The 144,179-nt window shown below is 41.6% G+C and overlaps 2 protein-coding genes across 9 annotated transcripts; both read right to left on the bottom strand.

Annotated features, from left to right (window-relative positions):
- Positions 1 to 1,338: 1,338 nt before the first annotated feature.
- phaf1 (phagosome assembly factor 1) lies at positions 1,339 to 67,926 on the bottom strand. Of its 5 annotated transcripts, none has more exons than XM_078400505.1 (17): positions 67,287 to 67,922; positions 61,513 to 61,595; positions 60,584 to 60,649; positions 53,980 to 54,063; positions 39,663 to 39,706; positions 31,536 to 31,615; positions 27,500 to 27,594; positions 26,268 to 26,365; positions 24,968 to 25,080; positions 19,504 to 19,637; positions 17,211 to 17,294; positions 17,043 to 17,125; positions 13,548 to 13,591; positions 9,818 to 9,870; positions 6,857 to 6,920; positions 5,396 to 5,468; positions 1,339 to 5,264 (listed from the first exon to the last, which is right to left on the bottom strand). In XM_078400505.1, the coding sequence occupies exons 1-16, from the start codon at positions 67,348 to 67,350 to the stop codon at positions 5,404 to 5,406; spliced, it is 1,254 nt and encodes a 417-aa protein (XP_078256631.1). In that variant the 5' UTR covers positions 67,351 to 67,922; the 3' UTR covers positions 1,339 to 5,264; positions 5,396 to 5,403. The 5 variants fall into 5 exon arrangements, with proteins under 5 accessions (XP_078256631.1, XP_078256629.1, XP_078256630.1 ...); XM_078400503.1 differs by having other exon boundaries at positions 6,862 to 6,920; positions 67,287 to 67,916; XM_078400504.1 differs by lacking the exon at positions 60,584 to 60,649 and having other exon boundaries at positions 6,862 to 6,920; positions 67,287 to 67,912.
- Positions 67,927 to 82,714: 14,788 nt separating this feature from the next.
- cbfb (core-binding factor subunit beta) lies at positions 82,715 to 142,625 on the bottom strand. 4 transcript variants are annotated; one of them, XM_078400511.1, is made up of 6 exons: positions 142,326 to 142,625; positions 141,885 to 141,971; positions 138,992 to 139,072; positions 101,993 to 102,109; positions 94,090 to 94,185; positions 82,715 to 84,047 (listed from the first exon to the last, which is right to left on the bottom strand). In XM_078400511.1, the coding sequence occupies exons 1-6, from the start codon at positions 142,401 to 142,403 to the stop codon at positions 83,982 to 83,984; spliced, it is 525 nt and encodes a 174-aa protein (XP_078256637.1). In that variant the 5' UTR covers positions 142,404 to 142,625; the 3' UTR covers positions 82,715 to 83,981. The 4 variants fall into 4 exon arrangements, with proteins under 4 accessions (XP_078256637.1, XP_078256636.1, XP_078256635.1 ...); XM_078400510.1 differs by having other exon boundaries at positions 94,083 to 94,185; positions 138,992 to 139,108; positions 142,326 to 142,624; XM_078400509.1 differs by having other exon boundaries at positions 138,992 to 139,108; positions 142,326 to 142,622.
- Positions 142,626 to 144,179: the final 1,554 nt, after the last annotated feature.

Genomic DNA, 144,179 nt, shown 5'->3' with positions numbered 1-144,179 from the left:
AGCACATCAAAGCCAGCCTCCCACCCACCTTCGACCCACACCAGTTTGCCTACAGAGCAAATAGGTCTACAGGGGATGCCATCGACACTGCTCTTCACACTGCACTGACCCACCTTGAACACCAGGGGAGCTATGTGAGGATGCTCTTCCTCGACTTCAGCTCTGCCTTTAACACGGTCATCCCGAGCAGACTGGTCACCAAACTTTCTGACCTTGGATTTTCCCAAACCATCTGCCAATGGATCAAGGACTTCCTGACCAACCGCCCCCAGACCGTCAAAATAGGCCCTCACCTCTCCTCCACCATTACACTGAGCACCGGCTCACCACAGGGCTGTGTGTTGAGCCCCATCCTTTACTCCCTCTACACTCACGACTGCGCCACCACCCATCCCACCAACACCATCATCAAGTTCGCGGATGACACGACTGTGGTTGGACTCATCTCAGGAGATGAGACAGCCTATAGCGATGAAATCCAAAGGCTGGCAGCATGGTGTTCAGTGAACAATCTTGTCCTGAACTCCTCCAAAACAAAGGAACTTATAATTGACTTCAGAAAAACCAGTGTAGAATACGACCCACTCTACATCAATGGGGTCTGTGTGGAAAGGGTACCCGCTTTCAGGTTCCTGGGTACGCACATCGCAGAGGATCTTACCTGGTCTACCAACACCATCACCACAGTAAAGAAGGCACAGCAGAGACTCCACTTCCTGAGGATCCTCAGGAAAACCAACCTGCAGGAGAAGCTCATGTTGTCCTTCTATCGCTGCTCCATCGAGTGTGCTGGCATACTGTATAACCACATGGTATGCCAGCTGCTCAGAAAAGGACAGGAAGGCCCTTCAGAGGGTCATCACGACGGCCCAGAAGATCATCGGCTGCTCACTGCACTCCCTGGAGCACCTGTTCAGCCTACGCTGCCTCAGTAGAGCAGGCAAAATAATAAAAGATCCATCCCACCCCGGCCACCGTCTGTTTGTTCATCTGCCCTCTGGTCGACGTTTCAGGTCGATCAAATCCAGAACAAACAGACTTAAGAACAGTTTTTACCCCAGGGCCATACGAGAACTGAACACTACCTTTGCACTAGGCAACACCGTTAAAAAATCTTGTACTTAATATAATTGTATTTATTTGTTTTTGCATTTATTGCATATATGTTTGTACGCACCGTCAGGATTGGCTATTTTTTAATTTCGTTGTACTCGTTACAATGACAATAAATGAATATTATTATATTATTATTATTATTATTATTAGTTACAGATCCAACACCATTTCAAGGTCACAGTGTCTTATTTTATGTAAACTTCAGAACCTTCTTCACGACCACCCTGGTTCCACGCGCTACCCCATGAAACCTTCTTGTGTATTTGAGCTCTGATTATAAATATGCATTATGTAAGAAGGAACTGCAGATGCTAGTTTAATCCGAAGATAGACACAAAATGCTGGAGTAACTCAGCGGGACAGGCAATATCTCTGGAGAGAAGGAATGGGTGGCGTTTCGGGTCAAGACCCTTCTTCAGACTGGTTCGGGATAAGGGAAACAAGAGATATAGACAGTGATGTGGAGAGATAAAGAACAACGAATGAAAGATATACAAAAAAAGTAACGATGATAAAGGAAACAAGCCATTGTAAGCTGTTTGAAGGGTGAAAATGAGAAGCTAGTGTGACTTAGGTGGGGGTGGGATAGAGAGAGAGGGAAATGCCAGGGCTACCTGAAGTGAGAGAAATCAATTTCCGTACCACTGGGCTGTAAGCTGCCCAAGCGAAGTATGAGATGCTGTTCCTCCAATTTGTGTTTAGCCTCACTCTGACAACGGAGGAGACCGAGGACAGAAAGGTCTGTGTATGAATGGGAAGGAGAATTAAAGTGTTCAGCAACCGGGAGATCAGGTTGGTTCACGCAGGCTGAGCAAAGGTGTTCCGCGAAACGATCGCCCCACTGCGTTTGGTCTCGCCGATGTATAAGAGTCCACATCTTGAACAACAGTAGATGAGGTTGGAGGAGGTGCAAGTGAACCTCTGCCTCACCTGAAAGGACTGTTGGGGTCCCTGGACAGAGTCGAGGGAGGAGGTATAGCGACAGGTGTGCATCTTCTGCATTGCATGGCTAAGCATATTGACAGCCATTCCAGAACCAACCTGCTCTGCTCTGTATTTAATACATTTCTCAGCCAAGCTTCCTAGCTGATCACAAAGTCAAACATGGGCAAGAAAACCATATGGCATGAGATACATTGGATGTGGAGTTGATGTTGACACTGGCAGGATGGCTCTCTCCTACCTGTACATTAAAATGCTACCAACTCTGCAAGGTGTGCCTGCTGGTGGGGTGGGGTGAGCTCAAGGATAATGCTGGAATAACCTGATTCATTAGCTATAAGGGAGTAGGTCCAATCATTGGTCAGAATCCAATTTATGGTTGTAAGATGCTTGACAAATTACACAATGCACATTTATGATGTTATCTACATGCTGACTGCATCATTGTGGAATCAAAAGAATATCCAGAATTTCATAGAATAATACTAAGAAAAATGATAGAAAAGGATATATATGCTATATATGATTTTGGGAGTATACATTTGACAAGCTACTGTTTGACTTATCTGAGGTACACTTCTAATTTAGACATTAGTCTTCAGAAGCTCGTAAGGAGCACATTGCAAAATTAATTAGCCTTTTCTGTGTTCGGATCTGGTGACGAGGTCATTTCTCAATCCTTTATTTGGTTTTATTCTTACTCTCATTCAAAAAACTAAAGGTTATCAACAACATTGATAGGGCAGTTAAGACTCAACCACAAAATTCAGATGTCTGATTTTAAAATTCTTTTTGTATACCCAGTTTTAATGCATTTGTTGTTAACAACTCTTTTAATACGTTTGTCGACTGGTTGTTATGAAAAGGCCGCAATAGACTCCAACTGGCCCACATTTTCAGCCCTTGGCAAACACCAGTTGTAGATTGGAATCGAGTTATACAGAATCTTCTGTTTAAAGCAGAACCAAGGATCAAGCTCCAGATTCCACCCATCAAGAACTGCTCTTCTCCAACTTTATTTTGCTCCATTGCTGCCAAAATTCAACTTTGCTTTGCTCACCTATGTATTTTATTTTCCCCAGTTACCACTATGCTGGCTTCCCATCTTCTTCTCTTCAAGAACTCCACATCTCAGCCACCCATACCTTCTACCTCATTCCCTGAGCAACACACTGAACATTCAAAGGTCAAATACTCTGAAGTACAAGCAAATGGACAGTTTATCCATGTTTGATGGCTAATGTTTTTTTCAAATGCATTGCAAACTATCGTTTGCTGAGCAAAAATGCTCGTGGATGTTGTCATGATGTGTAATTGGCCCACTGAGAGTAGCGCTACAGGTGATGGGATGGTTCTGGGAAGTATTTTCACTACACAAGAATGATGGGTCGGAATAAATCACACACAAATTAGTCTCTGTACAGAAAGCCACCACTTTAAGTAAGAGCATCCAAGAGCGTGAGGTTCACTATATGGGTGTGACCATTATCCATTGACGGGCTGTTCTCCACTCTCTCAAGAAAGAACCAGCCAACTCAAATAGTCACTACTAGGGAAATGGAGTCTGTTTTATTTGTGTTGCAGAATACATGCTCTTAATGTGTATCTTTCCCCCTCCCACCAAAACATTTGTAATCCTTTTAAAAAATAAGTCAGGCCGGTGCAGAAAAAGCAAATGAAGAGGCACATATAGTTCCCATGGTAAGCAAAGAGCACAGGAAACAGCACTAAACTCAGCAGTTTAGTTAATAATCAACAGTTACAAGAGAACGGCAATAGCTTCGAAAGTAAACTGTAACATAGTCTTTGAACAACATCCATGTGTATTAGGTATAACCGTCTGGAATCTCAGTTCACACAGGAAGACAGAATGTGAAGTATTACCAAAACACACATCACACATCCCTGCTACCGGTCCAGAGTCAAAACATTGATTACAATTCAAAATACATCCTCCTCATTGTTCCGCATTAGACTATGCAGGCACTCCCTGTACATTTTGTTAAAGTTACAAAATGTATTATTTACAGATTTGTACACACAGTGTAAACACACAAATTTTGTCTATTTATTACAAGTCGCTACAACATGTGATGTAAAAATGTGTCATGGCTAAGAGATTTAGTTAATAAAAAAAAGAAATCACTCACTATTTTTACCAGGGAAATCCCCGAGTACCATCACATCTTCCTATGAATGAACAGACCTCTTGCGAATACTGCGAACAGCGGAAGGAATCTCCTCACTGAGCATGTGTAGCATGCAAACTCTCACGTGGGCCGACAAATTCAGCCAATGGCCAGCGTTGTGGCTGGGGTGTGCAGTTCCATCAGTGAAATAGCGCTGAGAGATGATGCAACCAAATCCGTTGAAGATATGTCTTTGGCATCAAATTAATAACATGCAATTCAAGAAATGGCAGAGAGGATTGCATTTCAATTCGATTGAGTGGTGAAGTGAATAAATCACCACTTCTCCACCGAGCAGCGTGACCGGCTGCTTTGCATGGACTGGACACCTCTCCACATCCCAGTCTCACTCAATTAGCTGGCACTATACCCTGACACTCCTCAGTGAAAAAAAACACATTAATCAAGTAATTAAAGTGTATGTAGTGCAATGATATAACAATTTCTATAAAACATGCTACTGTCTAAGCTACAGAGATAGGCTGTGGCTGAACTCACAAACAAACTTCTGTCTGCATACTGTGCTGGGACACAGAAATACGAGTGTATGGAGTATCACACCAAACAGTAACAGCTATTAACAGAAACCTGAAACACTGCCCTTGAGGCTCAACAACTTGTGCTTCTTGTGTCTGCAGCTCCATTGCCCGTTCCATCCTCGACAGATGCAGGACAGGGCAGGGCCCTGCTGGTCTGTTGTGTACGACTGAAGAGAGAAATTGGCATGATGCAAGCATGGAGCTACATACCCCATCGCCAGGGGCCTTTGCCGGCGACGAGCCAGTGACAAACCGATACCCTCCCCCATCCATATGTGGCCAGGGCCGTCGTGGATCAGATCATGCTGTTCTGTACAATGGTGACAGCAAATCTAGGCACACTGTACTGAACCGGTGGCGTCCTGGTTGGGTCAAACGAGGCAGAGGCTCACTGGATCCGCTCTGTGTTTCGAGATTGGCTGTTGGGCCTGGGAGGGCCATAAAGCGTTACTGACGCTATGTGATTGTTCTGCATGACCTGTAAAGGAGGTGTGGGATTATCATTAAGTGTGATCTGAAGTTAATGATCTGATTTAAAATATACACCAATTTAAAATAGACCAATTTTCCTTTCTCCATCTTGCAAGTGCCAGGACTAGAGTACCTCACCTCAAATATCATGCGCTGCAGTCCAAAACAGAAAGTTGATCCAAAAGGGTTTGTGTTGTTTGCTGAAGAGGATCTGTACCAGGAGAGAAGTAAATGCAACTCAGTTAATGCTACACAATGATGGAAACCTACACCATGCTAACCAGCAATGGAATCCCCACCACCGTTCCAGAGGCTTGATACCAACTTCTTCTTACTGTTAAAAGATTCATACATCTTTGCTCAATAAAAGCAAATTTACAAATATTTGCAGTTTGTACCTTTGCAACTCAGAAGTACTGCCAGAGAAGCAAAGTTCCACAGGATGCTTCTGATTATAGTATCCATGTGAAACAACTGGCCATAAAATATGCTTGCACAACTCGAAAATAAAAGTGCCGTGCAGTTGAATATTGTCTTAACCAAGGGCAAAGCAATTTGAGCACAGATAAGAACATTTGACGGTCGACTTTATGGCAGGATTTTCCTTTGTCTTAGTACTGAAGTTTAAAATACAAGAATTCAACTGTGGTAAGACTTTCAGCCACTATTCTGAAAAACTGCACCTCTGATTTATTTGCAGGAGAACTAGATTTTACTAAAACTGCTTCCTCTGAAACAGTGCTATGCAAAAAGCCAACATGCAAACAGCATACTCTGCCTTCATTGTGACCTCTTGTAACCTCAAATACAGTCTCACAAGTGTGCCCGGCTGCTTTGTCCATGGAAGTCAAAATTATAGTCACTCTCAACCACATGGTTTTGTGAATATTCCAGATTGCAGCTGCCAATCTCTGACAAATCTCAGTTTGCTGCTCATTTCTGCATTAGGGAGATCGATCAAACACCACACTTACTCAAAGAGAGACTTTCCCCTATGCAGAGGCATTTGTCTGTCTGACAGAAGTGAAGATATTCATACAGTGCACTTGTGTCCTTGCAGAGATTTCATTGGCTTCATCCTACCAGGGGCACTTGGCCATAGCCCTGGAGGACCTCCACGTTTCTCATGAATAAAGAGAGAACATCTCTCCTGCAAGCACTTATCTTCACCATCTTTAAGAGCCAACTACCGAGATGGAACCTGCTAAACTCAATTCTAAAAGCTGTGAGATCTTGCAGAGGTCTACAGAGAATGCCAGGCTTAACCTGACAATGCCCCCTTTATCATGGAGTCACCCATATTCCGGATTGTAAACCATACATTTAAAGATCTTTTTTTAAAATACTTTCACAAATCTCATTAATGGGGCTCATAACTGTTCTACCATTATTACAATGTAGTAAATCAATTCATAGTCCCTGCTTTTAAGCCAGCCTTGTGTGTCTTGGCATTTTTAAGGTAAAGTATGCAGTCTGACTCAGTTAGAAAGTCCAATACATTTCAATCTTGTTCCTCAGTTCTTGTATTGCATTCTGCTCGGTCTCATTAACCCCACCCCTATCATCTTACTAATACATTTCATGCTCAAATACACATACCATACCTATGAAGGACCACAGGCTTCTCCATGGGGTGTCCCAGCAGCTCCTGAATGGCATCCCACTGAAAACATGTGAACTAAGTATTAGTGCTGATTAATAGCTCATCAATTAGTTGCTCATCAGAGGGTTTATAAATAATCAGCAAATCTGGTTACTAAAACAGCTTCAATGATCTTGCTTAGCTTGGGCAAGGTACAAGGTGGATTAAGCTTGCACGTTAGACACAACTTGACTTTAGGTGTTTAACAGGCACCCGAGGGGCAGCTTTTTCCAAACAGAGGGTGGTGAATACATGGAATGAGCTGCCTGGGGAATTAGTAGAGACAGGCAAAATTATGACATTTAAAAGACACTTGGACAGGTACATGGATAGGAAAGGTTTGGAGAGAATATGGACCAGGCTCAGCCAAGTGAAACTAGCACGGTCAGGCAACATGGACAGCATGGACGGGTTGTGTCAAAGAGCCCGTTTCTATGCGGTATACCTCTTTGACTCTATGTCTCTTTTATATCAGTTTTCAGGTAGCATCGAGGCCAATGTTCAGAGGGCGATCTAGGCTAGTTCAAGCATCCTCATTTAAAACATTTATGTCATCACACAACTGTTTGCCAATAGCGAGCAAATTTTAGTGCCACGTCATTGGCCTCTGCAAGATCCTTTACAGTGCATGTGTCATGCAGCATGTCACAGCTCAGGAGATGTTCCATAGTCCGGAGGCCCCGTCCGCACTCGCAGTCTGCCGCATCTTCAGTATATCCCCACTTCAGCATGTTTGATTTGCTCCTCCCCATGCCTGTCCGCAGTCTGTCGAGACTGCGCCAGGTTATCCACGGTTGGTCGGAACCTGGTGGGAGTTTCTCAGAGGGATCGATTGCCATGTGAATGGCAATCGATCCCTGAGCGATCCTCATGATAAACTAGTACTTTGTTCAGATTTGTAAGTTGGAGTTGATATGTGGGGTGGAAACAGGAGCATGGAACCTCCACCCAAAGTAAAATTAGGAGAGCTGAATCCGAATTGGTGAGAACCTATGTGTCTAAGAAGCTTCAAACCTGTGAAAAATCATTGCTATTGCTAACTGCTTCCGGAAACAGATAGAAGTGAACTGCTGCATTCTTTCATTCTCTGCGTCAATGATTTAAAGGCACCCTTACATAGTGTAGGGTGGTGTACTACGATGCAGAAGACAACAGGAACTTTTTAATAGGTTAGAATAGTGATATAATACATTTTACTGTATTAGATTATTAATACTTTGTGATACCTGTAATTAATATTGTTAAAAGCCATTGGTGTGGATAATGTGTTAACAAGCTTAAAGATCGAGGGATATTGTGTCATGTGATTGGAGGTTTTTGACATGTGACAGAAAGTTGTTTGATTTTTTTTTTTAAATCAGGAGGTTTTCCAGTGTTGGAGAGAACTTCTTTGGACTGGAGTTGCAAGCGGTGCCAATAATCAAAACTGAGAAGATATGCCTACATTTACAGTGCCAATGTTGTGGAACTGCAGAAGAGATGAGAGTTCTGCTTTCTCTTAAGCAGTTCCTTTCCTGGATTGATTTGTCTCAAACTATTAGCTTGACTGAGAGGTGTCCAGAAAGAATTAATACTCGTACACGTGATGTTGCCAGGAGCAGAAAAAAATGCAATGGGTCTGTGTTTACTTAAATAGTATAAATTGTTTGTTCCTGTTACTAATTGTATAAAGAAACAATTTTCTTGAAGATATTGATTGGATTGAAACCACATTGTAATTAACTGCAATGGATGGAAAATGTGACGGTATTTTATTTGAATGATAGTTGACATTGTGCAGTTGGAATGCAATGGGTCTTGGAGAACTTGATAGCAAATGTGCTCTTGCTCTGCTAGGTATTCAAAGTTGGTTGATGGTGAAGAAACCTTGTCGAGTTGCTGCAGTACATCTTGTAGATAACATACATACTCCCAGCACAGTATGTCAGTGGTGGAGAGAATGAATGACTGAGATGGTGGTTGATATGCAAATAAACTATTTTGCACTGGATATTAAATAGGATAAAATGGACTGTAATAGGTGGAATTTGTAAGGGACAGGGAATAACTGAAAAAAGAGCAACATTTGTGCTTTGGAAACTTGCACAAAATTAAGGCCCTTTTTTGTGGTCAGTATTTCTCCTAAACCAATGCAATTCAGTTAAAACAGTTGTGGCAAAGTAGCTAGTATCTGTTCTGCCCCGGCAGCTTTATGCTGATGCAGCAATTGAGACATGGTATAAATGACTTTATGTTGTCACAATGATGTGCCTCAATAAAACATTTTAACTGCATTAGTCTGGCCTTTTAATTGAACTGTTCATAATGTAATGTAGTGCATTTACACATTACTAGGTATAAACTTGAAGCAGCTTTCATAAAGGGAACCAGAAAACTGGAGACTATAATCTCATTAATCTTCTATAAATTTGTAACAACATTCTGAAGTTGTAAATCCATAGATGTGGGATCTGATGTGGGAAAAGGAGTTCTGATTATCAGGTGTCTGCCATATTTCTCCATCTCTTCTATATCTGCTAGTTTACCAGTACATGATTCCTGTTGTACACAATGGGAGTAGTTTGTTGTGTAGTTGAAATGGTCTTTTAAAAGTTGGTACAGTGTGTCATATACTTGAAGGGAAGTTTCTCAAACAAACTTAAAGCATTCACAGGCTTCTCTCCTGTCGGATCTACTCTGAAACTGCCTTGAAGCTTGGTGCCAATTTTTAAGTTAGAGCAAACATGCTTTCCATTCATTCAGCCATCAAAGTGCAATTGTGGAGGTTATGAAGATTCTAAAATCAATTATTAAACATCAAATGTAAAAAGAATGGAATTTACATGAAACAGATTGTTACCCAAATACTGGTGGAATGCAAGAGACTGCATCTGAAAGGAGTGGGACACAGTGAATTCATTATAATTTTAAAGGCTCACCTTGCTGTGCGTGGTAACAATACATGGCTGCGTGTGTGCATCAGTGCTTTCACCTGTTAATAAAATCCAAATAGTCAGTAAGTGGAAGAACTGACATGAGAATATTTCAACTTCTACTCCGTTCAGTGCTGTTATTGAAGTCTGTAGGAAGGAACTGCAGATGCTGGTTAGGGATAAGGGAAACGAGAGATAAGTCTAGTTCCTGCAAACATTGACTCTTTTCTTCCCTATTCCATCCCAAAATGTCCATTTCCTCCCACACCTGTAACTAGTTAAATATGAATCTTAAAATGCCCTAAGTGTGTAGCTGATTGGTAGACTCTGGTGGGACAAGCAAATGGGAATGTAGAAAAATGTAATGGAATTAGTGTAAATGAGAGCTTGATGGTTGACATGGGCAATGGACAAATTGGGCCAAAGAGCCTGTTTCTTGTCCACATAACTAACTCCAGCAAAAACATTTCTACTGCAGTAAAGTGACAGATTATTTTTGACACCCAGAAACTCAGCTGTAAAAGATAAATCTACAGAGGACCAAAAAATTCTAAATAGATGAATCATCCTCTCCCTGGCAATGAGGTTCTAATTACATCCCGTGCTTTCCGTTTGGCAGGCCATGGCATTTGCTGCCAACAAGACTCCTGAAACAGACACCATACACAGACCTGTCATGGAAAGTGATTACAAGATGAAGAGGACTAGATTCAAGGATGTTCTCAAAGCTTTAAAATTGCAACCATTTCTGGCTCCTGGAAATCCCCAGCCCATGAATACTCAAACTGCAAGAAGTATTTGGGACATACATAGAACCACAAGGCTATGAATTGGAAACATACAAAAGCACTGCATAAGCAGTGGGAAAGATTCCTGGTACCACCTGTTGCCCATCCATTACACACCATATGCCCCACTATGTGCTTCCTACGTTGACCTCGTTGGTCACCTCAGAACCCACAAAACTGAAATATAAACAAGTCATTCTTGTTTCTAAAACTACCAATAATATCAATGCAATTTAATGTTTATCAGGATCCTTTTTAATTTTGATGGTACAAAGGAGTTCAATACGAACATTTAAGCAACTGAATAACAAGAGGAGTTGAGTATAGGAGCAAAGAGGTCCTTCTGCAGTTGTACAGGGCCCCAGTGAGACCACACCTGGAGTATTGTGTGCAGTTATGGTCTCCAAACTTGAGGAAGGACATTCTTGCTATTGAGGGAGTGCAGCGTAGGTTCACGAGGTTAATTCCCGGAATGGTGGGACTGTCGTATGTTGAAAGACTGGAGCGACTGGGCTTGTATACTCTGGAATTTAAAAGGATGAGAGGGGATCTTATTGAAACATATAAGATTATTAAGGGATTGGACACATTAGAGGCAAGAAACATGTTCCCGATTGTTGGGGGAGTCCCGAACCAGGGGCCGCAGTTTAAGAATAAGGGGTAGGCCATTTAGAACGGAGATGAAGAAAAGCTTTTTCACTCAGAGTTGTGAAGCTGTGGAATTCTATGCCTCAGAAGGCAGTGGAGGCCAATTCTCTGGACGCTTTCCAAGAGAGAGTTAGATAGAGTTAATGATAACGGTGTCAAGGGATATGGGGAGAAGGCAGGAACGGGGTACTGATTGTGCATGATCAGCCATGATCATGGTAAATGGCGGTGCTGGCTCGAAGGGCCGAATGGCCTACTCCTGCACCTATTGTCTATTGAATCCTTCTAATCTAACATGGACAAAATGGATCATGAATATTTGACTAGTATAAGAAAACTTGAACAGTTTGTTCAGAATGACACCAAAGGTTTTTGATTTCCTGAGTAAACGTGGAGGACAGACAACTTGTTTAAATTTACCATCTTTGACCCCAGGTCACATCACTGAGGATGCGTCCCAGCGCATCCAGAAGATGTATCTTTCACATAGAAGTCTGGCTCCGCCAGTAGCACCTAGTAATAGACTGGGTGACAACCAAGAATAGTTTGGTGACTACTGGAGAGACAGTTGACGGCATGGAAAGATGGCACCCGGGACAGGATGGGTTAGCACCCCAGTCTGTGACTTTCGTGAGAAAGAAACCCAATAAGCTACGGAAAGGCCTTATGCTATCAGGCAAGAATGAAATGCTCGGAGAAGGAGAAAGAGGTGCAGCGTACAGACCTTGAATCTGGTGAGACGCAGGAGGAGCCCGGCCAGGACTCACCCCCCAGTCCCTCCACGCACCAGAGTCTCCCAACCCCTGCAGAGTAGGTATTAAGAGGGCTGATCCGTGACTTGCTGCTGGGATGCAAGTCGGGGCCTGATCAACCCCGGCTGCGACGTCTGGGCGAGGGTGTCTGATGTTGTGAGACCTGAAACACCCCATGCCCCATCACTGAGGATGCGTCCCAGCGCATCCAGAAGATGTATCTTTCACATCACATTGGTCATGAACAGGCTCCAGAATGTTAATTTACTAACTTTCTGTTGCATTCAAGACATAATGTCATGAAACCATGATATGTGCAGACACTTTAACCAAACTGTTCTAAAATGAACATTTTAATTGGGCACATTGCTCCAATATGCTTTAGTTAATTACTTTCCTGCAATCTGGTCTGTAACCAATATCTTTAAGTACCAATACATAACAGCAATAGGATATTACTAAACCCAAAAACTTGAGGCTAATAAATGGGTGCCTATTAAATTGTCCACTGTTGGCAATTCCAATTGGACTGTATTGTAATTGGGTAACTTTATCAGAATGCTTAGCATCTGATCTTGTCTATTGTCTATTGTCTATTGTCTGGGGTTTAATAAAAACTGAGAGGACTTCCTATTAGATAGATTGGATCATCAATAGATAGGTTCCTCTCCTGCCAATTCCCAATAAAGCCGTTCTCAGTAGGATCTTAAAACCATGAGGATGGGCAAACAGCAAATGGTTGTTTTAATCAAAAAAGTTGCATATGTTGCAAGAGATCCTGTGGACCAACCTCATCTTCGCTTGAGATTGGGAGAAATATGATGTATTATTATTTAATGACATCAGGTTTAGCCTCAGATTCTAGCATCTGTAGTCTTGTGCTTCCTGAAATGTGACATACCCATTTCTTAAGTTAAAAAAACTACTTCAGCACATTGATCTAATGTAAATAAATTCCAAGGGAAATAACTAGTTTGTGAAATGCACTTCTCAGTGCAATCTGACTCCTGGAAAATCAGGACCCCTGTAGACAAACTGACGATGAAACTTGATATCATTCCACTATCATGGCTCAGGAACTGAACACTTATAACTTAATATTCTGACATTGCGTCTCACTCAGGACAATAAAGTTAATGGGAAAGTGACACCACTTCATCTCTTCACTCCTCCTCCACCTTCTTCCCCACCCCAATTAGGACAAATTCAAAACCAACATGCAATGGTCATCAACCCATTCTGCTTGATCCTGGAAGCTATGGATGTTGCCAGGAGGATTTCTATTGATTGCCAAATAAATGTAAAAATGTACCACTGTGCACTATAATTAGATTAGAAAACAAATAATCTTGTATGTACTTTAAAAAGTGGAATATGAAGTGCTCAATTGTTTTATTGATCTTTTATCTCTAAACAACTGCTTTCTTCATCACATCAACTATGAACAATGCCTCCCCAGACTGTTCATTTAATCATACAGCTACAATAATCTTTCCAAGGCAAGAAGAAATCTACCACCTCCAGTTATCCCATAGAAAGGGATCTCACCTCGTTTAACTGCCAAAGGGATCTTGAAATCGCAGCGATGGTATCTGGCAAAAAAGAAATAAATTTCAAACAGTTGGTTATATAGTCGTGAGTTATCCACTGAGCTGCCGAGTTCCCACCTTGCCAATCCAATATTGTAAGAGTAAGATGCTAAAACAGAATTCAATGGATCAAGTTGATAACAATATCTCCTCACTCACCATCAACACAGGTGCACCTCAAGGGTACATGCTTAGCCTCCTGCTCTACTCTCCACACCAAAGACTATGTGGCTCAGCACAGGTTCAATGCCATCTATAAATTCACAGATGAATCTACTGTGGTTGGCGGAATCATCTGTGATGAGTCAGCGAACAGGAGAGTGATGAAACACACGGCTGAGTGGTGCCACAACAACAACCTTTCACTCAACGTCAACAAGACCAAAGAACTGATCGTCAACTTCAAAACGGGGAAGTCGTTAGACCACGTGATAGCTTTTTATTGGTGGGACAGTGGTGGAGACAGTTAGCAGCTTCAAATTTTTGGGCGTTAGTATATTGGATGACCTGTCCTGGGCCTGGCACATAAATGCAATCACAAAGAAGGCCAGTACCACTGCTTTCTTAGAGGTTTAAAGAGATTTGGTACTCTAACAAATTATTACAAATGTCCTGTTAAACGTAACCCATCTGGTTGCATCATGGCCTGGTATGGCAATTCCAACGCACAGGAACGGAAGAGGCTGCAGATGAGCATAGCCCTCCCCTCCATTGGAAGCAAGAGGTGCTGCCTCAAGAAGGTAGCATCTATTTTGAGGGATCCCCACTGGGTCATGCCCTCTTCTCACTGCTACCTTCCTACAACTATCAGTTCATGAATCAACCTACACAACCCTAATGCTACCCTGACAACAGAACACTGCAACCCACCTCCTGCACTACTTCTCTATGTTTTTGCACTAATATCTTGTTTGTTTTTTGCAGTCTTCTTTCCGTTAGAATTTTGAGTGTAATTATGTATAACGTGTTTTGTGTGTTTGTTTCATTTCATGTGCCTGATTCTGCTGCGAGCAAAATTTTGCACTCTACAGTACCTCACTACATACGACCAGAATTCAAGTACATGACAAATTTGAACTTAAGATGAAAAGGAGTGCAGAATGGTGCACCTGGTAGAGCCGCTACCTCAAAGAAGCAGAGATTCATGTTAAATCTTGACATTGGGTGCTATCTATGTGGCCACGTGGGTTTCCTTTGGATGCCTCAGTATTCCCTCATATGCCAAAGTTGTGCTGCTTGGTAGGTTAATTGGCCACTGTAAATTCCCCCTAGTATCTCAGTGAGCAGCAGAATGCGGGGAATTGATGAGAAGGTAAGGAAAATAAAAAGTTGTGTCAATACCACATGGGCAGACAGGCCCTGTTTTCGTGCTCTCTCTCTCTCTCTAACTGATTCTTGGATGAAATACCAATAGAACAGTACAACGAGAGATCCCACTGAAACACATTATATGCAAAGAGTCAAAGTTGTTATTCCGTATGGCACGTCAGAAACAAGTTTTGAAAGAAAGTAACTCCCCAATCAATTAAAATCCACAAGCTATTTTCCCACCAGAACCTCGCACCTTTTCCTGTCACTCGTGGGAATTTCTTTGCAGATCCATTTTGAACTTTTAGAAGTGCAAGGCCCAAGTTGTCTTTTACTAATTAGTCAATGTTCACTCATCCACATCAATGTCAATATCTGGGACTGGGAAGGTGTGCCAAAGGCCATTAGTTTGCTGAAATTGACCTTCTTCAGAAAAGACAAATCTGACTGCATTACCTACGGAAGGATCACTCTGCTATCTGTCACAGGGAAATGTTCTCCAAGGACCCCCTAAACTACCTCCTCCCAGTGGCTGAAGAGATGCTTTTTGAATTGCAGTGTGGATTCTGTCCACTCGGGGGCAGCATGTGCAACAACTTCAACAACTCAGTGAGCAGCACTGACCACAATAAGCTATAAGCTGAAAAGTCCTTTCAATTTGGAGTTGTGCTTCTCTAATTTATCTTCCCTCAAAATTTGTTCCCATCCTACACCTACTCACACTAGTTATGGCAAACAAGAGGATGCAATATTACTCCCGCCCAGTTTGCCATTGTCATTGCAGCCATCTACCGATGCACTGTAAAAAGCATCCTATTGAGATGTATCAATGCTTGAATTGGCAACAGCTCTGCTCAAGAATGCAAGGAATGGCTGAAAATTGTGGGCGTATCCTCGTCCATCACACAATCTAGCACCCCACCCCCCCTCCCCACCACCAACTCCTTCTGCTTTTAATGTTGCCATGGGAAAGAAACCAAGATAATCATTTATTTCCTGCTCATTCCCTCCTCCTCTCTCCCAGTGGGCATTAGATATAGAAGCTTGTATTACCAGATTCAGGAACAGCAACTTCCACGCTATAATCAGTTATTGAACGGTCCTGTCAGAAACTTAGGGTGTAAGCTACCTCATTATGGCTCTTGTACTTTTTAAAGTCTGCACTTTGTAACTATAAAGCTCTAACATTATATTCTGTGCTCGGGTATTTTTCTCTTGCACTACCTGGTGTATTCTTGTATGGCTTGACTGTTGTCATGTACAGTATGATTGACTGGATAGCACACGAAGAATATTTTTTACTGTATCCCTGTACAGGTGACAGCAATGAACCAATACTTATACCATTACCATTGCTGGCCTACTTAACGTGTATTCTTATCTGCTGGGTCTGTATGGCGCAGGAACACCAGTAACTCATAGTATGCTCCCTACTTTTCCCCCACCTTTTCATCTACTTTATGTGCCAGAGGCTGACCCGTGATCTTTCTAATGTGCATGGTGCCTGTTCACAGAATGTATTTATCCACTAGGCTACTGGCAGCAAGTTCTGCTGAATGTTATGTGTCGAGGCTTTCAGATAGTAGGGAGGTGATGGAAGACCACATAGGAAATTACACAGAAGTGCATGAACTGAAAAGAGATGATAATGAACTGCAAGAACTGAAAAGAGAGGAATTTCCTGAGTGTATTGAGAAACATTTAATTGAGCTGTTTCTGCTTTGCTATGACATGTTTTGGGGAATGAGATGAACAAAATATCAATGGGGTAATTGTTAGGAAAGAGATCAGAATATCGCATTTAGGTTAGAAATGAAAAACGGCAAGGAGTGATCAGCAGAGCAGAAATTAATTGGCAAACAGTAAACTTCACTGTGATGAGAGGGGACGAGGCCACGATAAATTGAGATTAAGGATTTGATTGCAAAACCAACATAATCAGAGCACCTTAAGAGATGTTTAAAGTACACTCGGACCATTTTCCAACATACTTGAAATTTCACGTTACAATAGAGCATACCGAAACATCAATTCAGTAACATTACAACCACCAGTAACAGGGAACAAGAGACATGATCTGTGCTGCACGAGTCATTGATTCTAACTCTCACTGAGCGTAGCATTTACTGCTGTGGTTACCACTCACATGTTGAAGTTGTAATGACCGGGGTAGTTGGTATGAAGCACAAATTTCTTCACCTGATGTGTTATGGCATCAAACAGGACATCCTGTCAAAGATAGAGAGAGAAATAAATCTGTGTCGAATAGTGTAACATTAACCTATCAGCAATAAGTGAAATTGCAGGTACGCACCACTCCCAGAGTGAAGTAGTTGAAAAAGTAGTCATTGCACTTGGAGGGAACCTGCTTGTGAGGTGAGGGAGAGTGAATCTTCATCTGTAGAAAGAAGCAAATGGATAATCAATAGCACAAAATGAATATATAGTGGCTAGAAAATCAAACTTAATAATACAAGACATCCAGCAGTTTGGCCAAATGGTCACATGCAGAAATTTCAGTCAATAAAGACATGCATCACTGTTGCTATCAGGGTTCACAGTAGGATCTTCATAGCGTGAATTAAACCTATACAAAATGGAGAGGTGCAATCATGACCGGAGAGTCATTGTTATTACGCGGGAGATGGGAATTAGACAACATGAACCACCCATAAACTGTTTAAACAGAAGTTGTGCTGGAATTAATAATCAGAGATTAGCAATGTATGTTTGTTTCCTCGCAAATACACTGCAGTCAGGTTACAATTCATTCTGTGACAAACTGAAGCTTAGGAGGGTGGTAGACCGGGATGACCTTATTGAAGTATGCACAATCATACCATATAACCATATAACAATTACAGCACGGAAACAGGCCAGTTTGGCCCTTCTAGTCCACGCCGAACACTTTCTCCGACCTAGTCCCATCTACCTGCTCTCAGACCATAACCCTCCAATCCCTTCCCATCCATATACCTATCTAATTTACTCTTAAATAATAAAATCGAGCCTGCCTCCACCACTTCCACTGGAAGCTCATTCCATACAGCCACCACCCTCTGAGTAAAAAAGTTACCCCTCATGTTACCCCTAAACTTTTGTCCCTTAATTCTGAAGTTATGTCCCCTTGTTTGAATCTTCCCCACTCTCAAAGGGAAAAGCTTACCCACGTCAACTCTGTCTGTCCCTCTTAAAATTTAAAAAACCTCTATCAAGTCCCCCCTTAACCTTCTGCGCTCCAAAGAATAAAGACCCAACCTGTTCAATCTCTCTCTGTAGCTTAAGTGCTGAAACCCAGGCAACATTCTAGTCAAGTCAAGTCAAGTCAATTTATTTGTATAGCACATTTAAAAACAACCCACGTTGACCAAAGTGCTGCACATCTGACTAGGAAAAAAAAAGAAACATACAGTGGCAGGCAGCCAAACACAACGGCGCGGCCATCTTGAACAAAATGTTAATTCAATCACCCACAGTCCAACAACAAAAGCATTAAATAAGCATCAAAATTACACCCCCAAAAGTAAATCTAGTAAATCTCCTCTGTACTCTCTCTATTTTGTTGACATCCTTCCTATAATTTGGCGACCAGAACTGCACACCATATTCCAGATTCGGCCTCACCAATGCCTTGTACAATTTTAACATTACGTCCCAACTTCTATATTCGATGCTCTGATTTATAAAGGCAAGCATACCAAACGCCTTCTTCACCACCCTATCCACATGAGATTCCACCTTCAGGGAACAATGCACAGTTATTCCCAGATCCCTCTGTTCCACTGCATTCCTCAATTCCCTACCATTTACCCTGTACGTCCTATTTTGATTTGTCCTACCAAAATGCAGCACCTCACACTTATCAGCATTAAACTCCATCTGCCATCTTTCAGCCCACCCTTCCAAAAGGCCCAAGTCTCTCTGTAGACTTTGAAAATCTACTTCATTATTAACTATCCATACGGGGCATGGATAAAGTGAACGCTAACAGTCTTTTTCCCAGGATAGATGCTAAAACTAGAGTGTAGGCTTAGTAAGGGGAGAGATTTAAGAGGGGCCTCAGGGATTATTTTTCACTCGGAAGTTAGTCCACATCTGGAACAAACTACCAGAGGAAGTTAGAGAAGCAGATACAATTACAACTTTCAAAAAGACATTTGGACATATATATATAGAGATAGGAAAGTTTAGAGGGATATGGGCCAAAGGAAGGCAGATGGGTCTAGTCCAGAATACCAACTAAGATGTCATAGACAGGTTGGACTGAAGGGCCTGCTTCCATGCTGTATGGAAATGACGTTACACTAGTGAGGCCCGCCGGAAGTTGGAGGAGCAGCACCTCATATTTCGCCTGGGCAGTTTGCAGCCCGGTGGTATGAACGTCGACTTCTCCAACTTTAGATAGCTCCTCTGTCCCTCCCTTCCCCTCCTCCTTCCCAGATCTCCCTCTATCTTCCTGTCTCCACCTATATCCTTCCTTTGTCCCAACCCCCTGACATCAGTCTGAAGAAGTGTCTCGACCCGAAACGTCACCCATTCCTTCTCTCCCGAGATGCTGCCTGACCTGCTGAGTTACTCCAGCATTTTGTGAATAAATCGACACTTACCTTGTCCTCTGACTTGTAGAAGACTTTGTGTGGCGATCCTAAAGCACTCAGCACATCCTGGCAGGAATCCCCAAAATAGACACAGCATTCAAATGTGTGCATTTTTGTGTCAACCAATACTCCAGGGCCACAACCTGCAATCAGGAGAGAGGCTCCTTAGCATCAGTTCAAAGTCAGCATGTTAGAGAAAAGGAGCACATCACACTTTATTCAAGCAATAAACAAATTACTGGAGGAACTTCGCAAGTTGAGCAGCATGTGTGGCCCACAATTTCTTCCCCATTTGCGGGGGACCAATTGCCAACATTTCGGGTCAAGACCTAGCATCAGGACTGAGAGTGGAGAAAGAAGTTAGCTAGCGTAAAGAGGAGAGGGGAAGGGGTGAGACTGGGGCCATTGGTGGGCAGAGCAAGGAGGGGAGAAGAATGGTGTGCAGATGGAACTAGGTGGTGGAGGAGTGGATGTAATAGGTGGAAGCAGACAAAGAGATGAAAAAGGAGCAGAAGGTGCCAGGGGAGCGTGAACGTGAAGACAGGAGGAATGGTTATCAGAAGGTAGTCTTTATGTTCCTGATTATCACCCTCCATGGCTGGTAAGTGGAGTTTACCCAAGCTCAATTTGGTAAGTAAGGAATGTGACAATGGGAATCATTAGTTGGGAGAGGAGATCCAGGAGGTGAAATTTGTGAGTGGTAGATGGATGAAAACAGGAAGGGCAGGATGAAGAGGAACTGGAGGACGTACCAGTGCATGGTTCGAAGTAAATTCTACTTTTCTTTTCACATATAATTCCTGCATTCTTTACCAATAGCTTGGAGACCAGATTCTGCAACCACCGTTTTAACATCAGGCTAACATGTGCATTTGAGTAAATCAGATACTACTTTCAATAGGTACCTGGCATAATTAATTCTTTGGAAACTGTAGTCTACAATTAATTTCATCTTTTCAATGCAAACCACCGATCAATGGTCTTAACCATAGAAGTAGTCAGGCGTGGAAACGGGATATATCGCAGCCTCTATATGGGTGTGCTCTTGGTTGAAATTAAAATGCGCTGTGGAGATCCCCAATAACTTTGTTGCCAGAGTCAGAAAGGACCAGACGGTCAAAGGTCATCACAAAATTACTGGATCACATCCAAATTCATTGCAGAGCAAGTGCAATCTGTATCAGTGCCCCGAATAACAAATATAACATTTTCACATCAGAATGACTACTTTGATCCACTCTTGACTGGCTTCACATCCTCTACCCTCACAAACTAGTTCATCTAAAACTCTGATGCCAATAGTATAACCAATGTCAAGTCCAACTCAACAAAAGCCCTGTGCTCGCTAATCTACATTAATCTGCTTCTCCAATATGCCAATATAATTCCTTCCTTCTTCCAACGTTGCACTTTGTGGTTCCTCGCTCAGTAACCATGCCAACATTGTCATGAAAATGACGTGACATGGGACTCCAGGGACCCTCTGCAAGGAGATATGTCCTCCTTTCAAAACAGGTCATAGTGGTCTAACTCAGAAACATAGTGTAAAGCTGAAAATGCATATAGGTATACCAAAACAGGCATGGTACAAGTTCACAGGAGACAGGAGAAGCTTTTGAGGAATAGTTAGCATGAACTATCAATCAAGTTGTTTCCCATTTTACAGAAAATGAAAATCTTTTTTCTGTTGGGATAATCTTTCAACGATAATTTGGGTTTATCTGCACTCGATATTTACTGTACACTTATTAATTTATTTCCCTCAAGAGCAAAACTAGTTCTCCAACCTTAGAATAGCTAGTTAAAAGGTTTCAACGAAGCACACAAAATTTGATGGAAGTATATAAATAGATAAACTCAAGCCAACTCTGCAAAGCAACTACTGAAAAGTGCACAAAGCTATTAAGTATATCGATAGATCTGGAAGAATGCATCAAAAATAATAAATATTTTTGGGGGAGTCCAGAACAAGGGGCCACAGTTTAAGAATAAGGGGTAGGCCATTTAGAACGGAGATGAGGAAGAACTTTTTCAGTCAGAGAGTGGTGAAGGTGTGGAATTCTCTGCCTCAGAAGGCAGTGGAGGCCAGTTCGTTGGATGCTTTCAAGAGAGAGCTGGATAGAGCTCTTAAGGATAGCGGAGTGAGGGGGTATGGGGAGAAGGCAGGAACGGGGTACTGATTGAGAGTGATCAGCCATGATCGCATTGAATGGCGGTGCTGGCTCGAAGGGCTGAATGGCCTACTCCTGCACCTATTGTCTATTGTCTATTGTCTAATAATCTGCTGGGCATTAAAGAGAGAAAACATTACAGCCGAAACAGTGGGAAATGAAGACATGTGGAAAGGTGCATTAATTTGGCATTTTCTATGGCCTTAGGACATTCTAAATCCCTTTACGGTCTATGAATTACATTAACAGTTAGCACACAAAACAATTTCTAGCCTTAACTTTTCTTATGCCTTTCCAGAGCATTCATGGATATTAGACACTAATTGTTCAGAACTCAGTCATTTAAGGACAAAGGAACTAACTACAAAGTGCTTCACTGTCATCCCAACCGAGGAAAGCCGATTCAGCATTTGAAACAAGAATGTCATAGTTCAGGGAGTTCAGTTATTATAACCATTATCAATAAACATTCTTCATAAGGGTACAATAAATATATTACCATTGCTTTATAACTTAACTTGGTATTTCCACCTGTATAAATACTTTGTGTTTTTTTTTTCTCTTAGATTTCTCTACTTATTTTTTCTGAATGCAGTTATTCATGCTTGGGTACAGCTCCAACCATGAGAAAGGGTTCCATCACTTCATTTTTCTAAAGCACCTGCACTTTCTTCCCAAAAAAAACACAGGAGCTGTCACAGCCTTGCCAAAGCCCGCCAATATCATGCATTTGGATTCACATCTGGACCTGCCAGATTACTAAAGACTGCAAGAGAGAAATGCTTTTATATTTCCTAAGGCAGGGGTGCATATCAATTATTGCATATGCACTGCCAACCATTACAAATGATAGCAAACTCAGCACAGACTGGACAATAAGCATTATTGGTTTATATGATGATGTGACGTAGATATCCTCACGTGATACAGTTACTCACCCCAACCAGCAGGGGGACTCGAGACTTCATTTCAAAAGAAATTCAAAATCACAACTTCAATTCAAACTCCATATGGGTTTGTGAGTTATTACAAAAATTATAGAAACTTGTCTTCCCGCTATAGGTTGACTGTAACTAATCACATGTACATAGGCAATGTATCTAGATGGAAACACAAGGAAATGCAGATGCTGGTTTACAAACAAAAAGTACTCAGCGAGTCAGGCAGCATCTTTGGAAGACATGGACAGGCAATGTTTTGGGTCAAGAACCTTCTTCAGGATAATTGTAGTGGGGGAAAGAAAGTTGAGAAATGAGGTAGAGGCAGGATAAGCCTGGCAAGTGATAGATGCATACAGGCCAAGGGGGGGTTTCATGGGCAGATCAGAGGACAAAGGCCAGAGCTTAAAAGACAAAAGCCTGATGCGAAGAGGAGTAAATTGTGATGCCAGAGGAAAGGAGATAGGTAGGAAGGGAAAGGGAGATGGGATGGAGGGATAAATGGGTGCACGCCTGGGTGGAACACAGGGCAGCGAGGGGAAAAAGGGGGGAAGGGGAGTATAGGCGAGTTGCTATGTAAAATTGGAGAATTCAATATTAATACCGTTGGGTTGCAAGTTACTCAAGCAGAGGATGCGGTGCAGTACCTCCAGCTTGCATGTGGCCTCACACTGGCAATGGAGAATGCCCAGAACAGATGGTGGATATAGGAATGGAAAAGGAAGTTAAAATGGGTGGCAGTTGGGAGATCTACCAGGCCAAGGTGGACTGAGCATACATGCTCGTCAAAATGGTCGCCTAGGTCTACGCTTTGTCTCACCGATGTAAAAGAGGCCACATCAAGACCACCAAATACAGTAGGTAAGGTTAAAGGAGGTAGACACAAAATGCTGGAGTAACTCAGCGGGTCAGGCAGCAAATCGGGAGAGATGCAATGGGTGATGTTTCAGGTCGAGACCCTTCTTCAGACTGATGTCAGGGGAGGGGGGCGAGACAAAGATAGGATGGAGTCGGAGACAGGAAGACTAGTGGGAGAACTGGGAAAGAGGAGGTGCAGGTGAACCTCTACCTCACATGGAAGGGCTGCCAGGGTCCCAGGATGGATGTGAGGAAGGTGATAAAGGGACAGGTGTCACACCTGTAGTTGCAGGGGCTAGCACCAGGGGAGGGGGTGGTTTGGGCGGGAGGAGATGAATGAACCAAGGAGTTGCGGAGGGAATGGTCTCTACAGAAAGTGGAAAGGGATGGGAAGATGTGATTGTATAATCAGTAGAACATCGAACAAGAGTAGAAGGAACTTATAACATATCTTAAATATATAAAAATTCAGGAACTGAATGATGCACTGTAATGCATTTGCAAGTATAATGTCCCAAACAGCGCCTATGATCCTCTCATCTTTTTTACTTTTAAAATCACATCAGTTGTCTTTAAGGTGATAAAGCTGGCACGGTAGAATTTCCTGCTCTTGGAATAGCACTACTGGACCTTGAAAATCAATCACCAGAGCAGGTGGATGGAAATCTTCAAAGGATGGCAGCTCTGATAATATAACATATCTTTAGCACTTCACTGAAACTAATCAATATTAATCCCTCATGTTTGACACCGGGGCTCAAATCAGAAACTTTTGATTGAAAGGTAGCAACTGAACCAAGCTGATTCCAAAGTTATGTGAGACCCATCCCTAACACTGAAAATAAAAAAGACAAGAGCCGCAATTATCCTGCAGCCTACAAACTTACAACTTAACCCTAATGCAGCCTGCAGTATGAAAATAATTCTCTATATACATTTACCAGGTAGATTATATCCATATAAGATAATATGGAGCGGCGCAGTGGCGCAGCAGTAGAGTTCCTGCCTTTCAGCGCCAGTGACCCAGGTTCGATCCCGACTAAGGGCGTTGTCTGTCGTGGGTTTTCTCCAAGTGCTCTGATTTCTTCCCACACTCCAAAGACAAACAGGTTTTGTAGGTTAATTGGTTTCTGTTCATTGTAAATTGTCCCTAGTGTGTAGGATAGTGCAAGTGTTTGGGGTTATCGCTGGTCGGTGCGGGCTGGGTGGGCCGAAGGGCCTGTTTCCATGCTGTGTCTCTAAAGTCTAATATCATGATTTGTTTCAAGCAATACAGATAACCTCAGTAACCGCCACAACTGCATCCACTCCAGCATCCTGTGTTATTCTATTCTGTATTGCAATGATACAGATTTTCATTCCCCAATTTTTTTAACTTACATCTATACATTGGGAGTTAATACTAATTATTCGAAACAGAACATATATGGTATTATTTGCAGGCTTCACGCAAATTATTTCTTCCTCCTTCATCTACTCCCAAAGAGAGCAAAGGTTTTGTTTTACCTGCTGTTAGAAGTCGCAGCTGAAGGCCAAGGGATCCCACTGGATCTCTCAATACTTCGACAGTCTCTGCATACACGTTACCATAGAAACAACTCAGTGGCATCATGGGAGCTCTATAATAGCCAGATTGATATGCTTACGATACAGGCATTTCAATAAATCACATATATAAATAAATAAATAAATCTTTTCAGATGGTCATTGACTCTGCATAGTTCCGGTATTTTGCTTTTTGAAGACTGCTATTGTCTGGGGAACAGGTTTCAACAAATACTACTGTCTATAGTGAACATTCTGCATTGTGCAACATGTCCTTAATTAGCAAGTAATATTATACAAGAGAAGACTCATTAGTGTACAATCCAAGCAAGTAGAATCTACTAACACTTGCCTTTAATTGCTATCTTGCAGCTGTGGGCCTGTCATAAAACACACTGCAAAGACTGCCTATTAAAGGAGCACCCAGCCAGCAAATGCAAACTAGGTTTCAAAAGCAACGTGGATTGTGTAATTATCTATATAGTTTCAGGTATTTATCTTAAAGATGCAAATTGCTCTTTGCTGACAGTCAGCTGCTTTCAGTTCACTTGCAAATGGTGCAGCAAACACTTTGGTCCAGCACAGCAACTCATAGAGGTGCCTAAGGCGCTGAAAGGCTTCCACACATTTGCCCTACTGTGATTGCCTCAAGTAGATACGAGTGTGGGCATGAATCCAGGAATTCCTGGTGTTTGGGGTAAGATGCATGATCAGGGTTTGGGGAATACGAGGAATACGAGGAGTTGTGAATTAGCATCCCGATTTGGGAGGGGTGGTGTTGAGTTGACCTTAATTGGACAATCTCTGTGGGTCAGGTAGGGGCCAATCAGTAAATGACATTACAGGTAACCATTCTGGTTCTTAGGGAGTGGTTAGGACCTACATATGGATCTCCCGATAAAATGTCCCACTGCGACTGCACATCCAAGGCAGTAAATTATTTTATTGGCATAACTGATCCACAACCATGCTGGTCAGTTGGATTTCTGCAGAAACAATTTAATCTCAAAGTGGTCATAGTTGTGGTCCACTCTAGAAATAACCTAATATTACATATAATGCTGAATAATAACAGGGCTATGTGACTAAATTATTAGGCTAAAGACATTTGACAATTTCTAAATTAATCTCGAACATACCTCTTCCTAAACGGCATTTGATGGATAAGAGAATCAGGAATAAAAGAACCATTTTGATGGATAAGGGAACCAATTGGGGGAAAAAATCACATGTACATTTTTATCTTTGGCAGTTTGCTTACTTTGTGTCCTGTAGACTGTTTGCAGTGTAAATGTACATGCGTTTCACAGTCGCCCCATGAGGAATCTGCAAGGAGGCCAGGCCATGAGCAAATTTCGGCTGTGGAAACACAATTTGTTCAAACTGTCTATAGTCATAAGCAAGCTCAAATAATGTAGAGAGAAAGAAAACCATCAGCAAATATTCACACCTCCTCATTACACACTACCCTTTCTCGCACTTTACTTCCAATCCACACTTTTGCACATCCAAACTGCCGGGGCCTCCATTTTACTGCTGCTCTCTAAACTCTACCCACACCTATACTCACTGCTCCCTCGACACACCTCTACCTGCGCTCACTGCTCCCTCATCCGATGTAGGGTATATATTAGCTTTTAAGTTCTATTCACTTCCCCAATACGATATTTCTATTCAATATTTCTTTCAGTTCCTCAATTCACTCTCAACCATTATTCTCCATTATTTGTGGGTTCCCATGTCTAATCCGGTTAAGACAGACAACATATATTTTTATTTTCCCTGCAATTTCTTCCTCCCCCCCATATAACTTTTCTCGCTCTCAGTCTTTCTGTGACCCACATTAACTTTTGCTAAGTTTCCTTTTTCCACAGGAGCTTTTTCAGTCTATTTTTATTTTTCTCATTCAATTACCCTTACATTCTACCTATCCTTTCCTTTAATTTCCCGATCGATCTTTGCTGAACATTGAAATGCTTTCAATTTCAGAACTACTTAGACATGATTATATGCTCCTTTTGATATAATACTATCTTTAATTTCTCATTCGTTGCAGCTGAATCAGTTTTCCTGCAGGGTTTAGGACCTTAAAGGGACATTTATTTGCTGTGAACACTTAGTGCTTTAAATGTTAAGCATTGCTTCTTCATTATTATATATTTTTAAACTTGGTTTCCAATCTACCAGAACTAACTCACATCTAATGCCTTTGCAATTTACTTTCAGCTTTAAAACCTTGGTTTCAGGTCAAACTAAATTACCTCCAATCTGAGCACTCTTCCCAAAATCCCAAACTACTCTCAACTCTTTGTCTCGAGGAAACAGCCTCAGTGTTTATCCAGCACATCCCTCTCAGAAACCTGCATGTCTCAAAAGAGATCACCTCATAATTCTACCCTCCAATGAGCAGATTACATGAGTTCAAAGTTGTCCATTGCAGTCCAAGCAAATGCAGGGTTAGTATTCTCCAAGTCCAAGCACCCATCTCCTTACCTCAAATTTAGGAGCTTCTTTCCAAGAGTCCAATTGAAAGGAGAAGGAAAGCCCTCGGAAGTTGAGATGAAAAAGTTGTTCAGCTGCATTGTACACTACAACATGAGGAAAATGGGGAAGAGGAAATAAAATTAAAATTATAACTATCATACTTTTATGTACTTTAGAATAATCTAGCAAATTATAGGACAGTAAACGAGAAACGTAGAAAAATAGGTGGAGGCCATTCGGCCCTTCGAGCAAACACTGCCATTCAATATGATCATGGCTGATCATCTAAAATCAGTACCCTGTTCCAGCTTTTACCCCATATCCCTTGATTCATTCAGCCCCAAGAGCTAAATCTAACTGTCTCTTGAAAACATCCAGTGAATTGGCCTCCACTGTCTTCTGCGGCAGAGAATTCCACAGATTCACAACTCTCTGGGTGAAATTATTTTTTTCCTCATCTCAGTCCTAAATGACCGACCCCTTATTGCCAGGGATCGATCTTGGAGCTCCAATCGCGGGTGCTTGCGGACTTAACTTCACAAAGCTCGCGGTTTCTGGTCAGAGACTGACTTTGGGAACTCCAACCGCAGGAGCTTCGACCGTCCCGACGCGGGAGCTTCGATCACCCCGACGTGGGAGCTTCGACCACCCTGACGTGGGAGCTTCGATCGCCAGCTGTGGGAGGTTCGATCGCCAGCTGTGGGAGGTTCGATCGCCAGCTGTGGGAGGTTCAATTGCCCCGACAGATGGTTCGACTGCCCCGACTGCAGGAGACTAAAAAGGAAGATTGGATTTTTTTGCCTTCCATCATGGTGAGGAATGTGGGGAATCCGCTGTGGTGGATGTTTATGTAAAATTGTATGTAGTTGTGTGTCTTGTTGCTTTTTTTTTGTATGGTTGTATGGTAATTCGCATATCACTGTAACTTAATTGGAAAAGGTGATAATAAAAGACCTTTGAAACCTTTGTGGCAGAGAATTCCAGATTCACAACTCTCTGGGTGAAAAGGTTTTTCCTTGTCTCAGTTCTAAATGACCTACCCCTTATTCTTAAACGCTTGCCCCTGATTCTGGACTACACCAACATCGGGAACATTTTTCCTGCATCTAGCCTGTCCAATCCTTTAAGAATTTTATATGTTTCTATAAGATCCCCTATCATCCTTCTAAATTCCAGTGAATACAAGCCCAATCGACCCATTCTTTCATCATATGTCAGTACCGCCATCCCGGGAATTTACCTGGTGAACCTACACTGCACTCCCTCAATAGCAATAATGTCCTTCCTCAAATTAGGAGACCAAAATTGCACACAATACTCCAGAGGTGGGCTCACCAGGGCCCTGTACAACTGCAGTAGGACCTCCTTGCTCCTAAACTTAAATCCTCTCGCAATGAAGGCCAACATGCCATTAGCTTCCTTCACTGCCTGCTGTACTTGCATGCTTACTTTCAATGACTGCTGCACAAGCACACCCAGGTCTCATTGCACCTCCCCTTTTTCTAATCTGATACCATTCAAATAATAATCTGCCTTCCTGTTCTTGCCACCAAAGTGGATAACCTCACATTTATCCACATTATACTGCATCTGCCAAGCATCTGCCCACTCACCCAACCTATCCAAGTCACCCTGCAGCCTCATAGCATCCTCCTCGCAGCTCACACTGCAACCCAGCTTTGTGTCATCCGCAAACCTGGAGATGTTATATTTAATTCCCTCATCTAAATCATTAATATATATTGTAAATAACTGGGGGTCCCAGCACTGAGCCTTGCAGTACCTCACTAGTTACTGCCTGCCATTCTGAAAAGGACCCATTAATTCCTATTCTTTGCTTTCTGTCTGCCAATCATTTCTCTATCCTTGTCAATACCCTACCCCCAATACCATGTGCTCGAATTTTGGAAACACTAATCTCGTGTGGGACCTTGTCAAAGGCTTTTTGAAAGTCCAGATACACCACATCCACTGCCTCTCCCTTATCCATTCTACTTGTTACATCCTCAAAAAAGTCCAGATTAGTCAAGCATGATTTCCACTTCATAAATCCATGCAGACTTTGACCGATCCTGACTGCTTTCCAAATGCACTGCCATTACATCTTTAAAATCGACTCAAGCATCTTCCCCACTACCTAAATGGTTAACTTTTCTACAATTCCCCATTTTCTCTCTCCCTCCTTTCTTAAAAAGTGGAGTTACATCAGCTACCCTCCAGTCCACAGGAACTGATCCAGAGTCTATAGAACATTGGAAAATGATCACCAATGCATCCACGATTTCTAGGGACACCTCCTTGAGTAGTCTGGGATGCAGACCATCAGGCCCTGGGGATTTATTTCCCTTCAGTCCCAACAGTTTACCTAACATTATTTCCTAACTAATGTGGATTCCCTTCAGTTCCTCCCTTCCACTACATCATCGGTCACCTAGTATTTGTGGGAGATTCAATGTTTCTTCCTTAGTGAAGACAGAACCAAAGTCCTCATTTAAATGTTCTGCCATTTCCTTTTTTTCTCCATTACAAAATTCACCTGTCTCTGATTGTAAGGGATATTGTAAATATGAACTTAAGTAAAGCATTCAAGTAAAGTCAAGATCCAGTCTTATCATCTATAATCATCTGAAATCTCTCAGTAAAGCATTCAACTATGTCTCTCCTTGTAGGCTGGTCCAAAGACACATGACGACTTGGATTCAAAGATTGCTTGGCCATACAATACAGAGATTAGAAGTGGAGGTCTGTCATGTTCCATAGGGATCAATATTGAAACTTCTGTCATTTGTGATGTAGATAAATGAACTGGAAATGCAGATGCGCTAATTAGTAAGTTAACAAACAACTCAAAATTTGGCAGAATTGTGGTGGAAGATTGTCAAGAGATATAGCAGGATTTAGATCAGTTCAAAATTTGGGCAGAGAAATGGCAGATGGAGTTTAGTCCGGACTGGTGTGAGGTAATCCACTTTGGAAGATCAAAGGTAAGAGGAAAGTAAACAGTAAATGTCAGGGGCCTTAATAGCACTGATGTACAAAGGGAACTTGGGGTAGAGGTCCATAGTTCCTTAACAGTGGCGCAATACAGGTCAGTTTTGGATACACGAGTAGATAGGGTGGTAAAGCTAGATTATATGCGGGTCTTAATCATCATTCAGGTAAGAGTATAAAATTCAGGAAGTCATGTGACATCTGTCAAAAACTTTGGTTAGGCCACATTTAGAATATTGCGTGCATTTCTGGTCACCGCATTACAGGCTGAAGACTTGAGATGGTGCAAAAGTGGTTCATTAGTATAAATGCCTGTGTTAGAAAGTATTAGCTAGGACAAATTTTGATTGATTTCTCTGGAGCGTCAGAGGCTGAGAGGCGATCTGATTGAAATATATATATACGCAGGAGGCACAAACTGGGTAGATATTTGGTATTTTTCTAGCATGGAAATATTAAATAAAAGAGGGCACAGCTTTAAGTTGAGAGGGGGAAATTTTTAAGGAGATTTACGAAGGATTTTGTTTAAAACACTGAGTGGTAGGCGCATAGAATGTTTTTTTTAAACAGTGAGCTGTAGATGTCTGGAATGTTTGCTGGGGAGGTACTGGAAGCCGATACTATAGCAAAGTTTAAGAGGCATTTGCACAGGCATTCAGACAAGCTGGAAATGCAAGGGGATGTAGATCCATGTCCAAGCAGATGGGAATCATTTAAATTAGTTTCATGGTTTGCACAGTCCAGTCAGAAGACCTGTTCCTGTGCTGTACTGTGTTGTGTTCCATGTAAATACCTACCCTGTGAACTTTTAGCAAGCACACATGAAGCATTGGCTACCGCTTTGTCCAATTTCCCAAGAATCACAAGTTGCAGGAATAATGTGCAGTCATATTAAAATCAGAAACAATGGCCAGCTATAAACTTGGTACAATGCAGGTCAGTTTTGAGAGCTCTCCTTTCATTCTAAAGTAATCAATTGTTAAATTATCAGCTCAACGACCATGGAAGCAGCCTTACTGTTTATTTGATCAGACATTTTATGCTGATCCCTTACCTCCAGGATGAGTTGCTCCAAATGACTGGTCAATCTGCTCTATGGTTGGAGCTATAGCCTGAGAATTGAAGTGCACACCACTGCAAAATAACCAGATTAGAAGTGTCAATTAGAAATGTTCGGTACAGAATATAGAGACTTAATCAATAAGGTATAACGGGTTATATTCCACTGATTTTCACTCACCCACTTTCCACCCTTTGATCACCAACCATCAAAGATGACGCTGGCCTTAAACTAATGAATTACAGCTTGTAGAGTGATTTGATTTATTTTCCTAACTCACTGTCAAAAAGCCAAGATTGAAGAGATTTCGTTCTGCTGCACTCCTTTCCACACGTCTTTCTACATGCTCCCCAGCTGAACACAATTACCATTATTCACAACTATTCTTCATTTTGTAGGAAGAACCCAATGGTGAACAGGCTAAACTTAGTAGTCAGAGTACACTCACAGTTTCAGCTAATGGTGTACAAAATACAACCTGCAGGCCCCACTTTGGGAAAATAAGCACCGTCACTGGAGTAATGAAATGAGCTTCAATGAAAATAAACGGGCAGGTTTGTGAAGGAGGAAGATTAGTTCGCACTTGTGACTTTTTCTTTAAAGTTTTCATTGTTGAGCCGCCACTGGTGAAATATCTTGCACTAAACTTTGATGCTTTTTTGCTCCCCACATGGCCTACTGCAAAAAGCAAAATAATTGGCTATAGAATTCCTATTTTTGTTTAAACCAATAATAAACCCATTCATTTTCAACCTAATGAAATATGCTGTTGTTCCATTACAAACAGATCTGCCAGTTAAGAACAATTTATTGGCATCATGTTAAAGAAGAAATATTAACAAGGCATCAGACACATGCAAGGATCCTGGAGCACAAATTGCTGCTTTAATTAGGATGAAAATTTATTTGAAAAGAGCAATCCGGTTAAGATAATGGTAGAAGGTAGCCTGTGACTCTGAGAATCCAACTTTAATTGGAATTTGAACATTTATGAGAAAACAGAAACATGGGGTCACAGGAGGCCAAAGCAAAAGAATAACAGGTTACAAAACTTTACAGGTTACAAAATTCGCAATCTTTAAAATCACCTAAAGAATCTCTCACTAAACAATTTTCTTTGTGCCGAATTTGAGAACTGTCATTTTATTTTGAAGTGTAATACTAATGTCTGCTATGTATGTGTAAAATGGGTATGGGTAAAATAAAATATCCTAATAGCCCTCAGAAGGAATGTGGACTATTGGACCGCATCACTTCTTTCTCTATCACCCCCAGTGGTTTGAACACTCAAAATCTTGTGTTATCCGTGAAGGTGGGCAGCAACCCAGAGGAGCTTAACCATTCGGTTACTCATCCTTCAATAGGTCCTTCAATAAAACACCTGCACTTTTGGGACTTTGGTGGTGCTGGGCAAACAAATGTTATGGACTATAGAGCTCCAGGGGCTAGTGGAATCAAGGGATATGGGGAGAAGGCAGGCACAGGTTACTGATTGTGGATGATCAGCCATGATCACAATGAATGGTGGTGCTGGCTCTAAGGGCCTCCTCCTGCACCTGTTGTCCATGTTTCTATGTTTTTATGTTTCTATTGCATGTTACTCCTATTAATACCCCCAAACCTCTATTTCGCCTTTCATTGCATGTTACACAGTGGTATATTGGATTCTTCAGTGAATCCAGCGAGTTTAAAGAGAGCAGGAGATTTATAAGCACACTGCACTGTGGATCTGACTGCACGTTCCTTTGTTCCCGGTGCACACCTAAAACACTGTTCAGACTCTGGATTTACGGCTCTTGCTGCACAACCCACAATCCTGGACCCTTGGCTCACATTCCTAACTCATCAGTGTGCCAGATGCCAGACTATAAGGATATCCAAATAATTGGATGTTAGATTATCAGAATTTTACTGTATTTGTTGTTATATGCCATTTTTGTTTGGGGCATTACACTGGTTTATTATTATTATTAAATTTTATTAAGCAGACTCATGGTCCATTAGAATACACATACAGTACACAGTATATACATATAAAATTAAATTAGAAAAGGCAACAATACCAATGTTTCCACATAGGTGACAGGTATCTCACGGCACTGAAACCAGGATTTACCAGCAGCACAATGATGGAATTCTGAGAACCATTCAATCGGCATATAAATTTAAACATGAGATTCCTCAACAGGGCATGAAACGTATTGACTCCTGCACTACAAAACAGTTCACTTGCACTGCACCACCTTGGCTTTCTAAGCAATATGCGCATGCAGTCATTATAGGCAACCTTAAGTTAATGGATGCTTGACTTATTAAACTTTATCCACAAAGGAGCAGTGTAAAGAGGAGTACAGTATGCTCTAAACAGGTTTATCTTGACATTTCCTGAGCACCAGTGGAATTTCCTAACCAACATGTTAGCTTGTGCATACAACATGTGGCGCTGTCTATACATGTCCTCATCATCAGACATTTGATCTGTGATGACATGTCCCAGATACTTAGCTTTACAGCAGACAGATAGAACCTGCCCTGACAGGTAAAATAATGGGAAGACTAGATCTTTGTCCCCTTTTACTTTACAAATCATGACAACGCTCTTTTTAGCATTGTATTTCACGTCAAATTGGACACCATACTCAGAGCATATATTCAACATCTGCTGAAACCCAGCACTGCTAGGAGAAAAAACCGCCAGATCATCGGCATACATAAGATGGTTTACCAGGGTGTTACCAATCATACATCCTGTTTTACAGCCTCTAAGCTGTTCAGATAAATCATTCATGTCCGCATTAAAGAGGGCTGGTGAGAGTAGCCCCCCCTGGCGAACCCCATTACCAACACCAAATGTTACAGAGACTGCATTACCCCATTTGACCTGCATGCTCTGGTTGGCGTACCAATATGCCAGGATCCTAATTATACTGTTAGGCACTCCTCTCATGTTAATTACAGCAATTTCAACAACCTGCCCTTCCCTGACCAGGAAGACATAGATCAATTACACCAAGTTAGGCAGAAAGTTTTGATAGAGGTTAGATAATAAACATTCAAGGTTCTTTATGGCTTATGAACTTAATGGTTGAAAACAGATGAGAAGAACTACGAAGTTTGAATCAGTGCTAGCTAGGTGATGTTGTTATAGTGAATCTCCTAAGATGTAAAGCTGTTCAGTTAGTGCTGAAAGTTAGTTCAAAAGTTTTCTCCTCCATGTTCATAGCATAATGAGTGATCATGTGCATTTCAGACCAAGTGGCAATTATTTGCATCTGTAGGTTTACTAGCTTGTTTATTAATAGTTTGAAAATGAGAGACTTGGTTTTTCAGTTAAGTTCATTGGGTTACTTGTTTTTTCTATTAAACTACGAGTGATGTCTTATTCTTTTCTATGTTTTATATTGGAAACCGTTTCCCCTCCCAATCTTTTCGTTGAGTACACTATGAGCGATTCATTCCATTCAAATATTTGAAATGGCAGAGCACAGTCCTCCTAACCGTGAGCCTGCAAATTAATTGATAATCCACAGATTATTAAATGTTTTGTTTCCATTTTACAAGCCTTTTCCTCAATCTTCATTGGCCCTGTATTGAAATACTTGGTCTGTTGCAGCATTATGTAAATACTGTATAAAGATCTAGGTAGAAATTGGGATTTATTTGGATTGTTCTTTTGAGAATCTTTAACAATTGCTGTTAAAATTGTCAAGAAAATGTATTGCTTATGGTGATGACTATCTTAAGTCAGGTCAGTATTAAAGAAGGCCGATAAAATTGCTATTGCAATGTTGTGACATTTCAGGAATGCAAACCATTCAATCACACAATGCATAGAGTTCTGTTCAGCCGCATTGATATGTGTGATAAGAGAGATTGGAGTCAAAATATTTCTGGATTTGCTTAACTCTGTGGCCACTTCAGGGCACCATTTAGTAAGGTTCACAAGAAAATCAACTGCCTATCCACCTTGTCTCAGCTCAGACATGGCAAACCTAGTTTATAGAATAAATGGGAAGGAAAGTTCTAGATGGGATAAGACAGTAAGGTCAGGGGGGTGAATACCGAAGTTAAAGTGTTGTATTTAAATGCGTGAAGTATAAAAAATAAAGTGGATGAGCTTGAGGCTCAGTTAGACATTGGCAAGTATGACGTTGTGGGAATTACAGAAACATGGCTACAAGAGGACCAGGGCTGGGAACTGAATATTCAGGGCTTTACGACCTATCGAAAAGACAGACAGGTGGGCAGAGGGGGTGGGGTTGCTCTGTTGGTAAGGAATGATATTCATTCCCTTGCAAGGGGTGTCATAGAATCAGGAGATGTAGAATCAGTATGGATAGAAATGAGAAATTGTAAGGGTAAAAAGACCCTAATGGGAGTTATACAGGCCCCCAAACAGTAGCCTCGACATAGGGTGCAAGCACTCCAAAGACGTACAGGTATGTAGGTTAATTGGCTGGGCAAATGTAAAAATTATCCCTAGTGGGTGTAGGATAGTGTAGTGTGCGGGGATCGTTGGGCGGCGCGGACCCGGTGGGCCGAAGGGCCTGTTTCTGCACTGTATCTCTAAAAATCTAAGTTGAATCAAGAGGTAAAATTGGCATGTCGAAAATGTAATGCTACGGTGGTTATGGGAGATTTCAACATGCAGGTAGACTGGGAAAATCAGGTTGATACTGGACCCCAGGAAAGGGAGTTTGTGGAGTGCCTCCGAGATGGATGTTTAGAACAGCTTGTACTGGAGCCTACCAGGGAGAAGGCAATTCTGGATTTAGTGTTGAGTAATGAAACTGATTTGATAAGGGAACTCAAGGTAAAAGAGCCATTAGGAGGAAGTGATCATAATATGATAAGTTTTAATCTAAAAATTGAGAGGGAGAAGGGAAAATCAGAAGTGTCAGTATTATAGTATAGCAAAGGGGATTACAGAGGCATGAGCTGGCCAGATTTGACTGGAAGGAGACCCTAGCAGGGAAAACGGTGGAACAGCAATGGCAGGTATTCCTGGGAATAATGCAGAAGTTGCAGGATCAATTCATCCCAAAGAGGAGGAAAGATTCTAAGGGGAGTAAGAGGCACCCATGGCTGACAAGGGAAGTCAAGGACAGCATAAAGATAAAAGAGAATAAGTATAACATAGCAAAGAGCGGGAAGCCAGAGCATTGGGATTATTTTAAAGAGCAACAGAAGATAACTAAAAAGGCAATACGGGGAGAAAAGATGAGGTACGAAGGTAAGCTGGCCAATAATATAAAGGAGGATAGTAAAAGCTTCTTTAGGTATGTGAAGAGTACCCAGGGTACTTAAGAAGGTGGCTCTAGAAATCATGGACGCATTGGTGATCATTTTCCAATGTTCTATAGATTCCGAATCAGTTCCTGTGGATTGGAGGGTAGCTAATGTTATCCCACTTTTTAAGAAAGGAGGGAGAGAGAAAACGGGAAATTATAGACCAGTTAGTCTGACATCAGTAGTGGGGAAGATGCTGGAGTCAATTATAAAAGACGGAATTGCGAAGCATTTGGATAGCAGTAACAGGATCGTTCTGAGTCAGCATGGATTTACGAAGGGGAAATCATGCTTGACTAATCTTCTGGAATTTTTTGAGGATGTAAATAGGAAAATGGACAGGGAAGAGCCGGTGGATGTTGTGTATCTTGACTATCAGAAAGCCTTCGACAAGGTCCCACATAGGAGATTAGTGGGCATATTTAGAGCACATGGTATTGGGGGTAGGGTACTGACATGGATAGAAAATTCGTTGGCAGACAGAAAGCAAAGAGTGGGGATAAATGGGTCCCTTTCAGAATGGCAGGCAGTGACTAGTGGGGTACCGCAAGGCTCGGTGCTGGGACCGCAGCTATTTACAATATACATTAATGACTTGGATGAAGGGATTAAAAGTAACATTGGCAAATTTGCAGATGACACAAAGCTGGGTGGCAGTGTGAACTGTGAGGAAGATGCTATGAGGTTGCAGGGTGACTTGGACAGGCTGTGTGAGTGGGCGGATGCATGGCAGATGCAGTTTAATGTGGATAAGTGTGAGGTTATCCACTTTGGTGGTAAGAATAGCAAGGTAGATTATTATCTGAATGGTGTCAAGTTAGGAAAAGGGGACGTACAATGAGATCTGGGTGTCCTAGTGCATCAGTCACTGAAAGGAAGCATGCAGGTACAGCAGGCAGTGAAGAAAGCCAATGGAATGTTGGCCTTCATAACAAGAGGAGTTGAGTATAGGAGCAAAGAGGTCCTTCTACAGTTGTACAGGGCCCTAGTGAGACCGCATCTGGAGTACTGTGTGCAGTTTTGGTCTCCAAATTTGAGGAAGGATATTCTTGCCATTGAGGGCATGCAGCGTAGGTTTACTAGATTAATTCCCGGAATGGCAGGACTGTCGTATGTTGAAAGACTGGAGCGACTAGGTTTGTATACACTGGAATTTAGAAGGATGAGAGGGGATCTTATTGAAACATATAAGATTATTAAGGAGTTGGACACGTTAGAGGCCGGAAACATGTTCCCAATGTTGGGGTAGCCCTGAACCAGGGGCCACAGTTTAAGAATAAGGGGTAGGCCATTTAGAACAGAGATGAGGAAAAACTTTTTCAGTCAGAGAGTTGTAAATCTGTGGAATTCTCTGCCTCAGAAGGCAGTGGAGGCCAGTTCTCTGAATGCTTTCAAGAGAGAGCTAGATAGAGCTCTTAAGGATAGCAGAGTCAGGGGGTATGGGGAGAAGGCAGGAACGGGGTACTGATTGAGAATGATCAGCCATGATCACATTGAATGGTGGTGCTGGCTCGAAGGGCCGAATGGCCTACTCCTGCACCTATTGTCTATAGAAGTGCAAAACGCTTGAAAAATATTCACACTAATGAATACAAGCATTACAATATCCCAATATTCACTTATTGAACCTTGTATCAAGGACAATAAATTATCTCTCAGATTAATTTTCAAGTTGGGTTGTTCTGCACCTTTGAGACAATTCTGTAGTGCATTTTCTTTTAATAGTAAAATCCCTCTATCTTGTCACATGCCCATCATATATTTTTTTGATCAAAAATCTATTCCTCTAGTTTAGAAAGCTAAAGGGCATGGGTCAAATCAGTTCCACAGACCAGAAAGCACAGGTTCAATTCCTATTTCTGCTAAATTCAGATGTAAATCTAATTTAATTCTGAAGACTACCAAAGGGTATTGCCTTCCAAAGGGTATAGAAACAGGAAAAAAAAACAACAAGAACTGTACAAGGACCACAGTATAGGAATGGAAAGTAGAATTTTATTTTTGGTTAAAATTTCTGAATTGTAAAATGTGATCATGAAATACAGGTAATGATTCCGAATTCTGGAAAAGCACTCCAACACATGGCTAGTTAATATAAGAAAATAACTGCAGATGCTGGTACAAATCGATTTATTCACAAAATGCTGGAGTAACTCAGCAGGTCGGGCAGCATCTCGGGAGAGCTTAACATGGCTAGTTAAGATTGCCAACTAAGCTGCGAATCTCTGTCTTCATCAATCAGGTTTCATTTTAAAACTTAGATCCCCATTTCCTGCCATACATCTGCCTCCCAATAAAGATTAAAGAGAGTAAAACATGATTGTATTATTTTCTTGCATTTCATCTGTGAACTAAAAAAATCAGTGGAAATAAGGTGCTCAGAAGCTTCATTCACTACAATAGTCGAGTAAACTAATTACACTTTTTCAAAGCCCTGGGAATTTCACATCAATCAGACCTACAGGAGGTAATGAAAGAAATTGAATTCACGATCAGACTCCCCTTAGCAAAAAACAAACTGTTGGAAGAATTCAGCGGATCAATGAGGGATGGTTTGTATTTCAGGACGTGACTCTGCATCAGGTTCAGGACCTGACTCTGCATCAGGTTGACCAACTGAGTTCTTTTAGTAGTTTGTATTTTGTTCAAGATTTTAGCATCTGCTGTGTGTCATTCTCCAGACAAAATTCGAAATTCTCAATTGTTTTGCCAGTAGAAGAAAATCAAAATGTTAGACTATCCTGCACACACAGCATCCCCCGTACAAGCTACTGACTCCAACATGACTGTTTGTCTTGACACATACTAATGCAATATAGTAAAGCCACTCACCAGTATTTCAATTTAACTTTACTCAAGTCATAAACTTCAATCACCTATGGAGAAAAGCAGATTGTAAGATCAGTTCGAGTTGCTGAATTAATGGAAAAATATTCTTAAATACTGTATATATTCCCTTCTTAAAAAATACAGGAAATGCAAGAGGCTGGTGAACGATTAACCTATCAATTAAGCAATACAGAAATCAATACACCTCATCAAGTGTAAGGCCTAGCAATGCATCCAAAGTTATGGCATAACTGTCAGTCAAAGGATAGGAAACAAACCAGATCATTTTACTGAAGAGAATTATAATCCACATTACAAATTTCAATCTTGGTCATTCAAGCTACAAGCCAAAGCAGGCAAAATTTAGCACCATAGAGTGAGGGAAAAAACAAAGTTTCAGGTAAGAGTTTGCTATTTGGATCAATAAATTAAAAATATGGTTAGGGTAAATGGCTTGAGATGACTTTGAACCCCCACTACAGAGTGGAAGTAACCCAATAACCTGCATTGCACACTTTAGACTCTTTTGTAACAAAGACATTATCAAACATGGAATTTGTTTCAGATAACCAAAAAGAGGCCAGGATTCATTTACGGTCTGGCCAATGGGGCAAAGCTCGTAGATTATACAGTGCCCTCCATAATGTTTGGGACAAAGACCCATCATTTATTTATTTGCCTCTGTACTCCACAGTTTGAGATTTGTAATAGAAAAAAAATCACATGTGGTTAAAGTGCACATTGTCAGATTTTATTAAAGGGTATTTTTATACATTTTGGTTTCACTATGTAGAAATTATAGCTGTGTTTATACATAGTCTCCCCATTTCAGGGCACCATAATGTTCGGGACACATGGCTTTACAGATGTTTGTAGTTGCTCAGGTGTGTTTAAATGTCTCCTTAATGCAGGTATAAGAGTTCTCTGCATCTATTCTTTCCTCCAGTCTTTCCATCACCTTTGGAAACTTTTATTGATGTTTATCAACATGAGGACCAAAGTTGTGCCAATGAAAGTCAAAGAAGCCATTATGAGACTAAGAAACAAGAATAAAACTGTTAGAAACATCAGCAAACCTTAGGCTTACCAAAATCAACTGTTTGGACCCTCATTAAGAAGAAAGAGAGAACTGGTGAGCCTACTAATCGCAAAGGGACTGGCAGGCCAAGACCTCCACAGCTGATGACAGAATAATTCTCACTATAATAAAGAAAAATCCCCAAACACCTGTCCGACAGATCAGAAACACTCTTCAGGAGTCAGGTGCGGATTTGTCAATGACCACTGTCCGCAGAAGACTTCATGAACAGAAATACAAAGGCTACACTGCAAGATGCAAACCACTGGTTAGCCGCAAAAATAGGATGGCCAGGTTACAGTTTGCCAAGTATTTAAAAGAGCAACCACAGTTCTGGAAAAAGGTCTTGTGGACAGATAAGACGAAGATTAACATATCAGAGTGATGGCAAAAGCAAAGTATGGAGGAGAGAAGGAACTGCCCAAGATCCAAAGCATACCACCTCATCTGTGAAACACGGTGGTGGGGGTGTTATGGCCTGGGCATATATAACTGCTGAAGGTACTGGCTCACATCTTCATTGATGATACAACTGCTGATGATAGTAGCATAATGAATTCTGAAGTGTTTAGACACATCCTATCTGCTCACATTCAAACAAATGCCTCAAAACTCATTGGCCGGCAGTTCATTCTAAAGCAAGACAATGATCACAAACATACTGCTAAAGCAACAAAGGAGTTTTTCAAAGCTAAAAAATGGTCAATTCTTGAGTGGCCAAGTGAATTGCCGGATCTGAACCCAATTGAGCATGCCTTTCATATGCTGAAGAGAAAACTGAAGGGGACTAGCCCCCAAAACAAGCATAAGCTAAAGATGACTGCAATACAGGCCTGGCAGAGCATCACCAGAGAAGACACCCAGCAACTGGTGATGTCCATGAATCGCAGACTTCAAGCAGTCTTTGCATGCAAAGGATATGCAACAAAATACTAAACAGGACTACTTTCATTTACATGACATTGCTGTGTCCCAAACATTGTGGTGCCCTGAAATGGGGGGACTATGTATAAACACTGCTGTAATTTCTTAATGGTGAAACCAAAATGTATTAAAATGGCCTTTATTAAAATCTGATAATGTGCACTTTAACCTCATGTGATTTTTTTTTCTATTACAAATCTCAAATTGTGGAGTACAGAGGCAAATAAATAAATGATGAGTCTTTGTCCCAAACATTATGGAGGGCACTATAAAATAGACTAGAGAGTTATACATCTAGATGATTAAGTAACCAACACTTCAGTGCAGTATAGAGGATATCCCATACTATTAGAGGTGCAGTATTGGGAATTACACTTTATAATCTACCTAAGATACGATGGGATCATTTTTTGAAGAACTTAGTGCCAAGCCTAAAAATTATCATTCAATCAATATCTGCAGCAAAAAGAAAATGCAGTTATTATCACATTTCAGCCTCCAGATCCAGGTCAATATTTAGTGTTGGCTTGTGTATTCTGCTGCTTAGCAGAGGACTGTCTTAAACAAAATGTATATACTACCGATGGAAACAGTTGCCTTGTTAAATGGCTTTATTTTATGTGCAAGCTTTGACACATTGGCCAGGGCATGATGTTGGTGAGCAAAGGCCTGCTAGTGCAGAATACATAGGTAGAGTACTAGTGGGCATAGATCCGGCAAGATGATGAGCAACAGACGACATGTGATGGGTGGATCAGCACAGGAGTAGCTACTGGAGCCATGAAGTGCACAGACACATCAAGGTGATGGGAGAGTAGCAGCAAGGGGACCTTGAATGAAGAATTGAGAGGGTAGTGAGTGCAGCAGCACGGCATGTGCAGATTGCACTCATGGTAATTACTATTTAATGAGACCTGACTGGCAACATCCTGCCGGAACTGTAGACTGAAGGATTTCTTGCAGATATTGTTCCCCGCTAGCCTCTCCAAGTCCCCCAAGAGCTTGGGCATCCCTCTTTCATCACTGCAGCAACCATTCGTGGAACAGCAGCATTCTCCTGTCATTCAATCAGGAGGGGGAGGGGTGTGTGTGTGTGTGTGTGTGTGTGTGTGTGTGTGTGTGTGTGTGTGCGCGTGCGCGCGCTTTAACCACTGGCCCAGAGACGACTGATGTGAGGCCAAGTTTGGACAGCTGAGAGACCTTGCAATGGATCTATAGAATAGCAAGTACAGAGGCTGACATAGTGCTTCTTCCCAAAGGGAAACCCAACTGTTCTGCAAATCTTCCAATAGAAAGGTTGCTACTATGGAATGCTGCTTTAGTCCTGGCTAATTGGAGGATATAAATCTCTTGGCTAGGATTTTTTGTTGTTGTTTGTTTTGTTCCACCGCTTTGTCCATTTTTTTGTTATTTATCACTTCTGCCTTCACTCCATTCTGCTCTTTTCTCCCTTTTTTTCTCACCCTTTGTACTTAAAATTGTTAACAGAAGGAAATTTGAACGGCTTTTCTTTTTTTGGAGATGCTGCTTGATCTGCTCAATATTTTCAGCACATTTTCTATTCCCCTTTTAGGGTTCAAGCATCTGCTTGCAGTATGCGGTTTGCTTTTTTAAGTGCTTAGTTCTCTGGCACTTCTCTTCCACCAATGGCTGCCTGGAAAAAATTCCACTCTGACTTGCTCTTGAATGGAATTTTCAATTTTTTGTTTCCTCATTTGAATAACTGTCTGTTACAAATCCTATTCAGTCACATCTCTTGCTATTTGAAACTGTCTCCAGCTTGGGTTAATTGAATTTGGATTCCTCTTAAATCCTACCGAGTGCTGAATAAAAAGTCTTAAATTTAAACATAGCTAACTTCTTAAATATGAAAAGCATTTGGCCAAAATAAATTAGGAAATAAGAATCAACGGTTCTTATTTGAAGAATAATAAAAACATATTTATAAATATGTTTATGAAAACATAATGAATAATAAAAACATATTTCATAATTGTTAAGAAATATATATTCCACCAAGAAATATAATTTCATGGTAAAAGTGATCTATCTATGGGGAATGAAAGGAGGAGAATAGAATAATATGCAACTGAAAACGATACAGAGGATTGAGAGACACTTAGAAACCTGCAAAGGGTTCTGGTAAAATCTAATCAAGTTGCCAATGTAAAACTAAGTTGTAAAGTAGGCCATGACAAAGTCAATAAATGGAGAGACAGATTAAATGAACACGCAAAATGGTAATGTACAAAATCCAAGAGTACTTTGGTTGAAAGAATGGAAAGCAAAGTATTTGAGAAATTGCTATCCAGAGAATGAAGCTGGAAGAAGGGTCCTTCCCCAAATTGTCACCTATCCATGTTCTCCACAGGTGCTGCCTGACCCAGAGTTACTCCAACATATTGTGTCTTTTTTTTTGCTAACCAGAGAGATGTGCATCTGCTTTCATATGAAGTACAGAGAGCTAAGGTGAAGGTACATTAAGCAATTACAAAGACAAAATGGTTAATTAGTCCAAATTGCCAGGAGGCTAGAGTGATGAGAACTAAATGCCACCCAGTTCCCAGTGAAGCTATGGATTAAATGATTCTTCTTCAAATAATTCCATAGAATCCCCTGCATCTATCTAAGAGGGCACGCTTGGACTTGGTTTAAAATCAGAAATGCACCATATTGAACAGTGCAGCCCACCTTCATCAAAGCCTAGAGCTTGAACACATGTGACTTTGACCCAAGGGCCCGAAGCGAAACATTGATCCAAACTGGCAATCATTTTTCAATGCACTTGCAATTAAAACCAGAAGTGTTAGTTCTCAAAAGTGTTTATTCACAAGCATATCAGGAAACAAAGGACAAATTCATAACTTAGGAACAAAAGGAACGCTGTGAGCATTCTCTGGAAACTAAGAGCACAAGAACATCGTACTATTCTATGAAAACATGGATTGCAAGCTAATGTTTCAAATGTCTTTTGGGATGTACTTTGGCCCCAAGTGACACTTGACACCACCTCAGAATTATTAGAGTCTATTCACTGTCAAGTTAGAAAGCCAAAGACTAACACTTCTAGACCCACCTACTCTTCAAGTTGAGAACCACTGCCGAATAATGAGACGACTGACTGATCTTTTAAAAAAAATTCTGCAGAGCCTAGCAAAAGTAAATTTGAAATATTAATCCTGTAGGATCCCTAAAATGTACATTTAACAATGTCAATCAATCCAGCCTACACCAAGCAACTTTAATGAAAAGGAATAAAATTCCACTCACACCGAGAAATTCATCAACTAATCAAATAACCAATTCCATATCTTTGCCGTTTTAAAAATTACATTAGTGTACATCTCCTTTGTGACATAAGTCAACCGGTATTGAATCTGGATGGCATCTTTGTTAAATACACCAGTCACTGCCTGGTACCGTGATACATGACTAAACCTTGGAAATCTATGAGCAATATAAATACTTCAATATCTTTAGGAAAAATAACTGTAGATGCTGGTTTAAATTGAAGGTTGACACAAAATGCTGGAGTAACTCAGCGGGTCAGGCAGCATCTCTGGAGAGAAGGAATGGGTGACGTTTCCGGTCGAGACCCTTCTTCAGACTGATGTTAGGGGAGGGGGCGGAACAAAGATAGGATGTAGTCGGAGACAGGAAGACTAGTGGGAGAACTGGGAAGGGGCTAGAGAGGGAAGCAGGGACTACCTGAAGTTAGAGAAGTCAATGTTCATACCGCTGGGGTGTAAACTACCCAAGCGAAATGTGAGGTGCTGTTCCTCCAATTTGTGCTGGATCTCACTCTGACAAGGGAGGAGGCCCAGGACAGAAAGGTCAGATTGGGAATGGGAGGGGTAGTTGAAGTGCTGAACCACTGGAAAATCAGGTTGGTTGAGACGGACTGAGCGGAGGTGTACAGCGAAACGATCGTCGAGCCTGCACTAGGTCTCGCCGATGTAGAGAAGTTGACATCTAGAACAGCGGATAATTTATTTGCTCATGTTTGAGTTGATATTATGAGATTGCATTGGACTGGAACCAATACTGAAGTTTCGAGGACCACTCTCAGCCTAATTACAGCAACATCGCCGGTTGTTGAAGAGTCTTCTCTGCAACATAACAGATGAGGGATTATTTTGGTGATGATATCAGAAAAGTATGATGACTAGATAGTATTCAACTAATACGTAAGACAGCACTACCAATTTAGACGCCACTCCCCAGATGTTCACAAGAATTTTGCAAGGTCAGTAGAAGCAGGAGTGGCAGCTAAATTCAATGCATTAATTAATGATGGGTGGATTTACAGATTTATTTATTTTTTGACATGGTAGATTTTGATACAACTTCACGGTTTGCCATTGCACTTCGGATACAGCCATTGTGGGCCTATATGCACATGGACAGGGCTGTGTACTTCTTGCCTGAAGGACAACAGGGAATCACTTTGTTAATTTATACAAGTCAGTCGTTTTATGATCACAATGACAAAGACAAGAATTGCTTTAAACAGAATTTTCAGAGTTTAAATTCCACACCTAGCAGGTGGATCTTGAACTTCAATCTCCAATTGGTAGCCCACTGACCTAACCTAATGCACTGAGACCCACAATGGTAGTGTTACAAAAGTGACACAGGAGCACAAATGATTCCTAAATGGTTAATGTTCACCATTAAAATGGACACAGAATTCCAAGAATTGTTTCCAACTCAGCATCTTCTGTTCTGCCTGCCTGCCCACACTCCTTTATTGGCTGCACAACAGTATAGTTTCTGTGTTAGCCAGAACCCCCCCCCCCCCCACCTCATTATGATAAGCTCCTTCCTGATTCAGCATTGTTGAAGTTACTCAATGAGGAATGAGAGTATAAATATTTGTAAGTGGGTAGATCTCGAGCTAAAATCTGGTTCAGCATTTACAATTCTTGTCATATCCTTAAATCTCTTTAAGCACCATCACTTTTCCCCAGAACTAATTTACTGACAAGCTTCCAATTGACATTTCAATCTAGTAAAACTGAATAAAGTATATTTGGATAGTAAATATAATAGTTCATCAATGTGCAAAGTTAATGTGCCATTATGTCAGTTAGAGTGAATAGCTTTGATGTAATAGCTATTAAAGAAAAGTGGTTGCAAAGTGACCAAAGCCAAGAATTAAAGATGTCTGGGTCTTTAAGTGTATTAAGGACAAACAACATGGATATTAACTAAGGGCATTAGTGAGAAACCATTGAAATTCAGAAGAACCCGAAGTAGAATTGGTATGGATGGACACGAGATAAACAAAACATTGGTTATAAACATTGGTTTATCGACCCCTTCACATGAGGAATTTATTTGGAAATAACTAAAGAAATATGAAAAGCCTTTTGCAGATGGAATACAATAATCAAAGCATTCTAACCCACACACTGACTAACAAAACAAAATCTCCAAGCGTAGTTTGTAGGATGAATTCACATAACACATTTAGGACACATTCTGGAACAATGCATTGGAATAAACTAGAAAATGGGCTCCTAGATCTCATCTTCTGTAAAAAGATGAATTAAGTCGTAATCGCATGGAATGGGACCTTTTTAGAAATGTGTGCAGTTTGAAGGAAACACATCTCAGTCAGAAATTAAGACTTTCAATCTTGTTCACAATATATTTAAGAATAAGGGGTTGGCCATTTAGGACTGAGATGAAGAAAAACCTTTTCACCCAGAGTTGTGAATCTGTGGAATTCTCTGCCTCAGAAGTCAGTGGAGGCCAATTCACTGGATTTTTTCAAGAGGGAGTTAGATTTAGCTCTTGGGGCTAAAGGAATCAAGGGATAAGGGGAAAAAGCAGGAACAGGGTACTGATTTTAGATGATCAGCCATGATCATATTCAATGGTGGTGCTGGCACGAAGGGCCGAATGACCTACTCCGTCACCTATTTTTCTGTTTCTATATATTAATGAGTTTCTTGCTAATAGTTTCTGTAAAATAAATTCAATGCAGCATTGTGATTGAGATGATCACCTTTGGTGCTGAAGCTATTTCCTGGCATAGCACTAAGTGTTTCTATTATCAATTATCACAAAAGTTTGAATAATGCACCAGTATAAAGAAAGAAATTCACCATCTCCATACACGCAAAGTTCAGGGATGTCAGTTATCATACTGCTCAATAGTGGCAGGGGTCCTTGGTCTGCATTATTCCAAAATCAGAGCAAGTAAATTGTTAACAAAGAACAACTTCAGAGAATCAGAACAGATATTTCACAGCAATCCAGGGATTGCAGTAAAAACTTTTCTGAACAGTGTTGCTACCGAGGAGTAATAACATCTATCGTTGGAGTATTCCTTGGTTTTTAATTCTTGCTTGTGAAACAGATCAGAACAACTACAACTGGGCAGCTGTGTACAAAGCTGGTGTGAATGTGCTAGAATTCTTGCTGCTGCAGCTCTTTAGGCAAAACAGCTTAAAGGGGTTTTTGGTTTGATTCACAGTCCCTAATTGCATCGTTTCAAACCCCACAAGTGACATTGTCCTCCTCCTCACAATTTATTTTTATGTTAGTTATAATTGCTTAGTGAACTCTGCAGAAAGCAGGACTTTAAATGTCACACAAATCACTATGTAGGTTTTCCAAAATCCTACAAGTGGTCGTGTCAACAATTGGAGAAATTATAATCCTACTCCACCAATTAATAAAATAAATTAAGAATTCACATTGTGTGTTGAAAGGAACAGCAGATGCTGGTTTATACCAAAGATAGACACATTCTTAATGAGTCAGGCAGCATCTCTAGAGAAAAAGGAGTTTAAAGAAGGGTCCTGACCTGAACATCACCCATCCTTTTTCTCCAGAGATGCTGCCTGACCCGCTGACTTACTTCAGTACTTTGCATCTACCACAAGAACTTAAATGCACATATTTTGTTTTTGTTGTGCATATTTTCACATATTTTATAACCAACATTACAAGATTTCCAATCACGAATGAAAATAGCAAAAAAAAATCACCTCACTGAGCCAAAAGAAAATTCAAGTTTGAGCACAAGCAGGAAAATTAGATACTATTCAGCATGGTAAGAATATAATGGAATACTTTAAAACATTAAGGAACCAATGCTGATGTTCTGAGGGAAGTTGATAAAGATGTAAAGAGTAAACAAGAAATACAGCTACCAACTAGGACAGGAAATAATATATAGTGGCATTTAATGCAATTAGAATGGAGTATGAAAGAAGCCTTGTTGAGACATCATTTGAAGAATTGTGTGCAGTCTTGGTTTGCACCTGCAGAAGTATATTATCCTTAACATCAGCACAATTTAGCATATCACTACATTGATTCCCAAAACGAGAGTTGTCAGAGTCATAGAGCATGGATGTCATGTTACAGCTGAACAAGACATTGGTATAGATCGCATAGACAGTCAGAAATGTTTTCCTTGATAGAGCCTCTCTCTCTATCTCTCCCCCACCCAAGTCGCACTAGCTTCTAATTTTCACTCTACAAACAGCTTACAATGGCCTGTTTCCTTTATCATCGTTACTTTTTTGCATATCTTTCATTAATTAATTAATCTTTAATTAATCTTTATCTCTCCACATCACCGTCTATATCTCTCGTTTCCCTTATCACTAACCAGTCTGAAGAAGGCTCTTGCCCCGAAAAGGCACCCATTCCTTCTCTCCAGAGATGTTGCCTATCCCGCTGAATTACTCCAGCGTTTTGTGTCTATCTTCGATTTAAACCAGCATCTGCAGTCCCTTCATACACATATGAAATAAAAGGTGACTTTCAGCTCACACCATGAGTCAATCCCAATGAAGGCATTACAGTAAGCCTTGGCTTCCTTGTAAAAGAAAAAAGGGAGGTGGTCTTGTTTTCAAATGATCTTATGTAATTTCTGCTGGACATGGAATAGGATTGGAATTGGTCATAATGCCCTCCACAGTCAGATAGCTTGTCAAATCCAACATCAAGCCTACTTTCAAAGGAGAAGGTGAAGAGATAAGGTTCGGGAAGAATCATTTTCTACAATTAAGAATCAGCCATTTACTTGCATAACAGAAGGGATTGGGAAATAAACTGAATAATTTGGATTTTCTGGAGATATTGTCCAAGAATTCCATACCAGCAAAAAGGAAGTTCTGATTAGTCAAGGATCTACATGAGGAGAGCGATGGATGGTGGGTAGAAAGCATTATATTGAAAACTAAATACAATGTCATTCATCGCACAAATTTAGTGTAACATTTAACTCAAACTTTTATGGCTTTAAATTTGGTTTGTACAAGCTACAGAATTGAGAGTTTAGCTAAATTAAGTTATTCTGATGATTCTTGCCAGTGACTAATCTCAGGATAAACACAGAAGTTTTCATTCTGACTCGTGTTTCATGATTAGCTAAGGAACAAACAAAAAAAGTAGCCAAAGGGCAGATTGTGCATGCTTTAACTAGTGCACTGTTACAAAACAAACAGCTGTACAGACTGAAAAATAATATTAGCGTGTCAAAAGCAAACAGGAACCATGGTATCATAGTTAAATTAATAGATTAGAGATCTGGACGATGTAGCTAATCAGATTGAGAATCAAATAAAATTAGTAAGCATGTTAAAATTCAGTTATTTAACTGCAATACAATATTGGTGCACATTTTTCACCTGGGACATGAATATCTTTAATCATAATCATATTTTATTAGCCAAGTATGTTTTGCAACATACGAGAAATTTGATTTGCCATAGTCATACCAAAAAAAGTAACAAAACACACAAAATACATTTTAACACCACAGTGACTCCTCCACATTCCTTACTGTGATGGAAAGCGAAAAAAAGTTCAATATCTTCCCTTCTTTGTTCTCCCGTGGTCGGGGGCCTCGAGCGTTCTGTTGACGGGATGATCTTGGCTCCCGCAGCCGGTAGTCAGGCCCTCCACTTCAGGGTGATCAAACTCCCGCATCAGGGGGATCGCAGCTCCCCCCGCCATGCGATCAGACCCTGGGTCGAGGCTGGTCGAACCTCTTGCGACTTTGGAGCTTTCCGGCATCAGTCTCTACCCGAGACTGCGAGCTCCACGATGTTGAAATCCGTGGACCGGGGTTTTAGCGAATTAAGTCAGTGATCTTACATGGTCAGTTCTCTTATAAGACTTTATATTCACAGAATGTGGATGACTCAACTGGTTCACTAAATCTTGTGGTTATATTAAATTGGCTTATCAAAATACAGCAAGACTAAAAGTTGAAGACCAACTGACCGACCTAGGTTCTCGATTCAAGGATTCTGTCAACGTTCAACTTGGACTAGACACAATGCTTTGAGTAGAAGGGCAAAGGATGGGTTTTCTGTAGTGAATGACTGTGCTCCACAACATAATGCTTTCCATTATCAACAAAATCCAAGTCAGGAATAAAAGGGAAGGCTCTCCATTTGTTTAGATCAGCTCCAATTGTACTCATGAAGCTTAATACTACCAGGACAAAGTAGTCCCAGAGGCTGGATCTACTACTCCTTCCTCAACCACCTGCAGTCTGCAGCTGCAGTGTGTACTATCAACACAATGGAATGCAGAAAATTGCCAAATCTTCAACAGTCCCTCTCAAGCTTCTTTACAATCAATCAATTAATCAAGCTTCGCCCCAAAGAGTGAGGCATTAGGCATAAAGTAACACCAGTACATAAAAATCAGTCCGAAGAAGGGTTTCGACCCAAAACATCACCATTCCTTCTCTCCAGAGATGCTGCCTGACTCGCTGAGTTGCTCCAGCATTTTGTGTCTACCAGTACATAAAAGCTTCCTTCAACTAACAGCTTAATTTGAAACCCTAATCTTCCTGCTTTATTGCTGGGCCATGTACAGAGATTCTCTACTGTGCACGCACCTACACTACATCGATTGTAATCATTCAAGGCAGCAACTCATTACCACTTTAAGTAATAAATGCTGGTTTTGCCAGTGACACTGGCCATTTTTAACTATCAAAATGTGCATCAGGATTTAAGAAAATTGCCATTTTCTCTTTAAAGAAAACAAGGCCACTAATGGGAAAGTCAATACCTTTGCAAGAAAAATTAAAACATTACTAATGGGAGAAATTAACAATGTAGTTAAAACATCCACAGCAAGGCAGAGAGTGCACTGTTGTGCAATTGTTTATGTGAATGGAGGATAGAATGATACCATCGAGTGGCACCAGCAATGGCTGCCTCGCCAAGTCAGTCTGTCCCTTCGTTATCTGTTATTTTAGAGTATGTGTTAAATGTACGTTTTAGTGTTCTTTAGCTTGTTTTATGTGAGGGGTGGGAGGTTGGGGGAATTTTCTTTTAGATCTCTTACCTCGATGGAGATGCGATTTTTTTCCGTATCATATCTCCGTCCGCACTGTGGCCTAACATCGAGGAGCTGGCGGCCTCTGCTGGAGACCAACTCCGGGAGCTCCAACCCTGTGGGACTTTAACATCGTGGAGCTCGCGGTCCTTGGTTAGACCAAAGTCAGGAGCTCCAAAGTCAGGAGGAGCTTCGACCGTCCCGATGCGGGGGCATTGATCGCCGGCTGCGGGAGCTTCGATCGCCTCGACTGCGGATGGATCGACTGTCCCGACCGCGGGAGAATAAAGAGGGAAGAAGATTAGACTTTATTGCCTTCAAATCACATTGAGGAATGTGGGGAATCCGCTGTGGTGGATGTTTATGTTAACTTTTATGTAGTTGTGTGTCTTGTTGCTGCTTTTTTTTTTAGTATGTCTGTATGGTAATACGACTATCACTGTACCTTAATTGGTACAGGTGGCAATAAAAGACCTTTGAAACCTTTGAATACAGTGGTGTTCCACAGAGGTCAGTTATTAGCGACCCAGACATGGATATGGATATGCTGGGCGTAATTAAAGTTTGCAGGTGATACAAAAACTCCAATGTAGTAAAATAATGAGGATAGCAGAAGTCCTGAGAAAGACCATCCTATTTCTGTATGTTTAATAAAGGAACATCAAGTTATTTTATGTATTGTACTAATCTGTAGTCGTGCATTCTTTCTTTTCATTCTCAATTGTAGGTCTCACACGTAATCAAGACCACTGGTTCATTTATGTCCCTCAGGCAAGAAAACCTTCCATCCTGATCTGGTGAGATTTGCATACAATTCTCCAACTGTCCTCGATTCTGGGGCAATGAATGACAGCAATCCAGATAATATCATCACTGAGCTCTTATTTTTTTAAACAAACCCTTGAAACTCCGACTACAGGACTACAACCATTTTCATTCCTATTTAATAGATAAACGTTTAAAGTAAACTTAATAGAGCCATGAGAATGGACCAGCAATCTATGATTTTTTACAAATGGCTGGCATAGACAAAATGAGCCATATGTCTCCTCCTGTATTATTCTATTTGGATCATTCCATGATTACACAGCATTCATTTCTCAAATTAAAAGATATCTTGCAAGAGATTTAGTGGGATATTTGGCTTCTGACAAAGCTTAAAAGCTTCAGTTCAACTGGTTAACAGAATTTATTCCAAAAATTAACTGCTGGTCCAGGACAAATTGAAACTCAGTTTATCCAAATTTCCTTTTGAACATTATTCCTTTGGGAAGAGGAACATTTCTGAGCTAACAACATCTACAAGAGGGAAAAATTAATGCTGTTACAAGCACTCAAAATCACCATAAAAACTTAGTTTTCAGTTTCAGTTATACAACATATTAACAATGAGTAAGTAATAAGTACATAACAAACATATGATGCAACTTAAGTGTAGCATGTATTGGCACTATTAGGGATAAATCACTTACAAAATGGAGCTGGATGTACGCTGCTCAGCAATGCAGCAATTATTTTTCATTTGTATTACTGCATTACTTCTATGAAACTACATTAGTATTACTGTTGGGTGTCATTTTTGACATTAAAAATGCCAATGTGCATAGTTATAATGGAAATTGCTTCTTTAAATGCCAAATTGTAATTACAGCCTCCCTTTAGTGGTCCTGTAACAGCAACAAATTTCACCTCATTCCAGACTCGCTCTGATGCTTCAATCGACTCTTCTCTGCTTTCCAAATTGCCAGACATTTTACTATTTAATTATTTTCAATATAATGATTGACATTTATAAAGATAGGCTTTAAAATAATATAGTGCATCCATGCATTTGGATCCTATTATTTACTAAATCCTAAACTTTACTTCTTAAATGCTGTGCTATGGGAGATTGATTTGCAAAGTAAATATAAGGATCACATCAAAACATTCTAATGCTTAATTACAGATTTTTTAAAAAGTGTAATGGGGAAACAAGATTGAAGCCGAGCTGACCTTTAGTCTCTGATTATAAGCATCGAAAAGTAGTTTGATTCCGTCCTGAGTCAGATTGAGAATGAGGTCATGGCTGAGTGGGGACTGGAAAGAAAGAAGAGATACCCTGTTAAGGGACAGCAAAACATTCTGCACATCATTCACAGTACAAAATACAAAGAACTGCTAAAACCAATGTTATACAAACAACCATGTGGAATGCTAAAGAATAATTCTCATAAAAGCGTTAAACACAAAGCAACTGTTCCAGAGCACAAATCTACTGAACTACTCACTTTACTGTAAATATTCAACAATTACTGCTATGGCTATAATGGAATTACTGTTATATTTAGTCTTGGGATATGTAAACTGCAAGATTCCATTTACTTCCCATACCTGGATGTCAACAAAGGAATGGTGGGCCTTTTCCTTGAATGGAATAATCCTTGCTGCTCCCTCCGTACATTAGGGAAGGATTTCCAGGACAATAATCCAATGGTTGGAGGTGACAGCGCTTTGGGAGTGTGATTTAGAAATCACAGCTCCAATATTCCCTCCGTGACACACTGCTATTGTCTTTTGTGGTGATTGAGGTCACAGGGAAGAGAGTTAAAGCAAAAGCCAGGAATGTAAAGGTAACGTTCAGCACTGAGTCGAGCTACTGCTGCACTCTTCCAGGCAAATGAAAAGTATTCCATGACAGTCCTCACTTGAGTTTTGTAGAAGTGGAGAGGCTCATGGTTGTTTGGAAGAGATGCTCATTAAAAACAAACAGCTTCTACCCTGTTCTTATCAATGTTAATGTGGCTAATTCAGTTAACTTTATAGAAAGATATCACAAGATGATCACAGTGGACTTCACAATGGAAGTGCTTCTGAATGTATTAATACTAATGGGGAAGACGGAGGGCACAAATTGGAATCAATGTAATTTTTTAGGAGCCAGGCCAATAGTTTCACAAAAGATTTACTGATTGGACTACCCTATCTACTTGTGTTGCCACCTGTAGAGAACTATGAACTTGGATTCTGGGATCTCTCTGCAAATCAATGGTGTTAAGGGTCTTGCTATTAACTGTATACTCTCTCCTTACATTCAACCCCCCAAAGTACAACACCTTACACTTGCTCGGGTTCAACTCAATCTGTAATTTTTCTGCCCATTTCTGCAGCTGATCTATATCCCGCTATGTCTTCTGACAGCTTCCCTCACTTCCCAAAGGGCCGAGCAACAGAAGCCTTCCCAACCCCCCCCTCCCCCTCTTCAGGGCACGAAGGGTGAAGGACTGAAGAGGAGAGGGACTCCTCGTTGGCAAACCAATGAGGGGGGAGTCGAGCCACGGAGAGACGGCCAGAGCGCTGAGAACAAAGGGGGACCATCGGGATTCTAATGTGTATTTTGTAACTTTGTTGGCGCCAGATATGTGACGATTCTCTGCGTACTCTGTGTATTGTATGCAAAAACAGAATTTCACTGTACATAGGTACACGAGACAATAACGCATCAATGAATGCTGTATGCTTTGCAACTCCTCCAATTTTTGTGTCATCAGCAAACTTATTCACCAACCCATCTCGTCTATGTCAATTATATACATCACAAACAGCAGAGGTCTCGGCACTGAACCCTGCAGGACTCCACTGGTCACATACCTCCAGCCAGAATATCTTCCTTCCACCACAACTCTGTCTTCTACAATAAAGCCAGTCCAGAATACAAGTCATTGTACATCTCGTACATCTTAATCTTCTGGATCAGTCTACCATGAGGAACTTTATCAAAAGCCTTACTAAAATCCACATACACAACATACACAACATACACCACCCTTCATCAATCTCCATTGTCACCTCCACAAAAAAACAATCAAGGTAGTGAGACACGTGGGATTGCCATGTCGGCAATCCCTAACACTGGCATACTAGTCTTTGACATGGCTATCAATAAGTTATCGGGGCTTAAAGCCCGAGCAGAGAATGCGATATCTTTAAGTTGAATTAGATGTGCACTTAACATTAATAACAGACATTCCAGTGTCACGGAATTCACTGGGTTCACAAACAGATTCTTAAAATACTATTTTTCCATATTTTACTAGTCTTCGATTCCAGCAAACATTCATTCAGCAACTTTTGAGTTCTTACAATTTTCATTGACTCTTGCCAAGATTCTTTCCTTCATTTGAGAGTCCACATAGATGATTCATTGCACTTCAAGTTCCTGGGCCTGCATATCTCTGAAGATTTGTCATGGACCCAGCACATTGATGCAATCATAAATACCCATCAACATTTCTACTTCCTTAGAAGATTGAGATTCAGTATGTTGACAAATACTCTCTTGAACTTGTACAAGTGCACAGCAGAGAGCATATTGATTGGTTGTTTCGTGACCTGGTCCTTTACGGATACTGACCTCCCCACCATAGAAAACACTGACTCAAAAATACAGCCAGCATCAAAGACCCACACAACCCTGGCCATGCCTTTGTTTCAGTCCTGCCATCTGGAAAGTGGTATAGGAATAAGAAAACAATGACCTCCAGGTTCAGGAACAGCCTCTTCCCAACAACCATCAGGCTACTGAACACTACAAATACCAGCTAAACCTCGAACTACAAACTGTCTTGGTTAGGGACTTTGGGCTTTGGTTTCATTTTTCATTATTTTTTTAATTAAGTTATCTATTGAGTACTGTATTTACAAGCCTGTTATGCTGCTGGAGGAAAGATTTTCATTGTTATGTTTTCGGTACAAAACACAATTAAACACTCTTGACTGGATTAAAATAAGATTTTCTCTACCAACACAAAAGTGAGGGAGGGGTGGAGTTCATTGCCAGTAATAGTTGCAGAGCTGTTTAGTGACTGGTATTTGCACAATTGGCCAAATGGTGCATGAGCTATAAATCTGAGATTATCGGACTGAAAACTGCTATCAATGCTGCAACATGCACCAAATTTGAAACATAACGTAAACCATAAGTCTCCTAGCCCAAAAGCCAAGCTCAACTTTAGCACCATTAAATCCAGGAGCCAGATGTACAACATGCTCACTGATCCAGTAAGAAATCCAGGAGAAACTTTGTTAACAGAAATATGGAACTGGCTAGCACAAGTGTAATTGATGCAAGGCATAAATGCATTTAGATGGAAATCAAGCAAGGAAAAGGAGAAATGTATGGAGGGTTAGATAACAGAGTTAGATAAAGAGATACGAAAGGAGAAGTACAGTGCAAGATACAATTTGTACTGACTTGTATAATCAACCTACAATGGGAAAGGCATCATCTATTACCAAAACAACAATTTATATAAAGCAACTAAGAATGTTAAAAAGTTCCAAAGAGCTTCACAAGATAATCAAAGAAAATGTATCAGTTAGTCAACTGGTATAAGAAACATTAGCTTTAAGGAACATCACATAAAAAGCAGTAGCTGGCTTGTTTGGGAGGTTCAGGGACATACTTCCAGAGACAAGGGCCTAAGCAATTGAAGACAGTTGCCAATCGTGGGGCAATTAAAAAGATGGATTCTTTCGGAGTGTACTCAACCATATTCAAAATGAGGTCTGCCCAAGGTTGTACAACATTTGGAATCAAAACAAAAAAACATGTCAGGTTAGGCAGCATCTGGGAGAAGATAAACTGGATGAACGTTTCAGATGGAAACACAGTTATGTGAAAGGGTGGATATCTTGGCTGGTGAAGGGGGGGGGGGGGTCTTCAAACTGAAACATTAACACCAACTCTTTCCATAGATTGTGTCCAACATGTTGGGCGTTCCCAACGTTTGCCATTTTATTTCAAGTCTCCAGCATCTGCAGGTTTCTTTGAATGTCTATCACTGCATAACATATGGTTTGTATTCAGTGGTCATTAGCAAGATATCCTTGTAATCCATTTCCTTTAACAAGACCTTGTAGATCACTTATGAACATGCAGAAGCTCATTCATCAGCATTTCTCTTGCCAAGTCTCTGTAATTTTCTTTTCAATTATTTATTTTGAAGTTGTACAAAGTAAATTACTTTTTTCATTTTAAGGTCACTGTGAAACTATACAACGATGATAAAAAAATTACAAAATGCTGTTTATAACAGAAAAGGAGTTGTCCAGGGATGATTATGGCTCAGCCATCACATCCCCAGCCATTGTCTCCACTAGGTATTGCAAAGAAAGGATATTCAGACAGTTTTAAAAGAAAACTGGCAGGCTTTGAACAGTTCCTCAACACGAAAAATGACAGAAAATAGAAGACAATTGTGTGTTTGAATGACATCTAATACATAGTAAAAACTGAATAGAAAAACAAGAGTCATGAGTGTTTAATTTCCATATGCACTGGGAACAGAACAATATGCACTGGGAACAATGCTAAAGGTTTACAGGCCCATTAAAGCAATAACATAACAAATAAAAAATACAATAATCAATAATATAATAAAATATCAGTATTTCACAGTAACCATAACAGTTCAAACCAATGGAGAGAGGGAAAGCAAGGGCTACTTAAAGTTAGAGAAGTCAATGTTCATACCGCTGGCATGTAAGCTGCCCAAGCAAAATATGAGGTGCTGTTAACTCTGCCAATGGAGGAGGCCCAGAACAGAAAGGTCAGTGTGGGAATGGGAGGTGGAGTTAAAGTGTTGAGCAACTGGGAGATCAGGTAGGTTTAGGTGGACTGAGCGGAGGTGTTCAGCAAAACAATCTCTGAGCCTACGCTTGGTCTCGCGACTTCTCTAACTTCAAGTAGCCCTTGCTTTCCCTCTCTCTCCATCCCCTCCCTCTTCCCAGTTCTCTAACCAGTCTTACTGTCTCCGACTACATTTTATCTGTTTGCTTTGTTATTACCTTTTCCCAACTAACAATGATCTATTCTACATTTTCCTTGATCTGCATTCCCTTTGTCCTGTTTTCACACTTTACACTTCCTTATCTATGTACCACTTCCCTGACATCAGTCTAACGAAGGGTCTCGACCCAAAACGTCACCCCTTCCTTTTCTGGTAAGTTGCTCCAGCATTTTGTGTCTATCTTCGATTTAAACTAGCATCTGCAGTTCCTTCCTACAGATCTTCAGATATGCTTGCCCAGGAACTTAATGCTGGTGACTCTCTCCCCACTGCCCAGTCGATGAAGACAGGTTCATGGATCCCCGGCTTGCCCCCACTGACATCAACAAACTGATCCTTGGTCTTTCTAACGTAGAGCAAGATTGTTCTGGCAGCATTCAGCATTTATCACCCTCCTGTACTCTGACTCATCATTATCTGTTATTAGTCCAACAATGGTGATGTCAGTGAAAATAAAGATGATATTGAAGGCGAGTCTGGTTACACAGTTGTAGTGTAGAGAGAGTCGAATGAGTGGGATGAGTACACAGGCTTGAAGTGTCCTGGTGTCAATGGTCAGAGAAATAAGTGTTATTGTCAATTTATACTGACTGTGGTCTGCCAATGACGAAGTCGAGGTTCCAACTGCACAGGGATAGGCAGAAACCCAGTTCCGAGTTTGCTTACAAGTTTAGAGGTTTATGGCGTTGAATGCAGAGCTGTAGTTGATGAACAGCAGCAGCCTGACGTACCTGTTCTAATTGTTCAAGTGGTCCAGTACAGAGTAGAGACTCAGTGATAGTGAGATTGCTTCCCTGTTGATTTGTGGCAGCAAATTGTAGTAGGTCCAGGTCATTACAAAGATAGGAGTTGATATGCATCATTACCAACCTCTCAAAACACAAACACAATGGGCACGAGGGCTACTGGTTGGTAGTCATTAAGGCACCTTGCTCTTCTTGGGCACCGATATTAAGGATGTCTTTTTAATCCAGATGGGACCTCAGACCATAGTAGAGAGAGGTTGACAATGTCCACAAAAACTCAAGCCAGTTAATCAACATGGGTTTTAAGAATACATCCAGGTACATGAAAGCCAGAAGCTTTCAGATGGTTCACCGCTGTGATCTTCTGATATCAGCTTCTGTACTTGAGATTAGAGTGTTGTTGGAGGCTGTCAGTGCCTGAGAAGATACATCAATGTTCTCCCTTTCAAAGAGAGCACAGAAAGCATTGAGCACATCCAGGCATGATGTTTCACTGCCACTTGAGCTACTCGGCTTCGCCATATGACAATAGACAATAGGTGCAGGAGGAGGCCATTCAGCCCTTCGAGCCAGCACCGCCATTCAATGTGATCATGGCTGATGGTTAATGGTGTGCAAACTCTGTCACAGCTAACAATTGTTAACAATCCACAGTTCTTGGTATGAAGGGTCAGTTTTGAAGTAACAAACTACTTTGTCAGATGTTAGGCCTCATTATTCTCAACATTTTTAATATTAATTCATGCAACTCAACAAGTGTAAACTTTAGAAGAGTGCAACGGAAGACCTACTGGGCTGTTCGCCAGCACATTAAACATTTTTTAGCTTGGATCTCCTGGAGGCAAGCCAACAAAACAACTTGTGACGCATTTTCCTTAAGCTGAGTACAAAAACATAGAAATCCTGAACTAATGATAAAAATCAATCTTTTAAATACATGATGCAGCCTTTTTTCTCCTCTTCTAATAAACAATTTCATTAGCAAAACATTTTGAGGTCCACTAAATCCTCCTAACCTCTTACCTCAGACAAAAGCCAAGCAGCTTCATTAAAGTTTCCTTTATCTTCCAATTCATTCCAAACTGATCTCTATACAAGATAGACACAAAAAGTTGGAGTAACTCAACAGGACAGGCAACATCTCTGGAGAGAAGGAATGGGTGACGTTTTGGGTCGAGACCCTTTTTCAGACAAGTTGGGCAACCGTCTTCCTCCCATAGAATTCACTGATCGGTGCGAAAATAGTTCGGGGTTTGGCATTTCATCCCATCAAGTGGCTGGACCTGTGCCCACCAAAATAACCCACAAGTACAACTATTTATAGGGGAGGTCACCACAGCTGCTTTAGGAGGATGAAGGGGCATTAACAGAAATTTCCATTAAAAAAAAAAAGAAATACAGCATGAAAACAGGCCTTCAGCCCACCAGGTCCATGCTGACCATTAATCACCTGTGCAGACTAGTTCTGTTATTCCACTTTCTCAGCCATTCCCAACACACTAAAGGGTAATTTACCTACAAACTTGCACATTTTTGGGATGTGGGAGGAAACCAGATCACTAGGAGCGAAAAAAAACACTGTCACAGGGAGAATATGCAAACTCCTTACAGGCATGAGGCAGTAGCTCTGCCAGCTGCGCCACCTGAATTATATCAGTTGTGAAATCAAGTGCAATAAAGAACTAATTACATGGGTCGACATGTCACAAATGGTTTCCAGGCATCTGATAGACAGTGCATACTGATATTCCAGGGCCAATGAAGCATGTACCTTCGGTCAAAGAACCTGGCCAGTGATTCAAGCTAGCAATCAATATTAAAGGTTAAATATTGCATGACTGTTTTTATTTTTATCAGTTATAATGCATCCTGAACTGAACTTTAAAGTAATACAAAAACTGATATCAGACAAATGTGAGTCGCATGGCACATGTAAAGAATGTCTCACTCACGTGCTCGCTATAGAGAACTTGTACATTTTTGATGATGCGACAGTGCTTTTGGAGAATAGCAACACCCTGAGCCAATGGCATTCCTGAAATAGACATAAAATGTGAAGGAATTAGTATGTAACCAGGTCTGAATATTTAGGCATGTAGAATTTTTTAATTAATCTTTCAGTACATTAGCATTGCTAACAAGGCAAAAAGGCAATTATCTACCCTGAACTTGCCTTGAGAGTTGGCGGCGGGCTACATTCTTGAATGACTGTGGTCTTACTAATAAATAAATGATTACTGTGGTGTTGGGTGAACAGTTCTGGAATTCAGGCCCAATGACAATGAAGGAACAAGGTCAATTTTCCAAGTCAAGATTGTGAGTGACTTGGAGGCTGGTCTAGAGGTGTAGTGTTCTCATGTGCCCGATTTTGTACTTTGACCCAAAAACATGGCCTTGGTCTTGCTTCGTACAAGTGTTGTGCGTGCTGCTCATGCAAGTATCAGTGAACATCCCTACCTCTGTCAAATGATGGAAGGAAGATTACTGACATGGAGCTGAAGGTGGTTAGGCCTAGAAGCCACCGTACAGACTCTGTCTGTGATGTGCTGAGATTAGAATTATTGAAATCTAACAACCATTGTATGATTTGCAACACCAACCTTTGCATGGTAATAAGCAGACTGACTTCAGTTTGGCAGGGCTTTTCACAACCACAGATGTTACACAGAAAAGCTTTTGTTTGTGTGCTATTCAATTAAGTCAGATCATACCATACATGCACACAATCAAGCATACACAATCTCATGGGTTGCCATACTAAGTACAACAGGTTGTGCAAAGAAAAAATACCAAAGCGAGAATATAGTTTTAAAACAGTGTAGAGATACGGTCACAGAGAAAATGTCTAAATCTGCAATGAAGGTAGGTTAGAAAATTGGGACTGACCCCAATTTATGGAAGGACCATTCAGTAATCTAGGAACCATGGAGAAGATGGACACAAAATGCTGGAGTAACTCAGCTAGCCAGACAGCATCTCTGGAGAAAAGGAATAGGTGATGTTTCAGGTCGAGACCCTTCTCCAGACTGAGAGTTAGGGAAAAGGGAAACGAGAGATACAGACCGTGATGTAGAGAGATATAGAACAAATTAACGAAAGATATGCAAAAAAGTAACAATGATAAAGGAAACAGGCCATTGTTAGCTGCATGCTAGGTAAAAATGAGTTAGACAATGAGACTCAACAAGATGACTTTGAAGCTAGAACGAGTGGGGGAGGGATGGAGAGAGAGGGGATGCAAGGGTTACCTGAAGTTAGAGAAATCAATATTCATTACTCGAGTATGAAACAAAGTCTGAAGATGAGTCTCGACCTGAAACGTCACCCATTCCTTCTCTCCAGAGATGCTGCCTGTCCCGCTGAGTTACTCCAGCATTTTGTGCCTGGCTTGTCAATATTCATACCACTGAGTTGTAAGCTGCCCAAGAGAAATTAGGAGGTGCTGTTCCTCCAATTTGCATGCTGTCCTGGACCTTCTCTATTGCCAAAGTGAGGCCACACACAAACTGGAGGAACATCACCTTGTATTCCACTTGGTTAGTTTACAACTTAACAGTATGAACATTGTAAAATTAGACCAAGCGCAAGTCTTCAGCGAAAAAGTTGCTTAATCTACGCTTTGTCTCGCCAATGTAAAGGAGGCCACAACAGAAGCACCAAATGCAGTAGATGAGGTTAGAAGAGATGCATGTGACTGTCTGTCTCACATGGAAGGACTCTTGGGATCCATGGATAGAAGCAAGGGTGGGGGTAGAGTGACAGGTATTACATCTCCTGCGGTTACGAGAAAGTACCTGGGGGTGGGGGGGACAGTTTGGGTGGGAAGCAATCAGTGAACCAAGGAACTGCGGAGGGAGCAGTCTTTGTAGAAAGCGAAGGGGGGGGGGGGGTTGCTGGGAAGATGTGATTGATGGTGGGATCACACTGAATGTGGCGGAGATGCTGGAGAATGATACGTTGGACACAAAAGCTGGTGCAGAGATAGGTAAGGACCCTGGGAACTCTATCTTTGTTCTGCCTGTGAAAAGGGGGTACCAGAGCTGAACAATGGGACACAGAGGAGACATGAATGAGAAATCTATCGATGGCAGCAGGGGAGAAACCACATTTACAAAAGAGAGAGGACATCTCTGATATCCTAGAATGGAAAGACTTATCTTGGAAACTTGAAGGCAGGGTGTCTTTAAAAGAGGCAGGGTGGGAGTAGGTGTAATCCAGATAACTGTGGGAATCAGCGGGTTTATAGTGGATGTCAGTGAATAGTCTGATCCCTGTGAGAATCAAGAAAGGGGAGAGGGGTGTCAGAAATAGTCCAAGTAAATTTGAGGGCGGGGTGGATGTTAGTGGTATTCCTCCAGTGCGTATGTGGCCTCACTTTTGCAATGAAGGCAACCCAGGACAAAAAGGTCAGTATGGAAACCCTCAAGATTTCACAAGAACAAAAAAAATTAAGCAACATTAGGAGGTGAGGTTGAGTGACCAAACGGTTGGTTAAAGTGGTAGGCTTTACGTGAAGCAGCCTACAAGAGAGATTTAAGGAGAGAATTTCTGCTGAATACACAATGTTTTACCACCAACTATAAGCGCACTGCAAATGCAAAGCAAAGGATAAATCAAGATTTGAGGTCCTATGTTAACAAGGGTTTGCCAGATACACCAATGAAAACAATGTGGGGCAAGAATGTAGATGTTGAACACAAAATACTCCAGCATTTTGTGATACCTTCGATTTGTACCAGCATCTGCAGTTATTTTCCTAGATTTTAAACAAATCCTTCTTGTTACAATGTCATTGAACTCCAAAGAGAGAAATTAAATCTTTAAAAAAAAACATTTTTAACTTAGCAAAGAGCTGAAATAGTTCACTAGAGTAAAGAAATGAACAGATATGTATCAATTTATGCCACACCACAGTCCCAGCCAGCTTGCTTAACATCTATGCTGGGGGAAAGTGTGTATGTGGCACTTTTATTTTCATCTCAAGACCACACGTTGTGAATATAGCAAAGTACTTCAACATATCACACGAACAATGCCAAACAAAAAATATTTAACCTCATTAGATGACCAAAAGATTGGTTAAAGTAATAAGCTTTTTTGAAGCATCTTTGAAAAAGAGATTTATGGAAATAATTTCAGTTTATATACTGTAGAGCTGATGGTGCATTGCCAATAGCTGAACAGTGAAAGATGTGTGCACCAGGACTTGTGGACAGATAACATTTAAACAGGAGGAAGATATTCAATACACTGAGCTTGTTCTGCCAATCAATGAGAACATAACTCATTCTGTGACCCGTGTTCATATTCTTAACTAAAACCTATTGATTTGGGGATCAGTAACAAACATAATCTATCATTCTTAGATTTAAAATGAATAATTGACTCAGAATCTGTTTACCTCCTGCATGGAGGTGTGTGCTCTAGCTCCATTCCTGAATGCCTCATTTGCTTTGACCAGTACATGGACCTTGGATACCTTTGCAAGTTTAGTTAATCTGGCAATTCTATGGGCTTAAAACTACACTGAAGGATAATTTGAAACGGCTGCAACAAGTATCATCTCAGCAAATACTCTGTCATATTAAATTCTCTGATGCACCACAAATTCGTAAGAGGATCCACTTACGAGGTCAACACAGTTTTTGATACCACAAATAATTACACAACACATACATTTCAGTTTCCTCACATGTCCTAATACCTAATTTCTGAAGGGCAAATATATTTATTTGAGAAATTGAAGTAATAAAAGAAAAAATGGTGATAAAGATGCCTCATTAAAGTGAATTACACTAGACCATGACGCTATGACATCAGCCCTGCACAAGTGGAGTGATTTAAGATAATCCTAGCACAATTGCAGACTATGATACAGTGCCCTCCATTATGTTTGGGACAAAGACCCATCATTTATTTATTTGCCTCTGTGCTCCACAATTTGAGATTTGTAATAGAAAAAAAATCACATGTGGTTAAAGTGCACATTTTAAAGCATTGTACATTCAACTAACAATGTTGAATGATTGGTAATTGCCAGTAAACTTCCTAAAGTCACAGGATTTACACGACATTAACCAACATGATATGTAGTGCTCTCTTGGATAGAGAATAAGAAACACTTGTTTGAAGGATAAATGCAAGATAACTGTACCTGCACATAGCCCAGATGAGTCTCCTGCAACATAACCTATTGCCCAAGTAAATGCAATGCAATTTATTGTGCTGTAATTGTATCGTAATTTATTTATTAGCCAAGTATGTAAAAACATACAAGGAATTTGATTTGCCATACAGTCATACCAAAAAAGCAACAAGACACACAACTACATACCAGTCATACCAAAAAAGTACAAGACACACGACACACAAAAATTAACATATACATCCACCATAGTGCACTGAAGGCAATAATGTATTATCTTCTTCCCTCGATAATAACTACCTCTTTAATCTATTTTTAATTTAAAACAAGCAATCAAAGGCTCTTGAAAAGAACTATCAACATTTGACACTGGAGATTTTAAGGCAGATGATTAAAAGCTCAAGAACTGAATTTTAAGGAACATGTTGAAGAGAGGTGCACAGACATATAACAGAATTTCACATCTTGGGCCTGCCCAGCTGGACAATGAAAAAACAATTATGCACTTTCATCAGATTCCCTTGCAATGGTGGATTCACATCATAATTAAACCAACAAGAAGTTCAGCATCATAGCAACCAAGAAACAAAGTAGGAGACAACCCTTGAGAACAAGTCCCTCTCGCACCTCAACGTATCTGCTCCACCACCCAATCCACCTCACTTGTATTCTTGTCATGAGCCTGCCCCTTATCCTCTGCCATAGCAAACTCCCGCACCACATCTGGGCTATCCCCCGTAACCTCTGATTCCACCTGGGCATGACATGATGCAGACTTCCCTCCCCATTCTCACCACCTCAATTTACACAAACCCCATTCCATCACCTTTTCAACAAACCTGACCCTCAATTCTACTCTGGTCTCGACTTATGTCACACAAATCTTGTTACCCCTCATCATGGTCACCTCCATCGCATACCATCCCCATTACAGCCCCTTCAACAGCATACCCATTTTCACTCCAACTCCCATTACACATAACAAGATAATCTATCTTCTTTCTCACCCCCATTCCACATCACCTGCCACATTTCCCTCCATGAAATAATCTATCCACAGGACATCCCAATCCTTTCTTCCCCGCTTATCCCCTATCACTACAAACCCTAGTTCTTTCAACACATTGCACCCACACTAGAGTACACCCACACTAGAGGCCTTTTCTTCCCCCTCCCCCCTCACAATATTCCCCACTACCATTACCCCATTGAGGGTTACATCATTTCCATTTCCCCCTGGCCACCCCTCTCCACCTCATATCCTCTGTTAGCACATATCACAGTCCCCCCTCCCCCACACACACCAGGTCCCTCCATCTTGACACACGCAACCCATATTATAGCTTACCCATACAGCCCACAGCTTCGCTTTTCCCCCACTGACAGCCCACGTACTGTCCCACCCGTCCTCCTTGTAGCTGTATTCATTCCTCCCATGATTACATTCTCTACACGTCTCCAATATCCTCCTCATCTCAAACGTTTCTTCCATCAACTTATTATTCCGTGAACTTCAATGGCACGGATACTCTTTGTGTGCGAAATTCCTTAAAAAGATAGGTTAACCTCGCTTGAATTTACCTAAAGCGAATTCCCATCGTTCGTTCCCCAAAGACCGCTCGGGCACCACTTCCAGATCGAGCATTGGCCCGGCTACGGGAGAGGTGACGGGTGGATCCGGAAACCGTTTCGCCAGGCCGGTGCGCGTTGTTGACCGAGCCGTCTGCCGCTGGCTCCGGGAAAAGGCCGGGGGGGAGGGGGGGATGGGGAGGGGGAGGGGGGGTCTGCGGGGTACCGGGGGTAGGAGCCCTGCAACTGGTGCCCCGGGGAATACCGGCCGGGTGCTGATCGCCGCGGCTGTAAAAAGCCGGGTGCCACGGCTTCCGCGCTTTAAGATGGCGAGAAGATGCTGCTGTGCCTGAATGAGGAGAGGCAGGTGCGGCGGCCGCCGGCGACCGGGAGCCGATGTGTTTCAGCCTGAGGACGGTTGGGCTTGGGCTTGGTCTCAAACCCGAACAATAACAGCCGCCGCTTCCATCGCCATCAGCTGATCATACAATACCACTTCCGTCCCAAGCGCTTCCGGGTTGCGCTGCCCCACGTTTGCGGCAGTCAGGACGACGACGACGACGACGTTTGGCGGTCGCTCTCCGCCGTCGCACGCTGGCGGTGGGGCCGCTGATCGGGAGGGAGACAGACATTCTCCATCTCCCCAGAGCGGCGGGAGCTCAACCTCCACCCGGGTCACATGTCCGGCCTGGACTGTCTGAGGCGCTCTCTCCCAATCACGTGCCTGGCCTGGCCAGGACTGGGGCGCCTTCCTTGCTGTTTCCCTGGTCATTGCCCCCTCGAGAATGCAAGTATGTCCTGTTGTTTTTCTTTGCCGGTGCTACTACAATGGTCATGCCCATTAGGAACAGGCCTCTTGGTGCATGGCCACTGCTTCACCATTCATGTGTTCCTGGCTGACTTGAATTCTTTATTCCACTCTACCCCTGTCACCCACCTCTCGCCTGTCAACCTCTGCCTTAAGAATGTTCAAATACTTCGTTTCTGTTTTCTACCGCCAACAGCTGGGCTATCGCGTGCAGGTTTCGCTCGCGTGGGTTCTGGTTACAAAAAGGTTATTTAGATTTTTATGTGGGCAAGTTTGGTGAGATGATCCATGTCCAAGTTGTCGAGCTGTGACTTGAAGACAATGCCATTTATTTCTCAAGCAACACCTGGCCACATTCGACCACCCATAATGAAATAGTTCCTAGGTCATGATGATCTATCTAAAAAAGATAATACAATCATCTGCGTTAAATGGGTGATTTGATTCTAGATTCTCCCCAAAACTTCCTCTCTGATTCCTCCCTGTTAAACATTTGTTGATGTTATATTTTCATTCGTTCCTTTTCTATCTTCCACACTCCAGAATATCCAAGCACATTCTGTCCAACCTTTCCTCATTTGACAACCTGCCCATTCTAAGTATAAGCTTATTTCCAATGTTTACTTCCCTAAATAAGGAAATTAACTACTTCACGTATACAACTGATGCTTTCCCTGCTTTTGTACTCTATTCCCTTGCCATCATTCAACTGAGTTTAATTCTGTGCTTGCCTAATGTGGCCAGGTGTTGCTTTAGAAATAAACAGCATTGCCTTTCAAACAAGCAGCATTGAGTTTCCAAACATGGCAAGTAGGCAAGCCTGAATGTTTACCAGCGTGGTTTTGTAATTGAATAGCACTCGGGACATGACGTTTCTAAAATTGTGATGGTGTAGGCTTTACATAGACCCAGTCACTTCATAAAACCACTTCTACAACCATTTTATCCTTATGAAGTCAGTTATTGCCAACAAAAATAAACAACCTGTGAGTATTCCAAGCCTTAAAATAAAATCTCAAAATAAAGTTAGAGTGATCATTTTATTAAAACCAAACCCAGTTTGACATCACATGGTTGACATCACTGGATACTGGTGACTGGAGGATGGAAATTAGTTCAACTAATACCCTATCACTAAAGCTTCCAGATAAGCAAAAAGTTCTACTAATTAAACAACTTTCCCTGTTCCTTGTATTCCCTTTTATTGTTGACCATGTTTTAATCATGACCATGTTTCTGCCACAAGCACCTGTGATGAGAGTGGAATTCCATGAACTCTTAACTCACTGATTAGGTTTCTACTGTTTTGAATCTTGCATTTACTCCTATTTCTGTTGCTACTTTTTTCAGACCACTGGGAACATTGTTTTATCAATCATAATCGATTCTTAAATTTTAGAAGTTTCTTAAAAGTGCTTTAAGAATATTTTGCTCTAATGAAATATGCTCCATTTTTTTCCAAGTATTTTAATCTATTTGCTTTCCTTGGGCATAGAATGTAATTGAAGAACTGAATGTTGTACTTGCACATTAATTAGCAGAAAATTCCATAGTTCAGGGTTAATATTGCAGTCTGGAACTATTCCCATATATGCATGCAATGGTATTAGTTAACTGCCGTATATTGCTAATGTATTCAATGGACCTCAAAAAAACTTATACCAACATGATGTTAACAGTTATTTCTGGTTTAGAGGTATTTAATATAACACATAAAATTATACAGAACAAGGGAGTTGGAAAGGGCGGCACGGTGGTGCAGCGGTAGAGTTGCTGCCTTACAGCGAATGCAGCGCCGGAGACTCAGGTTCGATCCTGACTACGGGCACCGTCTGTACGGAGTTTGTACGTTCTCCCCGTGACCTGCGTGGGTTTTCTCCGAGATCTTCGGTTTCCTCCCACACTCCAAAGACGTACAGGTATGTAGGTTAATTGGCTGGGCAAATATTAAAAATTGTCCCTAGTGTGTGTATGATAGTGTTAATGTGCGGGGATCGCTGGGCGGCGCGGACCCGGTGGGCCGAAGGGCCTGTTTCCACCCTGTATCTCTAAATCTAAATCTAAAAAGTAATAATGGATGCAATAAATGCAGAAACACACAAATTATGTTTCGGAAAATCAACATGACCAAACATGCAATTTAGGAGCAGGTATTGGCTATTTAGCCCATTAAGCCTGTGCTGCAATTTAATAAGATTGTGGCTGATCTGATTGGAACCCCAACTTTGCATTCTTGTCTACCTGCAAAAACATTTTCCTGTTTTGCTTATCAAGAATTTATACACCACAGCCTGAAAAACATTCAAAAGGACATTAAGAGTAACTCCAGCACTTTTGTCTTATTTTGTAAATCAGAATCCACAGACACTTGTTTCTACATTCACAGGAACTTCTTTTGCTGCTCTTTTAGGAGGTCCTATAATGTACTGAGAGAAGAAAAAATCATAACTCATTTGTCTTAAATTTTCATTTCTTTCATTTCTAAACAGTGGCCCATTGTTTTAGATCCTTCCACAAGAGAGAACATCCTCTCTGCATCCACCTGTAAAGACACCTCAGGATCTTATATCATTCAGTCAAAAGCTCTTTCATGCTTCTAAATTTAGTTTTTGCAAGCCTAGCTTGTTCAATTTTTCCTCATAAGCTAACCTGACCATTCCAAGTATTAGTTAAGTAAACTTTCCCTAAACTGCTTCCAACACATTGGCTTCCATCCTTAAATATGAGAAAGACTATAGTTCAGATATGACCTCACCAGTGTCCAATATATTTGAAGTATAATTTCCCTACCTTTGCATTAATTTCCCTTACCAATAAACAATATGCAGTCTACATGAAGGGTCTCAACTATAAACGTCAATGGTCTATTTCTCTCCACAGATGTCGCCTCACCTACTGAATTCCTCTAGCAGTTCTCCTTTTTTTGCCTCCAGATTCCAGCATCTGCGGTCTTGTGTGCCTGCCAACATTCTATTAGCTTTGCTAATTATTTGCCAGACCTACATATTAGCTTTTTGCAAATCATGAACCATAGAGTCACACAGCATGGAAACAGGTATCAAAGGTTAGGCCAAAAGGCCTGTTTACGTGCTGTATGGCTCAACATTCCAAATGTGGTCATCAAATGTGAAAAACAATGTTCCACTCCCACCCTTTGATTCCTTCCTCCAAGCCAGTCTCGAATCCAGATTAAAAAGCAAACTGCTGGAGGAACTCAGCGGGTCAGCCGAGGGAAATGAACAAACGATGTTTGGATCGGGAGTCTTCTTCAGTCTGAAGTCCATATAAACAATGTTCACCGCCCTTCCCCCTTGGTGACTGCTTCAAAAAACCTATCAGATTTGTGAGACATGATTTCACATGCACAAAGCTATGCTGACTATCCGTAGTCAGCCCTTGTCTATCCTAATGCTGGTAGTTCTTGTCCCTCAGGATCCCTTCCAATAACCTACCCATCACTGATGTCAGTTTCACTGGCTTGTAGTTCCTTGGCTTGTCCTAGTAGCCCTTCTTAAATAAAGTACAATATTAGCCATCCTCCCATCTTCTAATATCTCCCTTGTGGCTAAAGATCTCTGCCAGGGCCCCAACAATTTATTCCCTCGGTTCCCACAATGTTCGAGGATATACTTGGTCAGGCACTGAGGATTTACCCACCTTAATATTCCTTAGTTTGATGGTATCTCCTCTTTTGCAATTTGTTTATGGTCCAACACATCACTACTTATTCCCTTAAATCCCTTTGCTTCCATGACCTCCTGAGTAAATACAGATGAGAAGTATTCCTTTAACCCCTGGCACATCTCTTGTGTCTCGACACATTGATGACATATCCGTAGAGGCCTATTCTCTCCCTTGTTTCCCACTTGCTAATAATACTCCTGTAGAATTTCTTAGGATTTCCCTTTATCTTTAGTGTGCCAGCATATCAAATGCCTTCAGTAAATCTAACTCTTTGCCACAGCATATGTTGCTTCTTCAAAAAACGCCAATGAACTGTCAAACATGATTTTCCTTTCATGTAACCTTATTGACTTTGCCTAATTACATTGATATTTTTTTAATTGCCTTACTCTCATAGCATTAATAATAGCCAATCTTTTATCAATGAGCGATGTCAAGTTAACTTTGAAATTGAATTTTTTTGAATGAATTATGAGAGATGGTTTCCTCCTCCAACCTCATCTATTGTATCCGCTGTTCCAGATGTCAACTTCTCTACATCGGCGAGACTAAACGCAGGCTCGGCGATCATTTCGCTCAACACCTTCGCTCAGTCCGCCTTAACCAACCTGATCTCCCGGTTGGCTCAGCACTTCAACTCCCCCTCCCACTCCCAGTCTGACCTTTCTGTCATGGGCCTCCTCCATTGTCATATGGAGGCCCAGCGCAAATTGGAGGAACAGCATCTCATATTTCGCTTGGGCAGTTTACACCCCAGCGGTATGAACATTGACTTCTCTAACTTCAGATAGTTCTTCTGTCCCTCTTTTTCCCCTCCCCTTCCCAGTTCTCCCTCTGTCTTCCGGTCTCCTACCACATCCTATCTTTATCCCACCCCCTCCCCTGACATCAGTCTGAAAAAGGGAATCGACCCGAAACGTCACCCATTCCTTCTCTCCTGAGATACTGCCTGACCCGCTGAGCTACTCCAGCATTTAGTGTCTACCTTCGATTTGAACCAGCATCTGCAGTTATTTCCCTACACATGAGAGATGGTTTTACACATACATTTTCATTGAGCATGTGGGATATTTGAACTACTTTATAAAAAATGTTAATATTCAAGTGTTACTGAATATGACACCAGTTGTTGAATGACTTGAGATTGGTGTTTTTTTAAATGTAGCTTTTGCCTGGCGAATCCACTTTACAAAGTACATGAGACCAATTAGGCAGATATTTCTTATTCTATTTATTATTTAAATGATGGATTATCTTAAGCAGCACATATCAGGTGTCCCAATATATGGTATACTAATGCAAATATCTGTGAAAGTTGTTTGGAGTTTTCAATCTCAAGAAAATAGTATCTGCAAACAAATTGTTTTCTGTCACTAACTCCATGCCTTTCCTGTAGCAGATTTCCCCATCAACATGCTATTTTGACAAATGAATTCAGAAATTCATTACTAGTGTATGGAAAAATGCTAGCTACATCCCATATTTCCATAAAATAATAAATCTAAGTAGTTGTATCAACAGAATTAACACAGGAATATTAAAGTCCTTTATCAAAACATGAGAGCAAAGATTACCAAGGAACATTAGAAATCACACAATTTGTATGGTGTTTAATGAAACGTTACATAAAATGTTAATGCATGTTTATTCTAGTTGGGTCAATATATTAGCATGGATAGGAATCTGGCTACTTAACAAAAAATAGTGAATCAGATTGGCAATCGGTAACAAGTGAGATGGATAGATTTCCAATCAACGATGGAATCGTACGTTATGGAAAATGGTAAGAAAATGGTCTTAAAGAATGTTGAATGAGCAGAAGAGGCTTAAGGGTTTGTTTGGCCAACATCAGTTAATACTCCTTATCGTGGTAAGTAAGGTGCCTCAGGAATCAGTGCTCGGTTATTATTTACCCACAATGTACCTTAATGATTTGTATGAAAGAGCAATGTGTACTCTAGCCTAATTTGCTGATGATACAGGATAAGTAGACCAAGTTATAAGGAGGACACAAAACGACTCAATGCGTTAGCATTACGGGCCGCTGGAGGTCCTGCAGCAGCCTGGGGCCTGATTGGATTGGGTACCGCTCCAAGAGGCTGACCACTTGGATTGGACGCAGCCTGCAGTGGCACGGAGCATCTGAGTAGCGGTGGAGGACATCAAAAACATCCCCTAGTCAGGCTGATCTCTGCAATTCCACCCCAGTGCCACCACCAGGACAATGGGCCTTTATGTCCAAGTTAAGACTCTACATTTTTAACAACTTTGAACTTGAAGGGTGCAAGATGGGGCTGGAAACATGGCGATTTTTGTGTACTACCTCAGTGTAATCTACCGTTCTTACACACTTGTACTTAAGTATGATTGTGCCTATGTATTGGAAGATTTTTACTGAACTGTATGCAAAAAAAGAATTTCACTACATTGGAATAAAGTACCATTGACCAATTGGAGGGCTAATGGAATGTAATTCTTTTTGGCATGAAATATGGGATATAAATCTAGAGGTGTTTTGGCACAGCTTTACAGGTGGGCTGAACCTGTATAAAGTTTTAGTTCAATGTTTAAGGAATGATGAACTTGCACTGGAAGCAGAGCAGAGAAGCTTCACTTTGGGATGAAGAGGTTGAGATACGAAGAAAAGTCAAGCAGGTGAGAGTAAAAGAATAAAAGGTTGAAACATCTAAGATTCTGAGGATTGACAGGGGGGGGGTGGAGGAGCCGTTTCCTCTAAGAGCATCTAAAAAAGATTATCTTAAATGGAGTGCCGCAGGGATCAGTGCTGGGTTCAGAATAAAGGATCACCCACTTAAGATGAAGATGCAATGGATTTTATTCTCTGAGGGTTCTGAATCTTCAGAATGTTCTCTCTCACAGAGATGTGAAGGCAGAGTAATTAAATATATTCAAGGTAGAGATAGAGAGGCATTCAAATTACAAGGAAGTCAAGAAGAATGTAAGAGATTGGAATAGGAGACATGAGATCATATATTGCAAAGGAATTATAAACAGAAATGGATTACATCAGCAATGCAACAAGATACATACTGAGTTTAAAAAAGACATACAGTGTTGGAATAACTCAGCGGGTCAGGCAGCATCTCTGAAGAATATGGCTAGGCGACATTTTGGGTCGAGACACTTCGGAACCGAAACATCGCCTATTCATCTCCAGAAATGGTGTCTGACCAGTTGAGTTACTCCAGTACATTGTCTGTTTTTGTAAACCAGCATTTGCAGTTCCTTGTGTCTCCATGATACTTAGTTACTCAGAGGAACAGAGTGTACAAACTAGGAAAACACTGAGCAATTCATCAAGGTTACTCAGCATCTTTCAAGCCAGCTTCCTCGGCCATCTAGAAGGATAAAGGCACTACCTACAGATTCCCCTCAAAAACACGCAATAGAAATGGAAATTTACTGCTGTATCTTCAACTGGATACAAATCTTTGATACCCTTGGCTCTTGGGAATAAACTTTCCATGTCCAATCCAGAGACTCAATGAAAGTTGTGGCTTGGGATAGCATAGCAGTATAGTATTGGAAAAAATACTTTCAAGGCTGGTCATAAATATATTTAACATTATTCACAAGGTTGAGAGGCTTTAATGGAAACAGACTGGCCACCTCGTGGCATGTTGACTTATCTTCCGACACTCCATCATTAACACGGCATGTCATGAGTGTTAGATATTTCCCACTTCCCTGAATTAATACAGTTCCAAAATTATAACTACACTACCCGGCCAAAGCAGCCGTTGATTGCCATCCCTTACATCACCTAAATATTTTGCTTTCAGAATCAGTTGTGCAATGTAGCTCCATTTGCGTACATATAGGAATAGCACAGTTTAGATACTTTCATCAGCACCTCCCAAATACCTCCCTGTCCTCTAATACCTGGGCTGACAAGGCCAACTGACCTCAAAATCACCACCATTGGCTGTGAATGATTTGGTTCAGTTTCAGATAGTCAATGGTTACAAGATTGTTTACAGCTTTGGTTTCCCACTATTTATTTGTAAGACAGTGTTTCTCTTATCTGGTAGTAGATGTTGTACAATCTCCCCAGCAACATTAAAACAAGGGAGGGGAACAGGAGAGTTAATGATGAGGCGGAACTGAACGATCAACTCACAGGTGAAAAGTGTGTTTGTGGATGGCGCTGCCAGGTTGCTGCACAACAATGGGAAATAGAAGACCAATAATAATACCAGGTTTGCAATATTGGTGGATAAGGAGAAGCTACTTTTGGAACAGTTTTGGTCACCCTGTTATAGGAAAGATGTTAAGCTGGAAAGGGTGCAAAGAAGATTCATGAGGATATTGTCAGGACTAGAGGGCCTGAGCTATAGGGAGAGGCTGAGCAGGTTAGGACTTTGAGCGCAGGAGGATGAGGGGCAATGTTATAGAGATGTATTAGATTATGAGAGGAATAAATAGGGTAAACGCACAAAGTCTTTGAGCCAGAGTAGGGGAATCAAGAACCAGAAGTCATAGGTTTAAGGTGAGAGGGGAAAGATTAATAGGAATCTGTGGAGCAACCTTTTACACAAAGAATTGGAGGTATATGGAACAAGCTGCCAGAGGGGGTAGTTGAGGGAGATAAGTTTAAAAAACATTTGGACAGGTTGATGGATAGGATAGGTTTAGAAGGATATGGGCCAAATGTAGGGAGGTGAGATTAGTATTGATGGGGCATATTGGTCAGCATAGGCCAAAGGGCCTGTTTCCACGCTTTATGACTATGACACTATCCTGATCTATAATTATTCCCCTAGCTGATCTCCAGGCTTCTGATTCTCTCTCGCACTGAATCCCAACAGACAGAATATTAAAGATTTTAACCTAATTTTTAAATATTGTGACTATAAAAATAAACAGTAACTATGTGAGGACGTCCTGTAACAGCGAGAATGTGGAAGAATGGAAAATATGCAAGGTAAATATGCAAAACTTTGTGTTAAAAGTAAGTTAGCGGGACTGACAATTTACCACAGCCAGATATGGTGACATTCAGGGGACATTAGTAATGCTAATCATTACAAATCATCCTCCAACATTTCCGTCACCTACAAAGGGACCCCACCACTGGCCACATCTTCTTATCCTCTCCCCTTTCTGCGTTCCGCAGAGACCGTTCCCTCCGTAACTCCCTGGTCCACTCGTCCTTTCCCACCCAAACCACCCCATCCCTGGGCACTTTCCCCTGCAACCGCAGATGCCACACCTGTCCCTTTACCTCCTCCCTCAACTCCATCCAAGGACCCAATCAGTCTTTCCAGGTGAGACAGAGGTTCACCTGCACCTCCTCCAACCTCATCTATTGTATCCGCTGCTCTAGATGTCAACTTCTTTACATCGGCGAAACCAAACGGAGGCTCTGCGATCGTTTCGCTCAACACCTTCGCTCAGTCCGTCTTAACCAACCTGATCTCCCGGTGGCTGAGCACTTCAACTCCCCCTCCCACTCCCAGTCTGACCTTTCTGTCATGGGCTTCCACCAGTGCCATAGTGAGGCCCACCGGACATTGGAGGAACAGCACTTCATATTTCGCTTGGGCAGCATGCAGCCCAGCGGTATGAACATTGACTTCTCCAACTTTAGATAGTTCCTCTGTCCCTCTCTTCCCCTCCCCTTCCCAGTTCTCCCTCTATCTTCCTGTCTCCACCTATATCCTTCCTTTGTCCCACCCCCCTGACATCAGTCTGAAGAAGGGTCTCCACCCGAAACGTCACCCATTCCTTCTCTCCTGAGATGCTGCCTGACCTGCTGAGTTACTCCAACATTTTGTGAAATTAGTAATGCTGTAATTTTGTAAAGCTTGTGTTAAGGGCACCTTTCCACAAACTGCAATATCGTACATAGTATAACCCATGTGAAGAAATTATATGCCAGGAAATAACAGAATAAACCTTTGGAAATAATAGTGCCAGCTCTTATATGGGGGTGGCACAATGGTACAGCTAGTAAAGCTGCTGCCTTACAGTGCCAGAGATCTAGAAACAGAAAATAGGTGGAGGAGGCCATTCGGCCCTTTGAGCCAGCACCGCCATTCATTGTGATCATAGCTGATCATCCACAATCAGTAACCTGTGCCCAACTTCTCCCCATATCCCTTGATTCCACTAGCCCCCGGAGCTCTATCTAACTCTCTCTTAAATTCATCCAGTGACTTGGCCTCCACTGCCCTCTGTGGCAGAGAATTCCACAAATTCACAACTCTGCGTGGAAAAAGTTCCTTCTCACCTCAGTTTTAAATGGCCTCCCCTTTATTCTAAGACTGTGGCACCTGGTTATGGGCTCCCCCAACATTGGGAACATTTTTCCTGCATCTAGCTTGTCCAGTCCTTTTATAATTTTATATGTATCTATAAGATCCCCTCTCATCCTTCTAAACTCCAGTGAATACAAACCTAGTCTTTTCAATCTTTCCTCATATGACAGTCCCGCCATCCCAGGGATCAATCTCGTGAACCTACGCTGCACTGCCTCAATTACAAGGATGTCCTTCCTCAAATTAGGAGACCAAAACTGTACACAATACTCCAGATGTAGTCTCACCAGGCCCCTATACAACTGCAGAAGAACCTCTTTACTCCTGTACTGAAATCCTCTTGTTATGAAGGCCAACATGCCATTAGCTTTCTTCGCTGCCTGCTGTACCTGCACGCCAACTTTCAGTGACTGGTGTACAAGGACACCCAGGTCTCGCTGCACTTCCCCCTTACCTAACCTGACACCATTGAGATCATAATCTGCCTCCTTGTTTTTGCCGCCAAAGTGGATAACCTCACATTTATCTACATTATACTGCATCTGCCCACTCATTCAACCTGTCCAGGTCACCCTGCAACCTCCTAACATCCTCTTCGCAGTTCACACAGCCACCCAGCTTTGTATCATCTGCAAACTTGCTAGTGTTACTTCTAATTCCTTCATCCAAATCATTAATATATATGGTAAATAGTTGCAGCCCCAAAACCGAGCCTGGCAGCACTCCACTTGCCACTGTCTGCCATTCTGAAAAGGACCCGTTTACTCCTACTCTTTGCTTCCTGCCTGCCAACCAATTCTCTATCCATGTCAACACCTTACCCCCAATACCACGTGCTCTAATTTTGCTCACCATTCTCCCGTGTGGGACCTTATCAAAGGCTTTCTGAAAGTCTAGGTGCACTACATCCACTGGCTCCCCTTCATCCATTTTACTTGTCACATCCTCAAAAAATTCCAGAAGAATAGTCAAGCATGATTTCCCTTTCATAAATCCATGCTGACTTGGACTTATCCTTTTATTGCTATCCAAATGCACCGTTATTACCTCTTTAATAATTGACTCCAGCATCTTCCCCACCACCGATGTCAGGCTAACTGATCTGTAATTCCCCGTTTTCTCTCTCGCTCCTTTCTTGATAAGTGGGATAACATTAGCTATCCTCCAATCCACAGGAACTGATCCTGAATCTATTGAACATTGGAAAATGATCACCAATGCATCCACTATTTCTAGAGCCACCTCCCTGAGTACCCTGGGATGCAGACCATGAGGCCCTGGGGATTTATCAACCTTCAGTCCCATCAGACTACCCAATACTATTTCTCGCCTAATGCAAATTTCTTTCGGTTCCTCTATCTAGATAGAATCCTGAACTTGGGTGCTGTCCATGTGAAGTTTGCCCATTCTGCCTATGATTGCATGTATTTCCTCTGCGTCCTCCGGTTTCCTCCCACATCCCAAAGACATGCGGGTTTATAGGTTTTTTTTCCTCAATAAATTACCCCCACAGTATCGGTGGATGAAAAAGTGAAATAACATATAAGGAGTATGTACAGGTGATCGGTGTGGACTAGGTGGGCCGAAGGATCTGTTCTATGCTTTATCTATTAATTCAATCAGTATGAGAAGCACCAGGTAAGGAATGGGCTCTTGCAGAAATGGATTTCTCACTGATTTCATTTGAATAATTTAATTTTGTGAGAAATTAAGTAAGGTTAGACAAAGTATTAGAATTTGTAGATGAACTTTCTGATATACTTGGGAAGCAGTATGCAAGTGCCTGACAGTAGCAGTTCAGTGCTATACATGTTCACATGCCTGATGGAACCCACCATCCCTCCATCCAACAGACCTTTCTATCACTGAGCTTGCCGGTGGTTTCCACAGTAAATCCATCAGCAATATTTGCCTCAGCAACTCCCTTAGTTATTACATAGGTATCACTTTTTGTGTGAACAGGAACATGATTTGGTGCAATATTAAGAACAACCAGATCCTTTCAAATGAGCTGTAAACAGCAGTAACAATCATATTAAACTGGAAATATTCAGATGGGTTCCCACTGCAAGTAACTCCCCAGTGAGACTTTGCTCCAAATGTGCACATGAATACCAGTTGATGACATTGAGTTTACAGTGAATTCTCCCAGTTATTCTCAAATAACACAGCCCCTCTCTTTCATTAGAAATCACCACAAAAGACACAAATCAGTCGTGAGCACCTGTCAACAGTAACCTGGCACGATGCCAGACATAAGGGCAGGTGAAGTATTGCGGGAGGGAAAGAAACTTTTGTTGGGTGTTTTAATATTTTCTGGCAGTTAATTCCATACACCATATGGCACACAGACACCACACAATTAACATACAGAAGCCTAGTAATTGTACTTCACTCGATGGACAGGAGATAAGTTTGATATATTGGCAACTCATGGGAGTTATTATTTTACTGATAGCTATTTAGCTTCAATAATTCATTACCTGCCACCGTCAAGGCCCCCAGAAACCTCCTCTCTTGCCTCTCAAATAAGCTGGGATAGATCTCATTAGGCCCTGGGTACTTCTTCAGCTCAATTGTCTTCAAGAGACCCAACACCACCTACTACTTGATCTAAAAATATCTTAGCATATTAGTATACCAAGCGCAGGCCTGGCGATCATTTCGCTGAACACCTCCGCTCAGTCCGTCTTAACTTACCTGATCTCCCGGTTGCTCAGCATTTCAACTCCCCCTCCCATTCCCAATCAGACCTTTCTGTCCTGGGCCTCCTCCATTGTCAGAGTGAGGCCCAGCGCAAATTAGAGGAACAGCACCTCATATTTCACTTGGGTAGTTTATACCCCAGCGGTATGAACATTGAGTTCTCTAACTTCAAATAGCACTTGCTTTCCCTCTTTATCTCCTCCCCCTTCCCATTTCTCCCAACAGTCTTTCTGTCTCTGACTACATTCTAGCTCTGTCTTGTCCACTCTCCTGACGTCAGTCTGAAGAACGGTCTCGACCCGAAACGTCACCCATTCCTTCTCTTGAGATGCTGCCTGACCCGCTGAGTCACTCCAGCATTTTGTGTCTCCCTTAGTATACCCCACACTAATCTCACTATCCTGCAATCTTTCTCCTTGATGAATAGATGCAAAGCACAATTTTAGTACCTTGACTGCATCCTCTGACTCCAAAGATAAATTCACTCCTTCATCCTTGTGTGATCCTACTCTGTCCCTAGTTACTCTCTTGTCTTTAATATATGTGCAGAATGCCCTGGGATTCGCTTAAAATCTACTTAGAAAGTAGGATTAAAGGTCTCTATTAACCATTCCAATTCCCTGCTTGAGTTTTTTGCTGCTTTCTATATATTCCCCAAAAGCTCTGTCTGATTTAATCTCCCTAAACCATACATTTGCTTTCGTTTTATTTTGCCATCCTTGACCCTCCTCCTTGCTGGAACAAGCTGGTTCTGAACTTGGATCAACAGGCCTTTAGACAGCTTCCACGTGTTAGACGCAGTCAAACTTTCAATAAGAGCTGCTCCCAATTTAGTCTCCCCAGCTCTTGCCTAACGATGATGTAATTTTCCCTCCCCCCCAAAAGGGTCCAGACATCTGCTTATTCATAACGTCTAGGAAAGAACTGCAGATGGTAGAAGGTAGACACAAAATGCTGGAATAACTCAGTAGAACAGGCAGCATCTTTGGAGAGAAGGAATGGATGATGTTTCGGGTCGAGATCCTTCTTCAGACTATTCTTATCCTTATTCATAACTATCTTAAAACTTGAGTTGTGATCGCTGTTCATTAATGACGTATGAAAGGTGAAATGTGTACTCTCCACCATGTATGAAGAAAGCTTCCAGACCAGACTTATCTTGTCGCTTGGAAAATCAAGCTTGGTTATAGGCATATTTGTCTGTCTATCAATAATTGGTGGTGTCTATGTACTCTAAGTTTGGGTGTCTGGGGTCCCTGTACTCAGAAGCCTTTAGACCATCCAAATGAATTACATTGAACTAGCAAAGAGATTTGAACATTCAGATGTGTCTAGTCAGCTACATACGCTCACATTGTAAACGTATAATAAATATAGTGGGCACTTCACTCTTCTGCCTCTGTTCAGAAACTGTTTGGTCCTGACCTCGTGCGCTGTGCAGAGTTTGCATGCTCTTCTCATGAACTTAGAGATTTCACCATGTGTCTGGTCTCCACCCACTGGCCAGCTGATTGGCTGCTATAAATGACCCATTAGTGTGGGAAGTGGCAAAAAAAGAATCAAAAGGGAGTTGATGGACAAATGAAAATAAGTAGTGGAACAGGAAAATAAATGGATGGGGAATGGGACAGAGGAGATTAATTTGCTGGGAGCTAACATAGAACAGATGGGTCGAGACATGTTTGTTTTGTAATAATTTCAGCAAAACATGTTTTCTTCAACGGGAGTGGAGAATTGTCCCATATACTACCATGGTTTCACACTTTCTAATGAAATATGTTCTGTTAATAGCATTCTGACAGCAATTTTTTGACAGTTCTATTTTTCAAAATATGTAGATCTGCCACATTGGATAATCAATAATTTTCTCATTAAATTGCAAATGATTTAAAAATTAAGACAAAACAGACAGATTTGACTTTTCAGATTTACCAATAAAGTAATTTAAAAAAATGTTTCAGATTCACAAAGTAGCAAAAGCCAGCTCAATAATTCAAAGCAATGCCTGAGGGAGGAATACAATGCAAAAAGATGCAATTCGTTCTACTTAAATATAGATTGGAAAACAATTATTAAATTGCATCAATAACTTAACACTTGTAATAAAGTTTTGAACTGTTTAGGCTAAATAACAGAAAGCAGATATCCCAATCTTAATGCCAGCATTAAGATATTATTAAGCAATGCAGAGCATAAAATAGCCACCAAGGCCACCAACATCAACATGATATACCAGGGCATTTCAGAAGTCTTTGAATCAGTTTTCATGTGTCCAGCACATGATGTATATGTGCACTGCTTAAGATTATCTTGTCAGTCCAATTTGTACCCCATATTCAGGGTTATATATTTAACTTTGTAATAACAGAATACAAGACTTTGATAGACATGACCTTTCAAAAAAGTCATTGGATTTGGATATTAAAAAACTGCACATTAATAATACAAAAACTAAACGAGGGTAGAAATTAAAATCAATGTTCACTAGATCATTGTTTTAGGCCTGAAGTATAATTCAAAGTGGAACGAACAAGCCAAATTAAAAGTTATACTGGAGAGTTTTCTACTCTCCAACCTGCTGCAAAAACAAAATTCTTACTCTGCACATTATTTTTTCACTTTTGTGAAAAATAATTCTAATATGTGAACTGCTTCCTTAAGTGGCTATCTCTCTGCAGGATATAAAAATCAGAGCAAAAATTGCAGGCAAGAAAATAAAGCATTCCCTGTGCTTTAGAAAAGCAAAAGCAAACAGATATACATTTAGAATCCTTATACACTTACAACCCCGGAATGTATTACAGAAAAAAAAAGTAGAAAATAATGTGGTTTTCTGCCACTTAAATCTTAATTCAACTCAAAACATTATGACTTAATTTCTGATACAGATTTTCTGCATTTTTTGGTTAAACAACCAAGGAGAAAGGAAGACAAATTAATACATAATAGGGCATTTAAAAATTCAAACAAAAAGAAACATAGCTTGCATAGAATACAAAAATTGCTACTGGCTACATGCTTTAAACAGGAGATGCAGGTACTGTAACTGGACATAGTGCAAACCCTGGCACTTTGTGCTGAATGGGGCATCCAAAGGCCTGGGCTGTGGGGCGGATTAAAAAAATCTTGTTCAGGACTGTAGCATCTTCACTTCCTTAAAGAACCAGTTCACCAAATAGCTGCTTGATCCCACATACAAAGAATATGGCAAGGCTGCTCCAAGATCATTTAACGTAGTTTGAGTTCATCTCCGCTCCCCAGATTGGAGCCGGGACTGGGGTCCTGCCTGCGTGGCTACACAAAGAGAGAAAAAAGAAACAGGTCAACAGTGATGCAGATAATTAAACGGAGAAAAATTATGAAAGAGTTAGCATGAATGCTAGTTTATATGACTGGGTGATGGTACCCTTCCGGTTTATGGACAGTCAACTGAAGAATGTTTATAAAAATGGAACCCAGTTGGAATCCAGGGAAGGCTTCTAAATTCCAATATGAATTCATTATCATGCCAGTGTAATTTAAAAAAAAAAAGATATTATTATTCAAGACTGATTGATATTTTTGCATGTTATATTTCTGCTGTGGTGAAACAATTTTTAATGTCTGCTAAATGGCAATCAGTCTGAAGAAGGGTCCGAACCCAAAACGTCAACTATCCATTCAATCAACAGATGGTACCTGACCCACTGAGTTTCTACAGCACTTTGTTTTATACCATAGGCCAAGCTTGTTTTGTTTTTTTAGCACCATCCAGTGTTTTCTTCAGGAATTACATTTAAACCTGCAAATATACTCTCAATCTATATACTAAAACTCTCGTTTGTTTGTTTGTTTGTTCCTGAACTACAGCCAAAATGGTACACGATAGCGCGACAATTTTAGGCCCACCTTACTCACTGTCATCACTTTGGTGCTAATGGAAGAAGTTTCATTGAAATCGGTGTTATATTTTTTAAGTTATTCGCATTTTAAAGTTTAAATGTCTCCTAGGGAAGGAAGGGGGAGGGAGAGAGGGGGATGGAGGGAGGGAGGAAGGGGGGGGTGGAGTGGGGGGGGTGGAGTGGGGGGGGTGGAGTGGGGGGGAGGGGAAGGGGGGAGGGAAGGGAGGAAGGATAAGGGGGATTGAGGGGGGGAAGGTGGAGGTGAGGAGGGGGGAGGGGAGGAGGGAGGGGGGAAGGAGGGGAGGGAGAGGGGAGGGGGTAGGAGAGGGTGCTGCACCAATGCAGGAGAGGTTTAGGCCCAACGGTTCCACTTGGTCTAGTAGAAACTAATACTCACAACTGTGAAGCTGAATAAAGATGGATATATTTTTTGCTATTTGGGAGGCAAATAAATCAGAAGAACAATTCCACAAGTGATAACTACGAAACCCTGAATGCGAGCAGTCCAAATCAAGGTTGAAAAGAGTAGCATCAGATAAATTGCTGCCTGGTAAGGAAACTTGCATAATACATAAATAATGGCAATCAGAATCTCCAGAAAATCAAACGTAATGGTCAATCCAATTAGAAGTTATTGAGGTTTTTAATATTCATTTTATTCAATCAAATGAATATCATGCCTGAGATTTGTTGGTAGGCTTGCAACGTAGGTTCTATACAAGCACTATTAATGGAGTTAGAATTTGTTGGGGATTTGTTCTCGTAACTTGCACCAGTTAAGACACAATGCTGTATCCAAGAGGCCATGCGTCGGAATGCCGATTTCATGGGTGCAATAAAGTACAATCAAGAAGCAGGGGCCATGGGTTTAAGGTGAGAAGAGAAAGATTAAATAGTAACCCGAGGGGCAACTTTTTCCATACGGAGTGTGGTGGAGACATGGAACTAGTTGCCAGAGGAAGTATTTGTTACTATAACAACATTTAACAGGCATTTGGGCAGGTAAATGGATAGGAAATAGAGGGATATCAGCCAATATGGACCGGTGAAGAGTAGTTTTGATGAGGCACCTTGGTTGGCAAGGACAAGTTGGGCTGATGTGCCTGTACGACTATAACTGCACAAGTCCTTCAAGGCCTGTGCAACCAGCTGGCAGGAATATTCAGTTTAACCTCTCTACACCATTCCGAGGTCCCCAGCTGCTTTAAGATCATTATCACCCCCCCCCCCCCCCCCGCCAAAGAAAAGCACCTGATTTTCAGAGGCCTTTGATATGGTGCTGCACACGAGTATGTAAAAGAAGATGGGACCAGGGAAGATACTCGCATAGATAGAAGGCTGACTGAATGGCAGAAGACAGAGTGGGAATAATTGGGGCCTTTTCTTGTTGGCTGCCAGTGACAAGCAGTGTTCCGCAAGGGTCGGTGCTGGGACTACTCTCACGTTGTATATCAATGATTCGGATGAGGGAATTGAAGGCTTTGGCCAAGTTTGTGGATTATATGAATATAGGTGGATGAGCAGGTACTGTAAAGAAAGCAGGGACTCTGCAGAAGAACCTGGACAGGTTAAGAGAGTAGACAAAGAAGTGGTAGATGGAATACAGTGCAACAAAGTGTGCAGTCATGCATTTTGGTAGTAGGAATAAAGGCGTAGACTATTTTCTAAATGGAGAGAGGATTCAGAAATCAGAGGTGCAAAAGGACTTGAGAGTGCTGGTGCAGGATTGCTTAAAGGCTAATTTACAAGTTGAATCGTTATTAAGAAAGACAAATACCATGTTAGCATTTATTTCGAGAGGATATTCCGCTTAGGTAGCAACGGTATGAACATTGAATTTTCCAATTTTTGGTAACGCACAAACATCCCCCTTCCCCTTCTCCCTCTCCTTTTTCCCCTTAACCCTCCCCTGAACTCTGGATGACCTTACACTAGTTTCTCCCCTCCCCCTGCATTCCTTCCTATGGCTACACGATTCGCAACTTTTCTACCCTCGAGTTTCACAATTTGCAACTCTATCCTTTTTGGGCTTGCACCTGTCTTATCATCCCTGGACTTTGTCCAACAATCTGCCTATTGTAGCGACCATAGAGAATGGTCCGGGTCGTCGAACCCTCAGATTGGCCAGCGAGGTCACGTGTGAACGCGACCATGGGGATTGGTCCAGAGAGCGACATCGCTGATTGGCCAGCGTGGTCATGTGCGCTTTTGGCGCCCGAAATGAGGAGTTCGGCGAAGTCTTCGAAGAAGACAGTAAGTTTTTGATGGTTGTCCTTTACCTTGTTGTTTAACTCTGTATTCGAATATTGCGGCTGCAATAAACTTCTTCTACAACCAACAAGTTTTCGGACTCGCCATACTATCAAAAAAAACCTTTGCCCATGTTCACCTATTACCAGCCATGCTTCATCCTGCCCTTTTCCTCTTCCAACTTTCTTTCTCGTCTCCCCTGCAATCGGTCTGAAGACCGGTCCTAAACTGAAACGTCGTCTATCAATCTTCTCCAGAGATGCCACCTGGCTCACTGAGTTACTCCAGAATTTTGTGCTTTTCTTTAACATAATCAAGAACTTTATTTTCCCCTTAATTAGCTCTGCTCCCCTCTCCCATGGGGCAAAGGATACAAAGCTTGAAAGTAGGCGGCACCAGCCTCAGGAACAGCTTCTTCCCCTCTGTTATCAGACTACTGAACTGTCCTAATTTTAAGCCAATTAGTTAATAACTTCTATAGACAGGGAATACAATTCATTAATATCTCTTTCTAATTTGAAGTGGCCATCTGATAGATTCAAGATTAAAAAATAAATGGCAGAATGGCTTACTCCTTTTCCTACGGAAATAAATAATCAAGGTTTCATGATCTAGAATGACAAAGGTAGCTAATGCACAAGATGCAACAATAAATACTCCAAATCACCTTCCATCCCGAACTGAACAGTGAAAAAGAATCATGATCTATTTATTAACTACCCTATGAATGCTTTCAGAATGAGGATGAATATTTAAATAGGCTTGCCTTCATCAATTCCTTTATTCAAAACAATAATTATTCTAGTGTATATGTCATCGGGGATAAGAATGCAGATATCAGACAGGAACTCATTATTTGCCAATAATATGGCTCAGTTCTGTTAAGAATAATAAATTTATATTGTCAAGCAAAGTGCTTTTACCTACAGATAGTTATACTTATATTAGTGAGGACTGGCACACTACGTCATGGCTAGACCATTGTATTAATACAGCTGATGCACATGCCTCAGTGGGATGTATGGGCATTCTGTATGGGACAGCAATGACTGATCATATACCTGTTGCTATGTCAATAAATGTTGAACATCTATCTGTGATATCCAGAGATGGAAATAGTGTTAACATAGGAAAACTGGACTGGTCAACCCTCCAAAGACATCATAGCCTATTATGCTCATACAGATAAATCCTTAACCAATTGGTTAATTGGCTGGGCAAATGTAAAAATTGTCCCTAGGGTGTAGGATAGTGTTAGTGTGCAGGGATCGCTGGGCGGCGCGGACCCGGTGGGCCGAAGGGCCTGTTTCCGCGCTGTATCTCTAAATCTAAAATAAATCTAAATATTCATCTACCTAAAGATGCAATTATGTGTAGTAGTGTTAATTGTAAGGATGTGACGAGATATCTATGGAGAGATATCTGCTCCATGTATAATGATATAGTAAGCACTTTATATGTGGACAGTAAGCCCTACTACAAGCATAAAAATAAGACACATAACATCAGGCCTGGCTGGAATAAGTATGTAGCTGAGTATCATGCTGAAGCCCATGAAGCCACTAAATCATGGGCTATGGCAGGTAGACCCAGACAAGGGCCCGTGCTTGAATACAAGAAGCACACTAATGCAAGATATAAGTATGCTGTTCGCTTCATCTGTAAAAATGAGCAAGCCACGAGGGCTGATTCCATGGCTAAGAAGCTGCTATTGATTTTTGGAAAGAAGTGAGAGTTCTTAACAACTGCAAAACATCTCTACCATGTACTGTAGATGAAATCTCCGGAACAGACAATATTGCAGAGGTATGGTGACACCATTATAGTACTTAATTTAACTGTGTCCAAAGTGATTTGTATAGGGTGGACAATATTGAGAGTAATGATTCAATGGTGATTACATCACATGAGGTGTACCAAGCTATAAACAAGCTGACCGACAACAAAGCAAGTGGTTTAGATCATATTTCTGCTGAACATCTTAAATATGCCAGTATGAGGATAGTTCCTCTCCTGGCTATTTGTTTTACTGGCTTTACGATCCATGCCTCGTTACCAGACTCAATGTTGTCTGTTCTGTTAGTGCCAGTCATTGGTAAAGTAGGCAGTCCAGATAATTACAGGCCCATAGCTTTAGCCAGCATACTGTCAAAAGTCCGAGAAAGAATTCTGCTAGATAGATTAAATGAGTTTGTTAACTCCACAGATAAACAGTTTGGTTTTAAAGCTAAACATGGCACTGCCTTAAAGCAAATGATAAACAAATATAGAGGTAAAGCACATTTCTTATGTGCTTTATTGATGCTTCCAAAGCCTTTGATCATGTTAATCATAGAAAGTTGTTTGTTAAATTAAGTCAAAGAGGGGTGCCCAAATACATTGTGAGAATTCTGGCTTACTGGTATGTCCACCAGACTATGCAAGTAAAATGGGACAATTGGGTCAGCCCCATTTGGGGTGAGCAATGGTGTCAGACAAGGGGGAATTTTGTCCCCAGTTCTTTTTAATCTCTATATTGATGATCTGTCCAAGCAATTGAAAGCCTTTTGAAAGAATTGAAAAGGGTGCATGATTGGTAATATTCTAGTGAACCATATTATGTGTGCAGATGATCTTGTGGTCCTTAGTCCATCTAGCACTGGTCTCCGGCAGCTCCTTACTATATGTTCTGTGTATGGTGTGGAACATGATATCAAATATAATGCCGGTAAGAGTGTTGTTATGATCTGTAGAACCAAAGAGGATACATGTCTAAATTTCCTGATTTTTAATTGTCTGTTAATAATCTTAGTATCTGTAATAAGGTCAAATATCTTGGGCATTTTATTGCAGAACAAATGACAGATGATGAGGATATTTATAGGCAACGCCGCATGATGTATGCACAAGCAAACATTCTCTTACGCAAGTTTAGTGCATGTACAGATGGAGCTGAACCACTCTATTCTGCACACTTGTGGTCAAATGACAGAAAAACAAGCTTAGAGACTTCAAGCAGCTTATAATGATGCTTTGAGAATATTACTTAAGAGACCTACATGGTGTAGTGCAATTGAAATGTTTGTGGCTGCAGGAGTCAATATTTTACAAACTGTCTTAAGAAATCTTATGTATAAATTTATTTGCCAGATTAATGACTCTGAAAATGAAATCATCTTGGCATTATCAAACATAAGGTTTAGCACTACACGCTACCAATCCCAGCTGTGGAGGCATTGGTATAGTTGTCTCGTTGTAGGACACTGATTTTTTTCATTCTTGATTTTAAACCATGAACTGTGATTTTGTATGTAATTTATTGTGCTTTTGTAAGTAATTTACTGTGCTTTTGTATGTAATGTCTTATCTTTTATCTCGACCCTGTGTCTGTAATAAAGTAAAGAAGAATTAACTCACTATTCAACTGCATTGTCCACAACCTTCACAAATAGCACCTTTAAAGGCACAGTAACTTATCAGGGGCAAGGGAAGCGTAATAAGTGTGGGCCTTTCTCATATCAGTGATCAACTTACTTATTAACTGTATTAATTTAAATCCATTTTCTTCCCCAGCCTCTGCCACCCATCATGACCATGCTGCAGACAGAAAACTGCAAACCAGGGAGTAACATTTAGCACATAGTTCTATTGAAGGAGCTACACTTTGATGATAGGACAATCATTTTTTTGTGTAATGCCAGTTTAAGCACTTATTAAAAAGAACAAAAGAGTTTGCTGCAACATTACATCTTCAGCCAAAACCAGTGAAAACATATTGTTCTTTTGTTTCACTGGATGCGGGATCTTCCAGAACTCAAAATGATTACAGCAAATTTGTTCACTCCCAAATAAATCAATGCATGCACATTATTTTGATCCAAGATATGTTGAAAGAGTGTTAACATTGAAATAAATAAAATTTGGAGACTGAAGAAATGACCATTCTGGATTTCAAGTCATAATCAAAAATAATCTTGCTCTCTTGGTGATCAAGACTCTTTCCACACAAGATATTGACTGAAACCATTCATTTAAACTAAACAAGCTTTGTACCATGGAATAATATAAATGAAAAGTTATGTGAATGCTGGAAACTATTTGGAGAAAAGTCAGGCAGCATTTATGGAAAAGCACAAATGGTGTCTGGAGGAAGAAAAACAGTGGACTATAATGCATATGTTTAGTATGTTATGTAGCTCTTTTAAGACAGAAGGCTAATGCACGCAAGCTGTACAGTGCTGAAACCTGGAGCTCCAATCTCTACAGGGGGTGGTGGGCTGGATGTTTAAAGAACCAACTGTTATTTATGTTTTACTGAAGGAATGGACTGTAATCTGTTCTCCATTAAAGTAATTTCAAGCAAGAAAACATTTTTTTTGTTTTTTAAAAACAGAGAAGCATGTGTTGTGCCAGGAAGTGTACAACCACTGTATAATGCTCGACTGCTTACAAAAAATCTGATCAAGTACAGCTGGGTTAGTTTAAAAGCTTACTTTAATGTGCCCAACCATTTTAATATCGCCATTTTAATGGCAATATCTAAAGTGGATCATTTACTACATCTATCATCTGTTGGAACCCAAAACGTCGTCCGTCTATTCCCTCCTCAGTTGCTGCCTGACCCACTGAGTTCCTCCAGCACTTTATTTTGCTCAAGATTCCATCATCTGCAGTTCCTTGCGTCTCCACTAAATTTATCATTAAATGTTGAGCCATGCACTTGCCCCACCCAACTGGCTATTTGCAGATATGCAAAAACACAAATAGAAGAGAAATTGTGTTTCAAGCCAGACATACAAGACAAAGTTTCAGTAAGAACAAAAAACAAAGTATGGAACTCCTCAGCGGGTCAGGCAACAACTGTAGAAGGAAAGTGAGGGGATAGGGCACACTGGAAAGTGACGGGGGGGGGGGGATACAGGTGAATGGGGTGCAGATTGATTGGTGACTGGAGTAAGTGACAGGCTAGAGATGGAGACAAAAGGGTTTCAATTAAGGAAAGAAGAGGTGTGAAATGCAAAGCCGGAAGGTAAGGCTATGGGTAGAATTAGATAATTGAGGGGGGTGGAGGGGAGAGAGGGAGGAATTAAAGGGACATATAGGACTAAGGAAAGGAAGATGAGTGTACAGTGGGAGGAGCAAGGTGGCAAAGTTGGTAGGAGAAATAGTGTGGGGTTTTGGAAAGAGATTACTTGAAATTGGAGAATTTATTGTTCATGCCGTTAGGTTGTAAACTACTACCCAAGCCGAATCCATGGTGTTGTTCTTCACTGGCAATGGAGGAGGCCAAGGACAGAAGGGTTGGTATGGGAAGGGGAGTTAAACTGTAGAGGCTGCATGGGCAAGGACGTTTTTTTCATGGGGCGTTGGAGCCCAAGGAACAACCTTGGAAGATAGAAAATCATGACAGCCATGGATAAAGTGGCAGGCCAGTCTTTTTCCCAGGGTAGTGGAATCCAAAACTAAGTAGTATAAGTTTAAGGAAAAGGGGAAAGAGCTAAAGGGGAAACGAGGGGTATCTTTTTCCACTTAGAGGGTGGTGCATAAATGGAATAAGCTGCCAGACAAAGGGATAGAGGCGGGTGCAATTACGACATTGAAAAGACACCTGGACTGGTACATGGATAGGATAGATTTAGAGGGATATGGGCCTGAAGTAGGCAATTTTAGACTAGCTCAGTTGGACAACTTGGTCGTTGTGGATGAGTTGGGCTGAAGGGCTGGTTTCTGTGTTGTGTAGCTTTAAGAAACTCTAGAAAAATAAACCTTTGCCACATCCTTAAATTGAAAGTATGTTGATAAAATGATTAAATGTAATATTCCACGTAGAACAGATTATAGTCACTTACAAAGACATGCAATTGCAGTATGTGTAATCAATAGTGAGTGAGAATACTGATAATAGCCACCTAAAATGTATTTAATGATACTTTACAGATGGCTGATATGGAAAATGGAAATACAGGAGTTAAAAGGCACTTTTGGGCAAGGAGGAATGTATCGTGGGAACCCTTATTGTGGCGCAGACCGAGAGCAAAATGTTTCAACCTTGGGAGGAAAAAAACACAAAATGAAATTATTCATGACAAAGAATACTTGCTTAAAATGTATTTTGAACAAAGGAGATCAGGCAGTAAAAGTAAACATAAAGGAGAATTCTTCTCCATTGCCAGGGTGAGGCCCAATGCAAACTTCAAAAACACCACGTTTTGCCTGTGTAGTCTACAACCCAATGGAACGAACACTGAATTTTCTAATTTCAGGGAACCTTTACCTTCTGCATTCCATTTCTCTCTCCCCTTCTGGTCTTCCCATTTTAGTTTCCTTTCCCATACCCTCTTACATCATCCCATCACCCATTTTTGCCCTCCAGATTCTTTCCACCTACTATCCACATATCATACCCACCGATTTCCTCCCCCAACCGGTTCTATTTGCCCTTCATCTCTCCCTTAATGTTTCTCATTATCACCTTCTGCCTTTTCTTTCCCTTGTTTCTTTCAGCTATCACCCACTTGCCTCTGCCTCCTAGTTCCACTACTTCTACCCCACTGACTCTATCTGCCTGTCATCTTTCACCCCTCCTTGGTTCAACCACCGGTCCTCAACTCACCCCAGCCTTCTCTCCTCTTTATATTGATCATCTCTCCTCTCCACTCTCAGTGCTGAGGGGTCTCAACCTGAAACCATTATGTTTGGCAAGACATGGTGGGCCAAAGGGCCTGTTCCAGTGCTATACTGTCTATAGTCTATTCTGCTCTGAAATGTTGACAATTCCTTCTTCTCTTCCACAGATGATGCTCAACTGCAGAGTTCCTCCAGCAATTTTTTTATTTGATCCAGATTCTTTTGCATGCCCTCATTTCTAACACATTTGGTCCCACCTATCACCAGCTAAAAGCAAATTGCTAATGGGACTCAAGCAAGTCAGGCAGTGGAGGGAAGTGGACATACGATGTTTCAAGTCGGACGCTTCTACATTTTGGGGTCCCGAACTGGAACATCGTCAGCCCATTTCCCTCCGGAGATGCTGCCTTACCTGCCGAGTTCCTCCAGAAGTTTGTTATTTGCTCCAGATTTCAGCATCTGCAGTTGTCTGTGTCTCCAAATATAGCTGTTCCTAGATTTCAAGAGCACATCCTAGATTTCAAGAGCCAGCAGATTAATAATCCAATTTCCCCCCTCCCACAATCCCTAACTTAACAAGAGGTTTCCTAACCTCTCACCTCCATGTCGTCTCGATGGGACCGGTCTCTGTCTTCAAAATCTCTGGTTCTTCGTCGGGAATCCTCAAACGCCTGTTGCACCAGGGTATCTTCCTGCTATAAAAAGTAATAAGTAACACCCGTTTTATTTTTGTTTGCACTCAATGGTTAATTAGAAGTGGTAAGGAGTTCAATAATTTTCTGTTAAATCTTAGAATGACATTCTAAGTTTGTTTGCACAACATAAGCATAATTTTGGAACATAGTCATAACTCACAGATGATAAAGCTTCTGTCTAATGAAGCATAGGTTTTGGTACATACCAATAGTCAATAGTCAATAGTCGTTTATTTGTTACATACACATAAATGTGTAGTAAAATGAAACATTACCCGCAGTTGAACAATAAGACCAATAAGATTAATCAATAAAACTGCAATAACACATACAATCACAACTAACACCAAACAAAAAGAAACATCCATCACAGTGAGTCTCCTCCAGTCCCTCCTCACTGTGATGGAAGGCCAAAATGTCTTTTTCTCTTCCCTGCCGTCTTGTCCCGCGGTCAGGCTGTTGGATTTGCCACGTCGGGGCGGTCGGGGCTCCCGATATTGAAGCCGCCGCTGGGCGGTGAAAGGTCAACGGCCTATTTCAGGCCGCGCCGGACGGTGAAAGGTCCGTGGCGGGCCGACCCAAGCCCCGCGATTCGGGGCGGGCGAACACGCTGCCTCTGCCGTTGCCGGAGCTCCCGATGTCGGCCCCCATCCAGGGGTCTGCGGGCTTCCGACGTCCACGCGGCCCGCGCCGGAGCCTCCGGAGACGAGTCGCAGCCGCGCCCGCAACATCCGCAGGCAGCCAGCGCCGCAGGTGGTGAGTCCGCGCCGCGGGCTCTGCGAACCAGAGCCCCAGGTGTTCCCAGGTGAATGGCCGGTGGTAGGCCGCAACGGGAACGGAGACACGACACAGAACAAAGGTCACGTCTCCGTTCTGGAGAGAGAATGTTACAGTTCCCGTTCCCTCCCACCCCCCCCCCCCAAAACATAACATACAACACTACATCATATTAAACTACAATTCAGACAAAAACAACAAAAAACACAAAAGACAGACGGACTGCAGGCAATGAATATAATTAAGGTTACACATTTCTCTTTCAAATACAATATAGTATTGCATGTGAAACATATCAATGTGATTGTAAATTGTTAGAGAAGCCATGAATTTTCAGGTTTGTTAAATAACAAATGTTACCAATATCCTTTTCCAAGGCTTTCAAATGTCACTCTGAATACTATTTGACTCGGTCTTAAATTTTACTGGTCTAAAATAATTACTTGTGATAATTTTACAACTAAGCTATGTGGTCTGAGAAAATGGGTAGAAAGTGAAGCCAAATTAAATACATTTAAATTTACTGGTATTTCTCTTATTCATATTTGGGAGAAAACAAATCATTATATGAGGTCCTACTGCAGTTGTACAGGGCCCTGGTGAGACCGCACCTGGAGTATTGTGTGCAGATTTGGTCTCCTAATCTGAGGAAGGACATTCGTGCTATTGAGGGACTGCAGCGTAGGTTCACCAGGTTAATTCCCGGGATGGCAGGACTGACATATGATGAAAGAATGGATCGACTGGGCTTATATTCACTGGAATTTAGAAGGATGAGAGAGGATCTTATAGAAACATATAAAATTCTAAAGGGATTGGACAGGCTAGATGCAGAAACAATGTTCCCCATGTTGGGGGAGTCCAGAACCAGGGGTCACAGTTTAAGAATAAGGGGAGGCCATTTTCAGCCAGAGTTGTGAATCTGTGGAATTCTCTGCCACAGAGGGCAGTGGAGACCAATTCACTGGATGTATTCAAGAGAGTTAGATATAGCTCTTGGTGCTAATGGAATCAAGGGATTTGGGGAGAAAGCAGGAACAGGGTGCAGATTCTGGATGATCAGCCACGATCATATTGAATGGCAGTGCTGGCGGGCCCAATGGCCAACTCCTGCACCGATTTTGTATGTTTCTATTTCTCCACAAACATTCAGCCACAATATTGTGTCCAGTTCTGGGAACCACACTTTTGGAATGATGCAGAACAGATTTAGCAAACTCCTTGTAAAGAAGGATATCAGTAATGTGGATTGAGATAAAATCTAAAGTTGCTTTTGGTAATGGCTGTGAGGCGATCTGAGATATATTAAAAATTATTGAGGATCTGGACATTGTAGATAAACTGTTCCCATTGGTATATGGGTAAACAAAAAACCTAGGATATTGAATGGTTGATTAACAAAAGAACCTAAAATGAACTTTTAAAATATATATCTATAAACAAACTGAGGGGATAGTGCCTGAAATGCAACGATAAGGGGAGCGAGGCAGAGGAAACATTCAATTATAGCATTCAAAAGGGAGCTGGATAGCTATCTGAAAGGAAAATAATTTCAGAGTTATAGCGAGAATATGGGACAGTGTGATAAGCTAGAATGTTCCAACACAAAGCTAGAATAGACTCAATGAATTGAATAGCTTTCCTCCATGCTGTGACTATCTGTGGTTCTTTCTCAGATTCTATTCATTTCATACACCTTTTATTAAAACACACGTGTTTCCATCTGAAATTGAGATTTAAAGAATGAGGGAGGGAAGCATAGAAAACAGGTGCAGCACCCGCAACGCTATTCAAAATGATCATGGCTGATCATCCAAAATCAGTACTCCGTTCCGGCTTTCCCCCCATACCTCAGCCCTAAGAGCTAAATCTAACTCTCTTTTGAAAATAATGTTACTTGGTAGCTAATGCATGATAGAACTGTGACTTTGGAAACCCAGATTGCCATCTCACGGGTCAATTATGCATAGTGCATTCTCCCAATTGCTGCAGTCCAGTCACACCCTTTGTTTATTCACCCTGTTGGCTCAACGACATGCTTCAATAACTACTGACTTGCAGCACTCATATCCATGAAGTGCTTTGAGAGATTGGTCATGATGCAAACCAACTCCTACCTCAGTAATGACTTGAATCCATTCCAATTTGCCTACCAGCACAATAGATTGACAATCTGTGCGACCTCACTGGCTTTAACTTGGACAATAAGAACACATCAGGCTGTTCTTCATTGACGTGTAGGAAAAAAAACGGCAGATGCTGGTTTAAATCGATGGTAGACACAAAATGCTGGAGTAACTCAGCGGGTCAGGCAGCATCTCAGGAGAGAAGGAATGGGTGACCTTTCGGGTCTGAAGAAGGATCTCGACCCGAAACATCACCCATTCCTTCTCTCTTGAGATGCTGCCTGACCCACTGAGTTAGTCAAGCACTTTGTCTCTACCTGTTCTTCATTGGCTACAGCTTGGCATTCAACAGAAAGCAGGTAACTAAAGGCCAGTTAGCCTAACATTAGTGGTGGAGCAAATGGATGTAATAGCAGAATACCCAGAAAAGTCAAAATGTATTTGTGAAAGAGAAATGTTTGACAAAGTTACTATAGCTTTTTGGAGGTGCAATTGGTAAATTAGATAAGGGAGAACCAGTGAATGTGGTCCATTTTGATTTTCAGTAAGGTCTTCGATAAAGTACCGCATAAGTTTAAAGGAGACTAGACTGAGGTGGACCCGTCGGGTCCAAACCTCTCCTGCGGGTCTCTCCTAGGGCAACCATCCCCAACTGACGATCCTGCGGGTTCGGCAACCCTCTCCAACTGACGAAGCCTGTTGCCGGGCGGGGAGTGTCCCCCGGGGCCGTGGGCAGGCGAGGGGGGACAGGGAAGGGGAGAGGGAGCCACTCACCTCGGCCCCCCTTGGAGGAGACAAAGACAGCCTCTATGCGGCCTCCCCCACGAGTAGCTTACAGGCTCTTAAAGCAAAACTAATGTCTTTGCCACGGCTGCAGTCCGCAAAACGCCATGCCTCCCCAGGCCAGGCGGCACCATCAAAAGCCACCAACTGTCGAGGTTCAGCGCTACTGCAGCTCAACGTTGAATTCCCTTTATCCCCCTCTCCTCCCCCCACTGACCCACACAATCCCCCCTACCCCACCCCCACTTGTCCCTCCCCTGCCCCCACCTCCCCCAGCCCTGCCTCCACCATTCCCCCTCCCCTCACCCACACCTCCCTCCCCCCACCCCCACTCTCCCAGTCCTGCCTCCACCCCCATTCCCCCTCCCCTCACCCCCACCTCCCTCCCCCCCACTCTCCCCCGCCTCCCTCCCCCACTCTCCCCTCCTCCCCACCCTCTCCCCATCCCCACTATCTCCTGCCCCCCCCACTGCCCCCCTTCCCCCCCACTGCCCCCCTTCCCCCCCACTGCCCCACTCCATTCCCCCCTACCTCACCCCCACCGGTCCCTCCCCTATCCCCACCCCCACTCCTCGAGACCTTTCTTCAGACTCAAGTACTGATCTTTCTCAGCGTGACAGGTGGTAACAAGTAGAATATTGGGGGTCAGTACTTGGAATCCCAGATAATCTGGATTTGAATGAGAGATCCAAATGCACTATTTCTAAATTTCCCAAGCTGTGAACAAGAGGCAAAGTGGTTTAGACAAGTTGAATGGTTTGACAAATGCATGGCAGATGTAGCATGCAGACTAGATCTGGTTAGGATGTTTCCCGTGGCTTGGGGTCTAAAATAAAAGGATCATAGCCTCAGGATACAGGATAAAATATTTAGAACTGAGTTGAGGAGACATTTCTTCACAAAGTATAGTGAACCCAGTGGAATTCTCTACCACAAAAGGCAACTGCGACCATGTTGATGAATGTAATTTAAAAAGGTAGATATATTTCTTGATGAAGGTCATGGGGAATGGGAAGGAACATTACAAGAGGATCAGACAGAACAGATTCAAGGGACAAATGACCCACCAGGCCCTTACTCTCTATCCTCAAAACAATTAGTCTCACAGTTATAGCCACAAGAGATTTAAAAAATACTTCCAAATAATAGCTGCTCTGTATGCCAAAAACAATGGGAGGTAAAGTTGATGAGGCATATAAAGACTCAATACTCCATAGATATTCTCCTACTGAGCCATCTCAGAAAGTGTCACCTCTTCCCTTCCCCACCCCTCGAAATGTTGTTATTCTTAATTATCATGAGTAGATAGGGAATGTGCAGGGTTCACTAGAAAACCATGAATACTATTCGTAGAAACAAAGATGCTGGTTTAGTGTGTTTAGATAGCAGGCTGGAGATTAGATTCCAATTTTAACATTTCTTGCACCATGTCTTCCTTCCTCAGAGAAGATAAGGACCGACTAGGGTGAAGGTCACTGTAATTGGAAACTCCAAATACATGTGGAATAATGCTGTTGAAATACTGATGCTAAATCCAATTCGGTTCTTGGATTTTTGCCTTGATTTAAGAGTATGCACAAGTGAAATCAAAGTACTAGGCAAGTATATTTTTTGTACATGCTCTAACGTTAGTTGGGAGCAGGGAGGGGTAGGTGATAGAGGTGGAATACATTGCCCAAATTACTTCAAAGGGGCAGGAATTGGGAGAAGACAATTTAAATTATGGTCAACAGAGACCTTTGCTGCTGTTATGAAAGAATTGGGATACGTAATCAACCATGGCTTACTTTCAGTGTGAGAAAGAGAAGGAAAAGTACTGTGATCATAGTTTTTTTTTTTTAAACTGGAAAATAATTCTGTTTTCCTCACCATTTTGCATATTTTATAATCTAGCAACAGTTTCAATTCAAACCATTCCGAAGTGATGAGTTAATATCATTTGTATGACCAATTTTCTTATGTGACAATGGAAAAATCAGGAGCTTAATTTTTATGGAACTAAGTATTTGTTGAAATGGAATTTCATACTCGGTCAGGCATGAGCTTACAGCACAGTTGAGCCATCATGCAGTTACTGGCGCCCATTTAAGAAGCCACAAGTGTTATCAAATTAACCACCTAAAATTGGACTAATAAACAGGCATTTAAAAATGTACTATAGATGTAAATAACAATGAAAATTTAAAAGTGTGTGTCTCACTTCTTGTAAACAGAAACACGAATACATTCCTGCCAAAACCGGAACACTACTTACACTACTGAAGAAGGGTCGCTACCTGAAACGTCACCTATTCATTCTCTCCAGAGATGCTGCCTGGCCCGCTGAGTCTACCCACACTTCTAACTAAACTCAGTTGACAAATTAGATGGCTTCTTTTATAAATACCACTGCACTAGACACGACACTAATCGAATCACTGAACGAAAAGTATACTATAATAGTAGTATAGCGATTTCACGTTAGTTATAGTCAACAAAAGTTTGTAAAATATTAGAAGTGGTGCATTTTTTGCTGGAAGTAAGAAATTGCTGCACCCAATTATTTATGGGATAATGCTGGAATGGCCTTAATCTTAAACGCATCATCCTTCATTCCAATGATCTAGCCACCACAACCCTCTGAAGTACATACCATTGCTACGTGAAAAAACATACATATTACCATTTATTAAAATGTCTGTGCAAATTAACTGCTGCTTTTTCTATATTAAAATGAAAGTGCTTAATTTGCTGACAATTGCTTGGACAACCCAAGGTCATAAAATATGTTATTTGAATTACGAATTACTTTTTGTTACGGTTTCAAACTTAGCAAATTCTATTGAAAGGTCTTGTGCTGGACTGTTAACTCATTTGACCCACAATTGGCTGTGTTTCCAGCATTTTCTGTTTTTGTTTCAAATTTGCAGCATCTGCAGATTACATTTGTGAGATGCCATCTTGGGTGTTTATACAGTTGATAGTCCAGCAACGATAAAGAAATATAAAAAAACAAAGTACTGGAGTAAGTGAGAGGGATTTCATTGGCAAATGGTTGGTCAAAGGCCAGAGATGAAAAGGCAAAAGTCCGTGAGATAAGCATAGTAGAGGCATGAAATGTGAAGCCAGAGAAAGGAATATATGTGCAAGGGGACAAAGGAAGGCAAAAGGGGGAGAGGATGTGGGAGTAATGGGTGTAAACCCAGGTGGGGGATAATCTAGGGAAGAGACTATGGAAAGAAGGAGGTGAGGGTTGTGTTTTTTGGTTAGTTACCTAAAACTAGAGAATTTAATGTTCATAGTCTTGGGTTTTAACCTACCCATGCAGAATATGCATATGCAGACATCTACAGACTATACCTGCTCCTGCAGTATGTAAACACATGATTTAAGAGGAGCACATCAGCTGGCTCCTCACGCCATTCAAAATCATGTTCAGACCGACACTAACCTCAACTCTGCATTCTTGCCTATCGCTGGTAATGTTTCAGTCACTTGCTTCCACCATCCTTTGAGGAAGAGTGTTTCAAGGACTCACGAGCTTCAAAGGCAAATGTAGTTCATCTGCCTTAAATGAACAACCCCCCCTTTTTTTAAAAGAATGGTTTTGATTCTTCCACAAGAGAAAACATAATCTCCATATCCATCCTGCCAAGACCCCTCAGGATTTTCTTTTCACCCTTTGCAGCAAACTCAACAAGTCCTCAACAAGATTAATTAGACCATAAAATAGGTCATGTAATCAGGAGTTGTATCATCTTTGATAATTTAGATACTTAAATGTCATACCAATAACCTCAAGACAAAAGTCCTTTAGAATTCAAGATTATTTAGCCCTTTAGACCAAACTTCATTTGACAACACCGAAAGAATAACTAATTCAAGACATCTGCCATTTAATTAAAATCCATTTTAATCACTGCATTTAGAATTAGATTTGCATGTCCCAATCATTTGTGAGGGAGTGTTGTCACGTCACATGACGTGTTTATAAACTGATTTCTCCACACTCTCCGTGCCAAATGAACATCTTTAAAAACAAACTTAACACAAGCTTTATAAATTAAGCCGTGTGCTTAACGGAATTAATAGATTTGCAAAATCTAATTTGGAAGCACCATGTCTAATTTTAATGTGCTTACCTGTGCACGATCTTCATCAAACTCAAGACAGCCCATGCCATCAAGACGCTGGAGGTCAATCCAGCCTTTCCAGATCACACAGACACCATTAAGTATCATGGGGGCCTTCAGGTATACCTTTATGAAGAATAAGACAATTAATAAAATATTACATTGACATCAAATGGTAAATTTAAAATATCATGAAAACATATTAGTGGCAAAATTCTAGTCTAGTCTGCACCAAAAACATTTGAAAAAACAAAAATGTACAAAGATCTGCTGTGGATTTGGCAATTCCAATGGGAAATGTCAACAAGGCCAATGAATTAGTGGCAAAAATAGAATCAAAGAGGTGTGATCTAATTGCCACTGAAACATGGCTGTCGGGTGACAAAGGTTGAGGACCAAATATTCCAGTGTATTTGACATTTAGAAAAAGAAACGACAATAAGGAAAATAACCCAATTATTTGCATGCCTGGAAGATGCTATTCAGTCGGCAAATGACCTGGTTGCTATCTTCCAGGCTTCTATAGATTCTAGAATTGTTTCTATGGACTGGAGGGTAGTAATTATGACCCTACTGATTCGGAACGGAGATAAAGTGAAAACTACCTAATGATCATCCTGATGCCAGTGGTAGAAAAAATGCTGGAATCTATAATGAATGATATAGTACCAGAAAACATTGAAATTAATAGGACGCGTGGAGTCATGTGCAGAGTGGGTAAGGAGAAGCCAGTGGATGAGGTGTATTTGGATTTACCTAGATTGAGACACACTTACCTAGATTGAGAATCGGTTATTGTACTGAGAGTGGGGAAAAAGACATATCCTTCTCAGGCTCAGGTTTTGATGAGTGGGTTACTACAGGAATTGATGTTTGGGCCACAGTGGTTCACAATCCACATCACTACAATTGCAGAGGAAATCAAATACCATGTTTTCAAATCTTCTGGTGGTGCTCAACAACATTGGAATATAAATACGGAGGATGATGTAGAGAGACGGGGGGGGGGGGGGAAGAAAGAGATATGCACAAGCCGAGTGGGTGTACAAGAACTTGGCAAAATATAAAATGGAAAACATTATGTAATTTATTTCGGTGAAAATAACAGAACATTTCGTTAAATGACAAGAGATTAGAGTGTGCAGATATTATAGGTGTGCTGAAGGCAAACATGTGGTCAGCAGGGCAAATGGCCTTCATTGCAAGAGGATTTGATTACAGGAATAAAAAAAAGTATCAGTTTAATTACACAAGGATTTGGAGGCATTGCACTTACAACTATTGTGTATAATTTTTGTCTCCTTACCCAAAGATGCATTAGACTAGATCCAGGAATGCTGGGTTTGTCATTCAAGGTGATTAAAGAATACTTTCTCAGTAAAGAAAGATGAGGAGCTTTTATCAAAACTCAATTTCCTTTAAACAGGTCTTGATAATCAAGCTATATTGTCAATATTTCCCTACTCTGCAGAGCCTAGGACCGATGTAGGAGAACAAGGAGCATGCCATTTAGATTGAGATTTTTAAAAAACAATCCCACTACAGTGGAAAACTTTTGGAATTCTCAATTGAGGGCCATGGAGGCTCAATTGCAAATGTTCATTCAAAACAGATCAATACATTTCTGGATATTAGGCATTTATTAGAAAACGTTGCTAAATGGAGCAGCAGGCTCAATGGGCCCCATTGCCTGCTCCTGTTCCTATTCTTTATGCTTTTTTAAACATTTAAATGATTATTATGATTGTTTATATCATAATATTTCATTATTAAATCAACTGGAAAGAATTCTTCATCAAGTACAAGATAGCATCACACTGTAGTGAAACTGTGACTTTAGACTTGAATAATAGTACGGAAACAGGTCACTTCGGCACGAGTCCAAGCTGATTAGCAATCACCCCACACATTAACCTACACACATCACGGACATTTTTTTTACAACTTACCAAAGCCAATTAACCTACAAACCTGTACGCCTTTGGAGTATGGGAGGAAACCAGAGCACCCTGAGAAAACCATTGCGATCACAGGGAGAAGGTACAAACTCTGTACAAACAGCACCATAATCATGATCAAACACGGGTCTCTGGCGCTGTAAAGCAGCAACTCTATTGTTGCGCAACTGTGCATTTGAATTATTCCCTACTTCAGAGCACATATTATTTTACTGAACATGAAACTATGAAATCCTTTGGCATTTTGGAACATTTGGCTTAATGGCCGCTAAGTATTAAGGTGTTGAGGAGAAATCTAGTTTGGTGAGTAGCAACTACGTGGGCTGGAGAGAGCATTTCCGCATCTTCTGCAGATTATAGAAGGCCAGAATCATGCATGAATATATTAACCCACTTGTCCCGATTGTTATATTGTTATTTTATAGAAAGATTAGTCTTTTAACACAGATTTGTAAATGTAATCCCCTAACCCAATGATTCGAGATGTTCAGAAAGAGTACATTCAAGTATATTTTTACCAACTCTGAACTTCAAGGGTACAAGATGGCGTCGGAAATGTGGCAACTCATTTATACTGCCTCAGTACAATCTACCATCTCGCACTCTTGTTCTAAAGTATGACTGTGCCTTTGTAGTAGTAAGATTTTTAGTGAACTGTACGCAAAATAGAATTTCACTGTACCTAGGTGTATGGGACAATAAAGTACCATTGAACTCTTGAAGAGAAGATAGATTTTTGAGGATTTTTCAACATCACGGAATATGGGAATAAGACAAGCACATAGGCTGGCAAGGCATAGGATCAGTTACCTTACTGAATGCTGCAAGGACCATTAACCTACCACTGTTTGTGTTTAACGTCTGTTCCACACTGACTGAAAATTTCTTATTTATATGTTCACATTCTACATTTTCAAGCCGTGGATGGGTGTTCCCTTCAAACTGGAAAACAAGTATTTTTATTTGTTTGAGGTGAACATTTCCAAATTTGGTCATTATCACATTGCTGCGGGCTGCTATTCATAGCTGTGTTTCTACATTGCTATAAAGACCACACTTCAAAATGTGGTTCATTAGCTGCAAATTGCTTTAGGACATTCTCATGAACATGAAAGCAGCCAGATAAATGTCAGGCAGTCAAGCTCACTTAAAACAATACTATTTAAAATAACTGAACGATATAATTTGAATTAAATTTTCATCCAATGGTTCACAAAGTTGATTCTTGGATAATTAAACGTGATGCAAAACAAAAATCAGAACGGATTTACAAAAAAAACCTGCTTATGTTTCATGAAATATGGATTCTCTTTAAAGGTTTGCAAGTACAACTAACAGAAGACTTGTGTGAACTTGGATAATGAAAAGAAAAGTGAGTAAAAATGAAGATAACAGCAATTCAATGCTCTTTAAGATCTGAATGATTATAGGAGTATTTAGCTTTTTTAAAATGTCCACAACAGTTTGCACTAACAAGAAATACTTGTTGCAGCTCAAAGTTTTGACCAATTTCATTTTGCTTGTCAGGCAGGGCAAATTAAGTGGAAATAAAAAACTGTGGTCACAACTCTAACTAGTGATGGCTTGAAGGGTTGCACAGCATTAGAAATTTCCTTTAACTCAGTACTCTACAGTGCCCCATTAACCACAATTTCAAACTGATTATCTTGTGCGAAATGGCGAGCGATCACTATTTGAAGCAATTAGTACAAATTAAGACTACCATGACCAAAGCTGAATGACAGTACTCCCTTCACAGCACAAGAAAAAATCTAGAATAATAAAACGTGTAGGAAAAATACTGCAGATGCTGGTTTAAATCGAAGGTAGACACAAAATGCTGGAGTAACTCAGCGGATCAGGCAGCATCTCAGGAGAGAAGGAATGAGTGATGTATCGGGTCGAGACCCTTCTTCAGTCTGGAGAAGGGTCTCGACCCGAAACGTCACCCATTCCTTCTCTCCAGAGATGCTGCCTGACCCGCTGAGTTACTCCAGCATTTTGTGTCTACCTTAGAATAATAAAACTATTGCTTAGAGATGATAGCATTACCTGGTCATTGGTAGCAAGTAGAGCTGGAAATGTACTTGTATGCAATGAAAACAGATTGGCCTCAGCTGTGAGTTTGAATAGCGCACCATCTTAGACACCAGGTAGTCAAGTAAGGAATTAGTTCAATTTGAATTTCAACGAACTAAAATACGAATTCTCCATGTATCCCGTATGTTACAGGTATGGCTTGAACCCATGTCGGTTTGCGAGGATACTGATCACTTACATTTTGGATTATGTTCCTGCTCACATTGAACTTATTGAACACACACTCCGAGAAGAGCAAGTGCCACAAAAGGTTCTTGTAGAGGTGGAATCTGCATAAATAAATTATATGTATGAACTCCTAAATTGTCATTTTTGACTTCAAACTAAAATCTTTCTCTACAAATCCATCTCCACATATACTGGCTGATCTGCTGAGTATTTCCACCATTTAATTTTGTAATCTCTATATGGAATTGCTTTTGTTCTAGAGTTATGGCAATAAATTAGTGTAACATCCCAACGTCGAAGAAAATTAATTAAAAATTTGCCTGAAAAACAGTTATAAATCTCTTAAAAAGCTGCAGGCCCAGATGGGATGTACTGGCAAGATTTTCATTTCTAAATAGAAAATATACCAGAGGCTCAAGTGAATCAATTAAACAATGTTACTGCAATTCCCTTTATGGAGGTGGAAAGACATTATTGGATATAAAGTTTATGCATGCTTTAATGTATATAAACAAGGAAAAAATAATACTCATTTAATTACCTACGCCAACCCTTCTAATGCATATCAAAGATCCTTCACATCCACAAACCCTTATTAGCCACATTACTACAATTTCCTTTACCTTAAAGAACCATACCCAACTAGTAAGAGAAAATATCAGTCAGTGTAACAAATTGTTAACCACACACTTCCTTAAGAGTCTTAGTCCAACACCTCTCAACTCCAAAAGAAAATCCACCAGAGCTCTGCCTTTCATCACTTAAGATTCTTTACATACTCTTATGACAGAATTTACAGGAGTCATCATTACACAAAGGATGTGGAAGGGGGCTTGAGAATGTGGGTTGTAGCACTCATGAAATCTGGAAGTCCTGCAGATTTTAACTGCAGGAGTAGTTTAAATTTTTTCCTGTTTCCCAGCCAGCAGAAAAATAGGCTGGTTGATGGCTATTTGGTAAAACCTGTGTAAACATAAAACAGTACAGCCCAGGAAGGAGGCCTTCAGTGAACAGTATTTGTGCTGAACGCATGCTGGTAGACTCCAGATAGAGCAAGTAGTTGGGAGGAAAAGCTCAAGGATAACATCGTACGAAGGGAATAAAGAGTTAACTCAAAACAGTTGGGGGTTTGGGGAGAAGGGAGCACAAGGGAGCCCCTCTGTACCTCCTGGTCTACAAGCAATGCTCAAAAAGCAATTTTTTTTTCTTCCGTCTTGAACCCCAGGAAATCCAGACAAAAATGGCCATATCTGTGGCTCAGATTTATTAAACATTTAATTTTGGAACCAAGCTCATTAAAACATGCTGCCGACAGCATACCAGAAATGTAGAACGTTAAAGGCGAGGCAGAAGAGCAATACATTTATGATATGCAAGTTTGTTGATCTATCAATTGTAGTTTTACAAGAATCTAATAATGAGAACAACTAACTTTTCACTGGTTAATTTCATCAGTATGAAGGAAATAGAGCTCTACCTTGACTAATGTCAAGTGCAAACACTGACAAAAATATCCATTGATGTAGCTCTGAGTTCAAGGGAAATTGGTTAATTCAAAAACAGAGCTAATCGAATGATTTCATATTGCTTGCATAATGAAACAGTAATGATGTAATCTTAAGTTAAACTTGCTCGGCACCAATAAAAAGATACAAGCCAACTAGTGTACTTTTCAGTAACATAAAAAACAAAAGTTTAAATGCAGAAGGAAATGAACACTTTTCAACAGGTGAACTCTATTAGTTCTCAATGGTGGATTTGATTCTTCATGTACACCAAATATAACAATGCAAATAATTAACATTGAGCTGTCACATATGCTCAGTTTCACAATATGTGTTCCTTCAATTATATTTTACAAGATTTGGCTGCATGCAGTTTATAATGACCCAGAGCATCTGATCAACCATGCATTCCAGCTTGACCACATCCTAATTCTTTTCCCTACTCCTACAGTTGAGAAGTTTCCTTTTTCCTATGTTAATTCTATTTCCATTTTAGATGGAACAGCAGCAGTCCTAATCTTGCCCACGCACAACTTCTGTAATTGGAGATCATGAATCAGTGCGGTAACAACATCGTCCAGCAAATCCACACCAACAGGAAATGGCCGAGACCCTAGACAAGCAGTCTGCCCTCCCCCAAGTTTTTCAGCTCCAATGGAATCTTTCAGAGAGCTGCATTCCTATAGAGACAGAGCTCTGACTCATTCATTCATTCTCAGTCACATGAATCTGTCCATTCATCCACCAACAGACCACAGCTATCTTCACTACATCTTACAGTGCTCCCACATGCTCCTGAATCATCCACATTATCATAAGGTTCTTAATCATTAAGATCTTGTATCCTGTACAATTAGAAGTAGGAAAAAAGTATGCCAGAATATCATGCACACACCACTTTGAGTGTGTTTTAAATCAGAGATGGCATTGTGAAGATGCAAAAAAGACGAGATGCTGGAATCTGAAGCAAAAAGTAGGCTGCAGGAAGAACACAGTGGGCCAAGCAGCATCTGTGTAGGCAAAGATGTTGAGATATGGTGTATTAGCTCTGGTGTTAAGTCTCAAGGCTGCAAAAACAGAATTTGTCAACTACAAACAGAATTTGTCAACCCCTGACCTGATCAAGCACTGCAAGACTACCCTACTGCTTCTTTTGCATGAAGTCCTCTGCCAGTGCTGGCAAGAAGGAGCTGTACCACAGGACAAGAGGGATGCCACGATCATTACCCTCTACAAGAACAAGGGCGAAAGAAGCGACAGCAACAACTACAGAGGCATCTCCCTCCTCAGCATCGTCGGCAAAGTCTTTGCTCAGGTCATCTTGATCCACCTGCAGAAGCTGGCAGAACGTGTCTACCCAGAGTCACAGTGCGGTTTCCGAGCTAGAAGGTCAACAGTAGACATGGTCTTCTCCCTTCGCCAGCTCCAGGAGAAGTGCAGAGAACAGCGGATGCCCCTGTATATTGCTTTCATTGACCTCACCAAAGCGTTCGACTTCGTCAGCAGAGATGGCCTATTCAAGGCTCTCCCAAAGATCGGCTGCCCACCAAAACAGCAGAGCATGATCAGCCATGACCGAGGGGGCCTAAGAAGTAAGTCTCAAGGCTGCAAAAACAGAATTTGTCAACTACTATCCATAAACAGTGAAACTTCTGGGAATTAATGGCTTATAACCTCTCTAAGTGGATGGAACATTTCGATGATATGGGAACTTCAAGCCATGATTAGGAGCACTTAGAAGCCCAGCGTAAGTGGTGAAGGAGCACATTACCCACTCATCTGCCCTATGGGTGTATAAGAAAATAACTGCAGATGCTGGTACAAATCGAAGGTTTTTATTCACGGACTGATGGGTGCCCTATGGTTGTCCCGTCTATGAGAGAGTTATGAACCAAGGGACGTAGTTTCAAGATATGGGGCAAGTAATTTAAAATCAAGGTCAATAGAAAATCTTCTCATTCGTCAATGTACCTTTAAAAAAATCTCTGGCCTGAGGAGCGGCCAGCATTTATCAGCCATGATCATATTGAATGGCTAGGCATTCTTGAAGGCCTGGTGGCTTACTCTGTCTATTTTCCTGTGCTCGAGCCTACAAAGACACACTTTTGATCTATACTGCAGGATCACACGATCAATTGGCAGCTGTGGCAGGACTTGCACTCCATGACTTCCTGCAAGGTGAAACGAAGTTGCAGCTCAAGCGACAGCGAGGCATCACCACTGGACAAGCTCAATGCTTTTTACATTGGTGCATAGAATAATTAAACACTTAACAGTTACCACCATGGAAGAGCCTACAGTCTTCACATTACCCACCTCAGAAATCATCATTCCAGAGGAGAAGTCATTCTTTATTCAAAGGAACTGTCCAAGAGGAGAATAGAAAAAATCCTAAATGGGGGGGGGAATAGGCAGGTTTTTTATTTATGGATGGTCACTAAACTGACAAACTAAATTGGTTCCAACTCCAGTGTTTTGGTGAACTTTTGCCTCCGATTATACCCAATTCTCCAGCTCTGCATGTAGGACGAGCTTTAGATTATCTTTCAATTCAAAATGTTTCCTACTTCATTGCTATTGTAGACTCCTTTACCATTGGGGAAAATGAGGTGAGGGGGAGGGGGTTAGAATGGAATGCTTCTTGATCCCAGGATCTGCCACATTGGCAGCTTGCTCAGGGAAAGGTGGCTGATAGAGCAGAACAAGGCAAATCATTAGACTTAGGACAGATTTATATTCTGTTCAGATCCGCTTGGTGATACAGCTGATTATTTTTTCTTCCAAAGCCCTGTCCTACAGTAGAAGTATCAATTGGTACAATGGTTCTAACTCATATCATCTGGATAATTACATGGTTTTCTATTATTTTACTGTGTTTGATTTACTTATTGGGCGTCATACATGACATCTGCGATCCTACCACTTAGAGCTTGCCAATAACAGTCAAAGAAAACATACACTGACTCTTCCTTTGATAACTTGGTTGGGAGATATACATAAATCACCTCAATCTTTTCACCTTACAACAGAAAGCAAGGATATAATTCCACAGCATGGAAGGGGATTTAGTAATATATTGTTCTTCGATACTATAGACATGCGCTACTCCTTTCTCCGTGGTCAACAGTTACCCAGCAATCTATGTGGCAAACCATCATTGGAAAGCTTGATTAGAACTACATGTCTACATGTCTATAACCTACTTGAAGACTTCAGTCGAAAGACATTTTGACTCACCGACCAGGAAAGCAAATAAGCAACAAAAACATTGAATCTGGTTGAGCCAGACAGGAAATTAACTAAAATTAAGACTAGTCACAACATTGCTGGTGATTCATCTGATCAATATTCTCCACTGACTTTGTTCATTTACTCCAAGTCCCACATTTTGCTATGTTTACATAGAACAAAATGGGTCGGAGTGATTGCAATTTGGTCATTAGTACTCAGAATCTTTGGCACATATGGAACTTATTCAGAAAAATAAAAGCAAATGCAAAAAATTTAAAGAATTAAAAAATAAAAACTGCAAAGATCAAGAACTAAAAATGAAAATATTTTCTTTCACATAGCACTTCAATTAATTCTTTGAACTATTTTGAAATGCAATAACTGAAATACTTCGTACCATGTCAAATTGGCAACATTCCTTCCTAAAAACCTTCCTAACAGACAAAATAATTTACAACCTTGTTCAATACACAGCCACTCAATATCCTTATCCACATTCATTCCTACAATTTCTGTTGCGGTTTAGTGCCTTGGAAGGTTCAAGAAGCTGTTTGTTGATGGGAAGAAGCTGGAGGTAACGTTCTCAGAATTCTGTACTTTTTTCCCCTGCTGGCGATGGCGAGGACAGAGCATGGCCAGGGTGATATGGGCCTTTGATAATATTAGCTGCCTTTTTGAGGCAATGTTTCCTGCAGATTCCTTAGAATGGCAGGGAAGTTTATACCTGCAATGGACCAGGCATGGATGTCAGTGCCACTGGTTGATAGTCATCAAGGCAAGTCACCTTGCTCTTCGTGGCTGCCGGTATTATAGATGCCCCTTTAATGTAGATGGGGACCTTGGATCGTTGTACTAAAACGTTAAAAATGTCCGAAATCGCTAGCCTGTTAGTCTGCACAGGTTTTGTGTACACGGCCACAAACACAGTTAGAGCCGGATACTTTCCTAGGTTTTGCCCTTGGAGGGTTTTCTGAAGGATCGACATGATCACAACGGTGTACTCATTCTGATACTCTGTTCATTTATGACACTAAGGACACTGAAGAACTTGCAATCTTTGAACTGTAATTGCGGAGCATTTGGATTGCAGTAACAATTGGATCGCAGTAACAGGATCGTTCCGAGTCAGCATGGATTTACGAAGGGGAAATCGTGCTTGACTAATCTACTGGAATTTTTTGAGGATGTAACTAGGAAAATTGACAGGAGAGAGCCGGTGGATGTGGTGTACCTCGACTTTCAGAAAGCCTTCGACAAGGTCCCACATAGGAGATTGGTGGGCAAAATTAGAGCACATGGTATTGGAGGTAGGATACTGACATGGATAGAAAGTTGGTTGACAGACAGAAAGCAAAGAGTGGGGATAAATGGGTCCCTTTCAGAATGCCAGGCAGTGACTAGTGGGGTACCGCAAGGCTCGGTGTTGGGACCGCAGCTATTTACAATATACATCAATGACTTGGATGAAGGGATTAAAAGTACCATTAGCAAATTTGCCAATGATATAAAGCTAGGTGGCAGTGTGAACTGTGAGGAAGATGCTATGAGGTTGCAGGGTGACTTGGACAGGTTGTGTGAGTGGGCGGATGCATGGCAGATGCAGTTTAATGTAGATAAGTGTGAGGTTATCCACTTTGGTGGTAAGAATAGGAAGGCAGATTATTATTTGAATGGTGTCAAGTTAGGAAAAGGGGATGTACAACGTGATCTGGGTGTCTTAGTGCATCAGTCACTGAAAGGAAGCATGCAGGTACAACAGGCAGTGAAGAAAGCCAATGGAATGTTGGCCTTCATAACAAGAGGAGTTGAGTATAGGAGTAAATGTGAATCTGTGGAATTCTCTGCCTCAGGGGGCAGTGGAGGCCAATTCTCTGAATACATTCAAGAGAGAGCTAGATAGAGCTCTTAAGGATAGCGGAGTCAGGGGGTATGGGGAGAAAGCAGGAACGGGGTACTGATTGAGAATGATCAGCCATGATCACATTGAATGGCGGTGCTGGCTCGAAGGGCCGAATGGCCTACTCCTGCACCTATTGTCTATTGGCTCAGCACCTCTGTGCCTCTTCAATAGCACTGAGGTTTATGTTAGTCAGAAATAGGTTCATCATTATACATTACCTCAGCGTCTCTTAAGTGTCCCGTTTGCTTTCTTGCTGTGATTATTGTCATGACCAATACTTTAAAGAATTCAAAATTGTTTTCCTTAAATCAGTGCCTTCTGCTCTATTTACTACATTTCTACTTTCAAAAGTTAAACAGTAAAGGTCCTTCTGTGTAAAAACAATGATGCATTACAAGCTCTGCCTTGAGTAAAACTGTACCATGCTCTATGTTTAACCAAGTAGTTAGTCAAATGATGGGTCTGCTGCTTGACCTACTGAGCATTTCCAACAATCGCCTTTTTAATTTCACATTTCCAACAACTGCAGTTTTAGCTTTATGAGTTCTCCAACACTTTCTCAATATTCTGCAAATGCTCAAAAGCCCCAAATGATTTTCAACTTTACAGTTTAAGCAGGTATCTTGTCTACTAACCTTTGCAGTAAGTATTTGGAATGACTATTCAATATATGAATTTCAACATTCTTGGTCAAGTAATTATTTACACATGTGTCTGGGGAGGTAGGCCTTCTTTGAAAGTTACATTTTGCTGGAATTACTCAACCCAATCTTTGAACTAACATTCTGCAAACAGGACATCTGTGGTTTTTTTGGAGAGCTATCAATCTCTGCAGGTAACACATATTTCTCTTAAATAAAATGAGAAAATGCTGAAAATGCACAGGAGATCAGGCTGCATCTTTGTCAGTAGATCAAGTTGGATCTTAATCAGAACTAGAAAGGGTTTTCGATCGGAAACATTTACGGTTTCTCTTCCCAGTCGTGACCTGACTGAGTATTTCCAGCATCCTTAGATTTTCAGCATCTGCCGGTATTTAAAATTTTCATATTGGTTTCTTATGTTCCTCCTTTGTAGCATTCAATAAGCATTTTCAGCACAGTTCTCCAACTCAAGAATATATCTGGCCACACCAACAAAATGATTTTTGATCTTTTAGACAAAATGCAAGTGGTTTCCACACTTTGTCATGCAGTTTTAAGTTTTTCCACTCAGCTGTTCCAGCATTAGCAGACTTTCACATTCTTCCTTGCTGTAATTTTGCTTCAAAAATTGATTGATGCAACTTTGTGAACAAGTTCTGCAGCTGGACAAAGAAATGCACCTGCCTTTGATCTGTAGAAGCTGCACAAACATACTATTCAAACTACTGTCAGAAAATTTAATCTTTAGGGCCCATTAACCGGTTTTATTTCTTTCAGCCATAGGAACTTTTTCAGGACCCATTAATGAAAAACATTATCAAAAAATATATATCAGCATCACACTTTTAAACCTATCTCATTTTAATCACCAATCATAATAATCCCCAAGGTTGATAATGTATGCAATGGGAGCTGCACCATGCTCTGTGTATAATAACAGTTACAGAGCTAGTGGAGCTTTAAAGAAGAGTGCCTGCTTCAGTCAAATTGTAATATAAAGATCACCGAAGGGTCTCGACCCAAAACGTCACCCATTCCTTCTCTCCTGAGATGCTGCCTGACCTGCTGAGTTACTCCAGCATTTTGTGAATAAATACCTTCGATTTGTACCAGCATCTGCAGTTATTTTCTTACACCTTCTTACCTAAGGTAGACACAAAATGCTGGAGTAACTCAGCGGGTCAGGCAGCATCTCTGGAGAGAAGGAATGGGTGATGTTTCGGGTCGAGACCCTTCTTCAGTCTCGACCCGAAATGTCATCCATTCCTTCTCTCCATAGATGCTGCCTGACCCGCTGAGTTACTCCAGCATTTTGTGTCTACCTTCGATTTAAACCAGCATCTGCAGTTATCAGGCATGCGAGGGAGGTAAAAAAAAGAGGAAACGAGCCGAGCGCTTGTGCGAAGCGTACAGCGGGGGGCAAAAAATTGGAAAGTGTACACACAAATTACTAGTTTCAAGCCTCTTTTAGTGCATTTCAAAGTAAAAACAGACATTACAAAATAATGTGAATATGTCACTGTATACCAATAACATTTTGAAGTAAATTCCCACATTAATTGATAATCAGCCCAAAAAGGTGGTAATTGACTTTTCTGCTGTGTTTTATATTTTAACCCCGTCTTAATTAATTTAGTTATATAATCTTGCACTTAAATTTAATATTTACTCATTACAGTTCCATCGCTGATTTTCTAGCACTCTTGGTTCCAGAGCTTTGCTAGTATATCCAGCCGGCCAAGGAAGCTTTGCTGGCTCTAGCTGGGCTGGAGATCCAGAGCCTCGGCCGCAGGTTGCAAATTCAACCCACCGATCGGCCGTGGAAGTCCTGATGAGGTCGAGATTGGCTGCCTTGCCCAGCCAAGGTGCCACATTTTCTGGGAGACTTCTAGGGCGCAGGGAATTTCTCGCGGAACCCCTAGCGACCTCTAGCAGAACCCTAGTGTTCATTACAAGTCTATACATCGTTTTTTTCCTTTTTTTCCGATCCGATTTCTCAGTTGGTAAACGTGATTTTGACAAAGTGAAAAACGTGGAAATCATGCAAAAAGTGCAGAAAATTGATTTTAAAAAGCGGAAATCCGCGGAAAATTCCGACTTTGATTTGTGTGCAACTCAATCTAACAGAAGTGTGGTTTATCAATACAAAGCTCACTATATGGAAGTCTCAGCGTGATATACTCTCCCCCAGAAATACATTTCACTGGTATTAATGGAAAAGCTCCACAGAATAACTTCTAGTCTGACCATCTACCACAAGCCACAATGAGAGAAAATCAACTTGAATTCACTATCAACAATCTGCTTTCCATGGAAAATCATGTCTTGTACAATATAATCACCACAGTACTGAAAGGATACAAATGTGACTGCCGATGCTGGAATCTTGAGCAAAAAATAAAAATTAAAAAGTGCTGGAGGAACTCGGTGGGTGAGGCAGGATCTGTGGAGGGAAATGGGCAGACGAGGTTTTGGATCAGGACCCTTACTGAGAAGGATGGAGTAAAAGAGAGGCAGCTGCTAGAAATGTGAGGGAAAGGGGTGGGTGGCAAGAGTTGGCAAGTGATAGGTGGATTGAGGGAGGGAGGAGATGTTGATTGGCAAATGAGTCAAATGGGGGAGACCAAGATGGAGATAGTATCCAAGGTTGAAGGTGGAGTAGACAAAAGGGTGGTATTTAAGAAAGGAAAGTGGGCAGTAAAATGTAGAACTAAAAAGAGAAGGTGGGTAAAAGGGAACAGAAGGGAGAAGGGTAGAAATACCATCCATTTCTTTTGTCTATCAAAGAACAATTACTTATCAACAGTAGTTATCCCATGGCAACTCAGCTGCCCAGGAAAAAAAGTGAGTTCCAAAAGGAGAGGTAAGATTAATTCACACAATATTTTCTTACAATGTAATGGGAATTTGGGTCATTAGGATAACATCTCTCAAGCACCACTTTCACCCTGGATTACTTTGACAACCAGAGCACCTATGTGAGGATGCTATTCATTGACGACAACTCAGCCTTCAATACCATAATACTGAGTAAGCTCATCCGTAAATGTCTAAACCTTCAGCTTGGATCTTCCATTGCCAATGGGTTCTGGGCGCCTTGACCCAGCAGACCTCAGTTAGAATTGGTCATAACATTTCCTCCACCCTGACTCCCAACACCAAAATACCCCAAGTTGAGTGCTCATTCCTTTATTCTATTTCCCGAACACCCATTAATATATGGCCGTACAACACCAACTCGATCTTCAAGTTTGCCGATGTTATCGGCCAGAACTACAACAACAATGAGATGAAGTACAGGAAAGAGATCAGGAACCTTGTGTCATGGTGTCAGGACAATAACCTGCCCTAACATCAGCAAGATGAAAGAATTAGTTGCTGATCGAAGGAAGCAAAGAGGTGAACACAACCCTGTCCTCAAAGGAGCTTTTGCAGTCAGTTGACAGCTTCAAGTCCCTGTACGGCACGGTAGCGCAGCGGTAGAGTTGCTGCTTTACAGCGAATGCAGCGCTGGAGACTCAGGTTCGATCCTGACTACGGGTGCTGCACTGTAAGGAGTTTGTACGTTCTCCCCGTGACCTGCGTGGGTTTACTCCGAGATCTTCGGTTTCCTCCCACACTCCAAAGACGTACAGGTATGTAGGTTAATTGGCTGGGTAAATGTAAAAAAAATAAAATTGTCCCTAGTGGGTGTAGGATAGTGTTAATGTACGGGGATCACTGGGCGGCACGGACTTGGAGGGCCGAAAAGGCCTGTTTCCGGCTGTATGTATATGATATGATATGATATGACATCCATTTCACGAGCAACCCAACCTGGTTCATTCACAATGATGCAGTAATCAATGATGCAGTAATCAAGAAAGCACATCAGCATATTTACTTTCTTAGGTGAGAAGATTGAAATGTCAACAAAGCTCTCTCACAAATGTGCGACAGAACTATTTTGATGGGATGCATCTGCTCCTGCTTATGGCAACTGCTCTGATCATGACTGCCTGAATCTGCTGCGCCCAGTCTGCCGCAGGCTCATCATTCCCTTCCATCCCATCCATCTTTAGTGTTTTGCATCAGGAAGGCTGGATGAATTGTCAAGGATAACCACACCCTGGCCAATGCTTTTTCTCACTTCTGCCTGAGAAAATACAAAAGTTTGAAAGCTCAGACATCCGGAAGAACAGCTCCTTCCCCACTGCTATCAAACTCCTGAATAATCATGTCGACAAGAAATTACATGTACTGGACCCCAAAATGTCCTCTTTCTTCAGTAAAGATGATTCCCTCTGCTGCCATGTGTTTCCTCAGTGTCATGCAATTTTGTTCTCACTCCTCCTCCACCCAGAGAGAACAATGATAGAGTTCCCCTGGTTTTCACCTTTCAATCCACCAGCCTCACATCCAACATTTTCATCACCTTCAATATGATCCCTTCACCAGTCACATCTTTCCAATCCCCGAGACACTTTCACCCATGAATGCAGGAGATGCAACACCTACAAAGTAAAACTTCCTTCTTATCTACAAGGGTTATATTTACTCAGTTCAAGGAAGTATGGGGGAGATAGCATAAGTTTCAGCCGCACAGGTAGGTCACTTAATTTTTAAGGCCACTGAAAGGCTAAACCATGTCAGAATGGTAGATTGCCTTTTGTGATGGATTCTTACAATCTAGCAATTTCAAAGTCACCGTAATTAACTTTTTTACTAATGGTGAACTTAATTAACCAAATTAAAATGCTTCAGTTGGGATTCAAACTAATTTCACTAAATGAATTGTGTAGTCGTTTGGATACTAATCAAATACAAAACCATTGCCCTTGTGCCTAGCACATGGTGGAAAGTCTTTCAGGAGTCAAGAGGCAAGAGAGCCCAAGTTACTCCCCACAGGAAATCTGTGCCTTTTGAAGACAAACATTTTTAGTATGCCACGTGAAATGGAATTAAAGTTTATTGCTCTGACATGGCATACAAAATTGTTTTCATCTTGAAAGGGCAGTTTTTCCTCTTTTGATTTGTTTCAATTACTATGGTCCATTCAAATCACAAACCTTCAGATCAAATATACAAATAGGATTATTTCTACGTCTGTGCCCAATGCCATGATTTTTACAGGGCACAGTAAGCATAGTCCAGATGGACTGAATGCAGCCAGGTTTTGTAGCCAGTTGCAAAATAAACATAAAACTCAGCGGGGGAAAGTATTGACAACAAAGATCAAGCAAGCTCAGTGGCTCAGATAGTTCCTTTTCCAAATAAACATGGAATCAAATGTTTGTTGCAAAGGTAGACATAGTGAAGTCATTAAGCAATCTAAACAAGGTGGGGGGGGGGGAGGAAGAGGGAGAATTCTCGCAGATGGCAAGCTAGGAAACAAAGTTCATAAGTAATAATTAAATAAAGTTAGCCTAAAAATTATAACAGAAATTAAAGACAGATGACAACATAGAAGCCAAAATATCACAGGATTTTTAAATATTGAGGGTATTGGACTCCACATAAATGATTTCAGTGCTACATAGGTGAGCAATATTATTTTTTGTTAACTGCATCTACCCAAAATTGCCAAAGTGCAACTTTTTGAGCAAACTGTGAACTGCTAGATTTCGATATTTTGCTTTACATGTCTAAATTGCCAAAGTTATACACAGCAATGATACTGGACATCATCAGTTTCACTGTGACTGCAGAAAAAAAACAAGCAAAACAAGTTGCAGTCTGGTGCCACAAGTATTGTCTTTCTTGACTAAACATTAGCAGCTATTGTCTCTCCCATTCTAATAAACAAATATTTTTGTGAGAGCCAGTTATTGGAAAGGGTCAGGTAGGGAGGGAATCTTGGCAATTTAGGCCATCCTCGGTAAGAAGATCATTCCTTGCCAGCACAAGGACTGAACAACGATCTATCTCTTAAATATCATGAAGGATAGATGAAGTGGATGTACATGCAAGAATTAGATTAGCAAGGATGAATCCCTCCATATTTCTGCTGTTCAAAATAACCGTCACAGATCTAGTCTGGTAGATACTTCCAGAGACAACCATTGTTAGTCTTATTGAACCAGTCTTGACCAGCCATGTAAATTCCCATCAAGTACCAACAATACTTCACTCCCTGCACCCCCACTCCTCCATTCAATAGGTAGTTCATTAGCAGAGATAGGATGGTGGGTATCTGCTGCACCTTTAGCTGTGAGACCTTTCCTCTGTGCCCCACCGGCGGCTAATAAGTATGAGGGCCTCAAGGCTTCTCCTGCGGAAGTTCAGCCTCGGCGAGGCCGAGCGGGCGACCCAAATCCTACGCATGACTGGCCTGGGTGACCGTCGCCCGTCGGTACTGCTGGGCGATATGCTGGCCCTGATGGGCGACCACGAGGCCTGTTTTTTATTTAAACATGCTTACCTGCAGCAGCTGACGTCGGATCTCCGCCAGCAGCTCAACAACGACCTGTTTACCGACATGCAGGCGGTGGGCGAGCGCGCCGATGAACTATGGATGGCCCGCCAGCTGGCCCTGGATGTGCTCAACGTTCCTCCGATGACCGACGACGATCCGCAGGTCGGTGTCGACTGCGTCTCCACCGCTCCTAGGTGTCCTTCGCGGCGGGATCCGGCTGCCATGGCACACCCGGCCGCCAGCGCGTCTTTCCCACGCAGCCTGCTGTCCGCTCCTCCGCACGCCACAAGAGGTTGCTGATGGTCGGATCAGCCCGCACAGCCACCCGTTTCCAAAGATGCCAGCAGAGGGGGCTGGTGCTACTTTCACCGCCGCTGGGGACCTTCAGCCCATCAATGCTGGCAGCCCTGCTCGTTCCCAGGAAACGCAGGGGCCAGCCGTCAGTGATTGCTTCGGCAGCCGGCCAGATACATTGCGTTTTTGCGTGGGATCGCCGCACCGGGGCTCGTTTCCTTGTGGACACAGGGGCTGAGGTGAGCGTTCTTCCCCCTTCAAGTGATAACATCTGCTATGGTAAACGCGCCCCCCCTCACCACGGCAAACGGGACTCCAATCCGCTCGTATGGGGTGCGCACGCTCTCCCTCAACTTTGGCGATGGCCGCTTCCCCAGGCCATTCGTCATTGCGGATGTGTCCCAGCCGTTGCTGGGCGCGGACTTTCTGCATGCACATCCCTTGCTCGTGGATGTCAAGCAGCAGCGTTTGGTACACTCCGTCACTTTGCAGCCCGTTTCCCTCCGCATGGGCGACCCGGTTGTGCTGCCCCATGGGCCCCTGTCGTCCGTGGACACTACGTTCCGCGCATTCTGGCCGACTTCCCCGAAATCCTCGATCCCCAGTTCCGCTCCTCTGGCCCGAAGCACGGGGTGGAGCATCACATTTCCACCACTGGCCCGCCGCTGCACGGCCCGGGCGCGGCATCTACCATCGGACAAGCTCCGTCTCGCTCGGGAGGAGTTCTGCCTTATGGAATCGCTGGGTATTGTGCGCCGCTTAGACAGCCCGTGGGCGTCCCCGCTGCATATGGTCCCCAAGGCAGACAGTGGCTGGCGCCCTTGAGGAGACTATTGTCGGCTTCACGATGTCACCATCGCTGACAGATACCCAGTCCCCCACATTCAGGACTTTAACGCGCACCTGGCTGGGGCCAGGGTGTTTTCCAAGGTCGATCTGGTGCGTGGCTACAATCAAATTCCCGTCCACCCAGACGACGTCCCCAAGACGGCCATCGTGACGCCATTTGGCCTGTTTGAATTCCTTCGTATGCCGTTCAGACTAAAGAATGCGGCGCAAGCCTTTCAGCGGCTTATGGACTGCGTGTGCCGTGGCCTGGACTTTGTTTTTGTTTACCTCGATGACATCTTGGTGGCAAGCCTCTCGAGACAGGAGCATGCTACCCATCTCTGTCAGCTATGCCAGCGCCTCAGCAATCATAGGTTGGCCATCAACATAGCCAAATGCCGTTTCAGGGTGACATCCATCAATTTCCTGGGCCATCACGTGACTCCGAACGGGGCACTGCCGCTCCCGGACAAGGTAGATGCGGTGCGCCAGTTTCCAGGCCCGACCACCGTGAGGGACCACCAGGAGTTTGTTGGGATGGTGGCCTTTTACCACCGATTTGTGCCGTCTGCGGCCCGGATCATGCGCCTGCTGTTCCACCTCATGGCGGGCAAGCGCAAGGAGGTCGAATGGACTGACGATGCAGTGGCGCCGTTCCAACACGCCAAGGAAGCCCTGGCTACGGCCACGATGCTCGTGCACCCACGGGCGGATGCACCAACCAACCTGACGGTCAACGCTTCGGATGTAGCGGTTGGGACGGTGCTAGAACAGCAGATTGATGGGTGTTGGAAGCCTCTCGCTTTCTTCAGCATGCACCTCAGCGACGCACAGCGGCACTAGTGCCTTCGACTGTGAGCTCCTTGCCCTTTACCTCGCAGTCCGCCACTTCCGTTACTTCCTCGAGGGGCAGACCTTCACCGCATACACTGACCACAAGCCCCTCAACTTTGCGATCGCCAAGGTGTCCGACCCATGGTCAGCTCGCCAGCAGCGGCAGTTGACTTTCGTCTCGGAGTATACTACCTCCATCCGTTTCATCGGGGGCAAAGAGAACAGAGTGGGCGATGCCTTGTCTCGACCCGCGGTCCACGCTGTCCTGCAAGTAGCCGATGGCATCGACTACTCAGCCCTGGCGGCGGCCCAGCTGACGGACAATGAGATGTCCGCCTATCGTACCGTATCGTATCATTTCGGGCCTGCGGTTGGAGGACGTTCCCTGCAGCACCGGGGGCGCAACGCTGCTGTGTGACGTATCCACCGGGCAGCCGCGGCCCATCGTTCCCGCTGCCTGGCGGCGCAGATTGTTCGAGATGCTCCACGGGCTGGCTCACCCTTCCATTCGGGCGACGAAGGCCCTCGTGGCTTCCCGTTTCGTGTGGCACGGGTTACGTAAAGAGGTGGGGCATTGGGCGCGCACCTGCATCCCGTGCCAAACTGCCAAAGTACAGCGGCGTATGCGGGTGCCGCTCCAGGAAGCAGTTCGACCACATCCACATGGACATCGTGGGGCCGCTGCCGCCTTCACGGGGGTTCACCCACCTCCTGACCGTGGTCGACCGTTTCACGCGATGGCCGGAAGCAGTTCCACTGGCGGACACTTCTGCCGTTACTTGTGCCCGTGCCTTGGCGGCACACTGGATTGCCAGATTTGAAGTGCCGCTCGACATTACGTCCGACCGGGGGCCTCAGTTCACCTGTGGTCGGCCATGGCTCACCTGCTGGGGGTTAACCTGCACCGCACCACGGCGTACCATCCGCAGGCGAACGGCCTGGTGGAGCGCTTCCACCTCCAGCTCAAGGCTACCCTGAAGGCCCGGCTTGTTGACACGGACTGGGTCGACGCGTTGTCTTGGGTTTTACTGGGTGTCCGCACTGCACCCAAAGAGGACTTGGCCACCTCCTCAGCTGAATTGGTGTACGGCGCCCTGCTGACGATGCCTGGTCAGGCACAGGGTCAAGCGGAACAACCATCGGCCACCCTGCAACGCCTTCGGGAGACGGTGGGCAAGCTTGCACCGGTGCCAACGTCTCGACACGGTTCGGCCGCACCTCCCTTCCGCTCTGCAGGACTGTCCGTTTGTTTTCCTGCACCGGGATGCACACAGGACTCCCCTTCAGCGTCTGTAGGAAGGACCATTCAGGGTGCTCGAGCGTGGCTCTGTCACTTTCGTTTTGGACATGGGGGGTCATCCTGAGACTGTCTCCATTGCGCGGCTGAAGCCGGCGCACGTGGACATTAGCCAGCCGGTCCTACTGGCATGGCCTCGCCCTCGGGGTCGTCCTACGTCCCGGCCCTTACCCCCAGCGTCTTCGCAGCCTTCTTCGCCTGGCAGTGTGGTTCCAGTTCCTGCGACCGCCGTGGTGCGCACACGGGCTGATCGTCTCATAGACAATAGGTGCAGGAGGAGGCCATTCGGCTCTTCGAGCCAGCACCACCATTCAATGTGATCATGGCTGATCATTCTCAATCAGTACCCCGTTCCTGCCTTCTCCCCATACCCCCTGACTCCGCTATCCTTAAGAGCTCTATCTAGCTCTCTCTTGAATGCATTCAGAGAATTGGTCCCTGTCCTTTTCGTGCCTCCGGTTCTTGGGGGGGGGGGTCCTGTGGCGGTACCCGGGGATTAGGCCGCTCCATGGATCATCCCCCTCGGCACGGGTTGGACAGGGCTGGGGGAAGGACTAGCGCTACGGGGTTTTGCCTGAAGGGGCTGGAGAGATAACTCGTGTTTGAGACTGAAGTGAGAGTGGATGTTCTCTTCCTGGATTGAATTACTGTTAACACTTACCTGTCTTGCCTTATTCCTATCGCGTCCAGACCCACTACAGCTGAACCGTGTCTCAAGCTTACAAATAAGACCGGCTTCATTGTTTTCATTCACATTTCGCTTGGGTAGTTTACACCCCAGCAGTATGAACATTGATTTCTCTAACTTCAGATAGCCCTTACTTTCTCTCTCCATCCCCTCCCCCTTCCCAGTTCTCCCACTATTCTTACTGTCTCGGACTACATTCTATCTTTGTCCCACCCCCTCCCCTGACATCAGTCTGAAGAAGGGTCTCGACCCGAAACATCACCCATTCCTTCACTCCAGAGATGCTGCCTGACCCGCTGAGTTACTCCAACATTTTGTGTCTGCTTTCATTGTTTTTCTATGCCTGATCTGGCCAGCAGAAATTTAACCAATGTCAAAATAACTATTGCATGCCATTTGATATTAATTCATTCAGTGGCCTCCTTGCACTGAGATTGATCCCATCAAACCCTAGAGACTGGGCATCTCCAGGTGGTCCGTCCAGTTTTATTGCAATAATTCTCGTAGCATCCACCATCTTGCTGTGCCATTTTAAAGGGCAGTTGAGAGTCAACATTTTTATGAATCTGAGTAAGAACTGGAAGTGAAGCTAAATATTTTTAAAGCAAAAATCTAGAAGGTTCATACTCATCATTACGGATACTATTACTAACTTCTTATTCCAGTTTAGTTATTGAATTTAAATCCTCAACTGCCACAGGTGGATTTGAACTTTCGTTTATGGATTGTATAGATCCTTGGGTTAACAGGCCAATAAAAAACATTTGGCTGTTGTTCCTTTTGGTGTATCCTCAGGTTAGTTTATTTTGGTTAACTTGCAAGTAGACTTTTCTCAGATATTTATATATATATTTTACACATTTATAAAACAACTAGACAGGTGTGAACCCCCAAATCTCTCCTGTGGGCGCGGCAACCCCCGTTGGGTGCAAACCTCTTCTGTGGGCAAGGCAACCCTCCCCCAACTAACGATTCATGGAGCCGTTGCCGGCCACGGAGTGTCCCCCGGGGCCGTGGGGGACAGGGAAGGGGATAGGGAGCCAATCACCTCGGCCCCGCTTGGCCAGCGCTGCGGCAAGAGCAAGCCGTGGACCCGAAACCTCTCCTGCAGCGGTCGGCAGCGACGGCCATCTTGTTTGACCCTCTACCCCTGTGCTGCACCACAGGAGGAACGTCAAGCGCGGGGCACGCCGGGACGAGCGCCGGTCCTCCCGGCGGCGGGGAGCGCATTCTCCCCCCCCCCCCCCCCATTGCCCACCACTCCCGTCACTCGGGCAGGTCCCTTTGTGATGTCGAACGCTGCTGACGGCCATGGGAAATGGAAAAGTGATTTTTTTCAACTTTCAAAGGGTGATTTTAAAAGTTTAGAAAGTGAAAACTTTCAGGCCGAGAGTATTCATTTTATTCACCAGTGCATAAAACTTACTCAAGAATTGACTATTTCTTGGTGGACTCCAAACTTATTCCTTATACGTATAATTCAAAATATCAGATTATTATTATATCCGATCATGCCCCTTTAACATTTAGGGTAAAACTCCAAGGAGTAACGGGGAAACAGACCAATTGGAGATTTAATCCTCAAATTTTAAATGAAACAGCATGTTATGACTATCTTAAATCGCAAATTGAAACTTTTTTTAACGCAAATGACCTCCCTGAAACATCTGCGTCCCTGCTTTGGGAAACATTTAAAGCGTTTGTGAGAGGATGTTTTATTGCCTTTCAAGCGTCTCAAAACAAGAAGAAGCGGGTTGAACAACATGACCTAGAAAGTCAGATAAAACAGTTAGACATAACAAATGCCATCGCTCCCTCTATTGAAATACATAATAAAATCGCAGCTCTCAAATATAAGTTAAATTATATACTCTCAGCTCATATTTTAAGGCTTTTTCAATATACTAAACAAAAACATTTTGAATTTGGAGATAAACCACAGAAATTGCTAGCACGTCAACTCCGTAAATTAGAAGATGATTCTACAATTCATAAAATTAGATCAGAAAACGGAGATTTGCTTAAACTACCCAAGGATATTAATCAGAGATTTTTGCAATTTTATCAGACATTATATTCATAAAAAATAACAGATAGCTCTGCGCAGATGCAAAACTTTTTGCAGGAATGTAACCTCCCTGGTTTGAATGTGAGTGACAGAAATTTACTGGGCGCAGAAATAACTATGAAAGACGTTGAAGAGACCATTAAATCCATGAAAAATGGGAAGACTCCTGGCCCTGACGGCTTAAATAATGAATTTTATAAAAAATTTAGTGATTTGATCTCTCCACGTTTGCAAACTGTATATAGTCACGCCTTTAAACAACAGAGATTACCACAAACTCTGACTGAATCAACAATAATACTTATTCCTAAAATAGATAAGGATTCTGAAGACCCTGGTTCGTACAGAGCGATAGCTCTTTTAAATACTGATCAGAAGATATTAGCGAAAATCTGAGCTCATAGATTAAGTCTAGTTATAGATAAATTGATACACCCCGATCAATCAGGCTTTATAGCTAAACGATATTCATTTTTCAATTTGAGACGCTTGTTCAATATAATATATTCAAATAGACTAGTAAACGAAGATTTAGCAATCATTTCGCTAGATGCTGAAAAAGCATTTGATCAAGTAGAATGGCCCTATCTTTTCTCAGTGATGGAAAAATTTCAATTAGGTGAAAATTTTTGTTCATGGGTGAAACTTTTATATACATCCCCAACAGCTAGAATATTAACTAATCAAATGCTGTCATCCAAATTTCATTTATTTAGGGGTTGTAGACAAGGATGCCCACTATCTCCGCTTCTATTTGCCCTTGTTATAGAACCACTTGCTGAGAGTATTAGATCAAATTCAGATATTCACGGTTATAACACTAAACATACAACCAATAAAATTTCTTTATATACATTACAAATCCAGAAATTAGCATTCCGAATTTATTAAATCTCATAACTCAATTTGGTTCATTTTCAGGTTATAGAATTAACTGGTACAAAAGTGAAATTATGCCAATAATGGAGCACAATCCGGCCATACTTCAACAATTTCCTTTTAAAATTGCCTATGAAAAGCTTAAATATCTTGGAATTTACGTGACTAGGAAATATACTTCGTTATTTAAATTAAATTTTCCTCCTTTACTTACTAAATTACACAGAAATATCCAATTTTGGAAAACACTTCCTATATCATTAGTTGGTCGTAGTAATGCTATAAAGATGATCTTTCTTCCACAGCTACTATACTTATTTCAAGCAATTCCGATCTATCTTCCAAAAAAGTTTTTTTTTTTAAATCGATTCAATTATTACTAATTTTATTTGGGACTACAAGACTCATAATGAGAATCTATGCTATTAGCTGATATAGTCAATTAGAGATATTATATTTTGTTGTAGTAGAGATGGTTTCTTTTGTTGTTTTAGCTAATATAAAATGAATGCTTATTTTAGTGGAAAGCAGTAAGATGGATGCTTGTGGCAGAAATGTTATCCTTGGGAACAGAATGTGTTTGTCCCTTTACGAATGATAAGGAGTGTACAGAAGAGATGGGCTATTGTCCTCTCCCACTACTCTGTCTGACTGCGAGTGCTGTGTATTGAAACAGTAAAGCAAGGTCATGCAGCTACGAGATTGCTCGTCTATAGAGATAAGAAAGTTTCTTTCTTAGTAACAACTCCTTATTTGGGTGCGTGTGAAAGTAGGAAAAGTTTTGAATCCACTCTAGGTAAATTGATGCGTTTCTCTAAAAACATGTGACTTATATTAATGGTTTGGTTTCTGAGCATGTGACCTGTATCAATGATTTTGTCTTCTCTGTAACCATGGGAATTGTATTAGATGTGTAATTGGTCCTTGATTTCTTTTTGTCACACCTCTCTTTTTCTGTATAAAAAGTAAACAATCGTGGAGAAGTTGTTCTTCCTCTCCCCTGAGTTGAGGTCTCTTCAGACACTAGTGTTGTGTCTGGAGATCTTCTCGGGAAGAACCCCATGGTGGAATAAATCTGATGTGCTAATCCAGTATCACGTGTGATTATTCAGACTGAAGGTAAAGAATTTGATTTAACAATAGAATAAATAAAAAACATCTATGTAAGTCTAAAACTAATGGAGGAATTGCCTTACCTAACTTCTTATTTTATTACTGGGCGGTTAATATTAAAAATATAACCTGCTGGTTGGATGACACTGATCAACAACTGGATTGGCTAAAGATGGAGAAAGAGGATTGTTTACCATTTGACATTGGTGCGATCCTCTTAGCTCCAATAAATTTAAATAAAAAAACATATGGAGGTAATCCGATTATACAGTGTTATCCGTACCTGGAAACAATTAAAACTTACTTTAAAACTGAGTAAATTATCTGCTTTCCTCCCTATTGCGAATAATCCTTCTTTTAAACCGTCTGTTTTAGATAGAGGATTTGCTAAATGGAAAAGTTATGGAATTAAAAGGGTGGGAGACCTTTATCATAAGGGAACTTTTCTTTCTTTTCAGGATTTACAGCAGAAGTACGGATTACATGTTAATAATTATTTTAGATATTTACAACTTAGAGATTATGTAAAATTACAGATGCAAGAATATAAATTTAGAGGTCCAGAAACTCTTGATGTATATCTGAATCGACATTATAATTCAAATAAATTAATATCTTTTATTTATAGTACTCTCTTAGATACTGACATTCCGTCATCAGAATCATATAGACGAGCATGGGAGGACGAACTGAACCAATTTATAATGCAAGATATATGGGATGAAAGTTTACAACATATACACCAATGTTCATTAAATACTAGACATTCCTTAATACAATTTAAAATAATACATAGATTACATTATTCGAAGACGAAATTAAATAGGATTTTTCCTAGTATCTCTCCTATTTGTGATAAATGTCAATTTCATGAAGCTAATTTAACTCATATTTTCATAACTTGCATAAAAATGCAAAATTTCTGGTTGGAGATTTTTAAAATAGTTTCTAAAGTTATCGATAACCAATTGGATATGGATCCAAAATTAATTATATTAGGATTATCAGAACATACTACAAACTTTACAACAAGTCAGGTACATTTTCTTGATTACAGTTTAATAACTGCGAAAAAATTAATACTTAAATTTTGGGAAAAACCAATAACCCCCACAATTAAAATGTGGACTACGGAAATGACAGAGACCCTGCATTTGGAAAAAATAAGATTTGCCTTAATTGACAAACCTGATTTATTTTTAAAAATATGGTCTCCATTTATTGAATTTTTAGAAAAGTAAATGGGTTTGACACAGGACTAAAATAAAAATTTTAAATTAAAAGTTGAAACTTGAGTTTAGGGTTGGATGTACAACTGTGGTTATTGTCTCCCGGATCTACCCCCTTTAATTTTTACAGTTATATCTTTTTTTAAATTTTTATTATTCTCTCTTCCCAATAGTTTCGTTTTTTTTTCTTTCTTCTTTATTTTTTATTTTCTCTCTTTAAAAATTTAAAAATTGAAGCTATGTAAGAACTTTGTAACAAATTTGTCTTTTATTTCTATCTGTACATATGCTTTTCAAAAATAAAATATATAAAAATAAAAAAAAGAAAGTGAAAACGTTTTAAAATATAACAACCATTTGGACCACAGGACAATGGTGATCAAGGTGGTGCTAAAATTGTTGCGCTATCATGGACCGTTTTGGCTGTATTTCGGTAACGTACCAAATCTCTTATATATGTATATATACACACACACACGCAAGACGAGTTTTAATAATCTAATAATAAAAATAGATTTTGGTTGGAATTATGTCTCATGTTGGCTGTTTACTTTCCAGGCCATCTTTTGTAGGCACGTGGCAACATATTGTTAGCAAGTATATATAGTAAGTGCTTCGTACAAAGTCAAATGAACCCAAAGGAACATGCAACAAAATAAAAAAGTCACAGCTATAATTAGTTTCAAATAAAGAAATGGAGTTACAATACCAGAATTTTTTTTATTTTTAATTAAAGGTTACTCAAAACTGAGACTTGGAGATCTGAAAAAAACATCCCAGACTTTATTTTAAAATAGGAATACAATCACATACACTGCAGACAAACATGGCAGATGGTTTAAACAAAGCTTTCACTGTGATGACATCAAGGTTGGAAGAAAGTCCTGAATAGCTGACATTATTTGAGAGTTTAGACTCCTACTTTAAGACACCCAAGGCAGAGGGAAACATCATCCCTGGAAAGGCAGGGACCAGAAAAACTGTATCCTTGTTCCATCTGGTGGGAGGGGGAGTGACTGCAGAACTGCGGTACACAGGGGACACAGGTGAGAGCTCCTTGCACAATAGCAGACGGACAACATGTTTACTGAAGCAAGAGGACCTCTTAGATGTCCAAGAGTGGAAAGAATCATATTGGGAATAGATGGTTGAATATGGAGAAATTGCAAGTAAGGGATGGCATCCTTGTGAGACATGGTGGGAAGAGATGCTGTCAAGATAATTAAGGGAGTTAGTGGGTTTGTACTAGACATCAGTACACAGTCTGTCCATGATGGAAACAAAGCGGTCAAGAAAGGGTGAGGTGCCGGAGGTAGTCCAAATGAATTTTAGGGCAGGGTAGAAGTCAGTAGCAATGCGGTTGAAATCAACTGCTGCAAGAGCCAGCTCTGATCATTCGTCAAAATAGCAGAGGAGGAGTTGGGGAATGGGTACTTGTGGAACAAGGCGTGTTCAACAAACCTAACCAATAGACAAGCTTAGTTGGCACATGTAGGTGCCATGGTTACACCTTTGACTTTAAAGTGTTACACCAAAGGTACTGGAAGAGAGAAGGTGGGTGACGGTGAGAAAGGGAAGGAAACTTGGAATGCAAAGGTCCCCGGGTGTTGTACCTCTTGAGAACAGGTTTACCCACTTGGAAGCTGACGGGGAAGAAGACGTTACCACACTGATCGGCAGACTGACTTGCGAAGCAAAAAGTGCGGTTGAGTCAAAACCAAAGAGGCCGATGTCAGGCAACGCCCTGGTAGTAGGAGACTCCATTGTGAGAGGTACGGACAGGGGTTTCTGCGGCAACAGGCGGGATTCGAGGATGGTGTGCTGCCTCGCTGGTGGCAGGAATCAGGATGTCACGGACAGAGTGCATAAAATCCTCAAGGGCGAAGGTGAACAGCCGGAAGTGGTAGTGCATGTCAGCACAAACGATGTCGGAAAGAAGGAGATGAATATTCTGCAGCGTGACTTTAGAGAGCTCGGAAAAACGCTGAAAAGCAGGACCTCCAGGGTGGTTATCTCCGGTTTGCTTCCAGTTCCTCGTGCTGGCTAGAGCAGGAACAGGGAGATACAGAACCTGAATGTGTGGCTGAGGAACAAGTGCAGGGGGCAGGGATTTAGATTATTATTATTATTATTAAAGAGAGTTTGTAGAGTGCCTCTGAGATGGATTCTTGTAATGGAGCATACCAGAGAAAAGGCAATTCTGGATTTAGTGTTGTCCAATGAACCAGATTTGATAAGAGAACTCGAGGTAAAGGAACCGCTTGGAGGTAGTGATCATAATGTGATTAGTTTTAATCTGCAATTTGAGAAGGAGAAGGTTAAATCGGAAGTGGCAGTGTTGCAGTTGAACAAAGGGAACCATGAAGGCATGAGAGACGAACTGGCCAAGGTAGACTGGAAAGGGATCCTAGCAGGATTGATGGTGGAACAGCAATGGCAGGAATTTCTGGGCATAATCCAGAAGACGCAGGGTAATTTCATTCCAAAAAGGAAGAAAGATTCTAAGGGGAGAAGGAGGCAACCGTGGCTGACAAGGGAAGTTAGGGATGGAATAAAACTAAACGAAAAGATGAAAAACACAGCAAAGAGTAGCCGGAAGCCAGAGGATTGGGAAACTTTCATTGGACAACAGAAGGTAACAAAACGGGCAATACGGGCTGAAAAGATGAAGTACGAGAGGAAGCTGGCCAAGAACATAAAGGAGGACAGTAAAAGCTTCTTTAGATATGTTAAGAGAAAAAGAGTAGCAAAGTCAAACATGGGTCCCTTGAAGGCAGACATGGGTGAAATTATTATGGGTAACAAGGAAATGGCAGAAGAGTTGAACAGGAACTTCGGATCTGTCTTCAATAAGGAAGACACAAACAATCTCCCAGATGTACTGGAGGACAGAGGATCTAGGGGGGTAGAGGAACTGAAAGAAATTTGCATTAGGCGAGAAATAGTATTGGTTAGACTAATGAGACTGAAGGATGATAAATCCCCCGGGGCCTGATGGTCTGCTTCCCAGGGTCCTCAGGGAGGTGGCTCTGGAAATAGTGGACGCATTGGTGATCATTTTCCAATGTTCAATAGATTCAGGATCAGTTCCTGTGGATTGGAGGGTAGCTAATGTTATCCCACTTTTCAAGAAAGGAGCAAGAGAGAAAATGGGGAATTACAGACCAGTCAGCCTGACTTCGGTGGTGGGAAAGATGCTAGAGTCAATTATTAAAGAGGTAATAACAGTGCATTTGAATAGCAGTAAAAGGATAAGTCCAAGTCCGCATGGATTTTTGAATGGGAAATCATGCTTGACTAATCTTCTGGAATTTTTTGAGGATACGACAAGTGAAATGGATGAAGGGGAGCCAGTGGATGTAGTGTATCCAGACTTTCAGAAAGCCTTTGATAAGGTCCCACACGGGAGATTGGTGAGTAAAATTAGAGCACATGGTATTGGGGGTAGGTTGTTGACATGGATAGAAAATTGGTTGGCGGACCGGAAGCAAAGAGTAGGAGTAAACGGGTCCTTTTCAGAATGGCAGGCAGTGGCGAGTGGAGTGCCGCAAGGCTCTGTATTGGGGCCTCAACTGTTTCCATATATATTAATGATTTGGAAGAGGGAATTAGAAGCAACACTAGCAAGTTTGCGGATGACACAAAGCTGGGTGGCAGTGTGAACTGTGAAGAGGATGTTAGGAGGTTGCAGGGTGACCTGGACAGGTTTAGTGAGTGGGCAGATGCAGTATAATATAGATAAATGTGAGGTTATCCACTTTGGCGGCAAAAACAAGGAGGCAGATTATGATTTCAATGGTGTTAGGTTAGGTAAGGGGGAGGTGCAGAAAGACCTAGGTGTCCTTGTACACCAGTCACTGAAAGTTGGCATGCAGGTACAGCAGGCAGTGAAGAAAGCAAATGGCATGTTGGCCTTCATAACGAGAGGATTTCAGTGTAGGAGTAAAGAGGTTCTTCTGCAATTGTATAGGGCCCTGGTAAGACCACATCTGGAGTATTGTGTACAGTTTTGGTCTCCTAATTTGAGGAAGGGCATCCTTGTAATTGAGGCAGTGCAGCGTAGATTCACTAGATTGATCCCCGAGATGGCGGGACTGCCATATGAGGAAAGATTGAAAAGGCTTGTATTCACTGGAGTTTAGAAGGATGAGAGGGGATCTTATAGAAACATATAAAATCATAAAAGGACTGGTCAAGCTAGATGAAGGAAAAATGTTCCCAATGTTGGGCGAGTCCAGAACCAGGGGCCAGTCTTAAAATAAAGGGGAGGCCATTTAAAACTGAGGTGAGAGGAACTTTTTCACCCAGAGTTGTGAATTTGTGGAATTCTCTGCCAGAGGGTAGTGGAAGCCAAATCACAGGATGGATTTAAGAGTTAGATAGAGCTCTAGGGGCTAGTGGAATCAAGGGATATGGGGAGAAGGCAGGCACAGATTATTGATTGTGGACGATCATCCATGATCACAATGAATGGTGGTGCTGGCTCGAAGGGCCAAATGGCCTCCCCCTGCACCTATTTTCTATGTTTCTATGTAAAGTGAGAGGTGTCACAAGATAAGTTGTTAAGAGTGCACAAGTCTTTCAAGTGGAGCAGAATGTTAGTTGAGGGGAACTGATTGGGCCTCTAGTCAGAGACCCCCCCCCTCCCAAGGCCTAGGGTCAGGGAGCTGCTAGATTAGAGGGTGTGAAGGGCAGATCAGGAGATCACTGGAAGCGATGAGATCAGTCTGGGAGTGGTGGTCTGGTGTTTGTCAGTTCGGTCATGATCAAGGGTTAGGTGTCCGAGAGCTGATGCTGGCCTCTCTCACTGCTCCCCCTCTGAATTTTCCTGCTGGTGTTTAATTAAATCCAAGTTTTTCTTGCAAAAGACTATATTATTCACAACATTCCAAAGCATTCTGTAGCTCATTTCATTAAATTTTAAAATAGTCATTACCATAAGCTCAGTGAAACTGCAGTCATGGTGTACAGCAAGCTTCTACATGTTAATTTTAATGATGGTGTCTATAAAATAATATAGTAAACCCTTAATAATCTTGTATTTTTGTTTTGAAATAGCGAAGGTTTGGCATCTGGATGCCAATTCCAGCACATTTATTGTGGTCCCTTTAAACGTACCAATTTGGCAGACAAATATACAACTGTAACACTTTAAAAAATGAATTAAAGCATGTCAGAGTATTAATTAGAACAGCGTCCAGTAATCTAGAAAATCTGCAAGTCTATCTTAAATTCTAAAGGTGCTGGATTAACAGTTTTCTTATGCTGACAAGACACGGGACACAATTTCTCTATTGTCCTCCTGCACATGAGGTGCCTCTATTTTTTTGCTTGAGTTATAAAAACAAAGTGGTATTGCCTCAGCACTGCACTACAGCATCAGACTAGACATTTTGCGTAACTATCCAGACCAAGAACACAACTAATTCAAAACAGTTAAATGGCAAATAAATAGAATGCAAAATAGAAAGCAAAGAATTTCAAAAACTACAAAATTTATTTCTGTTGAAACTGGGAGTAAATCAGATACTGAAGGACCCATTTCAGAGTAACTCAATTTGAAACATTTGCACAGAGTTCAACTGCCTCAAGGTCATAAATCAAGACAAAGGCATGAAAATAATCTCCAGATTTTAAATGGTATGAAAAACCCACAAAGTTAAAGGTAAATCCAGATGATACGGTGACCTCAAGAATGTTGAAACCCAACTTAACCTGAAGAATAAATTAGTTTTTTTAGCTGAAGGTCAAATGCACACTCTTACAGTCATTACTTACTAGTTATTTAAATGTGTCATTGAATTATATATTCACCTCAACAGCTGTTTCACCCTATTTTCACTGGACACTAGACTGAATACACCATTAACTTAGTTTTGTAGAAATTACAACATATTCCATTGTGTAATTGCCCTTCAAATCTTAAGACAACTATCCAATCACAATGGTTGGCTTTTTTCATAAAATTTCTAATGTACAATTAATTTAACTTGCCAATTAATTGCAATTAATTCATCCTGCCCACATATTTCATAATTACGCAAGGCTCCACAGAACTATTCCATAAAACGCCATATTTTCTCTATTCCTTTAATCATATTATGCCGATTACCAGGATATCTTTTCAGTGATTACGTGACTTTTTGCTGTACTTTTTCATAGGCCAAACTTCTAAGAGTACCTCCATTTGTTAGAATTTTTATTTTTCATATTACTTTTCACCATTTTGTCCCACACTGCAAACATACTGTTTCACATCTGGCATTGAATTGCATCTGGAACCATCAATTTAATGTCTACCATCCATTTTCCTGTTTACAATACTCCTTCATGTGGCATTATTAGTGAACCAGTGAATATTCTTCATGGGCTTCTTGCAAAGCAAAATACTTCAACAGAAATCCATGGGCTTGATATTACCCATACCATGTCAGAAAATCAATCCAAACCAATCCCATTCTCTGCATTTATATCACAGTTAATATGCTTCATTATAAGCCATGAGTATCACGTGACGATTGCATGCCTCCTGCACCCATGCAGAACTCACTGACTTCATCACTAAATTCCATCCTGCACTCAAATTCACTTGGACCATCTCTGACATCTCCCTACCGTTTCTAGATCTCACCGTCTCCATCACAGAAGACAGACTATTGACCGACATTTACTACAAACCTACTGACTCCCATAGCTATCTAGACTACACTTCTTCCCACCCTGCTTCCTGTAAAGACTACCCCCTACTCCCAATTCCTCCGCCTACACCGCATCTGCGCCCAGGATGGTTTCCTATACTAGATCACTGGAGATGTCCTCATTCTTTAGGAAACGGGTGTTCCCCTTTTCCATTATCGATGAGGCTCTCACTAGAGTCTCCTCAATATCGCACAGCTCCGCTCTTGCTCCCCCTTCCGCAACAAGGACAGAGCCCCCCTTGTCCTCACCTTCCACCCTATCAGCCGTCGCATACAGCAATGTTGGAAATTGCACTCGATCACAACTTACATCAACAAGTGAAAGAACCGACTAGACTTAACAACATCCTTGACTTGTGTTTCACAAACTCACCATCTTTTGTGGACAGCACAGAAGTAATTCCTGGTATCAGTGACCACGAGGCAGTGATTGTGAAAGCATCAGTGAAACCAAAGGTAATCTGGCCAGCCAAGCCTAAGATTTTTCTCTACAAGAAAGCCAGGTTTGAAGACAAAGGGGACCGGCTCAGGAACTTCGACGAGAAGCTAACTTCCGACTACATATAGTCAAGGACTGTTAATGAACTAGTGACTGAATTTAACCAAGTTGTCCAGAATGCTATGGACATTTTATACCCTCCAAAATGACTTATTCGAGATGGAAATTACCCTGGATAAATAATTCCATCAAGAGAGACATTTGTAAAAAGAATCGCCTGTACAGAAAAGCCAAGAAACATGGCTCTTCAGCAGTTTGGGACATGTTTAAACAACATCGCAGACAGGAAAATTAGGAAAGCCAAGGAGTATATCCATGATATCATCGGTGGGAGTTTTGAGTGTAACAACACCAAACTGCTTTTGAATTTCATCAAGTCGAAAGGGCAAGAGGGGTTTGGTGTCTCAACATTGTCTTCATCTGATGGTACCAAAGTTTGCTTTGCTAAAGACAAGGCAAACGTGTTCAACGACCAATTTTGTTCCGTTTTTACCAACGAAGACACAAATAATTTTCCTGATATGCCTGATTCTGAAATTCCTGGCATGCCGAACATTGTTATCAACAAACAGGGTGTTGAGAAGATGCAAGATGTAAATCCAAATAAAGCTTCGGTGCCATTCCTGCGAAGATCCTGAAAGAATGTGCCTCCTCAATTGCTCCAGGGTTAACTAAGATTTTTCAGAAATCATTTGATTCTGCTGTTTACCGGATGCTTGGCATAATGCTAACGTAACTCCGCATTACAAGAAAGGCGATAGAGGTAACCCCGGAAACTATAGACCAGTTCCGTTGACATCAATTCCATGTAAGATTTTGGAACATATCCTGCATCATCATATCATGAATCATTTTGACGAATATCACTTCTTAGTCGAAGTGCAAATTGTTCGGCGACAGCTGGCTTGACGCCAATGATCGTAGCTTGTCGTATCCTGTCGTGGGCGCTGTCGTAGGTTGTCGCCAGGTGAATTTGGTTGTCGCCGATGCTGATCCACCTTTTATAAGAATTTTGTTTGTTTAAATAAAGTAAATTTTGGACATTTTGGCCAAAGATTGATGTTTGAAGTTATTGTATTTCAGAGTAGTTTCTCATGGCATCTCTTTCAAATATTTTAATCAACTAATTTAATTTCAGATGCTGGTTAAACCAAAGACAGACACAAAAGCTGTAGTCAGGCAGCATCTCTGGAGAAAAGGAATAGGTGACTTTTGAAGAAGGGTCTCGCCCCGAAACATCACCGATTCCTTTTCTCCAGAGATGCTGCCTGGCGCGTTGAATCACTCCAGATTTTGTGTCTGTCTCAGGTGAATAGGTTAATTGGCTTCAGTAAAATTGTAAATTGGCCCTAGTATGTAGGATAGTGCTAGTGTATTGGATGATCGCTGGTCGGCGCGTACTCCGTGAGCCGAAGGGTCTGTTTCCACGCTGTATCTCTGAAGTCTACCTGTCCCAAAATGACCACTTTGCCTAAAAAGCGGGAAATCTCCATTCTTTCATGGGTCATGAAAGTGTCGCGAATGAGCACCTTGTGTGGATCGACGTTGCTGTCGAATTGTTTTTTCTCATGCGTGTTTGTCATGCAAAGCGGCCGAGCAGAGCACGGCAGTCACTTGTGTAGGTGTGTATTGGTCGATTCTAGATGATCTTGGCATACATCCACCCTCGGGAAATGAAACAAAGACATGCTGCATCCGAGTGATAATTCTATCCACCCACAATTGTCAAATGGATGAATATTGTGTGAAATGGGAACTGCGTTTTCTTCTACAATCCTCGTGCCTTTTTTTTTTTAGATAGACTGGTATCATTTTCTTATCGTGGGTCGCCGGTTGTCGTAGCTTGCCGTCGCCTAGGTGGTAGGTTGTCGCAGCTACGGTTTTTCGGCGATCTGACAGTCGCCGGCAGTTGTCTTAAAAATCACCAAAGTGGGACAGGCCCTTTACTGTCTCCGACTACATTCTATCTCTGTCCCACCCACTCCACTGACATCAGTCTGAAGGGTCTCGACCCGAAACGTCACCCGTTCCTTCTCTCCAGAGATGCTGCCTGTCCCGCTGAGTTACTCCAACATTTTGTGTCTACCTTCGTATCACCTTAAAGCTGTCCTCAACTTTACAAAGATTAAAAAAGAATGCTGCAAAGCAATATCCGAACCAAATTTGTGTGGTATCAAGCACGTATCTTCTTTCATTCGTCAGCTAGCTAAGACAGCAGTCAGATGTATCATTTGTTAAATCAGTGAATGGATAATCTTCAATCGTTTCTCAGTCCAATTTCACACAGCTACTTGCCAATCCACCAAGAATCTAACTTTCCCTCCCATTCCGACTGCACACTCACGCTCGACAAGATCAGACATTAGTTTCCACATGCCAGAGGCTGAACTCTCACTACTTGACTGAACCTCTCCATTGTCTAATCTGTTACAATGCTTGCCCGATATTCAACAATGATTATATGTTGAGAAGAATAAATACACTGTCTTCATGATTGCCACAAACTCAACTAATTGCCAGCCACCTAGTCAGATTATTCAGCTAGTGCACAGGCAAGCTTGACCACATATTCACTTATTATATATCAAATACATTGAAAAATAACAGTATAACTCAGTTGTCTAAAACATTCTATTCGTCTGGTTAGTCTACCAGTCATGTTGCATCTAACAAGTTCTTACCTTGCCTTGATCACGTTCAAAATCCACGTACTCTCGTGTGGGTGTTTGCCTCTGCTCGCCATGCCAATTTGCCGGAAAAAACTGCAGAGACAGATTAGTTCCAGTCGCCACAAAAGCCTTTCAGAAAAATCAATACAAAATGTATCAGAGGAAAGGATTTTAAATAAATTATGCATTCTTTTTTTTTAAACATCAGTACTACGTCTCAAGGTTAGTATCAGCCAGACAGCACTGTGTCAGCCAGACTCTGGAACTGTACAAAACATGGACACAATCAATTATTATCAAGTGTACAGTTACAGGCATCGAATTCTGCTACAACACGTAGCCCAGAAAAGGTCGATTTTATAGGATACGGCATTAGTCAAAATTCCAGCCATCAATCATCGTATTGTCACTTCTCAGAACAATTGTGCACTTTCAAAAATATAAGTTTCTTCTTTCTCTTGACATAAACTAACTGTGAATTAGGAATTAACATCACTATAAAGTTAATCTTGATAATTTGTATATCTTTCATTTAAAATATTTAAATATTATACATGAAGTTTTGCATGACGCAAATATCAAGTTGACTGACCTACATTATGTGTAGCTACAGTGACTTGGTGGGGGGTATGGAAATAGACGGAAGATGCGTGGGTGTGAAGGCAGTTGGCAGTCAGAATTGGAAAGAAGAAACATACCGTGGCAGAGGGTCAAATGAGCCAACTGGGTGAAGAAACCAATTTTTGCTTTTTTTGACAAAATTATTAATTCTGTATCCAGTGTTCACTTCGAAGTAGTTTAACCCAGAATTAATTTTGCTCAGTTAAGAGCATGGAGACAGTACAATTTTATCCCCTTAATGTATCAACATAGACATTAATCAAAAAGATGTAATTAATTTAAAGCAAGCCAAGAAATTGTAAAACAAAATGGAGAAACTACGAAAAAATATTTTTTATTCCCACAAACTAGCAAGTCCAGTAATTTAGTTTTAAAAAGCACTGATAAGAAGCAACATCACCTGCATTGTTGTCAGCAGATACCTGCCAATTGATTTGTAAAAAGATAGATCATTTCCCAAATACACCAGATCACCAGTGTAGACTAGTTGGATATTACCAATCAGAATTTCCTTGACTTTGAGATTCCAGCTATGAAAGGTAGAATGGACCACTGATTTACACAACTATTAATAAATGGATCCAAAGTAGTTCTGATATTGTTGAGGATCTGCATAGTTGAGTAATGAAATGTAGCCTTGACCAATCAAGAGTTAAACTTTTAAAAATGAGACTTAAAAATCTATCAAGCAATTGTGCGTGTTTTAATCAGGAATCAGGATTGTTTTTGCAGAAACCCTTGTTGGAAAATTCACGCACAAACATTAAGTGAGAACTGACAGCTGAGATGTCTTCCACAGATAGCTTGTTAGCACTCATTGTGACTAAATGTGACTAAAGAGAAAACAATCACCAACATTCCAATGAAGAAATTAGAACTGTGAAATGGAGTTGTGTGTTTTACATATGCATGATCAGTGAAATCTTTTAATCTAATAATATCAGTGACAGAAAAATTTGATTATTTGCAATACTTATTTTACGTAACAGGAATATTTAGGCAGCATGCCTTGATTCTCACAACAGAATCAAGGCCACCTCTAACATTCTTCCAATGTTAATGGTCTTACCAGAACATTAAAAGGCATTATTGATATCAAGCTCCCTCATCAAGATTTGACATAGCCCATGAATTTCTCTTAAAAGTACAAACAAAATGCCATGCACTTCACAAACATTCCCTTCTGGTGCAAACGCATAATAGATTACCTGGGCAAAGTATCCCCTCATGCAACCTTCTCCCATCAAAAACCTTTCAAATTTATCAGGTTACGAAAATATCTGCCTCGTGTTAAAGCAAATCTTTGTTGAAAGCTAAATGGAAATTAAATTTTGATGTGCAGATTCACAAATGTTAACTAACAACGATGAAATAGAGCATGAAATGCAAGTAACTCAAAAAAGATAGTCTCTCCAATTATTTTTCTGCTTGAGGGAAGCACACATTCCCAGGAGAAAATGAAAAATACTGGCAGCTTCAAACGTAATTCATATTGTCAGAGCAGGGAAAGAAAGACTAATTCCCAGTATCTTTTTTTTGCTAGTTTCATCCTACAAAGTAATTCATTTCGTCTAATTCATTGTATTAGGTTAATTCTAGCTAGATTCCATCATACACTGTTTTTTTCCAGTCTTCGAGAAAAGTTTGTGGGTATTATATATATATAATATATATAATATATTGGAGACAATAATATACAAACGCGCACACACAGAAACCTCCCGTTGTGCAGATGGACAAAAGCCCGCTTGATCTTGATTTTCAGTATGTGTAATAAAAATATTTTGTTTATGTATCTGCGCCTGTAATGCTGCGGAGAACAAGATTTTAGAGTACCTCACCGTACTTGCGCATATGACAATAAACTCGTTTTTTTTACTTGAACTGGTGCCTCTTGACTGAACCATACTAAAAATCACAATCAGGAGTCCTTAGGATTATTCTTCACGTCATCTTTAAGTTGTCAAGAAGCATCCATAAAAAAGCGATTAACTCGAAATAAAATTGCAGCAAGTAATACACATGATCAGTCGAATCGAATCAAGTATTCAACTCCACCAGCATCATGGCACGCTTTTAGATAGAAGGGATGTCACATAAAATGTTGATCTGGGTTTTTGCGTTTACACAATCGCGAGCTGCACTTACTATTTCTCCGTGCAAAAACAATTAAATCAATGTCGGCCTGGCATCTGACCAAGAAGCTTGCTCATTCAAGCCGCTTTGGTCCACCGTGCAGGATCTAAACGTCAAGAAGGAAATGAGGAAGATTCTGATTACTTACGATTTCAGACCTGCCGTCCCTACAGGCATTTTGAAACCGCATCTGTCTCTCATCGTGCGGCCGATCGCGGAAACCTGTGTATTTAATCTGTTAACAGAAAGCAAAGTCAAAACTCTCTCATCGGGACGAAGGACGAGCAAAGAAACACCCCACTCCGCTAGCAGTAGAGAAAGCCTCTCCGCAAGCCAGCCAGACGGCCAGGATATCCGGGGAAAACTTTGAATTTACAAGTTGTAGGAAGGGGGAGCCCACAGTCCCGGGACACGAGGTAGAGGTGGACAACTCCCAGTCCATTTTACTCAACTTCCAGGAGATGACCAGCGCCTCTGACGCAACAGCCGGCGGATCGGCTCCAGCTGGTCACCATGTGTCCGCCCGCCGGTTGCCGCACAACCCCTCGCCCCTTCCCGACTGGCCGCCCGCTCCGCGCTCGGCTCTCACCTCACACTCCCGGCTGAGTTTGCGGAAGAACTCCTCGTTCTCGAACTTGCTCCTCTGATCGGGGACGACCCGCGGCATCTTTCCCGAGCCTCTCTGCCTGTGTGTGTGTGTGTGTCTCCGGCAGGCTGTCTGTCCGCACTCGCGCTGTCCTCCTCGCCGCTCGCGAGCTCCTCAGGCAGATGTTCCCTGTCCCGCCGCCTCGCACTCACTGGCCCTCTAACGGACTCCTACCGCTCACTTCCTCCTGACTCGCGGCGCCTCTTCGCCAACCCCCCCCTCCCTTCTCGAGCACTCACTTCCTCTCGAGTAATTGAACTTCTCTCTTACTCACACTGCACCATTCACGGCCGGCAACGGCGCGCAGGCGCACTGGGCCCTCCCGTTCCAACCGCCTCCAGGAGCTGCCTTCTAGTGCGGAGGCGCGTCGTTTTTCCGTTCAAACCGCACTTGAGGTATCTCGTCCTGGCCCAAGGCGACGGCGGCGGCGGCGGCTGCGGCTCCCACCGTAGAAACGGGGCCACTGACCGCCTCGTGTTCCAATTGTGGCACCGAACAGAATCAGCCGAGGTCGGCAGGTTTTTCTTGTTGATCTCTTCCCTAACATACTACGGTACAATGATTTCCTGAACTAACTGCCGTCCCCAGACAGCTGTCAGAATCGCACAGTTCAGTGAAGTCGATCAAAGGGACTGGAGTCTCCATGTGCCGACCAGGCATATGGATTCACGCTACTGAACCCATAGTCCCCGTTTACACGATATAAATCTGATATCTTTTCTGTTTGTTTGGCGGGATGTTTTTTTTCTTAATTGACTACTTGAAAAGAACACGTTACTGCCTATAAAATGCATTAAGCGGCACTCACAGCCAGACTCGTGTTGCCTAAAGCCTTATACTTGTTTTCCTTTTATCTAAATTGCTCGTTCCTGCAAGATCCAGGCACTTGATCATTGTATAATGACTACATGAACATTAGCTTACGCCCGATCTCTGGTTTGGATGATGCATCAAAACTCAAAGCTTTCAAGTGCCATGCTCCAACTTTTTTAAAAATCGATTTATTCATTTTTTAGGATCTGGGCGACACTTGAAAAGGATGCTCAACGGTTAACTGCCGAATTTAATTTGCTAGCCCTTTTAAAAATCAACAACATTAGTGGGTCTGGGGTCACATATAGGTCAAACCAGAAACTTTGGCCGTTTTTTATCCCCTGATCGAGCTCTTTGGGCACCCAAGGACAAGGTCTTATGGAATTTGTGGACTGTTTCAAAGTCATACGCTTGGAAAAATTCCAGGCGTGGCAGTATAATCCAAGGTGGCCCCAAATCTCCCATCCAAAATCTTTTATCCAAAATTGCAAGTCTCTTAATTCTCATTAGGTAAATCCATATCCACAACCTCTCTGCCAGCGACCCAAAATAAGCTCCTGCCATGATATTTTTATTTTTGAGTTTTCATCCTTATTCAATCCTCCTCTCTTTGTAATTTTTTCCATCTGCTCTCCATACAGCAGTTTGAGTAACAGGAATTTACCTTTATGGAATTCACAAATCTACCAAAAACATTTGCGGTACAGAATAAAAAAATATCTGACAGAATTTATAGTCGGCATGATTTTCTGTGTGGGTAAATGATGTCCCAACAATTTGATTGAGCTTTTTGAAGAGGTGGCCAAAAATATTGATGAAGGTAGTGTGGTAGACATTGTCTACATGTACTTTAGTAAGGCCGTTGACAAGGTACCACACTGACAAGATAAGCTGATCTAGAATGTTATACCACATGGGATCCAGGGCGAGCTAGGCAATTGGATACAACGTTGGTTTGAAGGTAGGAAATAGAAGGTGGAGGTA

Source organism: Rhinoraja longicauda, chromosome 6 (genome assembly GCF_053455715.1).
Source record: "Rhinoraja longicauda isolate Sanriku21f chromosome 6, sRhiLon1.1, whole genome shotgun sequence".
NCBI lineage: Eukaryota > Metazoa > Chordata > Chondrichthyes > Rajiformes > Arhynchobatidae > Rhinoraja > Rhinoraja longicauda.
Note: the sequence above shows the minus strand (reverse complement) of the source record. Positions and strands in the feature narration are given on the sequence as shown.

Excerpts from the sequence above, each read along its gene's own strand:
- phaf1 (XM_078400503.1), bottom strand. The coding sequence starts at position 67,350 with ATGCTCGATCTGGAAGTGGTGCCCGAGCGGTCTTTGGGGAACGAACGA. Across the intron at positions 39,707-53,979 it reads CTTATAATCAGAGACTAAAG|GTGATTGAAGTTTATGACTT; the intron begins GTCAGCTCGGCT and ends TTTTCTCCATAG. Across the intron at positions 9,871-13,547 it reads CCCTTTGGCAGTTAAACGAG|GTGAAAGCACTGATGCACAC; the intron begins GTGAGATCCCTT and ends TTTTATTAACAG.
- cbfb (XM_078400509.1), bottom strand. The coding sequence starts at position 142,403 with ATGCCGCGGGTCGTCCCCGATCAGAGGAGCAAGTTCGAGAACGAGGAG. Across the intron at positions 141,972-142,325 it reads AACTCAGCCGGGAGTGTGAG|ATTAAATACACAGGTTTCCG; the intron begins GTGAGAGCCGAG and ends TTCTGTTAACAG. Across the intron at positions 84,048-94,089 it reads CCCATCGAGACGACATGGAG|CCACGCAGGCAGGACCCCAG; the intron begins GTGAGAGGTTAG and ends CTCTTTGTGTAG.